This window comes from Salvelinus namaycush, chromosome 21 (genome assembly GCF_016432855.1).
Source record: "Salvelinus namaycush isolate Seneca chromosome 21, SaNama_1.0, whole genome shotgun sequence".
NCBI lineage: Eukaryota > Metazoa > Chordata > Actinopteri > Salmoniformes > Salmonidae > Salvelinus > Salvelinus namaycush.
Window position 1 is genome coordinate 25,063,212 of NC_052327.1, and position 112,678 is coordinate 25,175,889.

The 112,678-nt window shown below is 42.8% G+C and overlaps 2 protein-coding genes across 3 annotated transcripts; both read right to left on the reverse strand.

The window, feature by feature from the left end:
* Window positions 1-281: 281 nt before the first annotated feature.
* il34 (interleukin 34) lies at window positions 282-18,972 on the reverse strand. Of its 2 annotated transcripts, none has more exons than XM_039017446.1 (7): window positions 18,678-18,972; window positions 12,246-12,383; window positions 10,491-10,594; window positions 10,221-10,298; window positions 3,432-3,614; window positions 3,172-3,334; window positions 282-783 (listed from the first exon to the last, which is right to left on the reverse strand). In XM_039017446.1, exons 2-7 carry the CDS (start codon window positions 12,283-12,285, stop codon window positions 737-739), a joined length of 615 nt encoding a protein of 204 aa, XP_038873374.1. In that variant the 5' UTR covers window positions 12,286-12,383; window positions 18,678-18,972; the 3' UTR covers window positions 282-736. The 2 variants fall into 2 exon arrangements, with proteins under 2 accessions (XP_038873374.1, XP_038873372.1); XM_039017444.1 differs by having other exon boundaries at window positions 18,558-18,971.
* Window positions 18,973-24,721: 5,749 nt separating this feature from the next.
* Window positions 24,722-65,073, reverse strand: sf3b3 (splicing factor 3b, subunit 3). The gene is made up of 27 exons (XM_039017447.1): window positions 64,965-65,073; window positions 64,261-64,387; window positions 64,009-64,164; window positions 59,055-59,225; window positions 58,678-58,850; window positions 58,210-58,351; window positions 51,317-51,429; window positions 51,015-51,152; window positions 50,663-50,766; window positions 50,399-50,564; window positions 49,258-49,353; window positions 48,778-48,850; window positions 46,414-46,565; window positions 45,982-46,137; window positions 45,647-45,802; window positions 45,192-45,335; window positions 43,108-43,230; window positions 42,845-42,999; window positions 41,843-42,017; window positions 41,193-41,398; window positions 37,584-37,740; window positions 31,828-31,953; window positions 29,697-29,909; window positions 29,412-29,510; window positions 28,889-29,032; window positions 26,623-26,727; window positions 24,722-25,882 (listed from the first exon to the last, which is right to left on the reverse strand). The coding sequence occupies exons 2-27, from the start codon at window positions 64,328-64,330 to the stop codon at window positions 25,742-25,744; spliced, it is 3,654 nt and encodes a 1,217-aa protein (XP_038873375.1). The 5' UTR covers window positions 64,331-64,387; window positions 64,965-65,073; the 3' UTR covers window positions 24,722-25,741.
* Window positions 65,074-112,678: the final 47,605 nt, after the last annotated feature.

Sequence of the window (112,678 nt, forward strand, 5' to 3'; positions counted from 1 at the left end):
CACACACTGCTGGAACACCGATTAAGGTGTTTACATGTCCTAATAATTTGAAAGATTGCTCAGAAAACCAGCCGTTTTAAGTTTCCATTTTGACCTCAAACCGATTAAGATAAACAGAGTAAGGTGTGACATGATTATTGCGTAATCTGTCTACTGCCATAATCAGTTTAATATCCAATTATTAAAAGTGTGCATGTAAACAATCTCTTGTGTACATAAACAACTCTGATGTAATCTGACCACAATCAATCATACTGCAGAAATTCTTGTTGAACCTGGAATAGATTTTCACAAATTGCTTTATTTCAGCATTGATGTGCATAATGCCAAATACATGAGTGGCTGGAATTCACTGACTATGCCTGCAAGTCAGCAAAACACCTTAAAGCATTTTATAAAAAACATAGAAATAACAGTTTTAAACAAACACATTTACTATAATGTTCATAAAGACAAACAGTCAGAGATGAGAGTAGTTGGCTATGTTTGTGTTCTTAGTTTTATGGGCAACAGTTGCTAATACCTATGTCACCTATAAGTGTTCCCTGATTGCAAAAAAATATAAAATAATAAAAATAGAAATGCTATATCGTGCTCTGCTTGAGCATAGCCACCTGCCCTATACCATACAACTGTCTAAACACATCTAGAACCCACAATCAAAACACAGAACATAAACATCAGTAGACAATATATTATAAATATACATATGAAAACAATAGCGCCCTTCTCAGGTTTACTGTAGTCTCTTTCTGCCCTTCCGCCAGTGAGGTAAGCCACAATCTGAGGGAAGAAAATAGTGTAAGTGACAGATGAATCATTATAAAATCATATCTAAATATTTCTGATAAAATCATACCAACTGTTTCTAATAATCAATGACACTATATGAAACTTGTTTTGGTTTGAACATCCTAGCCATGAAGTAAGCCCTTAACCTATTCACTATATTTTTGTGTTGCTATGTTATATCTGTTTTTTCTTCTTGTGGTTTTTATATTCATTATTCATGTTCCTCACGAGTGCTTTGTACTCCTTCCTGCCTTATATTTTCATATGGAAACTCTTCAATTGAATTGTTAACAGATATTATATAGCCTCAAAACCTCCACTGATCTCTCTGTAAAATAGGGAAAATATCAACCTTAAGAGGTGCTGATGCAATTAACCTGTGAAGTTAATAGTGCATGATACAGACATGATAACAGGCCTTAACATAACATGTCTACGGCTCTATGTTGTGTCAGTATGATGCACATAAAGACAAAGAAAACAGTAAGAGGGCTGGCAAGATGTGTGGGAAGCAGCCAACATCTCATCTCTTCCCCTTTAAGATAGTGTCGAAATCAGCCAGTATGTTTTCTTTCCCACGGTCTGACATGACTTAGCTTTCTTTACATTAACTCAAAGTACCATCTGGGTTAAACTTTGTCTGACCAGTCTAACCAGGCAACACATAGCTATGTTTTACCTATATAGGATGTGTAAATTATTAATAAATAGGCTAACAGGAGATATTGACAGGCATTTCCAAGTCCTTTTATGGCACAGACGTCAATGAGTATGACCTGGGCATAGACAACCATCTCTCTTCAAACAGTGTTGAATAAGAACATAGTGTCTACAAACACTGAAGAGACGCAATGAACACAACAAGCCCATATACAGTATGCCAAACCAGTTGAGTAGGTTTGTGTTGATGGGGAAAATGCCAACTTTTGGTATTTAGCAGTCATACAGCTACGCCTTATTTACTTTGAAGAACTACTAAAATAGTGATTTTGTCAGACTGCATAGGCAGCAGCTCTATAGAGATGAGATGACTTGGAATGAAATAATAAAGTCATCAAATAAAACAAATGTAATATACACAACAACCAAAATATTTAATTAAAGTAATGTGAATAATGATGGTTATTAAGTTATATACTAATGGACAATCACTAGCATCATGGGACTTTCATTAATTGTTTTATTCTGTCCAAAAGTATGTGGTCACCTGCTCATCGAACATCTTATTCCAAAATAATGAGCATTAATATGGTGTTAGATGGAGTTGAGGTCAGGGCTCTGTGCAGGCCAGTCAAGTTCATCCACACCGAGCTCGACAAACCATTTTTGTATGGACCTCAGTTTGTGCACGGGGGTATTGTCATGCTGAAAAAGAAAGGGCCTTGCCCAAACTGTTGCCACAAAGTTGGAAGCACAGAATCGTCTAGAATATCATCTGCTGTAGCATGAAGATTTCCCTTCACTGGAACTAAGGGGCCTAGCTCGAACCATGAAAAATAGCCCCACACCCTTATTCCTCCACCAAACTTTATAGTTGGCACTATGCATTTGGGAAGGTAGCTTTCTCCTGGCATCCACCAAACCCAGATTTGTCCGTCAGACTGCCAGATGGTGAAGCATCACTCCAGAGAACGCGTTTCCACTGCTCCAGAGTCCAATGGCGGCGAGCTTTACACCAACCCAGCTGATACTTGGCATTGCGCATGGTGATCCTAGGCTTGTGTGCGGATGCACGGCCATGGAAACCCATTTCATGAAGCTCCCGACAAACAGTTATTGTGCTGACGTTGCATCAAGAGGCAGTTTGAAACTCAGTAGTGAGTGTTGCAACCGAGAACAGACGATGTTTTTGAACTACGCGCTTCAGCACTCGGCAGTCTCGTTCTGTGAGCTTGTGTGGCTTACCACTTCGCGGCTGAGCCGTTGTTGCTCCTAGACGTTTCCACTTCACAATAACAGCACTTACAGTTGACCGGGCAGCTCTAGCAGGGCAGAAATTTGACGAACTGACTGGAAAGGTGGCATCCTATGACGGTGCCACGTTGCTCTTCAGTAAGGCCATTCTACTGCCAATGTTTGTCTATGGAGATTTCATGGCTGTGTGCTCAATTTTATACACCTGTCAGCAACAGGTATACTCAAAAAGCCAAATCCACAAATTTGAAGGGGTGTCCACATGCTTTTGTATATATAGTGTATCATCTGACTTCTGTCACACTTTAACAAGTAGTTAAGACTCATGTTACAAGAGGAGGAATGAATGAAAACTGCATGTCTGGAAAAGTACTCTTGATGGACAGTGGGTAATTGAATTAGAGAGGACAGAGTTCAGAGGTAATGGAAGAGAGGAAGTACAGTAAGGGAATGAAGTGCACTCACAGTCTTGCTCTCTGTCTTCACTGGGAAAGCAGTCTTTGAAGAGACAGTGCATTGTCCGATAGCAGTTATCCAACAGAGATTTGGGGGTCACGAACCTCCAGCCTTTTGAGTCAATCTCCTTAACCCTTTTGTAGATCTCCTCTATTTGCTCTGGTGGCTCTCTCTGAGAGATAAATATACATGGCCATTATGAGATACGTTTGTTCAAACAGAGAGATGGGTAGAACAGTGATGGTGACACTATGGCCGGTCTTACACACCTCATCACTCTGTGGTGGGAACACCTGCTGGACCTTCCTGAAGAGATCCTCCAGGTCGGTGGTGTACTTGTAGGAGGGGTGTCTCACTGGCAAGACCCTCAGAATCCTCTTCAACACCTCCTGGTTGACCAACAGCCACACATCCTGCAGGTCCCCGTCTTCCAGATCCTCCACCCTCGCCCTCTGGAGGGACGAAGACAAGAGAAAGAAGTGCGGTAGATTGGAGTGAGATAGGAACAGATAGATGTTTTATTTAACCTTTATCAGGGAGTCATACTGATACCAAGGTCTCTTTTACAGATGAGCCCTGAATTACATAAATTCCAGAAAATACACACTTCAAAATATAAATACAAAATGCAAGCAGAAAGAAAAAGTCATAAACAAAAAAACACATTCATCATTAATAAGGTCCTCAATCAGCTTTCTGAATTTCCCTATAGGCACCAAAACATCCAGTTTAATAATTTGTAAAGATTGTTCCACAAATAAGGTTTAAGAAAACTAAAAGCTGATTTACCTAACTCAGTAAAGACCAAAGGAACTTCCAGAGTTAACTATACCTGAGATCGGATGCGGTAAGTCGTATGTCTAAAGTTTAGTAAAGATATTAGGAACAGTGGGACTTTTATAAAATGGCTTCATAAATGAAAACATAGCAATGTATCAACCTACGTGACATCAAAGAGGGCCAACCAACTTTCTGGTAGAGAATGCTGTGACGAGTACTGAAATTGTCACCTGTAATAAAGCGCAGTGTGCTATGAGAAACTGCATCTAACGACTTTAATGAAGTGGCAGGTGCGTTCATTTAGATGATGTCGCCATAGTCTAGGACCAATAAGATCATTGTCCGAATAGTCGGCTTTCTACTATTTAGCGAGAGGCAGGACCTATTCTATAGAAGAAGCACATTTTTATTGAGGATATATTCTAAATTGAGGAAAGCCTCTGAATTAGCAGTGAGGGATCAACAGTATCAAAAGCCTTTGACAGGTCAATGAAGAGGGCAGCACAATGGTGCCTTTTATCCATACAGTTAAGCACATCATTTATAACTACGGATGCAGCAGGGATAGTGCTACCTCAAAAATAAGATCTTAGCTGAGAATTAATCAAGGATTCTAATATTTTAGCTAGATCAAGAAAGTTTAGAAATAGGGCGATAATTATTTAGGTCACAAGGGTCACACCACCTTTGTGAAGGCGGAGTACATGGGCCGCCTTCCAAACCTTGGGGATAGTACCAGATATAATTGTTAGGTAAAACATATGGGTTAATGATTCAGCAATCAGGGGGGCAGAGAGCTGCAGAGAAAATGGATCAAGCATATCAGCCCCAGTGGATTTTTTTGTTGTTACATCAATCTTAAGCAAGGCATCTAGAACATCGCTGATAATAAATTGTTGTAATTAAAACAAAGATTCACTAGAAGTTGACGGGATAACTGTCGAGTCAGCTAGAGTCTGGCAGAGGGAAGAGCAGTCGATTGTCTGATCAGGGTCAATTAAACCACCGTTTGTCTCAAATAAAAAGCCTGCCGAGATGAAATTATGATTAAAAGCATCACATAAGAATTAAATCAATCAATGAGGAGTTAACAGGGTTTTTCACATTTAGCCGTGTGGTTTTGAGATCAATTGTGTCAGATTAAAATCAAAGCACATACTCTTAAATTGATCTGAGGCCGGGGATAGCCAATCCAAATTCAAATCCCCTAAAATGACCAACTCCGAGGACATAAAAGGTGTTAAACACTCAGATATAGCACCAATAGCATCCACCATGGCATCGGTGGGGGGGTTAAGGACACATCTACAACCAGGAGCAAAAATGTCTTGGGACCAGAAATATTTAAAGATTGGGACGCCATGAAATTTAATTTTACATATATGGCAACCCCCCCACCACTTTTCTGTAATTTGTCACATCTAAATACATTATAATCATTTACTTCAATGTCTTTATCAGAGACAGAACCCTTTAACCATGTTTCCGAGAGAACCAGAACGTCAGGACACGAGTACTGTACCCACATTTAAATTGTGTCCATTTTATCATTATTATTTTTTTATTTGTATTTTACCCCCCTTTTTCTCCACAAGTTCTATCTTCTCATCGCTGCAACTCCCCAACGGGCTCGGGAGGTGAAGATCCGCTTCATGTGTCCTCCGAAACATGACCCGCCAAACCACGCTTCTTAACACCCGCCTGCTTAACCCGGAAGCCAGCTTCACCAATGTGTCGGAGGAAACACCGTTCAACTGACAACCGAAGTCACCCGGCCCGCCACAAGGAGTCGCTAGAGCGTGATGAGCCAAGTAAAGCCCCCGCGGCCAAACCCTCCCCTAACCCGGATGACGTTGGGCCAATTGTGTGCCGCCGTGTGGCACTCCCGATCACGGCCAGATGTGATACAGCCTGGGATCGAACCCAAGTCTGTAGTGACGCTTTTAGCACTGCGATCCTGTGCCTTAAACCGCTGCGTCACTCGGCCCTGTGTCCATTTTCTTATCGTGCACTTGCCCAAACCCCCTGCGAGACTTAAAGTCAGAGGGGGTATTCAGCTCATTCCCATAAGAGCTAACAGACATAGGGTCATCTACAGCTATTTGTCAACTCCGCCAAAGGAGTTGAGCTGCTGTAGGGAACCGGAGTGGCTGCCAATGCTCCATTCTGGGTGTGCACAGGAGGCCTTGGTGTGGCTCCTGTTGCAAGGTTGGGGCTGCCATGGGGGGCAGTAGTGTCCAAGGCCAGTCCTGGGGATGGGAGTAGGGAGGGTAACCAAAACTAGCCTGAGAGGGAGGTTGTGGGGGTGCGAAGCTTCAAACTCTCTACATATGAGGGCTGATGATGTGAATGAAAACTCTTCTGGAGCAGGGTAGAAATTACGATCTTCGCAAGGGGGAAGATGGTGGAGGCCCTCTCTATCACTCCCCTTAGTGATGTGGCCACCCTCTCCTGTTGGGTACGCAGGTCATGATGATATGGCTGGGGAAGCCAAGCTGGGCCACAGTCAAGAGCTCCATAGCTCTCTCTGTTGTGGGACGCCATAACTTTGCTACCTTTTTATTTGGGAAAAGTGTATTCTCTAATATAAACTTTCCATTGGAGTCCATCATTAATATAATGTCTGTGGAGGATGGCAGGAGGGATGTGAGTAACTACAGGGATGAGACGGATGGATCAGCCTGGTGCATTGGTTGGTTATGTTGGTTGCTTGGGTTGCTTGGTTGGTGGGTTCTGATTCAGCTGTTGCCTTGGTCCTGAGTTTTTGTGTAACTCTTTGTAGAGTGGATGGTTGTGGCTGAGAAATTCCTGCCTTAGCTCATGTAGCTCCTTCTGCAGGTTCTGCATGTTTCTAGTGCTGACTGTGCTGGACAGTTCCTCTCTAAGTCTGCGCACTTCCATCCTAAGAGCCTGGTTGTCCTCAACAGTTTTCAATGCACACTGCAGCTCACGGATCTCATCCGTATGCCAACGCACCAGGCTGATCTCCTCCTCTATAAGATAGTGGTACTTTCTGACATTTTAAGTTAATTGTTGGTCTTGTGGAAAGCTGTGTGCCAAGCATTAGGATCCTCCATGTAGAACAGAAGGTCTACTTTAATTTCCTTGTTCGCTTTTAGGATGAAGTCTGCCCTCAGAGTCTCAAAGCAATTTATTTTTCCTGACTCACTTGTAACATTTTTAGTATAGCCCCAGTCGGTATTCACGTAATAAGGAATTCCCCTCTCGACCACGTCCACAAATTCTATTAACCCCCAACAACATTGTCGTTGGTTTTTTGTTATACAGAAATAACAAAACATGCCGAAAAGCTGCTGTGTTGTTCAATGTACATGTAACCAGGTCAAAAATATCCACCTACGTATCGCAATGCTCTCACGTAGGGAAATAGAGCCTGCGAGAAGAGCCCTGTGGCTTCAGGCTATGTCGTGGGAGAGTGGGAAATAGAGCCTGCGAGAAGAGCCCTGTGGCTTCAGGCTATGTCGTGGGAGAGTGGGAAATAGAGCCTGCGAGAAGAGCCCTGTGGCTTCAGGCTATGTCGTGGGAGAGTGGGAAATAGGCTACACGTAGCTAGGTTTGTGGAAAACATTTAATCCCAGGTAAGACATTTAACTTGTTTAGTACAGTCCGTTTGTAACTCCACTCACTACTTATAGCTGTATAGTCCGTTTGTTTGTGTTGTTGGTCGGTAGCCAGCTTGCACCCACTCACTCAAGTGGCTGCTAGCATAGTCATGAAAAGAAGCATGAGGGAATCCCTACAATATTACGTTTTTCTAAGTAGTGAGAACGCTAGGGAGCAGCCAATGTTGGATGATGTACTTTTCTTAAATGTAGAATTGTAATCGACAAAAACAAACAAGAAAATTGCATTTGAAAAAGGTCAAGTTTTTGCTGTGAGACAATGTGGTAACCACATGTTGTTTTCCCCACAGGCAGGATTGCGACATTCTATCTAATACCAACTGGGTCTGTACATGATGGCCATAGAAATAAGAATAAATAGAATGGGCGTCCCCATTCAAGTCATTGATGGCATAATGGGTGGACTGGCGGCCATTGCGAGTGTACCCAAAGCAGGAAGTACAGGCAGGAAGTAAAAGTAGGAAATGTACCCATCAATCTGTGCTGTGATTTGTTGAATCAACTTAAATTACATTACAAAAAATACATTCCATTGCATGAGCCACATCAGTTAGCATCATTTGAATGAACATTCTACATTACCGTGGAAATTATTACATCACAATACAAGGAAGCCATTGCGAGTGTACACCAGTCAAATTGCCAGGGTAAGAGGTTCCAAGCCCATTCTATTCATTCTTATTTCTATGGTGATGGCAAGGTCTCTGAAACAATGCTTAGAGAATGCAGCCATTTTCATCTCCATGGTGACCTCTTTATACAATGCACTCTGCTCTAGAATGATGTGCATGTGCCTCTTGATGAAAGCGCTTATTATTAAATGATGCACCTGTAGATCATTTCACTAATTGTGTGTAAAGTTGTCATCAAGGAAACGGGTGGCTACTTTGAAGAATCTAAAATCTAATATATATTTTGATTTGTTTAACACTTTTTGGTTACTACATGATTCCATGTGTTATTTCATAATTTTGATGTCTTCACTATTACTATACAATTTTGAAAATAGTAAAAATAAAGACAAACCCTTGAATGAGTAGGTGTGTCCAAACTTTTGACTGGTACTGTATAACAAACTAATAAGTGCTGCTTAAGTGCTGGTGCTCATAGTCCCAGTTGGTACTGTATTAGATAGAATCAATGATTTATATATACACTAGATGAATGATAGGGGGTGGTGTGTTTAAGACACCGTGCCTCCATCTTGACACTCCCTCACCGTTGTACAAAATATTTTAGAAGCTATAGAAATGCATTTATTAATGTATACATTCGTTTTTGCACACTTTTAAATTATATTATGTGAGCTAAACATAAAATATTTTCCTTCAAGTTAAATGTTTTTAGATTACTAATGTCACTTTCCCCACTACAACAAAAACATTGTTAAATACATTTAATTTTGTCCTTGACAACATTTAATTCAAATACTGTAGAATTCCTTTCATTCCTATGGAGGACTGCTCCTACTGGGGAGTGCCAATATTGCAGTCAGGTGACTTCAAAGCCTCTCAATGGCCAATACATAGCATCAGCAATCCAGGGTGTATACAAAGACAGTACAGCATGATTATATGCTGAAACTGCTTCTCCAATAGAAATCCCTGATCACACTTGTAGGCAATGTCATGGCTAGCTAAAAGGCGCTGCATGGTCAATCTGACATCTGCATTGGCCGTGTAGTATTTACAGTGATATGGCCTCTGCAGAAGTCAGGGCATTCATATTTCTTGTGCTTGGTGGAGCAGCGCAGAACTGTGGAGCAGAGCTGTTGTGAAGGAATTTGTCAAGGAAGTGAGTTTGTGTTTATACACAACCTCCCACCGCCACCTAATGTCAACCAATAATTTCAATGCGGAGCTATACAGAGGCATCCGCATTGTTACAAAATTTGGGGGGGTGCACGGGGATGCGGTACAGAGCTCAATTTGGCCTCTGCATGCCCCCGGAGGCTCCGAAATTGCGTCACACCCTCCATAAGGAGCCTCCCACCAAATTTACGGATCAAGCATAAATTGGCTTTTAGCTAGCTAAGCTCATGTGTAGAAACACGTCATCGGGTCTAACGGTGGTCTCACATGTTCAACTACTTAAGACATAGGCTCAAATCTAGGTTGTGTCTTTAAATTTGGAGAAAATCAACAACTAAGGGGACTTGTCAAACCCCGGCCTGGTGTGTTTGGTCTGTTTCACAAGCGTTCCCGGGAATTGTCACGGTTTTGCGCCTCTGGGTTTAGAAACTCTGTGGTTTTATGTACATCATTGGATGTACATCAAGAGCCTGCCTGTGGGGAAAACAAGGTGTGGTTACCTAGATTACCCCTTTTCTGTATGACAAAAAAATCAAGGACAAAGTTGGCTCTTTTACAATGGGTGTGAAAGGGAAAATGTTTTTGTTTTCCCCAATTTGTGTGCGTGGTCGAGGAGAATTTCTTATTATTACGTGAATATCGACTTGGACTATGGAATTGGTTGCTAGGTGACTGATGGAGTGATAAGAGTGAAGATAAAGGAGGGAGAATAAGGAAGCAATGTAGACAAAGGGTGAGTGAGTGGGTGGTGTGACAAGTAGATTTTTTCCATGATTTAAGTTAGACCAGTGATAATGATAAGGAAACAAAGGGAGGGACTCACCAGCCTGGTGATGTTGCTGAGTTTGAAGACCTCCTCATAGTGAACTCTGATGGTGTAATTAATGGGTAAATTGTGTTTCTGTTAAAAAGACAGGAAAAATGTTGGTGTCAGATTGTGTTTGTAGAAAAATACCACATTTAATGTAATCTCCACATATATCAACTGTCATTGTCTTTTTTCTATGCTGTGATCCACACACTAGTCTTGCCTAATTTCATTAATATTCCAAATGTGTTGTAACTGTCTCGATATATCCTGTCCCCTTCTTACCATGTTACGTCTTCTGCCTATGAGTTTGTTTTTCAACGTCTTCAAAGACGTGCACTGGGCAGTTCTGGGCGTCATCAAAACAGGTGGTAGTACACATATCAAACCTACAGGGGGCACAACATACATATGATATCATATAACATGTCACTCACTGACGCAGTTAAATATTCTAAAACAGTGTCGTAGCAGTATTGAAGTGGTATAATTGTGGTGAGAACTGAGTAAAGATGTTGAGACTGTCACAGTGCAAAGCCAGACCATAGCTCCTAGCTAGACCTCTGTGGTTGCTTTGCTAAAATGAATTATGCTGAACCATGACCTCTTCTTTCCATCAGACTCATCATCTCACTGAGAATCCACCAATCTAAGAGAAAGCCCCAGCTGAGCCAGATTACAATACTGATTAAACACAACAATAATCTCCTCTAAAACGCTTTCACCTTAATCTGCATGCGGTCAAGTGCAGGAGACATCCAATACAGTCATGGTCAGTGGTACATTTTCGCTATTATGTTTGAAAACAGGATTTTGGTCCTGTGGTCCAAACGCAGACTGAGACAGTAGTACCTATTTTGACAAAAGGGTATTTTTTCTCAGGAGTAACTAACTCTGACTAGCACAGTTTCATAGCAGTGGGGGCAGAGTGACTGGTGGCATGCAGTCCAAAGCCAGTCTGTTGTGGACCACTGTGTGGTTAGATACTGTGGCCGAGGGCTTAGATGTAGATGATTGTATAGTGACTCTGAGTCAGCAAAATCTCCAAGACCTCACAGCACACTTCCTAGGAATGTACCTCACTGCACTTCTACAGTCAGGGGCTCAAACATCAGATACCTCACTCACCCTACCCCCCTCTCTTGCCTTCAATACACGTTCTTCCTCTCATTTTTTACTCAAGTGTGTGTATTTCTTTCTCTCTGTTACAGGACGTGGTTAGATACATCGGTTTAACAGCTTTTTTGGAACAGAAACCAGACCTACGCAACACTTTTTTTTGTTATCTCTCTTTCAATCTGAGATAGGAACTGATCAGACCTATGACGTCTTCTACTGTCAATCCCCTAAACACTTTCTAGCTTGAGCTCTCTGAAATATACATTGTTTGTCTATGATGAGTCATGGTTACAGTTCTTCAGTTTAAGGGGGGGGGGGGGGGGGCTTTGATCTCTTTTACGAAAACCCTTTAGGGGTTTCTCCATAGCAGAACAAACTTTGTGTAAACCGTGATGAAGGTCTATTGTCCGAAACATTCGTGGTCCATTAAACCCTTTGTAGAATATACAAGAATGTCAGTGTGATTGATTTTCTTTTACTAACATATGGTATGCAACCATGGTGCCCAATGGGAAAAGGTATGCATCATTCAATTTATTACCACTCTCCAAAGACAACTGGGGCTCAGTTGCTGAACAGACGTATGGTACTATAAACTCCCAACGGTCTCTACTGACAGATGTATTTCCTCACACTATTAAGGGCCTCTTAGCGCTCAGTAGGTGTATAAGTGGCTGAAGTGATGGGGCCTCACCCAGCCCATTGCAACACAAACAAAAAATATTAAAGAAACCAGGAATAACATCCATAATCTACCGGTACACATAATCTCAGTTCTGATCCCACACCACTACATCCCCACAATATGTCAAGATTCTAGCCTTTGACCTGACACGTAGTTCCCAGGGCAGTTGCTGTAGGTTAGAGTGACATCCGCAAGCCCCCCAATTCTTCACACATGCACCACAGGACTTCTCTTACCCAATAGAGCTCCCAGGAGCCAGGCTGTTGACCGGACCATACTCCAATTTATGCCCCTGTTCAGACACGCTGGAGGCCTCCGACTCAGAGCCCACACTGTTCCAGAGCACCACAAGGTTCTTCTCGCTCCTTGTTAGCCTGTAACAGCAACACAGACAGGCATTTTTAACAGTTCAACATTGATTGTCTTCACTGGTTTCAATCAGATTTGTTCTGAATAGCTATAAACACCACAAAACCCTTGTCAGGTTGAAAGAACAGGAAATAATCAATGTACAGTATACGTTGACATTTGATGACAGACCTCCGTGTACATCTACGGCCACCAACCACTTAATGTCAAAAGGAGAAGTTTGAATTTTGAAACACTGTATTGCCAAAACCGGTGCATAGACAAAGCTGCGGGAAGATGTTTGGGGGTGGGGGGAAAACATTTTTTTTTGCCAGCACTACAGACGGCTATATCGTGGAAACCCCTTCAAATTAGTGGATTTGGCTATTTCAGCCACACCCGTTGCTGAAAGGTGTATAAAATCGAGTGCACAGCCACACAATCTCCATAGACAAACATTGGCAGTAGAATGGCCTTACTGAAGAATTCAGTGACTTTCAACGTGGCACCACACTGCCACCTTTCCATCAAGTCAGTTCATCAAATTTCTGCCCTGCTAGAGCTGCCCCGGTCAACTGTAAGGGCTGTTATTGTGAAGTAGAAATGTCTAGGAGCAACAACGGCTCAGTCATTGCCACACAATATATATATATACATACATACATACACACTGAACAAAAATATAAATGCAACATGTAAAGTGTTGGTCCCATGTTTCATGAGCTGAAATAAAAGATGCCATGCACACAAAAAGCGTATTTCTCTCAAATTTTGGCACAAACTTGTTTACATCCCCGTTAGTGAGCATTTCTCATTTGCCAACATAATCTATCCACCTGACAGGTGTGGCATTTCAAGAAGTTGATTAAACAACATGATCATTACACAAGTGCACCTTGTGCTGGGGACAATACAAGGCCACTCTAAAATGTGCAGTTTTGTCACACAACACAATGCCACAGATGTCTCAAGTTGAGGGAGTGTGCAATTGGCATACTGACTGCGGGAATGTCCACCAGAGCTGTTGGCAGAGAATTTAATGTTAATTTCTCTACCATAAGCTGCCTGAAACGTTGTTTTACAGAATTTGGCAGTAAGTCCAACCAGCCTCACAACCGCAGACCACGTGTAACCATGCCAGCCCAGGACCTCCACATCCGGCTTCGTCATCTGCGGGATCATCTGAGACCAGCCACCCAGACTGCTGATGAAATTGAGGAGTATTTCTGTCTGTAATAAATCCCTTTTGTGGGGAAAAACTAATTCTGATTGGCTGGGCCTGGCTCCCCAGTGGGTGGGCCTTTGCCCTACCAGGCCCACCCTGCCCCTGCCCAGTCATGTGAAATCCATAGATTAGGGCCTAATTAATGTATTTCAATTGACTGATTTCCTTATATTAACTGTAACTCAGTAAAATCATTGACATTTTAATTAAATGTTTTATATATAGTACCAGTCAAAAGTTTGGACACACCTACTCATTCAAGGGTTTTTCTTTATTTTGACTATTTCCTACATTGTAGAATAATAGTAAAGACATCAAAACTATGAAATTACACATATGGAATCATGTAGTAATCAAAAAACTGTCAAACAAATCAAAATATATTTAACATTTTCGATTCATCATAGCCACCCTTTGCCTTGATGACAGCTTTGCACACTCTTGGCATTCTCTCAACCAGCTTCATGAGGTAGTCATCTGGAAAGCATTTCAATTTTAAAAGGCGTGCCTTGTTAAAAGTTAATTTGTGGAATTTCTGTCCTTAATGCGTTGAGCCAATCAGTTGTGTTGTAGAGGTGGTATAGAGAAGAGCTCTATTTGGTAAAAGACCAAGTCCATATTATGGCAAGAACAGCTCAAATAAGCAAAGAGAAACAACAGTCCATTATGACTGACATGAAAGTCAGTCAATCTGGAAAATTTCAAGAACTTTGAACGTTTCTTCAAGTGCAGTCGCAAAAACCATCAAGCACTATGATGAAACTGGCTCTCATGAGGACTGCCACAGGAAAGGAAGACCCAGAGTTACCTCTGCTGCAGAGGATAAGTTCATTAGAGTTAGAAGCCTCAGAAATTGCAGCCCAAATAAATTCTTCAGAGTTCAAGTTGGACCGCAGAGTGAAGGAAAAGCAGCCAACAAGTGCTCAGCATACAGTGGGGCAAAAAAGTATTTAGTCAGCCACCAATTGGGCAAGTTCTCCCACTTAAAAAGATGAGAGAGAGGTCTGTAATTTTCATCATAGGTACACTTCAACTATGACAGACAAAATGAGAAAAAAAATACAGAAAATCACATTGTAGGATTTTTAATGAATTTATTTGCAAATTATGGTGGAAAATAAGTATTTGGTCAATAACAAAAGTTTATCTCAATACTTTGTTATATACCCTTTGTTGGCAATGACAGAGGTCAAACGTTTTCTGTAAGTCTTCGCAAGGTTTTCACACACTGTTGCTGGTATTTTGGCCCATTCCTCCATGCAGATCTCCTCTAGAGCAGTGATGTTTTGGGGCTGTTGCTGGGCAACACGGACTTTCAACTCCCTCCAAAGATTTTCTATGGGGTTGAGATCTGGAGACTGGCTAGGCCACTCCAGGACCTTGAAATGCTTCTTACGAAGCCACTCCTTCGTTGCCCGGGCGGTGTGTTTGGGATCATTGTCATGCTGAAAGACCCAGCCACGTTTCATCTTCAATGCCCTTGCTGATGGAAGGAGGTTTTCACTCAAAATCTCACGATACATGGCCCCATTCATTCTTTCCTTTACACGGATCAGTCGTCCTGGTCCCTTTGCAGAAAAACAGCCCCAAAGCATGATGTTTCCACCCCCATGCTTCACAGTAGGTATGGTGTTCTTTGGATGCAACTCAGCATTCTTTGTCCTCCAAACACAACGAGTTGAGTTTTTACCAAAAAGTTCTATTTTGGTTTCATCTGACCATATGACATTCTCCCAATCTTCTTCTGGATCATCCAAATGCTCTCTAGCAAACTTCAGACGGGCCTGGACATGTACTGGCTTAAGCAGGGGGACACGTCTGGCACTGCAGGATTTGAGTCCCTGGCGGCGTAGTGTGTTACTGATGGTAGGCTTTGTTACTTTGGTCCCAGCTCTCTGCAGGTAATTCACTAGGTCCCCCCGTGTGGTTCTGGGATTTTTGCTCACCGTTCTTGTGATCATTTTGACCCCACGGGGTGAGATCTTGCGTGGAGCCCCAGATCGAGGGAGATTATCAGTGGTCTTGTATGTCTTCCATTTCCTAATAATTGCTCCCACAGTTGATTTCTTCAAACCAAGCTGCTTACCTATTGCAGATTCAGTCTTCCCAGCCTGGTGCAGGTCTACAATTTTGTTTCTGGTGTCCTTTGACAGCTCTTTGGTCTTGGCCATAGTGGAGTTTGGAGTGTGACTGTTTGAGGTTGTGGACAGGTGTCTTTTATACTGATAACAAGTTCAAACAGGTGCCATTAATACAGGTAACGAGTGGAGGACAGAGGAGCCTCTTAAAGAAGAAGTTACAGGTCTGTGAGAGCCAGAAATCTTGCTTGTTTGTAGGTGACCAAATACTTATTTTCCACCATAATTTGCAAATAAATTCATTAAAAATCCTACAATGTGATCTTCTGGATTTTTTTTTCTCATTTTGTCTGTCATAGTTGAAGTGTACCTATGATGAAAATTACAGGCCTCTCTCATCTTTTTAAGTGGGAGAACCTGCACAATTGGTGGCTGACTAAATACTTTTTTGCCCCACTGTATGTGGGAACTCCTTCAAGACTGTTGGAAAAGCATTCCAGGTGAAGCTGGATGAGAGAATGCCAAGAGTGTACAAAGCTGTCATCAAAGTAAAGGGTGGCTATTTGAAGAATCTCAAATATAAAATATATTTTGATTTGTTTAACACTTTTTGGGTTACTACATGATTCCATATGTGTTATTCCATCGTTTTGATGTGTTCATTATTCTACAATGTAGAAAATAGTAAAGATAAAGAAAAATCTTTGAATGAGAAGGTGTCCAAACTTTTGACTGATACTGTATATATACAGTTGAAGTCGGAAATTTACATACACCTTTGCCAAATATATTTAAACTCCGTTTTTCACAATTCCTGACATTTAATCCTAGTAAAAATTCCCTGTGTTAGGTCAGTTAGGATCACCACTTTATTTTAAGAATGTGAAATGTCAGAATAATAGTAGAGAATGATTTATTTCAGATTGTATTTCTTTCATCACATTCCCAGTGGGTCAGAAGTTTACATACACTCAATTAGTATTTGGTAGCATTGCCTTTTAATTGTTTAACTTGGGTCAAACGTTTCAGGTAGCCTTTCACAAGCTTCCCACAATAAGTTGGGTGAATTTTGGCCCATTCCTCCTGACAGAGCTGGTGTAACTGAGTCAGGTTTGTAGGCCTCCTTGCTCGAACACGCTTTTTCAGTTCTGCCCACAAATTTTCTATAGGATTGAGGTGAGGGCTTTGTGATGGCCACTCCAATACCTTGACTTTGTTGTCCTTAAGCCATTTTGCCACAACTTTGGAAGTATGCTTGCGGTCAATGTTCATTTGGAAGACCCATTTGCGAACAAGCTTTAACTTCCTGACTGACGTCTTGAGATGTTGCTTCAATATATCCACATACTTTTCCTCCCTCATGATGCCATCTATTTTGTGAAGTGCACCAGTCCCTCCTGCAGCAAAGCACCCCTACAACATGATGCTGCCACCCCTGTGCTTCACGGTTGGGATGGTGTTCTTCGGCTTGCGAGCATCCCCTATTTTCCTCCAAACATAACGATGGTCATTATGGCCAAACAGTTCTATTTTTGTTTCATCAGACCAGAGGACATTTCTCCAAAAAGTACGATCTTTATCCCCATGTGCAGTTGCAAACCGTAGTCTGGCTTTTTATGGCGGTTTTGGAGCAGTGGCTTCTTCCTTGCTGAGAGGCCTTTCAGGTTATGTCGATATAGGACTCGTTTTACTGTGGATATAGAAACTTTTGTACCTGTGTCCTCCAGCATCCTCACAAGGTCCTTTGCTGTTGTTCTGGGATTGATTTGCACTTTTTCCTGAGCGGTATGACGGCTGCGTGGTCCCATGGTGTTTATACTTGCGTACAATTGTTTGTACAGATGAACGTGGTACCTTCAGGCATTTGGAAATTGCTCCAAGGATGAACCAGACTTGGAGGTCTACACATTTTTTCTGAGGTCTTGGCTGATTTCTTTTGATTTTCCCATGATGTCAAGCAAAGAGGCGCTGAGTTTGAAAGTAGGCCTTGAAATACATCCACAGGTACACCTCCAATTGACTCAAATGATGTCAATTAGCCTATCAGAAGCTTCTAAAGCCATGACATAATTTTCTGGAATTTTCCAAGCTGTTTAAAGGCACAAGTCAACTTAGTGTATGTAAACTTCTGACCCACTGGAATTGTGATACAGTGAATTATAAGTGAAATAATCTGTTTGTGAACAATTGTTGGTAAAATAGTTTGTGTCGTGCACAATCACAGAACAATTGTTGGAAAAATTACTTGTGTCATGCACAAAGTAGATGTCCGAATCAACTTGCCAAAACTATAGTTTGTTAACAAGACATTTGTGGGGTGGTTGAAAAACGAGTTTTAATGACTCAACTTCACATGTGAATCCAAAATACATTTGAATTCTGAAATTCTCACATCTGGAGGCATGACAAATGTGAATGGCGTGTGAATGATGTGATCATTCATTCACGTGAATTTCCATGATCAGTTCCAAAAAAAATACAGAAAATTATGACAAAATTGACAACAAGAACATTAAATCACACATCACAGCTGTAACTTGGAGAAAAGTAGAGGACAGTGCCCCAAAAATAACTTACATATATCACATGTATGGACATATGTTATATGACAATAAAATGCATAGCAAATAGAGTAGGCATAGCCAACACTGGCAAATAACATGTCTCTAAGTGTGATGGGAAATGTTATAATCTATCCTTTGGATCATGGATCCCAAGGGTCTTCATTATTTAGCCCTATAGCCTACAATATCAAAACAGCACCTTCGGGTTGCATCCTCAGCGTCCATATTAAATAATAGCATGTCTTATAAGGCCATATAACTAAAGTTGGCTAAGCGCAGCAATACACATCCAATATTTGCTCAAGACGTTACAAATATCACTTCCATATTCACCTGCACAATCACAGCAGTAACTCCACAGAAACTCGCAACTTCAACACTCCGTTATCTTCAGAATGACCATCAGCAGCAGCGACCAAAAGCACACATGGTTCACACAAACGACTTACTTACAAGGCTGGGAAACCACGCGTGCGTGTCTGGTCAGTGACATTGAAACAATGTCATCTTTAATAGATGACCTGCGCGTAGCAACTCCCAGAGCAAAACCCCCGTTTTAGGCGAACGCGAATTTGGGAAACTCCCTGAAGCCTCACTTTCTTTGGCCCAGAACTCCAAAACGAGAGAATATTGATTAATTGCGCAATGCCCATATGGTCGTCTCCAGCTCCACCTTGCAGGCGTAAATTGTCAGGTTTTACTTTCACTTTCCATGCACTGCGCCATAACTCTCCCAAATAATATTCTCACCCCCGACTAGACTGCCCTAAATATTACATTCTAATTCAATATCCTAATACAAATTAAAAATTATAGAATTCAAATACAATTTGTTGGCACAGATATCGCACCATACTCCACATTCAGCTCCATAGGCTTAAAACTTACTCCATGTGCTCAACAGCCACGCGGCCATGTAAGGCAATTTATTCACAATCACACAATTTCATGACATTAACATCACTTATCTTCTAGGGCAGAGTTCATTGTGAACAAATAGACTGACTGCTCGAGTGACCAACATATGCCTACTCAGGACAGCTAGGGTACCAAACTGTCCCACCACAAACGCCCACGTGGATCATTATGGATTTATTTGGGCTTTATCCCGCAGTACTGAGGTGCAGCATGAATGAGACTCTGGAAAAGAATACTACAATGGCTACAGGATTTGTTAATGGTTTTGGTAACATTTCTGAAGCTGAAATGGGGCTGCTCGTGTTTGAGAAAATTACAATATTATGGAGGACATTCATTTGCCTTCTGACCCAAGTGGTTAACTTATCATCATCCATTAGTCAGCTGTAAAATCAAAGTCTAGGTCTTATTAGAATAGCCTAAACCTAATTACACTAGAAGGGGTGGGTAGCCAACAGTCAAAGTGGAATCCTCTCCCGTTTCCTTCCCTTCAGATGCTGTGTGTGAAAAAAGTTTACTGGTGAAAGCAAACACCTCTGATACAATATTGTTTATTTCTATGTTTCAAAATCAAGATAATTGCAGAGGAAGCTCCTTTACACCTGGGGTTCTCAAACGTTTTTGGGTCCGGGACCCCTTTTGTGATAGTAAATTCATCAAGGACCCCCTCAATCAGGAAAAACTCCAGTGAGATAAAAAAAAAGAGCATACAAGGAGTTCTACTATGACTTTGACAGTGCATGGCCGAACTAAACAAATCTCAGGCCCTGGGAAGGCCCATCTCTTGGCATCTGAGAGAACATTTAGCAGTTTTCAAGCAATTTTCCTGCAATTCTACACATTTTGTCATGGGGCAGAGATGTTTTGTTGTTGTCGCTTTAAATACTGTCTTGCCTGCATCTAACTGATCTAGGGTGTAATCATAAGTCCAACAATTGCAAACGAGAGCTTCTATTGGACAAATTCAGGTATGTTTTGTTCCATTTGCTTCTGTTTAATAATATTGTATTACACCTTCTAAACTTATTCCATGGATCCCTCGGCCAAAATGTGTTTAATCAGTTAGTAATATTCTTTAAAAAAATTAATGTAAAAAAAATCTTTTTTTAAAATATATGTTTTAGATCTGGCTCCGGACTAGCTGCTGTACCTCATCCACAGACCCCACTTTAAGAACCCCTGCTGTAGGCCATCGAGACGAACTGTCATTTCAGATTTCAGGCTGGCCTAGAGCCAGATAGACACTGGAGACATTTTGAGAAGGGGCATTCCATGTACAGTGCAGACCCCAAAATCTTAAACCAAACCTCAATCATAACAACACCATCTGCTAGTCCAGACAAAGTGACATCAGGGGGGAAATCCCAGAAGATGGAGACCAATGACTCTCCAATGAAGGGAATGTACATCCTCAGCATTCTTACTCAAACAAGGGGCGGGGTGAATGACCCCGGTGCTCAATATTTTAGTCTGCTAACATATTCATTCCTGCTTGCAGTTACAACACCAAGATGTTTGCATAAAACAGATGCAGTAAAGAGGTCAATGGAGTTTACTGAAGTTATTTTAGAAAACTATTTAATTGAAGTAAATAAATGTCTGAGACAGATTACTAAGTATACATTTATATGTAAATATGCATGCAATTTGAAAATATGTCTTTAATTGGGACGTCTATCTCTGGCCAGCAGAAAGGATGTTTCACCATCATTTTGAGAAGCTACATTAACAAGGCAACTGGTTGAGTCTTGAGTCAAACTGTGGTGAATGACAAACACATTCCAAAGAATAAGCACCTCTTCAAGCCATAATAACAAACATACACTGGGGTGCAACACTGATCACACAAATATGCACAAACAAGCTCACTGAAAGATACCACACTTAGTTTACAAACATCTCTCTGCACTATGCCTAACTACCTATATTCCCAGCAATCTCACCAACCTCAGGAATGGCACAACACCAACCTCGAAAATGGCACAATGGTATTATGTTCTGCTGTTGAATGACACTTTGAAAATTAAAAGTAGAGGAAGAGGCAGTGACTCAAAATAACCCTCTGCTAAATCCATATCAATTGTAGGGCATCAGTGCCTTAACTTGAATGATCAAGATACAGGTTAAATGTCCTAATACCCGTCACAACATTGAGTAATTGCCTTACTACCGATTAGTAATGCACCAAAATTGCTTATCAATAAAAACTAAAATTGAAATATAGTGTAGACATTGTTAATGTTGTAAAAGACTATTGTAGCTGGAAACAGCTGATTTTTAATGGAATATCTAAATAGGCGTACAGAGGCCCATTATCAGCAACCATCACTCCTGTGTTCCAATGGCACGTTGTGTTAGCTAATCCAAGTTTATCATTTTAAAAGGCTAATTGATCATTAGAAAACCCTTTTGCAATTATGTTAGCACAGCTGAAAACTGTTATTCCAGTGTTTTACTTGCTATATTGTAATTGCCTCGCCACCATGGCCTTTTTTTGCCTTTACCTCCCTTATCTCACCTCATTTGCTCACATTGTATATAGACTTATTTTTCTACTGTATTATTGACTGTATGTTTTGTTTATTCCATGTGTAACTCTGTGTTGTTGTATGTGTCCAATTGCTATGCTTTATCTTGGCCAGGTCGCAGTTGCAAATGAGAACTTGTTCTCAACTAGCCTACCTGGTTAAATAAAGGTGAAATAAAAAAATTATACTGATTAAAGAAGCAATAAAACTGGCCTTCTTTAGATTAGCATCAGCATTTGTGGGTTCGTTTACAGGCTCAAAATGGCTAGAAACAAAGATCTTTCTTCTGAAACTCAATCTATTCTTGTTCTGAGAAATGAAGGCTATTCCATGTGAGAAATTACCAAGACAATGCTGTGTACAACGCTGTGTACAACTCCCTTCACAGAAAAGCGCAAACTGGCTCTAACCAGAATAGAAAGAGGAGTGGGAGGCCCCGGTGCACAACTGAGCAAGAGGACAAGTACATTAGAGTGTTTAGTTTGAGAAACAGACGCCTCACAAGTCCTCAACTGGCAGCTTCATTAAATTGTACCCGCAAAACATCAGTCTCAACGTCAACAGTGAAGAGGCGACTCAGGGATGCTGGCCTTCTAGGCAGAGTTGCAAAGAAAAAGCCATATCTCAGACTGGCTAATAAAAATAAAAGATTAAGATGGGCAAAAGAACAGACAATGGACAGAGGAAGATTGGAAAAAAGTGTTATGGACAGACGAATCGAAGTTTGAGGTGTTCGGATCACAAAGAACATTCGTGAGACGCAGAAAAAATAAAAAGATGCTGGAGGAGTGCTTCACGCCATCTGTCAAGCATGGTGGAGGCAATGTGATGGTCTGGGGGTGCTTTGGTGTTGGTAAAGTGGGAGATTTGTACAGGGTAAAAGGGATCTTGAAGAAGGAAGGCTATCACTTAATTTTGCAACTCATTGCCATACCATGTGGACGGCGCCTAATTGGAGCCAATTTCCTCCTACAACAGGACAATGACCCAAAACACAGCTCCAAACTATGCAAGAACTGTTTAGAGAAGAAGCAGTTAGCAGGTATTCTGTCTATAATGGAGAGGCCAACACAGTCACCGGATCTCAACCCTATTGAGCTGTTGTGGGAGCAGCTTGACATTATGGTACGTAAGTGCCCATCAAGCCAATCCAATTTGTGGGAGGTGCTTCAGTAAGCATGGGGTGAAATCTCTTCAGATTACCCCAACAAATTGACAACTATAATGCCAAAGGTTTGCAAGGCTGTAATTGCTGCAGATGGAGGATTATTTGACGAAAGCCATGGACATAATTATTTCAATTAAAACTCATTATTTATAACCTTGTCAACATCTTGACTATATTTTAAATTCATTTTGCAACTAATTTCATGTATGTTTTCATGGAAAACAAGGACATTTCTAAGTGACCCCAAACTTTTGAACGGTAGTGTACAGCTCATTGAGTGCGGTTTTAGTGCCAGCATCGGTCTATGGTGGTATGTAGACAGCTATGAAAAATACAGATGAACTCACTAGGTAGATAGAGTATCTAATGATAAGCTGTAGACCACACTACCTCAGGCGCGCAAAACCTATACTTCCTTAGATATCGTGCACCAGCTGTTTACAAATATACATAGGCCCCCGCCCCGTGTCCTACTACTGTTCCATCCTGCCGATAGTGTATAACCTGCCGGCTGTATATTATTAATGTCGTCGTTCAGCCACGACTCGGTGAAACATAAGATATTACAGTTATTAATGTCCCGTTGGTAGGATATACATGCTTTCAGTTTGTTCCATTTATTTTCCAGCAATTGAACGTTAGCTAACAGTACGGATGGCAAAGGCAGATTAGCCACTCTTCGCTTGATCCTCACAAGGTACCCCAATCTCTTTCCACGAAATTTGTTTCTTTCTCCAGCGAATGACGGGGATGAGGGCCTGTTTGGAGTATATCCTTCCCGTCCGACTCATTAAAGAATAATTATTTTTCCAATTTGAGGTGAATAATCGCTGTTCTGATGTCCAGAAGCTCTTTTCGGTCATAAGAGACGGTAGCAGCAACATTATGTACAAAATAAGTTCCAAACAATGCGAAAAAACAAACTAGCACAGTTGGTTAAGAGCCAATAAAACGGATTGGCATACAATCTCCCGGAGTGCAAATAATCTCAAAGGAAGGGACATAGACATGATTCATTCATACATAATAGATTTATCTTACAATCAACATATGCATATATGATTGGCTAAGCCTCATCCTCTACAGGATGGGTGTCCCTAAACGGGACGGTTGTTGCTGACGTATGCTAATGTGACTAGAATGTTGTTACATACAACAGCCAACTTTCCGGGACATAAACATGTCTTTTATGGGCAGAAAGCTTAAATTGTTGTTAATCTAACTGCAGTGTCCAATTAACAGTAGCTATTACAGTGAAAAAATACCATGCTATTGTTTGACGAGAGTGCACAACAAAAACTTATCACGGCAACTGGTTTGATACATTCACCTCTGAAGGTAAATAATGTACTTACATTCAGTAATCTTCCTCTGAATTGTCATCCTGAAGGTCCCAGAGATAAAATATTTATGTTCAATGTAGGAACTGGGTTCTACAGTTTGCTCTCTCTGGCTCCACACCCACCCGGCCCAGACAACTAGATGTGTGAAAGTTAGTGTATAAGCTAATGATCCATCATGTGACATTCCTGGGAGTGTGTAAACTTTGTTTTATTACCATCGCATTTTTGTATGTTCTCTATAGTTATGCACTTGCAAATGTATCAATTGACCAATTCCGTATATTTGGGCAAACTCCTGGCAGACTTGATACAAAATATTGTGTAGTAATGTAATTCTTCCCTGGATCAGTCAAACTTTGTACACACACAGCTGCCATCTGGTGCCCACAATCTAAATTACACCTAGACTCCTATCTGAAAGTATGTCCTTTCTCTATTGCATTTCAAAGATGAAGAAAATAACAAATGTTTTGTTTGTATTATCTTTTACCAGATCTAGTGTGTTATATTCTCCTACATTAATTTCACATTGCCACAAATGTCAAAGTGTTTCCTTTCAAATGTTATCAAGAACATACATATTCTTGCTTCAGGTCCTGAGCAACAGGCTGTTTGATTTGGGTTTGTCATTTTAGGCGGAAATTGAAAAAAAGGCTATGATCCTTGAGGATATTATTGCCGTTTCACCATTTCAGTGAAAAATTCTAAATTCCATCCATGAGAGCAGACTGAAAAACAAGACACAGAAGACCTATTGTAAAATGAAAGCCAAAATCAGAGCTGGCTTTGTAATCCAATTAAACAGTAAACTATGCAGATATTGTTAAAACTCACTGCTCCTTTGCCTCTCCCACATAATTATAACAGACAATGTGACAAGGCATTACAAGAGATAAAAAAAAACACTTTATTTACAAATTTGCCTGCCTGTTTTCTCATGACTAATACGGAATGGTATCACTTCCCGTCGCTATTTTTACACAATCCTGTCATCCTGTGTAATAGATATGGACAATTTGTCCATCAAAGGAATATACTTTTTAAGCACTAAATAAACAGCTGCTGGACACTGACGTTTTTAGGATTCAAATCGATACAGAAAACAAAATCCATTTGTAGCACACAGTTACAGAAAAATACTTAAAATGGATCGTTTAAACAAATCACACAATGCAAAAACAGTCGAGCTAATTCTATCAAAGGGTTTACTAGGTCATGCTTCTCACGGTTGAAAACCCAGCGACTGCTCCTGTATGAGACTCTAAAGCACTGATGCTACACACATGATACATTCTACAGAATCCGGCTAGGTTTAAATGACATCCCGTGAGTCAAAACCTTGGGGTAAATATTCACCATAGACTGTTACCACAATTCATGACATTTTATAGGCCTAATAAAGAAAACAGGGCCTAAAGATCAATTCAGAGTGTTCATAGATTGTGAAGAGGCAAGGAAACTATGTTTTGTCGACATCTCGGCAGGAAACCAAGAAAGCTCTCAACTCCTCCTCATGTTAACATAGTGAGTGTATTTGTGTATGTACAGTACAGGAGGGTTCTAGAAGGCATAGCGTGTGCGGATGTCCTCCAGTTTCTTTGAGACCTCAGGGGGGGTACGGTCCAGCTCCTCAGCAACACTCTTCTGCTTGTGGGGGTCCATGGAGTTGAACTGCTCACACAGATCTCCATCTATCACATTCTGCACACACAGACAGGAGAGAGGGTCAGAAACAGTAGGTAAGACTGTCTGGATGGCCAAAGAACAAGGCTTCCGATTTTCGCTATCATGTTCAGAGACCGCATGCAATCTGTTAATAATTCACAGCATGTCTACAGTCGTCAAGTCCAGAACAGACTACGGGAGGCGCACAGTAGTACATATAACTCATGCAAGTGGATTTTAAATACACCTTATGGAACAGCGGAGACTGTGAAGCAACACAAACAAAGACACATGCATACAAACACACAATAACACATGCACTATACACACACGTTATAGATATGTGGTAGTAAAGTAGGGGCCTGAGGGCACACACTTAATGTTGTGAAATCTGTTATGAATGTATTGTCATGTTTTTAAAAATGTATAACTGCCTTAATTTTGCTGGACCCCAGGAAGAGTATCTGCTGCCTTGGCAGGAACTAATGGGGATCTATAATAAACCCCAGGAAGAGTAGCTGCTGCCTTGGCAGGAACTAATGGGGATCCATAATAAATACAATACTAATACTGATCCAGCCAAATATATATGTCAGGAACCACATGCAGTTGGTTCCTGGCATAACTTTTCACCCAAAATATTTGGTATCAGATTCCATTTGTTAACGGTGTCCTCTGGACACATTCCCTCTACATCGCTGGGAGTATAGATTGTGGCTTTCTTTGCCCCACCATACTAGGGGAATAGTAATGCAACCTAATCAGGTAGTACCCACCTTTACAGGGAAGTAGTAGGAGCGGAAGCTGAGGTGGTCCCTGCCACACAGAGGGGGGAACTCTGAGCGCATATGCATCTCTAAGTGCTGGAAGAAGTCATGATCCTGAAGACAAACAGGCACACCATAGATTAATTCTCCACATCAATTAGGGCTGTCCCGACCCCAAAAAAATATTTTGACCAATCGATTGGATTACTTTTTCCATATATACAGTGCATTCAGAAAGTTTTCAGATGCCTTGAACTTTTCCACATTTTGTTATGTTACAGCCTCATTCTAAAATAGTTTTTTTTATTTTTTATTTTTCTCCATCAATCTACACATAATACACCATAATGACAAAGCATTAACAGGTTTTTAGAAATGTTAGCACATTTAAAAAAAAAAAAAAAAAAACTGAAATATCACATTTACATAAGTATTCAGACCCTTTACTCAGTACTTTGTTGAAGCACTTTTAGCAGCGATTACAGTCTCGTGTCTTCTTGGGCATGACGCTACAAGCTTGGCACACCTGTATTTGGAGAGTTTCTTTCATTATTTTCTGCAGATTCTCTCAAGCTCTGTCAGGTTGGATGGGGAGTGTCGCTGCACAGCTATTTTCAGGTCTCTCTAGAGATGTTAGATCGGGTTCAAGTCCAGGCTCTGGCTGGGCCACTCAAGGACATTCAGAGACTTGTCCCGAAGCCACTCCTGCATTGTCTTGGCTGTGCGCTTAGGGTTATTGTCCTGTTGGATGGTGAACCTTCGCCCCAGTCCGTGGCCCTGAGCACTCTGGAGAAGGTTTTCATCAAGGATCTCTCTGTACTTTGCGCCATTCATATTTCCCTTGATCCTGACTAGTCTCCCAGTCCCTGCGGCTGAAAAACATCCCCACAGCATGATGATGCCACCACCATGCTTTACTGTGGGGATGGTGCCAGGTTTCCTCCAGACGTGACGCTTGGCATTCAGGCCAGAGTTCAATCTTGGTTTCATCAGACCAGAGAATCTTGTTTCACATGGTCTGAGAGTCTTTAGGTGCCTTTTGGCAAACTCTAAGCGGGCTGTCATGTGCCTTTTACTGAGGAGTGGCTTCCGTCTGGCCACTCTACCATAAAGGCCTGATTGGTGGAGTGCTGCAGAGATGATGGTTGTCCTTCTGGAAGGTTCCCCCATCTCAACAGAGGAACTATGTCAGAGTGACCATCAGGTTCTTGGTCACCTCCCTGACCAAGGCCCTTCTCCCCCGATTGCTCAGTTTGGCTGGGCGACCAGCTATAGGAAGAGTCTTGCTGGTTCCAAACTTCTTCCATTTAAGAGTGATGGAGGCCACAATGTTCTTGGGGACCTTCAATGCTGCAGACATTTTTTGGTACCCTTTCCCAGATCTGTGCCTCGACACAAACCTGTCTCAGAGCTCCACGACAATTCCTTCAACATCATTGCTTGGTTTTTGCTCTGACATGCACGGTCAACTGTGAGACCTTGTATAGACAGGTGTGTGCCTTTCCAAACAATGTCCAATCAATTGAATTTACCACAGGTGGACCAGTCAAGTTTTAGAAACATCTCAAGGATGATCAATGAAAACAGGATACACCTGAGCCCAATTTCGAGTCTCATAGCAAAGGTTCTGAATACGTATGCAAGTAAAGCATTTGTTTTTTATTTGTAATACATTAGCAACATTTTCTAAAAACTTATTTTCGCTTTGTCATTATGGGGTAGTGTATGTAAATTGATGAGGGGAAAATTAATTTAATACATTTTAGAATAAAGCTAAAACGTAACAAAATGTGGGAAAAGTCAAGGGGTCTGAATACTTCCCGAATGCACTGTATGACTCATCACAATTCTATCTTGGAGATGTACGAACAGTTCCTTTAACCTAATAGTTTCTGCACTGTCAACTATGGAACCTTCTATAGACAGGTCTGTTTCTTTCTAAATCATGTCCAAACAATTGAATTGGCCACAGGTGGAAACCAAACAAGTTGTAATGATGGAAATTGGATGCACACGAGCTGAATTTGGAGTGTCATAGCAAAGGGGTGCAAATAACTTATGTAAATTAGATTTCGGTATTTCATTATGAATAAATTTGCAAAACTTTCTCAAAACATATTTTCACTTAAACATTATGGGGTGTTGTGTGTAGATTGATAACATATATATATTTTTTAATCTCACCAATTTTGAATTCAGGCTGTAACAACAAAATGTGGAATAAGTCAAGCGGTATGAATACTTTCTGAAGACATTGAGTGTGTGAGTGAGGTACCTCGTGGGAAGTGAAGGGCACCAGGATGCCGATGCCTCCAGACAGAGTTGTGTAGACCAGAGACTCTGAGCCGCCGGGGATCAGTGTGGTCTTCTGCAGTGACAGCACCGTCTCCCCAATGTGGTAGTTCATGATCACTTCAGCCTGACACAGGGGAACAGACATGGTACAGGGTCAGGCACAGACAGGGCATTACAGAACAATTCTCACCCATGACACACACCCAGAAAACATTGCTTATATGCACCCTTTTTACCAATTGCCCACAATAAGTCCAAGCGGAGGGAATTTCCCACTGACTACCTAAACATCTTCTAGCTCTTAAAAGCTTCCAATAAACAGCTTAAAAGGAAAACAGCATATTTAACAGCAAATTGGCCTGGAGAGCTGCCAAGATTTGGAGAGCAGGTCTGGCCTCGGATGAGGCAAACCACAACATCACCAAGACAAACAGTGATCCACAGAGCGAGGGACAGACAACAAGTCTCTATAGAGCTGTGACAGAAGAGCAGAAAGCCTGTACCTTCTGAGAAGCTCCGTTCAGCAGACCTCTATCCCACAATGCTTTATTCCCAGTTGGGTCCTCATCCACATCGTCACTGGTGTTAGGGGGAAGGCGCACCTGAGGGGGTACAAAATGTAAGTGTAAAAGCCATCAAGATGTTTGTGGCATCATTGAAATATCATAAATTGGATAAAACTGTTAGTATGACACGTCTGGCAAACACTTCCTTTTAGAGAAAAGGTAGTATCCAATATAATACCCAACACCTTTGTAAGAAAGGAACAATAAAGAGCGACCACATACAATGCTGATGTTGCCAAACTTGTCGGCTGAAGCCATGGTGTCGTAGTCCAGCAGGCAGGCGGTGGTGACCCAGCGAGGGTGGGTGTCGTCAGCGAAGATGATCAGCTGATTCTCGTTGCGCTTGTAGCGCACCCAGAACAGACTCTCCTGTACATCAGTCACTATGACCCGCTGACCGATGGTGTGGATACCAGTCACCAGGTTGGGCACATGCTGCAAACGAGACAGATGACATCAACTGAACACCTCTGTCCTCAATGGACTGCCATATAGATTTTATTTGGAAGGTCTGGAACCTAAACAAGAGGTGGACAGTGGTAAATTGTCCTTTGGTACAATGGATGGATGATGCTGTGGCCTTTTATCTTTGATTTTGGAAGGAGATTCTTACAAATCAATCTTCTCCCGAACGTGATTAATGCACTTAGATAGCTATCAATTCTACAGCGGTTAACTTGATTCCTTTGAGACCTTTAAACTAAAATACTTCAGGTTAGTCTTAAACTAGGCTGGGTGGTAAATTGCATTTTACTATATAGCGGTATATATCCACACAATGCTGTGGATAGATGATTTGTTCCATGAAATAACTCACTAATGACGCATAAAAAAAATATAGCAATCACAATTTAATCAGCAATAAGAAACTGCTCTTCAGCTGAGAACGACTAGCGAACTTGCAAGAACAAGTCAACAACTTCGGGAGTAGAGACACCTGGAAAACGTCATACTGTCGTCACGTTGCGAAAGTAAAAACTGAAATTTAATAGAGGTCAAATAGAATGATTATTCTCATAAAGAAATAAATAAGAGGCATACTAAGACAAAAGAAACGTGACAGTGTATACATGATAAACTACTGCAGGAAATTAATTGATTACATTTCTTGAAGTTAATGCTGGAATTAAATAACTATGCAAATGATACCCACTGGTCGAGTACCAGAGTTTGTGACTACAAAGGAGGATTTATATTCAATGTTCTACAAATAAGACTACGTCAACCTAAAATAATAGGATAAAAACTGACAGTGAATTTTGGTTGAAAAGTATAAAGCAGTCAGAATGAAGAAAGCCCATTAAAACAACTTACAATTCATTTGCACTACTCAAAGCATGTTTAGAACTATTAATATTCAGAAACATCAAATACCATCATAAATGGACATAAATAAATTCACTAATTGTCAATGTCATAAATCATTAAAAAAAACATTAATATGGCAGTTGTTACCGATGTCTAAAAACACTAATACCGTAAGTTATAAACTGTACACGACATGATTGCAAATGTAAAGCAAGCACTTTCAACTCTTTGCGACAGCCCTTTTTGTGAAAACCGCAAAAATCGATGTGTTCATATTTGCTCTTGGTGGAAGGTATTAGTCAACCTACCAGAGTAAGATCGATGTGATATTGTATTGCTAAAAAGTTTTGGAAAGTCCTGAGGTTGTTTCACAGTCATTGGACGTTCTTGGACTGAAATATTAGGTAAAAAGTTTATTTCGGTTACATCAATAAAAAAAATTAAATCAGAGAAAATAAAAAAAACAGCAGGTTACAAAGTAGAGCTTCATAGCTACGTTTTAATGTATGGGTTGACAGGGATTGGAACAAATTTACATTCCGCCATCCCCATGACGAGTGCTAGCTTGCTAGCTGTGTGGGAGTGATTGACGCCGTTTTCTGAAGCAGCTGTGGCGAGAGGCGGCGTGCGCGCCATTGGCTGTATTTTGCCAGCTGAAAAGGTTGTGATTGATGGTTGAAAACTACGAGAATCCTGTGGCTACAGCCCTACAATCGATAAAAAAACATAGCTAAATACCAATGAATTGAGAGCACTTTGACAGAGTATTTTGTGTAGATCATTGACAAAAAATGACAATTATATTCATTTGAATCCCACTTTGTAACAACATAAAAAGTAAAGTGGTGCGATTACAAAAGACAGTCGCAGGAGCATCAATCTGACCCCTTGACACTTCCTGGTCTGAGAGCTTGTTAGCCTTCCTAACCAGCCACTTGCCACACTGCCGTCTGGTCTTGTGTTTACACAGTAGAGTCAATAGTTTTTTATACATCCTTGTGTGTTTATTTTTGTGTGTGTGTGAAACGTCAGGCTTCGGTCTCACCTTGTTCTCACACTTCCGGAGCAGCTTCTTCTTGCCCAGGTCGTAGATGCGCAGCAGTTTGCCAACGCCCACCAGCACACGGCCCTGGAACGGAGCGATGGCCAGAGGAACGTCCTCCACTGGAGTCTGTCAAAACAACATTCCTTTACCATGTCAACAACTGATAGTAAAGGTCAGTAACATACATTGAAAGGACATTCTGTAGAGCCTGTCAAAGCTTACACATTTCTTTGAGTTTGGGTGGATGAGAAGTTGAGCTTCACCACCCATGTAGAGAACCTTGTCAGGGAACTCAAGCGGCGTATTGGGTTTTATTACCGGCACAAAGCTGTTTTTTCCTTCCAGACAGAAAATAGGTGATTCGTTGTACTTTTCTCTCTGTGTTGCTCTACACTGAAGGCTCTTAACTCTGTATCATGCAGCCTTTCGTTTTGTCAACAATCAGAGTTGTCCAACTCACCATTGTGATCTCGACAGTGTTGGCGGGTGGACATCACTAGCAAAACGCAGGCGCAAACATAAGGCCATTTTAAGTATCCTCTCTTTAGCACAACATTTTGCCTCTTGCCAGGCCATCATCGTAAATAAGATGTTAATAGACTCCAGAATACTGATAAGACCCAGTGAGACTGGAAAAAGGGCAGCCGGCTCCAACAAAGTCACCATTGTCCCTCAGGGAGTTGGGTAAAGGGGGGGGTAAGAATGATGGTACTGTACTCTGACTCTCAAAGGGCAATTATGACCATTCTGAAAATAATGTCTGTGGTAAACACAGGCTTAAGAGATCTAATACACATTTTGTTCCATGAGATAATCTTTATCCGCTAATTTGTGAATTTTGAAGCATTTATTTAATCAAAACAAGCACATAACTCAGGGGTGTCAAACTCAACCAGTGCAAGGGCCATACTGAAAAAACTACGAATTTGTGGGCCAGACATTGCCTGCTTGTTGTTACAAAAAACAACTTGCATACAACTGCGACCCAAACTAGCCAATGTTTTAATAGAAATAATATGGCCCTTGATGTACATAAGATGCTGTATATAGCATTAAGCATAAAAACTAAATAGATCAATAATATTGGTCCAGCCTTTGCTGCTATGCTTGCAAATGTGCATAATATGCTGCAAAAAAAGTATTTAACTCCAAATAACAAAAACATAGCTAGGTTAATATTTGTTTTGCACTGCATGACTCACCGCTGCGGTTGAAATCAGCATTGCTGTATGGTGCACTTAAAATGTGTTATAGTTGAGTAGCCAGCCTAGGCTACTGCTCAAATGTTGCTGTAATAGGCATGCTTGGTTCTCCTCCGCATGGTGTTTTGTTGCAGGTTTCGTTTTTTTGTAATTCGTTGTCAAGCATTAAAAATAGAAGCCAGGCTGCAAACTTTTAATAGCCTAGCGAGGACTGTGGTATGGGTCTGTACAATTTCCCTCCGCTGTGTACGGTAAACAGGACACACAATAGCAGCGCATCCAGCTGTAGTTTCATAAAATAGATGACTCAGCGGTCAATTTATACCTGCTTGTAAATCCTTTATCTAGTAACTTTTTGACAACCAAGATTACATTTAATGTAGGCTACAGTTGAGCAGATTATTATTTCGTATTTCCACACATGGGTAACATAATTTAGCAGGGCCCAAAAAATTTCAGCCTTTTAAAAACAGATTTTAAGTAATTCTGCGTCATTTCCATGACAGAAGACATTAGCTTTATCTTTTTTTAATACCACACAAATGACCAAACGACTGGCTACGCCGACTGACAAACTGCGATCAATCTGGTCTTGAATTCAAACAATAGCCCAGGCCAATAAAGCGACACACAGATTGTACAATATTACGAAGAAATATATATACAGTATATATCATAGGCTACAGTAGGCTACTAAATACAATTTCAAGTGGCACACACACCTAATGATGAAGCCATAGGCTACTCACGGTGATGGCCGAAGCGCTCGTCGTGGCAACAGCCTATCTCAAGATGAGGTACTTTGAAAAACGGTGCTGCGGTTAGCTAAAAATAGTTTTCATTGGTTCTACAGATGGATAAGTCTTCTCTTTTCTGCAGTAGGCATTTGTTTTCAACTGTACGTTTTTCCCAAGATTGTAAATCTGCACAAGGATAAACTGACAGCCGCAACCAACATTAGAAATATAATCCATAGATGGCAGTAGGGTTGCACATTTTGGGGAATACTCGGGTGGAAACTTTTCGTCGGAATTAATGAAAATTCACGGGAATATATGCAAATTAATATTAATACCATTTAAATGTTTTTTTGCATTGGATATATTTACCATATCATATGGGGACAGAAACATAAACATTTTACCTTATCATAAGTAGACATAATTGCAAATGATTAAATCCTTCCAATAGAAATAAAAAAACGATTTAGTTACGACTTGAACTTGAATTAAATGAGTTGACTCTTCACATGGGATGATTTCACTGAACAACAAAAGGGAATATTGAATGATCCCCAATGATCCATCGCATCTTCCAAAAACATTTTCAACATACATCTGTAAAATTATAGTCTAGAAATTAAAGCTTTGGTTGTCTTCCTCTCAGACTTCCATGTCTTCTCCCTGGACCTCCTCAATGTCCACCTCTTGAACATCTGACTGAGGCCTCATCTTCACTGTCATGTTCCAACCTTGTTGAGAATGGCTTGTTGTTGAGCCTCAAAAAGCCTCAAATTTGCACAGATGGCCACCAATTTGTCAACCCTTGTATTGGTCAGCCTGTTGCGTGCTTTGGTGTATGTGTTCCCAAACAAGGACCAGTTGCGCTCTGAGGAGGCTGATGTTGGTGGGATTTGGAGGATGGAGGCAACAGGGGAAATAGCCTCAGATCCACAAAGTGGCTAATGAGATATGTTGGCACGACTGCAATATTGCATCTCCATCCCAAAGCCCTTGCTTGGAAGTGTACTTTGCCAGACTGCCAAGAACCTTTCCCTCATCCAGGCCAAGGTGGCGAGACACGGTAATGATGACACCATAGGCCTGGTTGATCTCTGCACCAGACAGGATGCTCTTGCCAGCTTACTTGGGGCCCAACATGTACGCTGTGGTGTGTATGGGCTTTAGGCAGAAGTATTCACACTTTTGATGCATTTCAGAACTGCAGTTCTCTCTGCTTGGAACAACAGTGAACTGGGCAGGGCAGTACGGATTTCTTCTCTTACATCTGCAAGCAGAGCCTGAACATCAGACAGGATGGCACTGTCTACCTCAATACGTGCAATGGCTACTGCTATTGGTTTCAGGCTGTTTACCACTCTCTCCCAAAATACATCATCCAGGAGATCCTCTTGATGGCTGTCCATATCGGCAGACTGTGATATGGCCATTTCTTGGAGACTCCTTCCCCTTCATGAGACTGTCAAACATGATAACAACACCACCCCAACAGGTATTGCTGGGCAGCTTCAATGTGGTGTTCTTATTCTTCTCACTTTACTTGGTGAGGTAGATTGCTGCTTTAACTTCACATAGCAAACCATTTCCTTGGCTCTCTTGTAGTGCCATGACGTCCTTGAGTAGCAGATTCAATGCATGAGCAGCACAGCTAATGGGTGTAATATGAGGGTAGGACTCCTCCACTTTAGACCAAGCAGCCTTCATGTTCACAGCATTGTCTGTCACCAGTGCAAATAACTTCTGTGGACCAAGGTCATTGATGACTGCCTTCAGCTCATCTGCAATGTAGAGACTGGTGTGTCTGTTGTCCCTTGTGTCTGTGCTCCTGTAGAATACTGTTTGAGGGGTGGAGATGTAGTTAATTATTCCTTGCCCACGAACATTCGACCACCCATCAGAGATGATTGCAATACAGTCTGCTTTCTCTATGATTTGCTTGAACTCTGTTGAACTCTGCATCCAGCAAATGAGTAGATAGACCATAACTGGTTGGAGGGGTGTATGCTGGGCGAAGAACATTCAGAAATCTCTTCTTATACACATTGTCTGTGAGCATCAGAGGTGAACCAGTTGCATACACAGCTCGAGCAAGACATTCATCAGCATTTCTCTGACTACGTTCCTCCATTGAGTCAAAACTTCTGATTCCAGGCGGACCATGAGCTGTTGCTATCGATACGGTGTCTGATTTATTATTTTCACCTCGAATAAAAGTAGAGGGACTTTTGTCAGAGGTTGCTTGTTGTGAGCGCTGAGGGAAATGTATGTACTTGGCCATTTGATTCTGTATCTTTGTTGCATTCTTCACATATGATTTGGCACAGTATTTGCAAATGTACACAGCTTTTCCTTCTACATTAGCTGCAGTGAAATGCCTCCACACATCAGATAGTGCCGGTGGCATTTTCCTGTAAATATTAGGAAAAAAATTGTAGCCCCAAAAACAATTCCATGTACAGATAAATAGTTAACTAGCAGAAATTGTTAACAAGTTAGAAATTATTTAAACACTTTGCTGTAGGCTACTATTTACTAGTTAACAAAAAATTAATTATGTTATCAAATATATTCACCCCACCCAGTATTGCAAGAGATCAAAACTTACTAGAAAGCATGTAGACCTTGGCTCAGACAGTGTAGTAGTGTGGGCTCAATAGCATCTCATTAGTGTGCAAGATCTTGAGAATCAGGTGTACATGTGATGGAAGAGTGCACTGTGCATGCAGACGGTTGCAATTCCATTGAATTGGGGATAGTTTAACCAAAATATGCCACAATACCTATAATTGCCTTATGTGTATCCCACAAAAAAAGGTTCACTGTTATAAGCTAACTTTGATGAATTTAAGCAAAATTCCCCAAATTCCAGGGCTTAACATCCCATTGAAAATGTCAGACCCTTTGCAACCCTAGATGTCAGTTCCCATTCAAGTCAGGACTGGTATCCATTGCTATTGTTTCCATCAATTTAACAGTCAAATTGCCAGGGTTACAAAACCCTTCTATGCATTATGTGTCTACGGCCACAACGCAACAAGCTGTATATTTGACACGCATGCTGCCCAAACTGCGGCCTACCCGAATGTAGACATACCGGTAACTGCCAAAACAAAGGAAACACTTCAGTAAACGAGGATACAAAGTATATGTTATGGTGTGGGGTGCATTTTCCTGGCGTGGTTTAGGTCCACTTGAAGAATCTATGCCAAGGCGCATTGAAGCTGTTCTGGCAGGCCATGGAAGCTGGCCAAAATGAATTGACAACCCAAATCATTACGAAGGCCGGATAGAAATGTACCACGGGCCTTGTTCTTGACAGGTGACATAAAGGCTTCATAATTCAAAAAGGTAATGTTAAGTTACATATTAGAGGGCCTTTTAAAAATGTTTTATTTTTTGCCTGATTCCGTTTCCTCCCTCAAATTCAGTTCTCTCTGTTGTGTTTTTCCAGGTTTCCGCTTCCCTCCATTTTTTTCAGGGGTTTGCTCTCAAAATCACACCTTTTTGAATGAGCATTTGTTCTTAGTTGACTTGCCTGGTTAAATGGTTAAACAAAAAATGCAAAGCCTAAAATACTGATAAGACCCGCTGAGACTGGAAAAGGGACAGAAAGTCAGAATGCGTCAACAAAGTCACCATTGTCCCTCAGGGAGTTGGGTAAAGGGGAGGGGTGGAAACAAGAAAGAGTACTCTGACTCTCAAATGGCAATTATGACCATTCAGAAATAACAGCCGGGGAATTCCTGTGCACACAGCTGTGGTCAACAAGACCAGAAAACCACTGGATTAGTCATATCCTCTGTCACTCACTCACCTTGTGCATAAACTCCAGTTTGTCCCCTCCCCCTCCCAGCCGATAGGTGTAGATAAAACCGCCTCCCACAGAGCGGGGGTTAAGGATCATGTCCCGGGCCACCCCCACCAGCACATACCAGTCATCACCTCCGCTGGCAAACCGACAAACAGTCACACTGCAGGGACAGAACACAAAGGGAAAGTAGGAGAGCGGAAGGGATAAGTATTATTCCCTGTGTCAATATCTACCTTTTGCGTGTGAAATGTGTTAAATGCTAAGATTAGAGGTGTTTAAAGCGCTCTCCATTATTACTAAATCAAGAAGAAGACATGAAGATTCATCACTTCAATAGCACAACTTCACTCTCCTCAAACCTTGCCTGAAATGACAGTTAAGATTTTCTCTGTGTAATTGCATAAGAGCTGGTAATCTGAACAGGAAAACCAGCAGAGCCAATAATAACATCTCCCTAGTGGCCCTACAGAGAGCAATAACGTCTTTATGTTGGCACTAACGCAGGCTAACTCCGCTATGGCTTGATGGCCAAAGCCTATGGAGAACTCCATGTTTTTTTTGGACAAACACCGAAAATAAGGTGTGTGTTAAACAAAGGCTTAGGAGATGTTATACATTTTGTTCTATAAGATCTTCATCAGCAAACGTCACTTGTACATTTTGAAACATTTATGTAAATCAAAACAAGCACCTAAAGCACAAAGGCTTCATAATTCATAAAGGTAATGTAATCTGACTGATATTATAGGGCCTTATAAAATCTGTTATATATATATATTTTTTGCATGATCCTGTTTGTTTTCCCCCCCGATTTGGCTTTTCCAGGTTTTTGTTTCTCCCAGGTTTAGGCTCTCAAAATCACACCTGTTTAATAGAAAAACAACTCAATTAGATGTTCTAAGTCCAATGCTTTAACCACATCAGGAGTCCACTTGTGGTCTGGGAAAAATCTAAGAAATTTAGAAATGTGGGTGCAGTTATCCTTTAATGCAAATGTACACTAGCCAGAAACCTTGTCTGGTTAACAGCGTTTCTGTAGCGCTCATGTGATTGCAGTTTTCAAAATAAATTGCCACTTGATTGATGCAAATATGCATTCTGTCAGTTAGGCATACATAAATGTAAATCTGTAGTTAACATTTAATCGATTATTTCCATCTACCAGCAGCACACAGAGACAGGCATTCCTGTGCTGCTTCAGGAAGTTCCAGGAAAATATGAATCTGTAGCTAGGTTTCCATCCAATTGGTGATTTTCATGCAAATATTATAGAATCCGCATTTCCACCAAATAACTTATTGTGGATACAAATCAGTGTGTGATGACGTAGTGCCCACAAAACATACTTTCTCTTAAGTGTTCATGTACCGAATAAAAATCTAATGTTCAATGCTTATTCATCACATTTTTGTCAGTTAAATAGAAAATGTGCCACTCTGGCCTTGGCACCTGCGCTCAAGCCAACAGCTGGCAGATGCAATGCAGGTAGGTTGTGCGGGTAGTCTAGTCTACGTGACAAGGTTATTCATTCAAAAAAGCAAGCCCTGCAAGCTCTAGTTTTGTCTTATCTTGATTATTGTCCAGTCGTGTGGTCGAGTGCTGCAAGGAAAGATCTAGTTAAAACCTCTTAAAACCCTTTTCGCCTACAATGACATACTCAAATCTAACTGCCTGTAGCTCAGGCCCAGAAGCAAGGATATGCATATTCTTGGTACCATTTGAAAGGAAACACTTTGAAGTTTATAGAAATGTGAAAGGAATGTAGGAGAATAACACACAATAGATCTGGTAAAAGATAATACAAAGAAAGAAAACCGTTCTTCTGTATTTTTTTTGTACCATCATCTTTGAACTGCAAGAGAAAGGCCAAAATGTATTATTTCAGCCCAGGTGTAGCTTAGATTTTGACCACTAGATGGCAGCAGTGCATGGGCAAAATGTTAGACTGATCCAATGAACCATTGCATTTCTGTTCTAAATTTTGTATCAAGACTGCCCACATGTGCTTCATTTGTTTATTAATAACTTTTCATGTTCAAAATTGTGCACTCTCCCCAAACAATAGCATGGTATTATTTCACTGTAATAGCTCCTGTAAATTGGACAGTGCAGTTACATTAACAAGAATTTAAGCTTTCTGCCCATATCAGATGTGTCTATGTCCTGGGAAATTTTCTTGTTACTTACAACCACATGCTAATCGCATTAGCCTACATTAGCTCAACCGTTCCGTGGAAGGGAGACCGATCCCGAAGAAGTTTAAGCTACAACTGGCCCAGAACAGAGTGGCACGTCTTGCTCTTCATTGTAATCTGAAGGCGGATATAAATACTACGCATGCCAGTCTCTCGCATGCCAGTCTCTTTTTATAAGAAACATTAATGTGTTAAATCCCAAATTTTTTACATAGACAACTTACATACAGCTCTGACACACACACTTACACCACCAGACATGCCACCAGGGGTCTTTTCACCGTCCCCAAATCCAGAACAAATTCAAGAAAGCGTACAGTATTATAGAGCCATTATTGTATGGAACTCCGTTCCATCTCATATTGCTCAAATAAACAGCAAACCTGGTTCAATAAAACAGATAAAGCAACACCTCACGGCACAAGGCCTCTCCCCTATTTGACCTAGATAGTTTGTTAATGTATTGGTATTGATATGTAGGCTATGTGTGCCTTTTATTTTTTATTTATGTAGTTCTGTCCTTGAGCTGTTCTTGTCGATTAATGTTCTGTATTATGTCATGTTTCATGTTTTGTGTGAATCCCAGGAAGAGTAGCTGCTGCTTTTGCAACAGCTAATGGGGATCCTAATAAAATACCAAATGTAGATTATCGGGATAGGAGTAAGATTTTTTTTTTGTTGTCAAACGGCAGCCAAGCATCGATCATCATGTCACCAGAATAAGACCCTCAATATTTTTTGGAAAGAAGCATCAAGCTCGACACTGTGCACTTTCACCACCCTGTAAAGTTCATCATAACTTAATTCATTTGTAGCCTAATAAACTGCATGGTTTCCCGAGTGGTAGTGGGAGGACCACACAACATATCATCGCATGACTCCAAATGTGCTTTGATATGGTTATCACATCAATATTTGCACATAAAGGCGTGTCCACTGCCATTTCCCACATCATTATTTTTTTTTAACACAAAAGATCCCACCACATCAAACAAATTATTTGACTGCATCCATCACAGATGTTGCAAATAATTTTTTTTGTTGACAATTTGACTTTACTCGTATATGGTTCATGATGCATTTTGTTCACGTCTTATGTTTAACTTGGGCTAATTAATACATTTTCCCCTAAATTGATTTCCTATTAACTTCAATAAAAAATTTATGTTGTTGAATTCCATTTAAATGTCAGGATTCTGTGATTCCGTCTTTTTTTTGCAGCGCGGATTTTATAGGGCCATAACATTATCTCATGGAACAAAACATATAAGATCTGACCTTATTTTGGCGTTTATCCCAAAACCCCATTTTTTCTCCCATAGGAATGGCTGAACAAAACAGAATTCATCCATTTAGTTTTTTTTTTTTAGAACTACAAGCTGGGGAGCTCTTTTCCACTCATCCATCCTGTCCTCACCTGAAGGCAGCCTCATTCTGCTCCAGTTGGACAAGGTCCAGAGTGGTTCCCTGGATGGGGTTGACCAGACGCACCAGAGAGGCCCACTGGCCAGACCCGGCCTTGGGCGCCCCAAAGATGGCCTCTGGCAGGTTCTCATTGAGGAAGGCAGCAGCCATCTCTGCTGCCAGCTCCCTCTCATCCTCACCAGCTGCCTCAACCATCTCCTATAGAAGGGAACAACACAGAAGTGGTGTCAGCGTCAGTTACAAACAGAGAGAAAGAAAAGTAGGGAGGGGGTGAGAGATATCGACATAAATTGAAGCAAAGTATCAGCCTAATTCCCCATGTCAATCTCTGAACTGTGTGTGTAATCTCTGTATATATGCTGAGATCAGAGATGTTTAAAGCTCTCTCCATTATTCTGTCAGAGAAGAGACATGAGAAACTCATCATGTCAACAGCATAACACCCCTCGCCTCAAACCCTGCCTTCAATTAATCCTCTTCGGGTTTTAGAAAAGTGCTATAAAAAACAATTGTAAATTATTTATATTGAAGTTTTGCCTATCTTATATCTACACTTTCATAATATCAGCCCACACAATCTACATAGCCTGGGTGTACAACACATAGCCTCAGCACTCTCTCTCTGTCAGAACAGAACCATACCTCTGCCATCTGCTGCTTGCGCTGGGCCTTGGTGGCCTCTGTGTAGGCATTGTGATCAGTCTCTATGAGTATCAGGTTGTTTGTCTCTGGGTGAATGACAAACTTGCGAGGTGTGTACTGCAGGGGGAAGGCCACCTGGTTGAACACGGCACCCAGCTTCTCCAAGGCCAGAATCCTAAGAGGGAGACAAAAGCAGTGTCAGAAGATGTGTACCACGTAACAGGTGTGCCATGCCACAACTCAGCCATAATGGGAACAGAAATAACATTTCAAAAAGTAAATGGGACATAACATTCATAAGTTAAGTATCAGCGTTATAATTGAGAATGAGGATGGTTGAGGGTGAATGAGAGAAAATGAGATGTGATCTGTGTATATGCTGAGATCAGAGATGTTTACACTCTCTCCATTGGTTTGTCAGAGAAGAGACATGAAGACTCATCACTTCAACAGCATAACTGCTCTACTTTCAAGCCTTGTCAATGAAGACATTTCCTCAATAGATACTGAGTGCACACAAAACATTAAAGATACCTCCCTAATATTGAGTTGCCCTAATTTTGCCCTCAGAACAGCCTCAATTCGTCTGGACTCTACAAGGTGGCAAAAGCGTTCCACAGGGATGTTGATTCCAATGCTTCCCACAGTTGTGTTAAGTTGGCTGGATGTCCTTTGGGAGGTAAACCATTTGACACAAACCAGTGCACCTGGCACCTACTACCATAACCCATTCAAAGGCACTTAAATATTTTGTCTTGCCCATTCACCCTTTGAATGACACACATACACAATCCATGTCTCAATTGTCTCAAGGCTTAAACATCCTTCTTTAACCTGTCTCCTCCCCTTCATCTACACTGATTGAAGTGGATTTAACAAGTGACATCAATAGGATCATAGCTTTCACCTGGTCAGTTTGTCATGGAAAGAGCAGGTGTTCCTAATGTTTTGTACACTCAGTGTAGATGTGTTTACTTTAGTTCTCTCTCTGTGTGTGTGTACCTCAGGGTGTTGGTGGAGATTGCCACAATGCCCTCTGGACACTGTTCAGAGGCAAAGCCAGAGGCATATTCCAGCGTCTCATAGGACAGGGGCGTCAGATGGAATCGGGACTGGTAGGAATAACTCAGCCAGGAGCGACTAGACATGGCCAACACCTGAAGGAGATGGAGATGTCAGAGAGGATACAAATACACACAGCCTCAATGTTATGTTTCAGCTCCATAAAGCTGCAAAAACATAGCAACTAATAGGATTTCACTTACAGCTTCCTGTCCCTGCATCCTGACGCGGAAGAGCTTCACAGGTCGCGACCCCAAGTACCGAGTACGAGTATCAGACAGGTCTCCAGTCACTGGGTCCAGCACGGTCCTGAGCAACACACCATTCTGAGGAAAGACAGACATGTTAACGCCACAAATAAAAGCTCTAGTATGTATTCCAACAGAGCACAAAATATCAAGTAATACAGTGGCAGAAGTAAACAGGCAGTAACAGATAGTGTAGGTGTGTGTATATATATATATATATATATATATATATATATACTGTATGCTGAGATCAGAGATGTTTTAAACTCTCTCCATTATTTGTCAGAAAAGAGACATGAGGAAACTCATCACTTCAACAGCACCACAATATCCCTCTACTCAAACTCTTCCTCAACACAGAGGACATATACACTCTATATACAGACAAAAGTATGTGGACACCCCTTCAAATTAATGGATTCGGCAACACCTGTTGCTGACAGGTGTATAAAGTCGAGCACACAGCCATGCAATCTCCATAGATAAACATTGGCAGTAGAATGGCCTTACTGAAAAGCTCAGTGACTTTCACCGTGGCAACGTTATAGGATGCCACCTTTCCAGTCAGTTTGTGAAATTTCTGCCCTGCTAGAGATGCCCCGGAACAACTGTACTGTTATTGTGAAGTGGAAACGTCTAGGACAAACAACCGCTCAGCCGCTGACTTGTAGGCCACACAGGCTCACAAATCAGGACTGTTGCAACACTCACTACTAAGTTTCAAACTGCCTCTTGATGCAACGTCAGCACAAAAACTGTTAATCAGGAACTTCATGAAATGGGTTTCCATGGCCGAGCAGCCGCACACAATCCTAAGATTACCATGCGCAATGCCAAGCGTCGGCTGGAGTGGCGTAAAGCTCGCCATCATTGGACTCTGGAGCAGTGGAAACGCGTTGTCTGGAGTGATGTATCACGCTTCACCATCTGGCAGGCCAATGGACGAATCTTGCAAGGAGAACACTACCTGCCCGAATGCATAGTGCCAACTGTAAAGTTTGGTGGAGGAGGAATAATGGTCTGGGGCTGTTTCTCATGGTTTGGGCTAGGCCCCTTAGTCCCAGTGAAGGGAAATCTTAACGCTACAGCATTCTAGATGATTCTGTGCTTCCAACTTTGTGGTTAATTTCTTTACTATCAAATGAGAGACAAATTTATCACATAAGTCAGAGTTATACTTAAACTAAATCTTTACTCACTTGTTAATAAGGGAGCAGGTCAATACAATACACACATATAAAGTGAATCGATTGAGTGCTCCATGTTAATAATGGCTGGTCAACGAATCAATTCAGAGTCCCGAGTCAAAAACACAAAGGTCTTTTATAGCCAAGATTCACCCCCTTCAGGCTACATGACAAACAGATTAATGGAATGGGTCACAAGGTTAAGATTAGTATGAAAGATACTTATAATTCACAGCAGACAATATCTCATTGTGTAGAGACCAGGGTCTGGCCCCAGAGTCATCTCCCCCTGGTACCCCAGCACAGAAACATTAACTCATGCTCTGGAATGCAGTATCACCCAAAGGCATCGTAAATCTCCCAGAGGGCCATCCTCAGTAGAACACACAGATGAGCATTCTAACAACCCCTTATTCTGTTACATAAAACACCCATTTGATGCAATAACAGCATTATAACATACCCTTGTAATTTCTGTTCTGACAGACCCTTTACTGTTTCAGCATGACTATGCACCCATGCATTGTCCATACAGAAATGGTTTGTCAAGATTGGTGTGGAAGAACGGGACTGGCCTGCACAGAGCCCTGACCTCAACCCCATCGGACACCTTTGGGATGAATTGGAACGATGACTGCGAGCCAGGCCTAATCTCCCAACATCAGTGCCTGACCTTACTAACGCTGGTGGCTGAATGGAAGCAAGTCCACACAGCAATGTTCCAACATCTAGTGGAAAGCCTTTTCGGAAGAGTGGAGGCTGTCACAGCAGCAAAGGGGGACCAAGTCCATATTAATGCCCATGATTTTGGAATGAGATGTTCGTCAAGCTTTTGGTCATAGTGTATTTTACCTGCAGTCCGATGTTGAGGTAGAGAAAGCCGACAGTGCCCTTCACTCCTAGCTCATCTTCCTTCTCCACTCCTCCCATCTCCACTATACACAGAGACTCAGGCTGGGCTGGCAGGGCCTGCATACTGAGGGGCTGGAGACAGTCCTAGACCACAAACACACAGAGGGGTTAGTGGCTACAAACACAGCTTTGAGATAAACGCATGTTAAAAAGAGGGCAAATATCCACAATGGCACCGTGTTAACTTTGTTTTTTTCACCCTGGCTGGAATTGCAACAAAAAGAAAAAACGTGAGCAGAGAAAACGAGCTCTAGATGAGTTTCCTTGTAATTGTCCAAGAACATCTGGTGCTTGTTACCAACTCGCAGAGCAGTCAGTATGAATCAGACCCATTCTAAACAGACAAACAAACAAACAGATCGCACGGGCTGCACAGAGTACGGTGAGAGTCATACCGAGGGGTCCAGGGAGATGATGCGGACGGTGTTGTCCACCAGCCCCACCGCCAGGAAACGGGAGCGCTGCTCACCAGGGGGGACATTGGCCAAGCTCATACACACCACGTCAGCTGACATCTCCTTCCTCTCTGTGTACTCATTCAGCTGGCCAGACTGGGGGGGGGAGACAGAGGGGAAGGTTATCATAAACATTTACTGTCAGAAGAAATATAACCTTTACACTGAGCAGGAGAGACTTCTGGATATTTGCAAAAAGCAGATGAAACTGGGTCAAACTCAAAGACCGAACTTGGCTGAGAAAATAGACACCCAGGGGATGAAAGTATACTCACAGGGTCCATCTCAAAGTAGACCAGCTCTCCTCCGGTCAGAGCGATGACCACCTGCCTCTGGTTGACTGCACAGCGCACAATGGTCTTCTTCCCTGGAGTCTTCCACTCATTCACACGCTTATCAGCACGGATGTGACGGATCCCATCAGGATACACCTGTACAACAGGGTTATTCAGTTTACACAGGGCTGGGGAAGGGGCCTGGCCAGGGTGTCTAATGTTTGTGTATCTGAGATCAGAGTTGTTTACACTCTCTCCATTGTAATGTCAGAGAAGAGACATGAAGACTCATCACTTCAACAGCCATATTAAATCTGTCATGCACTTCAACTCCCTTCATCTTCACTTCTAGCATTAGCATTGTATTCCCTCCAGAACATAAGGTGCATGTTCAGGCCACTGTGAGAGGCGTGTGTAGTGTGGGTGACTGACCTGCACCAGAGCATCCTCCCCCAGCAGAGAGCAGGAGAGGGTGGGGGTGGTCCCCAGGAAGCCAGAGTCTGTCACTTCCTCTACGGTCTCACCGATAGACAGAACCAGGGTGGCGTTGACGAAGGAAACGATGATGTACGCGTCAAACTCATCTGGAGGAGGAGAGGTGTTTAAATGAGTTTCACACTGAGGGGACTTCTGGACCCTTCCTTTTATTCAATAAACCTATGGTTTAGTGTTAATCTGATACATGAAGCAATTCATCAATTACATTTAAACTCAACAAAAAAAGAAACAGCCTCTCACTGTCAACTGCGTTTATTTTCAGCAAACTTAACATGTGTAAATATTTGTATGAACATAACAAGATTCAACAACTGAGACAAACTGAACAAGTTCCACAGACATGTGACTAACGGAAATTAAATGTGTCCCTGAACAAAGGGGGGGGGATCAAAAGTAACAGTCAGCAGTATCTGGTGTGGCCACCAGCTGCATTAAGCACTGCAGTGCATCTCCTCCTCATGGACTGCACCAGATTTGCCAGTTCTTACACCAAGGCACCTGCAAGTTCCCGGACATTTCTGGGGGGAATGGCCCCAGCCCTCACCCTCCGATCCAACAGGTCCCAGACGTAGAGATCCGGGCTCTTCGCTGGCCATGGCAGAACACTGACATTCCTGTCTTGCAGGAAATCATGCACAGAACGAGCAGCATGGCTGATGGCATTGTCATGCTGGAGGGTCATGTCAGGATGAGCCTGCAGGAAGGGTACCACATGAGGGAGGAGGATGTCTCCCCTGTAACGCACAGCGTTGAGATTGCCTGCAATGACAACAAGCTCAGTCCGATGATGCTGTGACACACCGCCCCAGACCATGACGGACCCTCCACCTCCAAATCGATCCCGCTCCAGAGTACAGGCCTCGGTGTAACGCTCATTCCTTCGATGATAAACGTGAATCTGACCATCACCCCTGGTGAGACAAAACCGCGACTCGTCAGTGAAGAGCCCTTTTTGCCAGTCCTGTCTGGTCCAGCAACGGTGGGTTTGTGTCCGTAGGCGACGTTGTTGCCGGTGATGTCTAGTGAGGACCTGCCTTACAACAGGCGTACAAGCCCTCAGTCCAGCCTCTCTCAGCCTATTGCGTACAGTCTGACCACTGATGGTGGGATTGTGTGTTCCTGGTGTAACTCAGGAAATTGTTGTTGCCATCCTGTACCTGTCCCGCAGGTGTGGTGCTCGGGTGTACCGATCCCGTGCAGGTGTTGTTACACGTGGTCTGCCATTGTGAGGACGATCACCTGTCGGTCCTGTCTACCTGTAGCGCTGTCTTAGGCGTCTCACAGTACGGACATATTGCCCTGGCCACATCTGCAGTCCTCATGCCTCCTTGCAGCATGCCTAAGGCACGTTCACGCAGATGAACAGGGACCCTGTGCATCTTTCTTTGGTGTTTTTCCAGAGTCAGTAGAAAGGCCTGTTTAGTGTCCTAAGTTTTCATAACTGTGACCTTAATTGCCTACGCCTGTAAGCTGTTAGTGTCTTAACAACCGTTCCACAGGTGCATGTTCATTAATTGTTTATGGTTCATTGAACAAGCATGGGAAACAGTGTTTAAACCCTTTACAATGAAGATCTGTGAACTTATTTTGATTTTTACGAATTATCTTTGAAAGACAGGGACCTGAAAAAGGGACATTTCTTTTTTTGCTGAGTTTATTTATTCACAAAGTATGTATAATGCTGAGATCAGAGGTGTTTTAAACTCTCTCCATTGATATTTCTGTCAGAGAAGAGACATGACAAACTCATCACTTCAACAGCACAACAAACCCTGCCATGAGACTTCAGAGGAATGTGCCCTAATCTGGTACATGATTTACAATCAATCTCATACCCTTATTTTGGTTTTTCACTAACCTAGAGCATGGCATCACAATCTTGAAATCTACGTCTGTAACCCAGTGTGTAGAAGTTACAATGTCTGACTTGTGCAGGCTAAACAGCTGGATGAGCCAAGTCTTCTGTGTAATGGATGAATGCTAGAGTGAAAGTGAAGCCACGCCTGAACAGGTCTCTCTACCAGGCAGCTGCAGTGGAACTAGGCCACTGCACTATACCACGTCAGGAAAAATCTCTGAAATCACATGACTTCTGGGAATAGTCTGGCTGAGTGACTTTTTTCAAGAATGCACTCTGATGCCAGTCTACAACATGAGACCTGACAGTATTAAGATTAAAACAATGCCACTTTACAACCATGTCCTACACAATAACTGCAACCAAATACTGCAGAAGTGGACTGTAATGAGGTAGAAGGGAGAATAACTTGCAACTAGTTAAAAATAAAGAACAAGCACCTTCAATGTGTCGGCGCACAGTCCACACAGCATTGGGGTTACCGGGCAGCTCAGACACAGCCATCTCTGATACCTGGAGGGAACAATCACTGATCAGACTTTCATTGTAATCTAACCTAAGCATTTACCAGTCTGTTACCTCTGCATTAACAGGTTGAGATCTGCTGAGATCAGAGGTATACACACATTCTCTCTCTGGTGCTTTGTCAGAGAAGACATGTATATCATTTCATCCAGCTTCTTAAACACGTCAAACATTAACTGGTGTGTGAGAAAAGCAATAGCACCAGAAACTTAAAACCCAAACTCTGTCCCAACTCTGGTTTCCGGTGTGCATGTGAGTGAGTATCCGCATGATTTTGTTAAAATGTTGTCATTGTTCAAATAATACTGTGGCATGTGCCACACCGAGAGAATGTGTGCATGAGCACTTTCTGGGATGTGAATGTGCGATGGGAGGTGGAATAGCAGTACACATACCTCCAGCCCATGTCTGAGGACTCGGAGGGTGGATTTGGGTCCCCTGCCACAGGCCACATACAGCTGAGGAGTGTCCTCATTAGCCAGATCAGCAATCTACACAGGGAGAGAGAAACAGATGAGGTGAGTGGAACAATGAGCCAGTGGTGAGTAAGAGATCCGTATGTATTCTAAGAGGACAGAATTTAACAAGTAGTACAGCTCCAGAAGTAAACAAGGTAGTCTCACATGTGGTGTCTGTGTCACGTTCTAACACTGAGATCAGAGATGTTTAAACTCTCTCCATTGATAGGTTTGGATTTGTGAGCTTTAACTATTATGATTTATTTGTTCTAATAGAGACATGAGGGGTGCCGTAGCCCAGGATTTACACCAGGAGTTGTCTGTCGGAGGAAGGGTTATGGTGGGTGCAATTAAGCTTGGGAGGGGCTGAGAGCAGGGAAAATGGTCACGGGTGGCAGTACTGATAAGGGGAGAGGCGTGGATAAGGGGGTCGAGGACAGGTCACTAAGGGAAAAGGAACAGTTTATTACCCCAATCACTTAGTTTCCTGCCTAGCAAAAAAAGATGCAATGTTTAGCAAGGAGGAGACTCCACCCACAGTGGGGTACATATACCACCACTATTCTAATCATGTCTTTGTCGGGTCAACTGTTCGATCCTTTGAGAAGAATAAACTTGGTCTAAGCTTTCATAGCGTCTGTTGAGTTCTTACTCTGATAATTAGAACCTAACAATATTTAGTCAGAAGAGACATGAGAAACTCATCACTTCAACAGCACAACTTCTCCTCAAACCTTGCCGAAAGACTTCAGAAGAATCTGTGTGTGTGTGTGTGTGTGTGTGTGTGTGTGTGGGGGGACAGGGGGTTAATGTGAATCCTACTTATAAAAATGGGAAAAAAAGAATATAATCTTTTACTCCAACTAACTTGCATTCAAGTAAAGTCAAAATCAGGTTCATTGTGCTAAAAATAGTGGGAAAACACACCTACCCCAGCTAAAGATGTTACAATTTGGTTCAGTAGAACAAAGGGAAAGGTGTGGCACACTAAGTTCATCCACTACACAATCCATGGGAATCAAAAGCTAAAACCGTTGCACGCACACCAAACATACAACACAAAGAGATTCACACACACCTGGCAGGACATGATGGGGGAGAGGTTCTCCTGCTCATCCACCAGCACTAGGTTCTTGAGGGGGCGTGGCTGGAAGAAGAAGGTATCTCCCTCCTCCAGGGGCATGGCAGAGGAGAACTCTGGCTCTTCATCGTCATCTCCCAGATGGGCTATCTGGTACAGGTAACTAGCAGAGAGAGAGAGAGAAGACAATGAACACAAGAGAGCAAGAGGCATGGACATAGATGGGATGTGTGAGGTATTACAGTATAATGAATGACTTACTGGTTACCAAACTCTGAGGACACAAATAAGAAGCCGGTCTTCAGCACGCACATGGATGTGGCTACAGGTATGGTGTCAAAGTACTTCATCCTGATCTCTGTAACCTGGGGGATACAAACGTTTATTTGAAATAGAAGGAATCACAGAATATCCCATCATGTGAACACTGACCCGAGTTAGTGTGTGTGCATGCTGAGATCAGAGGTGTTTATGCTCTCTCCATGTTTTTGTCAGAGAAGAGACATGAAGACTCATCACCTCAACAGCACGGTTCTATTTCCCACACATCAGATGAACACCTCTGCCCCCCCTCCCCCAGTTCCTGTCTCAGACTGCACCCTGCTGGCCTCACCATCTCCTCATCTGTCTCCAGGGTGACCTTGAAAATGTCGCCCTGCTCCGTCTGGGCCAGGAAGAAGAACATGGACTTGGTCTTGTGGGTGGCTGAGCAGACGAAGATCATGCCTCGCTCAGGGTCATCCAGGTCATTCTGTGTTCAGGCAAAAGAAAAAAGAATTGAGGGTTCAGTGCAGATGGTATCAAATCAACTGTGATCCACACAAACATTCAAACTGTTAACATGTACGACCATGTCTTGTTAGCCAAGTTATTTGAAATCCGTTTTCGCATTTATAAAACATAACAGAAACTCACCCTCCTGCGTGGGATGGGACAGCGAATGTCAGGCTGGTCCCCAAAGTTTTTGTAGGTGATGTAATTCTCTGAACAGATGAGTACTCCACTGGGCCCATCAGAGCCTCCAGGAACTGGAAACGAGAGGGGGAAAGGGTAATAATCACACAATAGGTTTACACCTAAGTTAAAACATTTTAAAAATAATCCAGCCTGCAAACAACTCATAACCTGGCTCTGACTGCCCTCTACTGGAAATAATGTACACTGAACAAAAATATAAATGCAACATCTAAAGTGTTGGTCCCAGGTTTCATGAGCAGAAATAAAAGATCCCAGAAATTGTGCACAAATTATAATCCATCCACCTGACAGGTGTGGCATATCAAGAAGCTGATTAAACAGCACGATCATTACACAGGTGCACCTTATGCTGGGAACAATTAAAGGCCACTCTAAAATGTGCAGTTTTGTCACAACGCCACAGATGTTTCAAGTTGCGGGAGCGTGCAATTTGCATGCTGACTGCATGAACGTCCACCAGAGCGGTTGCCAGATCATTTCTCAACCATAAGTACATTTCTCTACCATAAGTTGCCTCTAAAGCTGTTGTACAGAATTTGTCAGTATACGTTCAACAGGCCGCATAACCGCAGACCACGTGTAACTACGCCAGCCCAGGACCACCACATCCAGCTTCTTCCTCTGCGGGATCGTCTGAGACCAGCCACCATGACAGCTGATAGAAACCGTCTCAGAGAAGCTCATCTGCGTGGTCGTCGTCCTCACCAGGGTCTTTCGGAGTCGTAATCCACTGCAGTGGGCCAATGCTCACCTTTAACGGCCACTGGCACGCTGAAGAAGTGTGCTCTTCACGGATGAATCCTGGTTTCAACTGTACCAGGCACAAGGCAGGACAGTGTGTATGGCGTCATGTAGGCGAGCGGTTTGCTGATGTCAAAGTTGTGAACAGAGTGCCCCATGGTGGCGGTGGGATTATGGTATGGGCAGGCACAAGCTATGGACAACAAACACAATTGCATTTTATCGATGGCAATTTGAATGCACAGATATACCGTGACAAGACCCTCAAGCCCAATGTCGTGCCATCACCGCATGATAATGCACGGCCCCATGTTGCAAGGATCTGTACACAATTCCTGGATGCTGAAAATGTCCCAGTTTTTCCATGGCCTGCATACTCAGACATGTCACCCATTGAGCATGTATGGGATGCTCTGGATTTACGTGTACGACAGCGTGTTCCAGTTCCCACCAATATCCAGCAACTTCGCACAGCCAATTAATATATTTCAATTGACTGATTTCCTTATACATGCGACTCGTTTCAGGAAACCAGGTGTATGTCGCGCAACACTACTTCACAGGAAAACAAACTTTTTATTTATCCAAATGCGTTTTTTTGGCAGAAATGCCTTCTGGAACATGTGAACTTTCATGTGCCTTAATAACAAACTTGTATGTCATTTGTAAATAGGAATACAAATGTTAAATTACGAGCCAAGTTGGTTTAGCCATGGAAGAGCAGCAACCTTCCCGCTAGCCATGATTGGCTGAGATAATGAATGGACTGGACATGCCGAGAGATGATTATGGATTGGTCTGCCATGTAGCATGCTTCTGTCTATAACATGAGCTGGTCAGTATGTGTATGTAATCCTTTCTAACAAGGATTTTTTGAAAGATATCACGTAGTAGAACTACACTTTCTATTGGACCGAGTATTGAAATCAGTGGAATTAGAGTATGATAGCCAAGGAGATGGAGAAAATTCTGGCATTTGATTGCAAAGTCGAAAAGAGAACACCCAGAATTCGGTTGTATAAAACACCTTTCTCCGGATTACATCTTCAAACTAAGGGCAACCATGGAATCCGTGACACAGAGGGAGAAGTGTCCATCCATGTATACAGGTAAGAGTCTAGCTAGCTACATTTTCAGATATTATACGTTTCTAATTTAGTCAGAAGGTTGTTTATGTCAAGTTAGTGTACTGTTAGCTAGCTAGCGTTAACTGGCCGCTAACTTTACATGTATGATCTGAGTAGTAATATCACTTGTATCTCAGAGCCGTTGTTAGTTATAGTTGCATTGTTAGTTATAGCCTAATGTTAGCTAGCTAACATTGAACCTGGTTGGTTAGCTCCCTGCATATTCTTGCAGGGTAGTAACGTTATGAGTTGGGATTATGGTTCATTGTTTAGCTAGCTAGCTACATGTCTAAACACTATGCAAGTATGCATTTTAATAGAATGTTCATGTCACTGCGACAACTGTCGATAGACGTAGCTGGTAAATTCGCTCTGGCTATCTAATACGATTTCAGAGCACTCACCTCCGAGTGTGCCAAAGCGCAGAATAACTGACCTATTGCTGAGGGCACGACAAAGCCTATTTCCCCTCAGGAGACTGAAAAGATTTGGCATGGGTCCTCAGATCCTCAATAAGTTCTACAGCTGCACCATCGAGAGCATCCTGACTGGTTGCATCACTGCCTGGTATAGCAACTGCTAGTAGGCACTACAGAGGGTAGTGCATAGGGCCCAGTACATCACTGGGGCCAAGCTTCCTGCCATCCAGGACCTCTATACCAGGAGGTGCAAAGGAAGGCCCTAAAAATTGTCAAAGACACCAGCCTCCCTAGTCATAGACTGTTCTCTCTGCTACCACACGGCAAGCTGTACCGGAGCGCCAAGTCTAGGTCCAAAGGTTTCTTAACAGCTTCTACCCCCAAGACATAAGACTCCTGAAAAGCTAATCAAATGGCTACCCAGACTATTTGCACCCCCCCCCCCCCCCCCCTCTTTCACGCTGCTGCTTCTCTGTTTATTATCTATGCATAGTCACTTTAACTCTACCTACATCATACTTAACTAGGCAAGTCAGTTAAGAACAAATTCTTATTTACAATGACGGCCAAACCCAGACGAGGCTGGGTCAATTGTGCGCCGCCCTAACGGACTCCCAATCTCAGTCAGTTGTGATACAGCCTGCAATCAAACCAGGGTGTCTGTAGTGATACCTCTAGCACTGAGATGCAGTGCCTTAGACCACTTAGACCATGTAGGAGCCCTACATGTACATATTACCTTAAAAACTTCTTGCCACTAGGGGAGTGCCATTTCGACATAGCACAAATGCGTCTCCAAATTAAACTGCCTCGTACTCAATTCTTGCTCGTACAATATGCATATTATTATTACTATTGGATAGAAAACACTCTAGTTTCTAAAACCGTTTGAATTATGTCTGTAAGTGAAACAGAACTCGACTTAGAGCACTTTTCCTATGTCTGTGTGAGAATGGCAAATTTGGTCATCTGCTCTGAGACCTGTCTTTAACTTTGCCTGTCTTCTATTGGTTGAGATGCACTGCATACGCCTTCCCCTGACTGTTAGCGAATAGGGAGAGTTGAAATGGAGTTGCTACGCAGTTCAGAAAGTCTATAAATTGGTTGGAACCGAGGTGTCCTGCCTTTTGGGACTTCGCGCTGACGCAGAGAGGGTCTTGCCATGTCTTTTTAGAAGCCCTGGTTTTAGTAACTAGGTATATCCGGCTCTATTTTTATTCGCTATAGGCTTTAAAGACATCATAATCTTGTTATTCTAAACCGATTTATACCAGTTTATGTCAGTATATAGCGATTTTCGGGCATTTCATTTTGTGACGTTGTATTTCGTTGGGTATCTCTCTCTCGAATGCCATGGTGCACAGCAAATAGCAATGTCGAAGGAAACATTCTCCAACCCAGCAACGATTCTTTTGGCCAACGGACACCTTTCCCAAGATTCTGATGGGAGTTCAGCTAATAGTAAGTACTATTTATGCTGATAATTCGTTGTTCTGTAGAAAAAGTAAAATGTATAAGACGCCATTATTTTCCGTGTAGCGTTGCGCTATCGCACCCTGTATTGTACCCAGTATTGCGCAGTAAGGTTAATTTTTAAAATGTAATTCAGCGATTGCATTAAGAACTAATTTGTCTTTCAATTGCTGTCCACCCTGTATTTTTTAGTGAAGTTTATGATTATTTATTGATTAGACTAGGTGACTGTCCAAGATGGCGACCAACATTTTTCTGGGCAGCTTGGCAACTATTCTCATTGTATAAGCCCGATATGTGCCGCTAAATATGCACATTTTCGAACAAACTCTATATGCATTGTGTAATATGATGTTACAGGACTGTCATCTGAAGAATTCTGAGAAGGTTAGTGAAAAAATTATTATTTTGGTGGTGAATACGTTATCGCTATGTTTGGCTGGAATCAATGCTGTTGTTTGGTTTGCTACTGTGCTAAGCTAATATAACGTTATATTGTGTTTTCGCTGTAAAACACTTATAACATCTGAAATATTGTCTGGATTCACAAGATCTGTGTCTTTCAATTGCTGTACGCTGTGTATTTTTAAGAAATGTTTTATGATGAGTAATTAGGTAATACACGTTGCTCTCTAGTTATTCTAGTCGATTTGTGATGGTGGCTGCAATGGTAAACTATGATTTATACCTGAAATATGCACATTTTTCTAACAAAACATATGCTATACAATAAATATGTTATCAGACTGTCATCTGATGAGGTTGTTTCTTGGTTAGTGGCTATTTATATCTTTATTTTGCCGAATTTGTGATAGCTACTGATGCAGTAAAAAAAAAGTTGTCTTTTGCTAACGTGGTTAGCTAATAGATTTACATATTGTCTTCCCTGTAAAACATTTTAAAAATCAGAAATTATGGCTTTATTCACAAGATCTGTATCTTTCATTTGGTGTCTTGGACTTGTGATTTCATGAACATTTTATTATATGATATCCCTGTGGCTTTAGGCTAGGCTATGCTAGTCAGCTTTTGTGATGGGGGGGATCCCGGATCCGGGTTTGGGAGGTGTTAGAGGTTAACTAACCTGTGCCCCTGCACATTGACTCTGTACCGGTACCCCCTGTATATAGTCTTGCTGTTGTTATTTTACTTTAATTATTATATACAGTCATGGCCAAAAATAATGAACCCTTGCACTTTTTTCAAATAATGCACAATTTCTTCCAGAAAACGATTGAAATGAAAACATATTTTGGTATCCACATATGTATGTCTTCGGTATGCAGTTGTACAAAACAAACCAATCTGAATAATTTACTAAATCTGAGCTAATTCCACAAAGAAATCCTAAAATGGCCCAGACAATATTATTGGCACCGTCTAGAAGTAGTTAGATTTCAAGCAGGTGATTATCATTTACTATGGAATTGAACTCATCTGTTGTGAGTTGAAGGTGCATGCAGTATAAAAATCACATATTCAACCAGTTTGAATAGAGAAAATGACTCATTCTCCTGTTTTGTGTTACTGTGTGTACCGCAATGAGCATGGACAAAAGAATGAAAACCAGAGAATTATCTGAGGTCAGACAAGACGAACCGCTGGAGGCGGACAGCTGGAGGCAGGGCTTTCTCCTATAGATCTCCATTTTTATGGAATGGTCTGCCTACCCATGTGAGAGACGCAGACTCGGTCTCAACTTTTAAGTCTTTACTGAAGACTGTGTAGTCTGGCCCAGGAGTGTGAAGGTGAACGGAAAGGCTCTGGAGCAACGAACCGCCCTTGCTGTCTCTGCCTGGCCGGTTCCCCTCTCTCCACTGGGATTCTCTGCCTCTAACCCTATTATGGGGGCTGAGTCACTGGCTTACGGGTGCTCTTTCATGCCGTCCCTAGGAGGGGTGCGTCACTTGAGTGGGTTGAGTTACTGACGTGATCTTCCTGTCTGGGTTGGCACCCCATTCGGGTTCATGCAGTGGGGGAGATCTTCGTGGGGTATACTCAGCCTTGTCTCAGGGTAGTAAGTTGGTGGTTGAAGATATCCCTCTAGTGGTGTGGGGGCTGTGCTTTGGCAAAGTAGGTAGGGTTATATCCTGCCTGGTTGGCCCTGTCCGGGGTTATAGTCGGACGGGGTCACAGTGTCTCCCGACGCCTCCTGTAATTATGCTGCAGTAGTTTGTGTTGGGGGGCTAGGGCCAATCTGTTATATCTGGAATTTTTCTCCTGTCCTGTGTGAATTGAAGCTCTCTCTCAGCCCTAAGGACCATGCCTCAGGACTATTATTTGACCCTGCTGGTCATCTATGAACATCTCGGCCATGTACTGTTATAATCTCCTCCCGGCACAGCCAGAAGAAGACTGGCCACCCCTCAGAGCCTGGTTCCTCTCTAGGTTTCTTCCTAGGTTCCTGCCTTTCTAGAGAGTTTTGTCTGGAAGTAGCTAGCAAACTTGCCAATATTAGCCAGTTAGCTTGGGTTCTTGACTGGTCAGAATGCTCGGATCAACCCTACTCCTCGGCCAGAGCGTCCAGTGTGCGCTCTGAACACTCGGAGAGCGAAACGCTCTGAATTTACAAACTGATAAACTGACAACGCTCTGAGTTTATGAACGCCTAGAGCCCACCCTGAGCACACTCTGGCACTCCAGATCAAATTTACAAACACACCTGTAGTATAAACCAGCCTTTAGTTTTGAAATCTTTGGTTGTTTAGTACACGGCCTCATATGTGAATCCTTAAAGAGATGGGTGGGGCTAAGGCTTTAGAGGGTGTGAACGATACTGAATAGGTGTAGACAAAGAGCCCCCCAGTAGGTGTACCAAAACATTCAAGGGTCATTTTATCAAAAGTGAGGTTACAAGTTAATCAACTTTCAAACCAGGATTACTTTCCCTTGTTCCTCAACTGTAGTGTGTGATATACTATTTTCGAGGACCGAGTCTCTTATATCCAATGTCATTCCCCCCCCCCCCGCTATATAGGACCAAATCGAGCTGGTCGGTCACATATGAACTGTAACTTGGTAAAAAAAAAATGCTGCATGTTGCGTTTACATTATTGTTCAGTGTAGCTACCTGTAATGAGGAAGTTGCCGTGCTCCTCCAGGGCCTCGCTGTACTTGCGCACAACGTGGTTCAGACCCAGGTCCAGCTCATAGAAGGTCAGGGTTTGCTGTGTGTTGGCTGCAGCCTCGCCAGTGGGGTCATTGTCAGCTTCCTGGAAGGAGGGAGAGGTCATAGGCCACACACCGTGGGTCAGTGGAAATGAAGAGGACAGGATGAGAATTTACAGAACATCTTTAGTAGCAAAGCAGCTACAACAGTGGGATTATGTTGGAATCAGAAGTGTTTAAGCTCTCTACAGTGGTTTGTCAGAGAAGAGACATGAAGACTCATCATTTCAACAGCACTTGGGTGTATAGAGAATAAAACAGAAGCACATCGGAGCCTGTGTGTAAACATAGATTAGGTAAGTTTCTTTAGTACATAACAAGAGCGCATGAACAAATTCACAAATCATAGCAGCCAGTGCTAGGCTCTCACCTCATAGTCCATCTCCAGACAGGCGAACATGGGGTTTTCAAAGCCCACATCAACTCCTACCACATGGTAGACCAGTGTGTTGGCCTTGTGAGCCTCCAGGGGAGAGGAGATGGTGAGACGCGCTGCTGCATCTCTGTTCAGGATGTACACCAGCTTCTGCTTCTCAATGGCACCTGGAAACAGAGGTAATTAGTAAACTACAACACCTGGAAACACAGAGGTAATTAGCAAACTACAACAGACAAAAAACATGTCCATTGCAACAGGGGATTCTCTCATCAAGCCAAGGATTTGTCAACTTGAAATTTTGTTCAATTTTCAAACCATTACCAACTCTCTCCACAACATCATATCTCTCAGTTCTCTGAGCTCTTTACCTATCATGACTGCTCTGCCCTTGGGGTCGACGGCGAGGAACTGTCCAGGGACGATGCGACGACATCCACTCTTGCCAAAGGTCTCCTGGTGGATCTTCTCGAACATGTTCTTGGAGGGGTGGTACTCAAGGATCACGATGCGGCCTGAGTCACTGCCCACCACAATATAGTCTGGGGATCAAAAGCACAAATGTCTCAAATCTAAAATAAGAGCTGTTCAACCACACACAGAAAACTTGCATCTACTTCACACTAGGATTGGGCGATGTCAACATTGGTCCTATCGTGATTATGTATCCATAAAACACTGCGTTATACGATGTTATCGCCTACTATTGGCCCCCCCAAAAATATATTATAATAATTTTAAACCGGCTAAAACGACCATTGGGCTATAGCAGGAAAATGTATTGCTACAACTGGATGAATCATGACGAAAGACAATGTTGTTGAAAGTCTGGGCAGAGGCTAAGTGCAGGCTCATCTTTTCAAATATCCTTTCTGGTGGAAGAGCTTCAGCATGGAGCAGGTTTGTATCTGTGTGAACTGGGACAATTTCAGCTTCCAGGAATTGTGTACAGATCATTGCGACATGGGGCTGTGCATTATCATGCTGAAACATGAGTTGTCATGTTTGTCCCCAGCGCCGGCATAATGATCTTTTAACCAGGTGAATGGATTATCTTGGCAAAGGAGAAATGCTCACTAACAGGGATGTAAACAAATTTGTGCACAACATTGAGAAATAAACGTTGTGCATATGGAGCATTTATTTTATTTCGACCCATTTTACATGTTGCGTTTATATTTTTGTTCAGCATAGTTAATAGACCAATAAGAAAGAGTTCCATACCTCTCTGCCAATAACAGTTTTCAGTTTTCCCCTCCCCACTCAGACCACTCCCAGACAGTCCTGGCAAAAGTCTTGCTTGAGGAATTGCTCAATAACACTTTACTTAACCTCACTAGGGTAATAATAAAAATAAAATAAAAATTTTAAATATATAAATAAATAAAATCGGCCGATTAATCGGTATCGGCTTTTTTGGTCCCCCAATAATCGGTATCGGCGTTGAAAAATCATAAGTCGGTCGAACTCTAGTAGGGGGCACTATTTTCACCTCCAGATGAAAAGCGTGCCCAAAGTAAACTACCTGCTACTCAGGCCCAGAAGCTAGGATATGCATATAATTAGTAGATTTGGATAGCAAACACGCCAAAGTTTCTAAAACTGTTAAAATAATGGCCGATTAATTAGGGCCGATTTCAAGTTTTCGGAAATGTTAGGGAGAATGACAACTTTGAATGAGTGGATAGTGGGATGTCCCCAGAGCGCTTTTTTCTTGTTTTTCTTTTATATTGACGGCGCTATTGTCCGGTTGAAATATTATCGATTATTTAGGCTAAAAACAACCTGAGGATTGATTATAAACATCGTTTGACATGTTTCTACAAACTTTAAGGACACTATTTGGAATTTTCGTCTGCCCGTTGTGACCGCATTTGAACTATTGGATTACTGAACAAAACGCGCCAACAAAATTGAGGTTTTTGGATATAAAGAGGGACTTTATCAAACAAAACGAACATTATTGTGCAACTGGGAGTCTTGTGAGTGCAACCATACGAAGATCAAAGGTAAGTGATTCATTTTATTGCTATTTCTGACTTTCGTGACTAATCTACTTGGCCGGTAACTGTATGTAATGTTTTGTGTGCTGAGCGGTCAGATAATCGCATGGTTTGCTTTTGCCGTACAGCCTTTTTGAAATATGACACGGCGGCTGGATTAACAACAAGCGAAGCTTTATTTTGATGTACTACACTTGTGATTTCATGAAAGTTAAATATTTATAGTAATTTTATTTGTATTTGGCGCTCTGCAATTTCACCGGATGTTGGCCAGGTGGGACGCTACTGTCCCACACCCCCTAGAGAAGTTAACACCAGCGTCATGTTATAATAACCTGTTATAATATGACCATACCACTGTCATGACACACAGTATATTTACACCTGATGTGACATATATTGCTTGATTTTATGGCTGGTTTTATGGCTGGACACCTACATAAGAGTGTCAAAACCTACCACACACTGTTTTATTTATTGAGCATGTTAAATGCTCATTGTAATTGCACACACATTGATGTCAGACATGCACCTACCCCAATGCCCTGTTGCTGATGACAGGGATGAATGCAGGAGCAGATTGCAGGACAAAACACCCTCTTTTTGACTGATATAAGGGATTGTACGTGATAGGCCTATCTTCCGTATATGATTATGGTGGTCATAGTGTGTCTTGAGTGTCAAAGTATATTTTCTTAATCCAAGTAAAGTGACACAGAATGATCATAATGGTTCATGACAGTGTTTTAAAGTGTATTTTCTACAAGTTATAAAAAAATATACTGAAAAAAAACATCACTGAAGAATTCATTACAACAAAAACAAAGGACTTGAAAAACTTTAACGAATGGAAACTTCTTGGCAGGTGAAAATATTGGTCATGACAGTGTTATGACCATATTATGAACTGCTTATGAACCGTGTAATTAACATGTTTTTTTTATCCCATTTTCTCCCCAATTTTCGTGGTATCCAATCGCTAGTAATTACTATCTTGTCTCATCGCTACAACTCCCGTACGGGCTCGGGAGAGACGAAGGTCGAAAGCCATGCGTCCTCCGAAGCACAACCCAACCAAGCCGCACTGCTTCTTAACACAGCGCGCCTCCAACCCGGAAGCCAGCCGCACCAATGTGTCGGAGGAAACACTGTGTACCTGGCCCCCTTGGTTAGCGCGCACTGCGCCCGGCCCGCCACAGGAGTCGCTGGAGCGCGATGAGACAAGGATATCCCTACCGGCCAAACCCTCCCTAACCCGGACGACGCTATGCCAATTGTGCATTGCCCCACGGACCTCCCGGTCGCGGCCGGCTGCGACAGAGCCTGGGCGCGAACCCAGAGACTCTGGTGGCGCAGCTAGCACTGCGAAGCAGTGCCCTAGACCACTGCGCCACCCGGGAGGCCCCTGTAATTAACATGTTGACGACACCGATTACCAATTGCTCTTTGCTAAGAAGCTTTATTTTTTAAAACCCTTTTCATTGAAAACTATCACAGTAAGGTACTTCCTTATTACCCAGAAATGATTTGATATTGCAATAACTGCGGCATTAGACCATAAACTTGTCTTAAAGCTTTTGATAGGCCTAGTAGGAGGATAGGTTATTGGCAATTTGGTATTCAACCTTGCATGGAGGGATTTTCCTTAGATTTATCTGTAGGCTATTGTTGTTTGTACTCTCTCATTATTAGCCCCCTGGCTAACTTCTGATTTTAGGCTATTCAAACTACTTTTGAGATGGAACTCAGTCACAATCATTATATACAGTGTATTCGGAAAGTATTCAGAGACTTTCTCCAAATTTTGTTACGTTACAGCCTTATTCTAAAATTGATTGTTTTTCCCCCTCAAACACACAATACCCCATAATGATGAAGCAAAAACAGGTTTAGACATTTTTGCTAATGTATTAAAAATAAAAAATCACATTTAAAAAAGTATTCAGACACTTTACTCAGTACTTTGTTTTAGCACCTTTGGCAGCGATTACAGCAGTCTTCTTGGGTATGACGCTGCAAGCTTGGCACACCTGTATTTGGGGAGTTTCTCACATTCTTCTCTGCAGATCCTCTCAAGCTCTGTCAGGTTGGATGAGGAGCGTCCTTGCACAGCTATTTTTAGGTCTCTCCAGAGATGTTTGATCGGGTTCAAGTCTGGGCCCCTCAAGGACATTCAGAGACTTGTCCCAAAGCCACGCCTGCATTGCCTTGGCTGTGTGCTTAGGGTTTTGTTTCCTGTTGGAAGGTGAACCTTCGCCCCAGTCTGTGGTCCTGAGCACTCTGGAGCAGGTTTTTAATCAAGGATCTCTCTGTACTTTTCTCCATTCATCTTTACCTCGATCCTGACTAGTCTCCCAGTCCCTGCGGCTGAAAAACATCCCCACAGCATGATGCTGCCACCCGTGGGGGTGTTGCCAGGTTTCCTTCAGACGTGACGCTTGGCATTCAGGCCAGAGTTCAATTTTGGTTTCATCAGACCAGAGAATCTTGTTTCACATGGTCTGAGAGTCTTTAGGTGCCTTTTGACAAACTCGAAGCGGGCTGTCATGTGCTTTTTACTGAGGAGTGGCTTCCGTCTGGCCACTCTACCATAAAGGCCTGATTGGTGGAGTGCTGCAGAGATGGTTGTTCTTCTGGAAGGGTCTCCCATCTCCACAGAAGAACTCTGCCAGAGTGACCATCAGGTTCTTGGTCAACTCCCTGACCAAGGCCCTTCTCCCCCGATTGCTCAGTTTGGCCAGGCGACCAGCTCTAGGATGAGTCTTGGTGGATCCAACTTGGAGGCCACGGTGTTCTTGGACCTTCAATGCTGCAGACATTTTTTGGTACCCTTTCCCAGATCTGTGCCTCGACACAAACCTGTCTCGGAGCTCTACGACAATTCCTTCGACCTCTGACATGCACGGTCAACTGTGGGACCTTATATAGACAGGTGTGTGCCTTTCCAAATAATGTCCAATCAATTGAATTTACCACAGGTGGACCAGTCAAGTTTTAGAAACATCTCAAGGGTGATCAATGAAAACAGGATGCACCTGAGCTCAATTTCAAGTCTCATAGCAAAGGGTCTGAATAAGTATGCAAGTAAGGCATTTGTATATTATTTGTAGTACATTAGCGAACATTTCTAAAAACCTGTTTTCACTTTGTCATTATGGGGTACTGTGTGTAGATTGAGGAGGAAAACAATTTAATCAATTTTAGAATAATGCTGTAACGTAACAAAATGTGGGAAGTCAAGGGGTCTGAATCTCAGGTGTACATGCAGACACACATATATGCTGACACACACACACACATACATCTCATAACACACACACACCTTTAGTTCCTCCTGTCAGCCTGAAGGCCATGAGGGAGCGAATGATGCCAAACACCTCCATGGTAAGCAGGGTGTGAACCTTCCCTGTGTTGGCATCTGGGCGCAGCAGCTCAATGATCTTCCCCCTGGAAACAACTATCTCCTGCATCTTGGTTCCTGCAAGGCAAGACAATAATGATAACCATACCAGATCACAGGTTACATTATCCATGTAACCTGGATGAGAGACCCCAAGAGAAGAATGTTATGTACCTGAGAAGTTTCCATGGATGGCGTGGGTGATGCCAGTGGCACGCTGCAGGGTCAGGTTATACAGAAACATAGTGTCTGTTTCTCTACCTTCAGGTGCAGGTCAAAGAGGCCACAGCAACACCAGGTTCTGAGGAAGAAAGGAGGAGTACATTTTTGCATTACCGCAAGCATTTCAGTGTTATAACATAGCTAACTTAGTGCGGTAACTAGTTAACTTTTGCACAGGATACTGCAGACACATTATACATCCGCAAGCAAAAACATTGTCAACTCAGTTGATGATAGCTAGCTAGACAACATAGACTACATACAAAGGCGCTTTCAAAGACACGGGTGCCGCTACTAGTTAGCTAGCTTTCTAGTTAGCTACTACGTAGAGCCCAGCCTAGCCAACTGCGGAAAGTTGATTCTACACAAACCCATTGGTCGTTGTTGCAACCAGCCAGGTCCAACATAACCGCAATAATAACAGTAACGTTAGCCCATCATTACAAAATATTTTAACGAAATAGACAATGTAACTTTGCAAAACAAGGCTTGCTTGCTCGAGTTAGCTACCCTAGCACTCGCAGTTGTTTCATTCAATCACTCCGTATACCCACAAGCGCCCATCTTCAAAATTGAGGAAGACGTAAAAAGAAAATATTGATATATATTTTGTTTTCTATATTGTATTGTGCGGATATTGTATGAAAATGATTTACCGATGTATCAGTTAGGATGAAACTGATATCAACTAGATTATGAATTTCAGTCACACCGTCAATTTGTTGATACTTCTGCGAACAAACGCTTTCCTGTCGATCGTGGGTCCTCTTCACGATCTGCGACGTCATCAAAAATCGGTCCACAATGTGCCTGAGACCTAGCTACACAATTATATGGGAATAACACGAAACTCAAAGCGGTTACGCCATAGAAGTTATATTTGATTTATCTCAAATGGAAAATCTACATTCTACTTGTCTTGAAATTATCATAAAAATATAATGAAAGGGCGCAATGAATTACAGTTGACGAGCTATTCCAATAGGTGGCGACAATGCCCATGCGTTGCTTAGGTTGGACAAAAGGTGCAGGTGCAGCCGTGCAGGTAGTCGTCAGTCAGTGTAGACTGCAGACTCAGAGAGAGATCATTTCTGATTGTTCATTTTTTATTGTTTATTTCCCTTTTGTTTATTGTATATTTCACTTGCTTTGACAATGTAAACATGTTTCCCATGCCAATAAAGCCCTTTGGATTTAATTTAATTGAGAGAGATGTCCCCCAAAAAGCATCCACAACGTGTTAGAATAAAGTCACTATAGCTCACAAAAACGACATGATGTAAAGATTCTGAACTGAAATATGTCTAGCAGCATATACATTTTTGGGATCAGTTCATGTGCATAATAAAGAGTCCCCTACAGCAGTGGTTCCCAAATGTTTTATAAGTCCCATACCCCTTCAAACATTCAACCTCCTGCTGCGTACCCCCTCTAGCACCAGGGTCAGCGCACTCTCAAATGTTGTTTATTACCATTATTGTAAGCCTGCCACACACACTATACAATACATTTATTAAACATAAGAATGAGTGTGAGTTTTTGTCACAACCCGGCTCGTGGGAACTGACAAAGAGCTCTAATAGGACCAGGGCACAAGTAATAATAATCAATCATTTTGCTCTTTATTTAACCATCTTACATATAAAACCTTATATGTTCAACGAAAATTGTGAATAACTCACCACAGGTTAATGAGAAGGGTGCGCTTGAAAGGATGCACATAACTCTGCAATGTTGGGTTTTATTGGAGAGAGTCTCAGTCTTAAATAATATTCCACACACAGTCTGTGCCTGTATTTCGTTTGCATGCTAGTGAGGGCCGAGAATCCACTCTCACATAGGTATGTGGTTGGAAAGGGCAACAGTGTCTTAAAAGCTAGATTTGCCAAGGCAGGATACTCTGAGCGCAGCCCAATCCAGAAATCTGGCAGTGGCTTTTGATTAAATTAAATTTTCACAGAACTGCTTGTTGCAATTTCGATGAGGCTCTCTTGTTCAGATATCAGTAAGTGGACTGGAGGCAGGGCATGAAAGGGATAACAAATCCAGTTGTTTGTGTCATCCGTTTCGGGAAAGTACCTGCGTAATTGCGCATGCAACTCACTCAGGTTCTTCGCTATATCACATTTGACATTGTCTGTAAGCTTGAGTTCATTTGCACACAAAAAATCATACAATAATGGAAAGACCTGTGTGTTGTCCTTGATAATGCAGACAGAGAAGAGCTCCAACTTCTTTTTTTTTTTTAACAGTATTTTTATTGGAATTTCACAATTTTCACCCATATTAAAGAGATACAACAACAGAGACCAGGCAACAAAAAAAAACAAAGAAAAACAGCACCCGCCTACACATACCTGCGCATACATATATATATACACATATACATATACATACACACACATACGCACACCATCCTCCTCCCCCCGCTTCTCCCACCCTATCCCCATCATTGCGTCTCTCAATACACACATTTTAAACAAACTTACAAACAGAAATTAAACAAAAAAAGCTCGGTTTAAACTAAGAAGTTAGGTTCCACACATGGAACATAGTGTAATTCTGAATACATAGATCACCACCATTCTAAGAGAATCCTTGCAGCATAATAGCTGATACCTCAGGTTCTAGGTAATTTAGATAGGGTTCCCACACTTTGTAGAACTGATCTGTTTTAGAATGCAATGTACATGTCAGATATTCCAGAGGCACCCATTCAAAAAGTATCTTATGCCAATCTTTAATAGAAGGAACCTTATCACTAATCCACCGTAAAAGGATGTTTTTCCTTGCAGCAAAGGTAAGGATGTTGTAAAGCCTCCTCTTACTCACAGAAGTAACATGCCTACTAGGGAGACCTAACAGTAACGAAACTGGGTCCAATTCTAGATCAACCCCTAGGATCTTTTCAATTTCTTGCAGAACACCAGACCAGTATCGTTGTATTTTGGTACATGACCATAAACAATGTGTTAGGGTGCCTGTATCAGTTTTGCATTTAAGACACTGAGGAGAAGAGGAAGAGGGGCTAAAGGCATGTCTGCGATTTGGGGATATATGCAATCTGTGTATTATTCTTAATTGGATTGCTTTAGTACGATTACATATAGATATTGTTTTTGCATATCTCCAAATGTCCTCCCACATCTCTTCGTCAATAGTCACAGACAATTCTTTCTCCCACACTTGTTTCACCCTCTGTGTGTCGACAGCAGGAAAGGACCTTAAAGCATCATAAAACAGACTTACAGACATTTTCCTTTGTGGAAAAAAAAGCATTCTCTCAATGACAGACATATCAGGGTTACCAATTAAGGTGGTGCTCTTCACAATATAATGTCTTACTTGTAGGAAGCGGAAAAAGTCCTGCTTTGGGAGTCGATATTTCTCCACCATCTGCTCAAATGACAATAGAATCTTATCAGCAAATAAGTCATTTAGTCTGCGTATGCCCTTATTAAGCCAAAAGTTAAAGCCAGCATCCAGCAATCCTGGACCAAAATCTGGGTTGTTAAGAATTGGGGTAAGAGCAGAGGTTAGTTTGGACCTTCCCAGGAAGCGCTGAACTGACCTCCAAACCTTGAGTGTGTTAAGTGTAATAGGATTATTGCAGTGATCTTCTACAGACTTGAAACTTCTGAAAAATAAAAGATCCTGTAAGGGGTATTTTGAAAGAGAAGTCTCAATGTCTAACCAAATAGAGGAGTCATCGTTTGTGATCCAATCAGAAATATAACATAGGTGGGCACACCACTGATAGAACCTGATATTGGGCAGATCCAAGCCCCCCATAGAACTTGGCAGCTGCAATATTGCCATCTTAAGCCTTGGCTTGCGTTTACTCCATATGAAGGAACTTAGCCATCCATTTACATCCTTTATTATCTTATTGGAGAGTAATACTGGGATCATTTGGATTGGGTAAAGTAGTCTAGGTAAAATGTTCATTTTCAAGAGGGATATTCTACCCAACCAAGAAATCGGGAGAGAGTTCCAGCGCTCCAGATCCTGTCTTATTGTATCAAACAAGGGAACAAAATTGGCTTTGTACATTTGCTGGAATTTAGGAGTTACAAATATACCCAGATACGTAAAGCCTGAGGGAGACCATTTAAAAGGGAAGGGGGGAGAAGTATTAGGTACAGAGTGAAGGCTACCAAGTGGCATAGCCTCTGATTTAGTTAAGTTAATCTTGTAGCCTGAGAATTCGCTGAATAATTGAATAATATTAATAAGAGATGTAGTTGAGGTCTCGGGATTAGAGATGAATATCAGGACATCATCAGCATACAAGCTTATTTTATGGTGAACATCACCAATGAGCAGCCCCTGTATAGCAGGCGTTACCCTGATGGCCTCGGCCAGTGGTTCCATAGCGAGTGCAAATAGGAGGGGGGACAAAGGGCAGCCCTGTCTGGTACCTCTGTATATAGAGAAGCTATTTGACCTTAGCCCATTAGTAAGGACAGCAGCCTGAGGATCATCATATAAAACTTTCACCCATTTTATAAAGTTGTCCCCTAGACCAAATTTATTTAGAGCAAAGAGTAGGTAAGACCACTCCACACGATCAAATGCTTTCTCAGCATCTAGGGAGAGCACAAGACCATCCCTAGCACTTTGTCGGTAGGCTTGAATTACATTAAGAAGCCGCCTGACATTGTTGCACGACTTACGGCCCTTAATAAAGCCAGTTTGGTCTCCTTTCACAATTAGTGGCAGTGAGTCCTCTAATCTTGTGGCTAGAATTTTAGAAAGTAATTTTCTATCCACATTCAGAAGGGAAATTGGTCTGTACGAGGAACAAGACTCTGGACATTTTCCCTTTTTAAGAATAAGTGATATGTTGGCTTCCCTCAGCGTTTGAGGGAGCTGGTCATTTGAAAATGAGTGGTTAAACATATCACGCAATGGCTCAAGGATCAGGCCATGAAACTCTTTATAGAATTCACTACCAAACCCGTCTGGTCCTGGAGCCTTACCGTTTTGCAGATTCTTAATTGCGAACATTATCTCTTCCTCGGTGATAGGGGCATTAAGGAGAGACCTCTGTTCTTCGGAGATAGTAGGGAGCTCAATCTTAGAAAATAAATTCTCAATTAATTTGGGTGCGTCATTTGGCAGTTCTGAGGCATAAAGATTTGCATAAAATTTCTTAAATGAGTCATTTATCAATTTATTTTCATATAAATGATTGCCATCCGAATCAGTAATAGTAGCAATTGACTGTGAGTCAGCTCTCTTTTTAGCTAGGTACGCCAAGTACTTTCCTGGCTTATCGCCATGTTCATATAGCTTTTGCCTGACAAATCCCATTTTCTTTTCAGCGTCCTGTGTTAGGAGAGAGTCCAACGTTGATCTAAGAACTGATATTTCCTTTAATAGGGCAGGCGTGGGAGTTTTAATGTAGTCCTTCTCTTTAGTTCCCAATTCACCCTCTAACCTTTTTTGCTTTTCACGCTTTTTCCGCCTCTTAGTGGCTGTGTATGACATAATCAGACCCCTGGCGTACGCTTTACAGGTTTCCCAAAGGAGCGAGGGATTATCTGTTGATTGAGAGTTAATAGAGAAAAATGCTTTAAACTCTGTAATAAAATATGATGTGAACGTATGGTCTTTAAGGATGGTTGTATTCAACCTCCAATGTCTTGACAGATTGAATGCCCCGTTGAGTTTTATGTCCAGGATCACCTCCGCATGATCAGATATGACTATACTTCCTATCCTAGCGGATAAAACAGACTGCAAAGACGTCCTGGGCATAAAAAAGTAATCTATTCTAGTCTGACATCCATGAGGTGCAGAGAAAAAAGTGAACTCTCTGTTGGAGGGGTGAAAAGTTCTCCAAACATCCGCATACCCCAGATCATCACAAATAGCTTTAAGTGACTTAGCTCGAGGAGAGAGTGAAGCTATACCGCTGGGAAACTTATCAATAAGGGGGTTCAACAAACAATTAAAATCTCCTCCAACCACTGCAGTGTCTGAGTTTAATTCTGAAAAGTCTAGAAATACCTTAGTGAGGAAATCAGGGGGGTGGGCAGGGGGAAAGCAAATATTCATTATGGAGATTTTCTGCCCTTGTAAAGTACCATTAATTATAACAAAGCGACCAAATTTATCTTTCACACAATTCAAGACCTTAAGTGGTAAGTTCTTTTTCACAAGAATTGCTACACCTCTACTTCTGGATGTAAATGATGAGAAAAACACTTGACCAAACCCCCCTTGTTGTAATTTCAGATGCTCCTTATCATCCAAATGAGTTTCTTGCAACAGGGCAATATCAATATTTTCTTTTTTCAAAAACGACAGTACCTTCTTCCTTTTAATGGGATTATGGCTCCCTCTAATGTTCCATGTACATACCCGCAGTGTGTTACCTGCCATTGCACTTTGACCGTTTCATATTCAGACTGAATCCCACCGTAAAAATGGGGTGGTACCTTTTTCCATGTGTTGAACTCTCTTCTATCTCACCGAGCATAAACAAACGATATGAACCCTGAACTCTAACTATACTAAACCCAAAAATTAAACATGTAAAGATCCAAAAGGGGGTTTTCCCACTAGCTAACATGCAGGGGATTTCAACTTTCCAATGTAGACTCTTAAGTCTGCATTGCCACTCAATAGCCTCGTCCTTTATACATATGAAAATGAAAATCAATATATGAAGATTGAGGCTCTTCCACCTAAAACCAAGCCTGGGCACCAATATAGATTCACCCATATCTCAGCCTGAGCTATAGCGGCAGTTACTTTAGCAAGAAAAATAATAAAAATACGAATATTACTGAACCGGAGCATGTGAGAACTCACACCACTGTTTCATGATCAGATTCAAAGAAGATAATAAAGTTATCCAATACTGCGGCGGCGCAGCTTAAAGTTATTTACCCGAGAGAGTCAATAAACGCAGCAGCCTCTGCAGGTGTGGAGAGTTTCTTAGGCGATCCGTTGACCATAATCTTCAATGTGGCCGGGTACAACAGTGCGTAGTCCATCTTCATTCTCCTGAGTCGAGCCTTCGCCTCATCAAACCCTTTGCATCTTCGTACAACCGCTGTGGAGTAATCATTGAAGAATGAGACCTTTGGACCTTTACGTTGACTACCGTCAGAGCCGATGTTTCTAGCCGCATCCATAACGCACTGCTTGTCGGTGAAGTTGTGGAACTTTATAACCACTGGCCTTGGGCGCTGGTTGGGACCGGGTATCGGTGCTTGAGAGCGATGGGCTCTGTCCAGCTTCACACGACCAGCCTTAGTGTCCATTTGTAAGTAGTCAGGGATCCATTCCTCAAAAAATTTTACTGAACGTGTTCCTTCAGAATTTTCCGGGAGTCCCACAACACGAATATTGCATCTGCGTCCTCGATTATCCAAGTCGTCAATGTGCTCCGCCATTTCGCGCACCTGTTTTTCAAGTGCTTTCATCTTAGTGTCCATAGATGTAGTTGAAGCTTCCACTGTAGCAATTCTTCCTTCCGCCTCATCGACACGTTTGACCACCCTCTGTAATTCAGCTGAATGGCCTGCTATTGCTTCCAAGACCGTTCTTATCTTAACATCGATCACTTTAGTAATGTTGTCCGTCATCTTTTGAATCACCAGGTCCATTGTGCCTGGATCCGCAACGGTGTTAGCTTCGCTAACGTAAGCTAGCTTCGCTAACGTAAGCTAGCTCCTCCTGCACCTCTACAGGGATGGTGGTTTTGGTCGAGTTCTTAGTAGCTCTGCTGGGCATGTTGTCGGAGATTTTTGAGAAATAACCGTCAAGACTCATTGCAGGATAACTTATTTAGCCAATTCTACCACTTTTTCAAGCTAGGAGATAAATGAAAGAATATAAATTTACGAATGCCACGGGAGCTCGCTGAAACACAGTGTTCTCTCTACGGCGCCATTTTGTCCCCCAGCTCCAACTTCTTAATCATAGCCTCAATTTTGTCCTTCACATTGAATATAGTTGCAGAGAGTGCCTGTAATCCTAGATTCAGATCATTCAGGCGAGAAAAAACATCACCCAGATAGGCCAGTCGTGTGAGAAACTCATCATCATGCAAGCGGTCAGACAAGTGAAAATTATGGTCAGTAAAGAAAACTTTACTGAAAAGCTTGTCTCTCAATTTAAAAAAACATGTTAATACTTTGCCTCTTGATAACCAGCGCACTCTGTATGTTGTAAAAGCGTTACATAGTCGCTGCCCATATCATTGCAAAGTGCAGAAAATACACGTGTGTTCAGGGGCCTTGCTTTAACAAAGTTAACCATTTTCGTTGAAGTGTCCAAAACGTCTTTCAAGCTGTCAGGCTTGGCAGCAAGAGCCTCTCGGTGGATGCTGCAGTGTACCCAAGTAGCGTCGGGAGCAACTGCTTGCATGCGCGTTACCACTCCACTATGTCTCCCTGTAATGGCCTTTGCGCCATCAGTACAGATACTAACACATCTTGACCACCAAAGTCCATTTGATGTCACAAAGCTGTCCAGTACTTAAAAAATATCCTCTCCTGATGTCCTGGTTTCCAGTGGTTTGCAGAAGTGGATGTCTTCCTTAATTGACCCCCCATAAACGTAACGGACATATACCAGGAGCTGTGCCAGGCCCGCCATGTCTGTTGACTCATCCAGCTGTTACGCATATAATTCACTGGCTTGTATCCAAAGCAGTAATTGTTTCAAAACATCTCCTGCCATGTCACTGATGCGTCATGAAACAGTGTTGTTTGATGGAGACTTTGTCTGTATATTTTATTGGGGCCTTTTCCCCCAGCATTGTCCCAGCCATATCTGCAGCAGCAGGAAGAATTAAGTCGTCCACAATAGTATGGGGATTGCCTGTCCTAGCCACTCAGTAGCTCACCATATAAGACGCTTCTAGACCCTTCTTATTAATGGTATCTGTTGCTTTTATACATGTCTTACTACTCGAAAATCGTCTTAATTCTCGATCAAAAAACTCCCGTGGCTTATTTTTCAAATTGGCATGTTTTGTTTCTAAATGTCTGCGCAAGAGTGAAAGTTTCATCGAGTTGTGAGATAGTACTTTTGCACACATAACACACTGTGGCTGAGTAAAGGTACTACTCCCAATATAAGTGAACCCCAAATCAATGTAGTTCTCATCATATCTGCGCCTCTTCGATGGTCTAACGTTCCTGTCTGTTGTTCGGGGCTTTCCCGGGTAAGGGAAAATACCCGCAGTATTAGACTTAAAACGAATCATCCAGCGATCATACACTGTTTACCAGGTGGCAGGGCTACCGACGTTAAGGCTAATCTGAAGATGGTGCTGGCTAAAGCTAAAACTGGCGAGTGTAGAGAGTATAGAGATATTGTTATCCACGTCGGCACCAACGATGTTAGGATGAAACAGTCAGAGGTCACCAAGCGCAACATAGCTTCAGCGTGTAAATCAGCTAGAAAGATGTGTCGGCATCGAGTAATTGTCTCTGGCCCCCTCCCAGTTAGGGGGAGTGATGAGCTCTACAGCAGAGTCTCACAACTCAATCGCTGGTTGAAAACTGTTTTCTGCCCCTCCCAAAAGATAGAATTTGTAGATAATTGGCCCTCTTTCTGGGACTCACCCACAAACAGGACCAAGCCTGGCCTGCTGAGGAGTGACGGACTCCATCCTAGCTGGAGGGGTGCTCTCATCTTATCTACCAACATAGACAGGGCTCTAACTCCTCTAGCTCCACAATGAAATAGGGTGCAGGCCAGGTAGCAGGCTGTTAGCCAGCCTGCCAGATTAGTGGAGTCTGCCACTAGCACAGTCAGTGTAGTCAGCTCAGCTATCCCCATTGAGACCGTGTCTGTGCCTCGACCTAGGTTGGGCAAAACTAAACATGGCGGTGTTCGCCTTAGCAATCTCACTAGGATAAAGACCTCCTCCATTCCTGCCATTATTGAAAGAGATCGTGATACCTCACATCTCAAAATAGGGCTACTTAATGTTAGATCCCTCACTTCAAAGGCAGTTATAGTCAATGAACTAATCACTGATCATAATCTTGATGTGATTGGCCTGACTGAAACATGGCTTAAGCCTGATGAATTTACTGTGTTAAATGAGGCCTCACCTCCTGGTTACACTAGTGACCATATCCCCCGTGCATCCCGCAAAGGCGGAGGTGTTGCTAACATTTACGATAGCAAATTTCAATTTACAAAAAAAAAAAAAGACATTTTCGTCTTTTGAGCTTCTAGTCATGAAATCTATGCAGCCTACTCAATCACTTTTTATAGCTACTGTTTACAGGCCTCCTGGGCCATATACAGCGTTCCTCACTGAGTTCCCTGAACTCCTATCGGACCTTGTAGTCATAGCAGATAATATTCAAATTTTTGGTGATTTTAATATTCACATGGAAAAGTCCACAGACCCACTCCAAATGGCTTTTGGAGACATCATCAACTCAGTGGGTTTTGTCCAACATGTCTCTGGACCTACTCACTGCCACAGTCATACTCTGGACCTAGTTTTGTCACATGGAATAAATGTTGTAGATCTTAATGTTTTTCCTCATAATCCTGGACTATCGGACCACCATTTTATTATGTTTGCAATCGCAACAAATAATCTGCTCAGACCCCAACCAAGGAGCATCAAAAGTTGTGCTATAAATTCTCAGACAACACAAAGATTCCTTGATACCCTTCCAGACTCCCTCTGCCTACCCAAGGACGTCAGAGGACAAAAATCAGTTAACCACCTAACTGAGGAACTCAATTTAACCTTGCGCAATACCCTAGATGCAGTTGTACCCCTAAAAACTAAAAACATTTGTCATAAGAAACTAGCTCCCTGGTATACAGAAAATACCCGAGCTCTGAAGCAAGCTTCCAGAAAATTGGAACGGAAATGGCGCCACACCAAACTGGAAGTCTTCCGACTAGCTTGGAAAGACAGTAACGTGCAGTATCGAAGAGCCCTCACTGCTGCTCGATCATCCTATTTTTCCAACTTAATTGAGGAAAATAAGAACAATCCGACATTTCTTTTTGATACTGTCGCAAAGCTAACTAAAAAGCAGCATTCCCCAAGTGAGGATGGCTTTCACCTCAGCAGTAATAAATTCATGAACTTCTTTGAGGAAAAGATCATGATCATTAGAAAGCAAATGACAGACTCCTCTTTAAATCTGCGTATTCCTCCAAAGCTCAGCTGTCCTGAGTCTGTACAACTCTGCCAGGACCTAGGATCAAGAGAGACACTTAAGTGTTTTAGTACTATATCTCTTGACACAATGATGAAAATAATCATGGCCTCTAAACCTCCAAGCTGCATACTGGACCCTATTCCAACTAAACTACTGAAAGAGCTGCTTCCTGTGCTTGGCGCTCCTATGTTGAACATAATCAACGGCTCTCTATCCACCGGATGTTAACCAAACTCACTAAAAGTGGCAGTAATAAAGCCTCTCTTGAAAAAGCCAAACCTTGACCCAGAAAATATAAAAAACTATCGGCCTATATCGAATCTTCCATTCCTCTCAAAAATTTTAGAAAAAGCTGTTGCGCAGGAACTCACTGCCTAACCTGAAGACAAACAATGTATACGAAATGCTTCAGTTTGGTTTTAGACCCCATCATAGCACTGAGACTGCACTTGTGAAGGTGGTAAATTACCTTTTAATGGCGTCAGACCGAGGCTCTGCATCTGTCCTCGTGCTCCTAGACCTTAGTGCTGCCTTTGATACCATCGATCACCACATTCTTTTGGAGAGATTGGAAACCCAAATTGGTCGACACGGACAAGTTCTGGCCTGGTTTAGATCTTATCTGTCGGAAAGATATCAGTTTGTCTCTGTGAATGGTTTGTCCTCTGACAAATCAACTGTACATTTCGGTGTTCCTCAAAGTTCCGTTTTAGGACCACTATTGTTTTCACTATATATTTTACCTCTTGGGGATGTCATTCGAAAACATAATGTTAACTTTCACTGCTATGCGGATGACACACAGCTGTACATTTCAATGAAACACGGTGAAGGCCCAACATTGCCCTCGCTAGAAGCCTGTGTTTCAGACATAAGGAAGTGGATGGCTGAAAACGTTCTACTTTTGAACTCGGACAAAACAGAGATGCTTGTTCTAGGTCCCAAGAAACAAAGAGATCTTCTGTTGAATCTGACAATTAATCTTGATGGTTGTAAAGTCGTCTCAAATAAAACTGTGAAGGACCTCGGCGTTACTCTGGACCTTGATCTCTCTTTTGACGAACACATCAAGACTGTTTCAAGGACAGCTTTTTTCCATCTACGTAACATTGCAAAAATCAGAAACTTTCTGTCCAAAAATGATGCAGAAAAATGTATCCATGCTTTTGTTACTTCTAGGTTAGACTACTGCAATGCTCTACTTTCCGGCTACCCGGATAAAGCACTAAATAAACTTCAGTTAGTGCTAAATACGGCTGATAGAATCCTGACTAGAACCAAAAAATGTGATCATATTACTCCAGTGCTAGTCTCCCTACACTGGCTTCCTGTTAAGGCAAGGGCTGATTTCAAGGTTTTACTGCTAACCTACAAAGCATTACATGCTCCTACCTATCTTTCCGATTTGGTCCTGCCGTACATACCTACACGTACGCTACGGTCACAAGACGCAGGCCTCCTAATTGTCCCTAGAATTTCAAAGCAAACAGCTGGAGGCAGGGCTTTCTCCTATAGATCTCCATTTTTATGGAATGGTCTGCCTACCCATGTGAGAGACGCAGACTCGGTCTCAACTTTTAAGTCTTTACTGAAGACTGTGTAGTCTGGCCCAGGAGTGTGAAGGTGAACGGAAAGGCTCTGGAGCAACGAAACGCCCTTGCTGTCTCTGCCTGGCCGGTTCCCCTCTCTCCACTGGGATTCTCTGCCTCTAACCCTATTACAGAGGCTGAGTCACTGGCTTACTGGTGCTCTTTCATGCCGTCCCTAGGAGGGGTGCGTCACTTGAGTGGGTTGAGTCACTGACGTGATCTTCCTGTCTGGGTTGGCGCCCCCCCTTGGGTTGTGCCGTGGCGGAGATCTTTGTGGGCTATACTCGGCCTTGTCTCAGGATGGTAAGTTGGTGGTTGAAGATATCCCTCTAGTGGTGTGGGGGCTGTGTTTTGGCAAAGTGGGTGGGGTTATATCCTTCCTGTTTGGCCCTGTCCGGGGGTATCATCGGATGGGGCCACAGTGTCTCCTGACCCCTCCTGTCTCAGCCTCCAGTATTTATGCTGCAGTAGTTTATGTGTCGGGGGGCTAGGGTCAGTTTGTTATATCTGGAGTACTTCTCCTGTCTTATTCGGTGTCCTGTGTGAATTTAAGTATGCTCTCTCTAATTCTCTCTTTCTCTCTCTCTCTCGGAGGACCTGAGCCCTAGGACCATGCCTTAGGACTACCTGGCATGATGACTCCTTGCTGTCCCCAGTCCACCTGGCCAGTTTCAACTGTTCTGCCTGCGGCTATGGAACCCTGACCTGTTCACCAGACGTGCTACCTGTCCCAGACCTGCTGTTTTCAACTCTCTGGAGACTGCAGGAGCCGTAGAGATACTCTTAATGATCGGGTCACGGCACTAATGTAACAGTTTAGCTTCCGTCCCTCTTCTCGCCCCTACCTGGGCTCGAACCAGGGACCCTCTGCACACATCGACAACAGTCACCCTCAAAGCATTGTTACCCATCGTGCCACAAAAGCCACAGCCCTTGCAGAGCAAGGGGAACAACTACTTCAAGGTCTCAGAGCGAGTGACGTCACCGATTGAAACGCTATTAGTGTGCACCCCGCTGACTAGCTAGCCATTTCACATTGGTTACATACAGCATAGAGTCTTCTCTTTTCAGCAGGAGCCATTTTCTTTCCAACCGGTGTTTTCCCTCGATTGTATTTGAAATATTGCGAAAGGCCTGTTTTGTCTGGGTGCTGTTTTTTCACTGACAGATTTGCATCGCGTTCCTGACTGTAGGCTATTCCTTGTTATAAACTGAGGGGTTCGAGGCCTGAATGCTGATTGGCTGAGAGCAGTATACCACGGATATGACAAACCATTTATTTTTACTGCTCTAATTACGTTGGCAACCAGTTTATAATAGCAATAAGGCACCACTGGGTTTGTAGTATATGGCCAATATACCACTGCTAAGGGCTGTATCCAGGCACTCCGCTTTGCGTTGTGCATAAGAACAGCCCTTAGCCGTGGTATATTGGCCACATACCACATCCCCTCGAGCCTTATTGCTATTATAAACTGGTTGCCAACGTAATTAGAGCAGTAAAAATAGATGTTTTGTCATACCCGTGGTATACGGTTGTCAGCAGTGGCGACAAGACAATGAAAACTCGAGTTCCCAGTTGTCTTGAACTCACAGTTAGTCTCTGATACCTTCCCAAACCACTCATTGTTGAATTTGGTCGATGAGCACCAAGACGTCTTATCTCTAATTTCTCTTCATATGACAAGGATTGAAAAGAAGTTGATTGTCGACCTGATTAATGGTGACGACTGCTCGCTTGCTAGCTAAGATTTTGAAAGTATGAAAGTATGATGTTGACATGATCAGTCCAATCAAAGCTACTGTAGATATAATGTGATTTGATGTCATTCTATCTGTGGCCAATGACCTTGAGCCTTCTTGGATGGGCACTTCTAATATAACTCTATGGCAGAACCACAAGGGGCAAACATTTTCAAGCTCTAACCTTAGAATTGGGGATGACGTACTGTCCCATGAGTGACAGAAAACTGAGTCAATCATGACAGAAAACCGAGCCAATCAGGCGCAACGCTCTGTTTCTGCTGGCTAGCCCCACCACCACAGAAAGCACTGAGCTAGGCTGAAACACCTGCATTTTGGAGCTGCCTTAGTCAAGAAAACAAAAAGAGACCATGTTTGTATGCGGCTTTATTAATAACTCAATTACATTTTCTTAACATTGTTTGCAAACTGATATGTGACACGTATTAATGCCAAAATAACAAGCAAAACATGCAAGCCCCCCCCCCCCCCCCCCCCAAAAAAAAGTATATATATTTTTTTTACTTAAAAGTGTGGGGCTTAGCCACTTGCCTTGAATGACTGGTCGCCACTGTATGAGAGACATAATGATGCGCTTCTCACACAGCCAGCGCCAAGCGATGGTCTCATACATAGGTTAGTTTCAATATTTTGCCAACCAATAACCCGGGCAGACCCAACCCAAATCAACTCTTATAATATTAGGACCCGGCTTAAAATCTACTTTTTCACATACGTTTTTTTTGTGGGGCAAGGAGAATTAACTAATAGGCAACTCGAATGAACATTGATCGCTTCTATTCGAATTTTTACATTGCAAAAAGTGACAATTATTTTTCATGCCACAAGAGGTACAGGATCCGGCCAAACAGGTTCCGGAATCAAAACAGTCCAAAACGGAGAGCTGCCACAGGATCCGGCTCTAATTAAGCACTGATATGCTACAGATAAGCATGCGCAGGGTAGTATAGATCTTGCACAAGCGTTAAATCATAATCAGTCATCTGGCATATGTGCGCGTGCCTGTATTTTCGACACGGTGGTTGCGTCTTATTATGACGAAACGACAGTTCCCTTGAAGCACACCACCATGGTTTTATTGAATTCACCCAGCTGAGGCTATGGTGTTGGAATGGATTTATGACCAGAAGAACTACAAATCCCAAAGCCATTTTAGAGGTTTTGAGAAATGCGGATTACCGTTCTCCTAGCAGCAGGGTATTATATTTTATATTTCAAAATAATAGTCCCCCTGCAAAGACCCGCTAAACTGGGAATATAATTGTACATTTTTTTAATTTATTTTTTTACAATCGTTTTTCCACCTTTGTAAAAAAATATAATGATAATTTCACCTACTTGTATTAGTTTTTTCTGTTAACCCTTTTCTCCAATTTCGTGGTATCCAATTGATTGTTACAGTCTTGTCTCATCGCTGCAACTCGAGTACGGACTCGGAGAGGTGAAGGTCGAGAGCCGTGCGTCCTCCAAAACACAACCCAACCCAACCAAGCTGCACTGCTTCTTGACACAATACCTGCTTAACCCAGAAGCCAGCCACACTAATGTGTCAGAGGAAACATCATACACCTGGCAACCATGTCAGTGTGCATGCGCCCGGCCCGCCACAAGAGTCGCTAGAGCGCGATGGAACAAGGACATTCCTGCCGGGCCAAACCCTCCCCTAACCTGGACGACGCTCCGCCCCATGGTTCTCCCGGTCACGGCCAGCTACGACAGAGACTGGACTCGAACCAGGATTTCTAGTGGCATAGCTAGCACTGTAATGCAGTTCCTTAGACCACTGCACCACTCGGGAGGCCCCATACTTGTATTATTGTATTATTTATACCAGCATTTCTTTAGAAAGTTTTAGTTTACACCAATACTGGTATGTTGACTTGGGACTACTGTCACACCCTGAGTTTCACCTGTCCTTGTGCTTGTCTCCACCCCCTCCAGGTGTCACCCATTTTCCCCATGTTTTCTGTCTGTCTGTGCCAGTTCGTCTTGTTTTGTCCAGTCAACCAGCGTGTTACTCCGTGCTCCTGCTTTTTCCTTTTCTGTTTTTGCTAGTCCTCCTGGTTTTGACCCTTGCCTGCCTGCCCTGACCTCGAGCCTGCCTCTGTACCTCCTGGACTCTGACCTTGTTATGATCTTTTGCCTGTCCACGACCATTCTCTTGCCTGCCCCTTGGGTTATAATAAATATCAGAGACTCAAACCATCTGCCTCCCGTGTCTGCATCTGGGTCTCGCCCTGTGTCCTATAACTACATGTCGACTGCATGACTTTACTACAATCGTGATAACTTTTGATTGCAGTCGACTGGAAATTTCTGCAGTTCCTCCTCACTAACTGCAACTTAAAGTTGGAACCAAAGCATTGTGGGAGACAACCTTCTGTTTTATTGGAAGAAAAAAGCACTGCATGCTGATAAATGGTTGATCATGAATAGGCAGGTCATCTATGAATAGGCAGGTTTCCATTGACCCAGGTTTATTCAACAAAATCAATGTCAGCAACAACAAAAAATGGAAACGGCAGATATGAGACATTTTCTAAAGATCGACATTGTTATCCATTTGACAGGCGATGATTTTTCTTTAGTCTAACTTTCTTTATTGCGACAAACAATGATGGATCTGGGTTTTCCGAATAAATGAGGATTGACGAATAATTTTGAAGGTACACGGGGCACATGATGTCAACACTTATCCCTAGCTATGAAGTGCCACTCATTTCATTCTAAATGCCTACTGCCTGATAAATCAATTTTTCCATCAATAAAAATGTTTCTTTGCAGGATCCTTATGACTATCAAAAATGGCTGAATTGTTTCGACTTGCTTTTCTGGTTGGCTGGAAGCAAGTTCCACCATCCAATTATGTCAAATCTACAGGAGTGCAAGTTTCACCATGTCACGGACTGTGGAAATACGTTGGCACATGAGAATTATTAGAATATGGCAAAATATTTGTAAATTATTGCATTCTATCGATGCTGGCTTTTGCGGGCAACCTGAGACATGAAACAGATATGTGGGAGGGCATACAGGCTGTGTGGGAGTAAATGGTACATATAGGGACAGATATAATGCTATAGAGCAAAGGCAGGTGTACATTAGACCACAAGAGGAGAAGGTGACACTTAAGTACATATACTATTCTGGAAAGGGCAGCATACCAAAGATTAGATAGAGAGGAACAAACATAAGTATAATGGCCAAGGCCATAAGTGCCTAGGATAAGCTGGCCATACTAATGTTGGAGGAACACACAGTCTACTAGTCCTAATAAGGGCAACATACCAAAGAGCACACCAAGCTAAAAACGTAAATACAAAGGCCAAAGAGATAGGCCCATAGGATAGCTGGACATATATTATTTTTAGGACACGAAAGGGACCTGCCACCATTATAATCTAATCAAGAGCAGATATGGGCGTTATTGGGCGTGAACAAGCAGGAAGCTTAAACTAAAAGATAATGGTGGCAGATGGACTGAGGGAAGGAACCTCATTTGCATGTGGGATGGACTCATATGCTGTATGTGTATAAAAACAGAGCCAGTGCTTATGGAAGTTGGTCTTTTCCGCGGACTGATACGGCTTCTGATATTTTGTTTTAAAAGCCTATATTGAATTCACAAGTTCTTGTAAGTGTTATATTTGTTATACGATTTTCCACGACAGCTGTCTCCAATTTATTAATGTGCAATTTGCATAAATGGGTAATGGATAGACATAACCCACTTACTTTTTACTCGACACTGTAGGTTAATGTGAAAAAGTGTTTATTTTAGGTGTGACATCCTTACGCCCAGCTATTTTGATCAACATAAGAAAGTTTAATGGAAACGCACGTAGCAAGCATTGTCAAATCTATTTTCTATGCAATCCTTTTAATTGTCGACAAAAAAACAACCTTAGCTATTGCTTACCATCCATGTCAAAAATAGGGGTAGGGTTGCAGAGAATCGAATGACCATGAATGTTATATGAAACCTTAGGTGCTGGCTTAAGGCCGGTAGCAACCACTACAAAATGTCCAGTCAGAACAAGGATGAGGCGGATGTCCAGGTTAAGGGGAGTTTAATTGAAGAAGATCTCCACAGTCATACATCTGACCACTCATGTTTCAGATAACTGAGAATCATGTCCAGTGAGAACTGACATTAACTATGTGGTCCTGAAAGGAAAGAGGAGAAAGAAAACTTAGGCTATAGCACTGCTATAATATGAATGACATGGCTTTATAAGCTAGCACAGGAAAGTGTATAACAGCAAGGGCTATACACTACAGCAAAACTAAACAGCCTACTGGACTTGTACACATGAAACTCAGGCAAATATAATCAAATAAACATTACAGTACTGTTGAAATATACATAATATAATTGCAACGGGCATGAGTGATATATACAGGATAGAAAATAGCCTAGCACCATAAATGAGCAATGCTAAAACGGCTAATCGCTAACAGTCATGCTAAAATGCTCATGCATTCCAATGCAAAATGCTATGTGTAGTGCTAACACTGGCTAACAAGCTCAACACACGGTAATTGTACACAATAAGCCACAAAACGTAGCTCCACATAATGAAACAGATCTCACGGCACTTACATTTAGATGTACGCACAATTAAAACATCCGACATACATCAATTCAGTCCACAGGTGGAAAAGTTCAGCAGGAGGGAAAACTGTAGAAGTGCTCATCAGGATGGGGAAAGCACGTTACTGACCACACAGCGTGCTGGGGTCATAGACTAACTGAAACTGAAGTCCCGGGAATCAAGGCCACTGATAGGCTGAACGTGATGTGGTGATAACTATTTGGCGTGACCTAGACCAATAAGACACTAACAAAAGTGGGGGTCCTCTGAATTGGAGACTAAGCTGCCCGACTAGAACTAACCATAAAAGATGGCTAGAATCAGCTGACTGAAGCTGGACGTTTTAACAGCGGCCCCCAAATGTGTTGTACAGATTTGAAATCAACAACAAAAGGGCAGAGCTCGACAAGGATCTCAGGACTGGATACTTAGGCTGCTGGAGCCACGAAGCAGCAACGGGCGTGGCGGCAGCAGCAGAGCTTGATGTCATACTTTCCAGGTCTATACCCAAACAGTTCGAACTTCTATTTTTTTTAATTAATCTCTCCAGAATTAAGTCTCTCACTGTTGCCGCCTGTTATCGATCCCCCTCCGCTCCCTGCCTTGGACACCATATGTGAATTGATCGCTCCCCCCATCTAGCTTCAGAGTTCATTTTGTTAGGTGACCTAAACTGGGATATGCTTAACACCCCGGTAGTCCTACAATCTAAGCTAGATGCCCTCAATCTCACACAAATCATCAAGGAACCCACCAGGTACAACCCTAAATCTGTAAACATGGGCACCCTCATAGACATTATCCTGACCAACATGCCCTCCAAATACACCTCTGCTGTTTTCAATCAGGATCTCAGCGATCATTGCCTGTGTCCGCTATGGGTCCGCGGTCAAACGACCCCTAAAACACTTCTGCGAGCAGGCCTTTCTAATCGACCTGGCCGGGTATCCTGGAAGGATATTGACCTGATCACGTCAGTCGAGGATGGCTGGTCGTTCTTTAAAAGTAATTTCCTCACCATCTTAGATAAGCATGCCCCTTTCAACAAATGCAGACCTAAGAACAGATATAGTCCTTGGTTCACTCCAGACCTGACTGCCCTTGATCAGCACAAAAACATCCTGTGGCGGACTGCAATAGCATCAAATAGACCCCGCGATATGCAACTGCTCAGGGAAGTCAGGAACCAATACACGCAGTCAGTCAGGAAAGCAAAGGCTAGCTTTTTCAAGCAGAAAGTTGCATCCTGTAGCTCTAACTCCAAAACGTTTTGGGACACTGTAAAGTCCATGGAGAACAAGAGCACCTCCTCCCAGCTGCCCACTGCACTGAGGCTAGGTAACACGGTCACCACCGATAAATCCATGATAATTGAACATTTCAATAAGCATTTCTCTACGGCTGGCCATGCTTTCCTCCTGGCTACTCCAACCCCAGCCAACAGCTCCGCTCCCCCCGCAGCTACTCGCCCGAGCCTCCCCAGCTTTTCCTTTACCCAAATCCAGATAGCAGATATTCTGAAAGAGCTGCAAAACCTGAACCCGTACAAATCAACTGGGCTTCACAATCTGGACCCTCTCTTTCTAAAACTATCCGCCGCCATTGTTGCAACCCCTATTACCAGCCTGTTCAACCTTTCCTTCGTATCGTCCGAGATCCCTATAGATTGGAAAGCTGCCGCAGTTATCCCCCTCTTCAAAGGAGGTGACACTCTAGACCCAAACTGCTATAGACCTATATCTATCCTGCCCTGCCTCTCTAAAGTCTTCGAAAGCCAAGTTAATAAACAGATCACTGACCATTTCGGATCCCACCGTACCTTCTCCTCTGTGCAATCCGGTTTCCGAGCCGGTCACGGGTGCACCTCAGCCACGCTCAAGGTACTAAACGATATCATAACCGCCATCGATAAAAGACAGTACTGTGCAGCCATCTTCATCGACCTGGCCAAGGCTTTCGACTCTGTCAATCACCGTATTCTTATCGGCAGACTCAGTAGCCTTGGTTTCTCTAATGACTGCCTCGCCTGGTTCACCAACTACTTTGCAGACAGAGTTCAGTGTGTCAAATCGGAGGGCCTGTTGTCCGGACCTGTGGCAGTTTCTATGGGGGTACCACAGGGTTCAATTCTCGGGCCCACTCTTTTCTTTGTATATATCAATGATGTCGCTCTTGCTGCGGGTGATTCCCTGATCCACCTCTACGCAGATGACACCATTCTGTATACCTCTGGCCCTTCCTTCGACACTGTGCTAACTAACCTCCAAACGAGCTTCAATGCCGTACAACACTCCTTCCGTGGTCTTCAACTGCTCCTAAATGCTAGTAAAACCAAATGCATGCTTTTCAACTGTTCGCTGCCCGCACCCGCCCGCCCGACTAGCATCACCGCCCTGTCCACACCGCCCTGGTTCTGACCTAGAATATGTGGACAACTATAAATACCTAGGTGTCTGGCTAGACTGTAAACTCTCCTTCCAGACTCATATTAAACATCTCCAATCCAAAATCAAATCTAGAATCGGCTTTCTATTTCGCAACAAAGCCTCCTTCACTCACGCCGCCAAACTTACCCTAGTAAAACCTACTATCCTACCGATCCTTGACTTCGGTGATGTCATCTACAAAATAGCTTCCAATACTCTACTCAGCAAACTGGATGCAGTCTATCACAGTGCCATCCGTTTTGTTACCAAATCACCTTATACCACCCACCACTGCGACCTGTATGCTCTAGTCGGCTGGCCCTCGCTACATATTCGTCGCCAGACCCACTGGCTCCAGGTCATCTATAAGTCTATGCTAGGTAAAGCTCCGCCTTATCTCAGTTCACTGGTCACGATAACAACACCCACCCGTAGCACACGTTCCAGCAGGTATATCTCACGGATCATCCCAAAGCCAACACCTCATTTGGCCGCCTTTCCTTCCAGTTCTCTGCTGCCAGTGACTGGAACAAATTGCAAAAATTGCTGAAGCTGGAGACTTATATTTCCCTCACCAACTTTAAACATCAGCTATCTGAGCAGCTAACCGATTGCTGCAGCTGTACATAGTCCATCTGTAAATAGCCCACCCAATCTACCTACCTCCTCCCCATGTTTTTATTTACTTTTCTGCTCTTTTGCACACCAGTATCTCTACTTGCACATCATCATCTGCTCATTTATCACTCCAGTGTTAATCTGCTAAATTGTAATTCTTCGCTACTATGGCCTATTTATTGCCTACCTTCTCATGCCTTTTGCACACACTGTATATAGACTTTCTTTTTTTCTACTGTGTCATTGACTTGTTTATTGTGTTATTGGCTTGTTTATTTTTTATTTAATGTTATTCCATGTGTAACTCTGTGTTGTTGTCTGTGTCACACTGCTTTGCTTTATCTTGGCCAGGTCGCAGTTGTAAATGAGAACTGTAAATGAGAACAACTAGCCTACCTGGTTAAATAAAGGTGAAATATATATATATTTTTTAAATGATGGTCTCAGTACGGCAGATGGCGGACGTTTGGCCGCAGGTCTCAATGAAGTTCTCAGGACTAGAGATGGCGAGGCCGCCCCTTCAGCGACAGGAGAGGTCCCAGGGACAGAAGTTGGGATCTGCTGGATCTCCACAGCAGCGACGGGTGGAGATCTCAGGACAGTAGATGGGCGGACCACCACGTCAGCAAAAGGAGAGGGCTCTGGGACCGGAACTGAGATCAGCTGGATTCCCAAAGAAGCAACAGGCGAAGATCTCAGGATAGGAGACAGCTGCACACCTGAAAGGGAGAAAAAGAGTGCCCAGAGCTGTTGACTTGGGGCCTGACAGAGCTAGTGACTTGGGGCCTGACTGGGCTACAGAATGTGAGCTAGGGCATGTTAGATCTATCAGGACAGACAGTTATGGACCTACTGAGATAGGAAACTGGGGACCCAGCTCAGCAGGAAACTCTGAAGCCACTAGGTGATCTGGGAACTGAGGGATAAGATACTCTGGACCTACTGGGGCTATAGACTGAGCACCTAGTAGGGCAGAAGGTGAGGTGTCTCCTACAACAGGACACTGAATATCTCGGTCAGGAGGGTCCCCCACAGGGATGTCAGGAGGGTTCCCCATGGGAACGTCAGGTGTGTCTCCCAAGGCTGGAGCTAGCAGGAAACAGTTCAGAGGGGCTAGCAAGAACCCCAGGGCTGAGACCGGCAGGTTCCAACAGGCAGGGACTGACAGAGCCAAGACAGCAAACATGGACCGAGCCACTGCAGCAGGGCCTGGAGGGGGCTCCCAGGGAGGAGCTTGGAGACGTCTTTGGACAGCAGTAGGCTGGACGTCCAAGGTAGGACTAGGCAGATCCCACCAGACAGGGACCGGAGAGGTCTGAGTGGCAGGGCCAGATTTGGTACCTTCAGCAGCTACAGACAGGGCTCCCGCATTATGGACCAACTGACATTCGTGTCAGCTGGAGTAGGGTTCTCCCTCAGGGTGAACTCTGGTATTTCCTCCGTCCCTGGAGAAGACTGTAGGTCTTCCTGCTCGCGAACAGGCAGGGAGGAAGGATTAATCTTGGGTTCAGAACAGGGGACAGCAGAACCTCTGTCACTGGAGATGGCGATGGCACAACTGTGGGAACCAGCCGAGACTCTGCGACAGGAGCTGGTTGAAGCATAGCTGTGGGAGTGGCGAGCTGAAGCACCATGGCAGGAGCCGGTGTAGTAGGCCTCACTACTAACTTGAACTGCATTGTCAGAACAGGCTGGATCTACGCTGCTGGGGTCGGCTGGAGCACAGTGGTAGGGTGCTCTGCCAGGGTGAGCTCTGGTAGCTCCTCTGGCCCTGGAGAAAGCTGTAGCATCGCTGTGAGAGACCCCACAATAGGGGTCAGATCCGAGACTGGGGCTAATGATGAAGCGGTTGTGGAACGGCGCTGCGTCTTGAGCAGCTTCTGACGTGAGCTGGTTGCGCAGCCTATTGGACTTCTACATATGAAACTCATGCAAATGTGCTCAAGTAAACATTACAGTAATGTTGAAATATACATAATATAATTACAATGAGCATGAGTGATATACAGTACCAGTCAAAATTGTCATAGACTAACTGAAACTGAAGTTCCGGGAATCAAGGCCACTGATAGGCGCAAGGAGATGTGGCGATAATAATGTTGCGTGACCTTGACCAATAAGACTAACAAATGTGGAGGTCCTCGGAGACCTAAACTGCCGACTAGAAGTAACAATAAAGGATAGAATCAGTTGACTGAAGCCGGTCGTTTTAACACAATACATGTTTACTGTTTTGGGTGGATATTTAGAGCTTAAATACGTCTTTATCCTTACTTCCTTACAATCTAATTATAGTTAATCATCTACTTGTTCCACATTTTGTTATGTTATGTTTAAATGGATTAAATTGATATTGTTTTGTCACTGGCCTACACAAAATACCCAACAATGTCCAAGTGGAATTATTATTTGTTATTATTTTTTAACAAATTAATTAAAAATGAAAAGCTGAAATGTCGTGAGTCAATAAGTACTCAACCCCTTTGTTATGGAAAGCCTAAATAAGTTCAGGAGTAAAAATTTGCTTAACAAGTCACATAATAAATTGCATGGACGCACTGTGTTCAATAATTGTATTTAACATGATTTTTGAATGACTATACCTCATCTCTGTACCCCACACATACAATTATCTGTAAGGTCCCTCAATCAAGCAGTGAATTTCAAACACAGATTCAACCAAAAAGACCAGGGAGGTTTTCCAATGGCTCGCAAAGAAGGACACCATTTGGTAGATGGGTAAAAAATATTCCTTTGAGCATGGTGTTGGCATGGTATGAATTACACCTTGGATGGGTGTATCAATACACCCAGTCACTACAAAGAGACAGGCGTCCTTCCTAACTCAGCTGCCGGAGAGGAATTTCACCATGAGGCCAATGGTGACTATAAAACAGTTACAGAGTTTAATGGCTGTGATGGATGAAAACTGAGGATGGATCAACAACATTGTAGTTACTAATTGACAGAGTGAAAAGAAGGAATCCTGTACAGAATAAAAAAACATTCCAAAACATGCATCCTGTTTGTAACAAAGCACTTAAGTAATACTGCAAAAAATGTGGCAAAGCAACTAACCAAGAAGACAGTGAATGTTGCTTTTTATTTTATTAACCCTTATTTCACCAGGTAGGTTGACTGAGAACACATCATTAACAGCAACAACCTGGGGATTAGTTACAGGGGAGAGGAGGGGGCCAATTGGAAGCAGGGGATGATTAGGTGTCCCATGATGGTATGAGGGCCAGATTGGGAATTTAGCCAGGACGCCGGGGTTAACACCCCTACTCTTACGATAGGTGCCATGGGATCTTTAGTGACCACAAGGAGTCAGGACACCCGTTTAACATCCTATCCAAAAGACTGACCCTTCAACCCCATTTCCAGCAGCATCTGGTCTCCCATCCAGGGACCGACCAGGAACAACCCTGCTTAGCTTCATAGTGAGTGGCCGAGTTACAGTATTGAAAATCTATGACAAGACCTGAAAATGGTTGTCGAGCAATCCAGTTGTGGAAAGCTCTTAGAGACTTATCCAAAAAGACTCACAGCTGTAATCACTGCCTAAGGTAGTTCTACAAAGTAGTGACTCAGGGGTGTGAATACTTAAAGTACGTAAATTAGATATTTCTATATTTCATTTTCAATGAATTTGCTAACATTTCTAAAAACATTTCTTAATTTTGTCATTATGGGGTATTGTGTGAAGATGGGTGAGAAAAAAATATACATGTAATCAATTTTGAATTCAGGCTGTAACACAACAAAATGTTGAATAAGTCAAGAGGTATGAATACTTTCTGAAGGTACATAGGCCTACATGTGATCCAAATTTCTAACGTACAGTAAGTAAATCAAATATCCTACTTGCGACAAATACAGAAGCTAATGTATTTATCTCGATGTTACTATAATGTTGTGTCCAATGTTATAGCATACAATTTATCTTGTCTGTAATATTGTTGTCACCCAACAAATTCATATTTGTTGATTGTCTATTAAGTGTGAATAAAATGGAATACAGTCGTGGCCAAAAGTTTTGAGAATGACACAAATATTCATTTTCACAAAGTTTGCTGCTTCAGTGTCTTTAGATATTTTTGTCAGATGTTACTATGGAATACTGAAGTATAATTACAATTATGTCATAAGTGTCAAAGGCTTTTATTGACAATTACATGAAGTTGATGCAAAGACTCAATATTTGCAGTGTTGACCCTTCTTTTTGAAGACCTCTGCAATCTGCCCTGGCATGCTGTCATTAACTTCTGGGCCACATCCTGACTGATGGCAGCCCATTCTTGCATAATCAATGCTTGGAGTTTGTCAGAATTTGTGGGTTTTTGTTTGTCTACCCGCCTGGAGTATTGACCACAAGTTCTCAATGGGATTAAGGTCTGGGGAGTTTCCTGGCCATGGACCCAAAATATCGATGTTTTGTTCCCCGAGCCACTTAGTTATCACTTTTGCCTTATGGCAAGGTGCTCCATCATGCTGGAAAAGGCATTGTTCGTCACCAAACTGTTCCTGGATGGTTGGGAGAAGTTGCTCTCGGAGGATATGTTGGTAGCATTCTTTATTCATGGCTGTTTTCTTAGGCAAAATTGTGAGTGAGCCCACTCCCTTGGCTGAGAAGCAACCCCACACATGAATGGTCTCAGAATGCTTTACTGTTGGCATGACACAGGACTGATGGTAGCGCTCACCTTGTCTTCTCCAGACAAGCTTTTTCCGGATGCCCCAAACAATCAGAAAGGGGATTCATCAGAGAAAATGACCTCAGCAGTTCAATCCCTGTACCTTTTGCAGAATATCAGTCTGTCCCTGATGTTTTTCCTGGAGAGAAGTGGCTTCTTTGCTGCCCTTCTTGACACCAGGACATCCTCCAAAAGTCTTCGCCTCACTGTGCATGCAGATGCACTCACACCTGCCTGCTGCCATTCCTGAGCAAGCTCTGTACTGGTGGTGCCCCAATCCCGCAGCTGAATCAACTTTAGGAGACGGTCCTGGCGCTTGCTGGACTTTCTTGGGCACCCTGAAGCCTTCTTCACAACAACTGAACCGCTCTCCTTGAAGTTCTTGATGATCTGATAAATGGTTGATTTAGGTGCAATCTTCCTGGCAGCAATATCCTTGCCTGTGAAGCCCTTTTTGTGCAAAGCAATGATGACGGCACGTGTTTCCTTGCAGGCAAGCATGGTTGACAGAGGAAGAACAACGATTCCAAGCACCAACATCCTTTTGAAGCTTCCAGTCTGTTATTCGAACTCAATCAGCATGACAGAGTGATCTCCAGCCCTGTCCTCGTCAACACTCACACCTGTGTTAACGAGAGAATCACTGACATTGTCACGTTCCTGACCTGTTTTCTGTTGTTTGGTATGTGTTTAATTGGTCAGGGCGTGAGTTTGGGTGGGTAGTCTATGTTATGTGTTTTCTATGTTGGGTTAATGGGTTGCCTGGTATGGCTCTCAATTAGAGGCAGGTGTTTGGCGTTTCCTCTGATTGAGAGTCATATTAAGGTAGGTTGTTTCACATTGTTTGTTGTGGGTGGTTGTCTTCCGTGTCAGTACATGTTACCACACGGGACTGTTTCGGTTTGTCTGTTCCTGTTCGTGTGTTCTTCGTTTCATGTAAGTTCGTGAGTTTAGGTCTGTTTAGTTCGTTTTGTTATTTTGTATTTCTAAAGTGTTATTTCGTGTTTCGTCGTTGTGTCTAATAAATCATTATGTCATCATACCTCGCTGCACATTGGTCTTCCGATCCCTCTCTCCTCTCCTCATCCGAGGAGGAGGAAGAGCTAGAAAGCCGTTACAGAACCACCCACCTAACCCAGATCAAGCAGCGGGTTAACGGACAGCAACGACAGCAGCAGTGGGTCAAGGAGGATTGGACATGGGAAGAGATTCTGGACGGAGAAGGACCCTGGGCAGAGCCAGAGGAGTGTCGCCGTCCCAAGGCGGAGCTGGAGGAATCTAAAGCGGAGAGGCGACGATATGAGGAGGCAGCACGGAAGCAAGGCTGGAAGCCCGCAAGTACAACCCAAAAATTTCTTGGGGGGGGGGGCTAAAGGGTAGTGTGGCGAAGTCAGGTAGGAGACCTGCGCCAACTTCCCGGGCTTACCGTGGAGAGCGAGAGTACGGGCAGACACCGTGTTACGCAGTAGAGCGCATGGTGTCTCCTGTACGTGTTCATAGCCCGGTGCGGGTTATTCCACCTCCCCGCACTAGCCGGGCTAGAGTGAGCATTGAGCCAAGTGCCATGAAGCCGGCTCAACATATCTGGCCTCCAGTACGTCTCCTCGGGCCGGTGTACATGGCACCAGCCTTACGCATGGTGTCCCCGGTTCGCCAACACAGCCCAGTGCGGGTTATTCCACCTCCCCGCACTGGACGGGCTACGGGGAGCATGCAACCAGGTAAGGTTGGGCAGGCTCAGTGCTCAAAGGAGCCAGTACGCCTGCACGGTCCGGTATATCCGGCGCCACCTTCCCGCCCCAGCTCAGTACCACCAGTGCCTACACCACGCACCAGGCTTCCAGTGCGTCTCCAGAGCCCTGTTCCTCCTCCACGCACTCTCCCTGTGGTGCGTGTCTCAAGCTCAGTGCCTCCAGTTTCGGCACCACGCATCAAGCCTCCTGTGCGTCTCCAGAGCCCTGTTCCTTCTCCCCGCACTCGCCCTGAGGTGCGTGCCGTCAGCCCGGTACCTCCAGTTCCGGTACCACGCACCAGGCCTATAGTGCGCATCGAGAGTCCAGTGTGCCCTGTTCCTGCTCCCCGCACTAGCCTTGAGGTGCGTGTCTCCAGTCCGGTACCACCAGTTCCGGCACCACGCACCAGGCCTACTGTGCGCCTCAGCAGGTCAGAGTCGGCTGTCTGCCCAACGCCGCCTGCACTGTTCGTCTGCCCAGCACCGTCTGAGCCATCTGTCTGCCCAGCACCGTCTGAGCCATCTGTCTGCCCAGCGCCGTCTGAGCCATCCGTCTGTCCAGCGCCGTCTGAGCCATCTGTCTGCCCAGCGCCGTCTGAGCCATCCGTCTGCCCAACGCCGTCTGAGCCATCCGTCTGCCCAACGCCGTCTGAGCCATCCGTCTGCCCAGCGCCTTCTGAGCCATCCGTCTGCCACGAGCCATTAGAGCCGCCCGTCTGTCCCGAGCCATTAGAGCCGTCCGTCAGTCAGGAGCCGCTAGAGCCGTCCGTCAGTCAGGAGCTGCCAGAGCCGCCAGCCAGTCAGGAGCTGCCAGAGCCGCCAGAACCGCCCTACAGTCATGAGCTGCCCTACAGTCATGAGCTGCCCTTCAGTCATGAGCTGCCCTTCAGTCATGAGCTGCCCTTCAGTCATGAGCTGCCCTCCAGTCATGAGCTGCCCTACAGTCATGAGCTGCCCTACAGTCATGAGCTGCCCTCCAGTCATGAGCTGCCCTCCAGTCATGAGCTGCCCTCCAGTCATGAGCTGCCCTACAGTCATGAGCTGCCCTACAGTCATGAGCTGCCCTCCAGTCATGAGCTGCCACTCAGTCATGAGCTGCCACTCAGTCCGGAGCTGCCACTCAGTCCGGAGCTGCCACTCAGTCCGGAGCTGCCACTCAGTCCGGAGCTGCCACCCAGTCCGGAGCTGCCACCCAGTCCGGAGCTGCCACCCAGTCCGGAGCTGCCACTCAGTCCGGAGCTGCCATTAGTACAGAGTTGTCCCTCTGTCCTAAGCTACCTCTCTGTCCGGAGCTACCTCTCTGTCCGGAGCTACCTCTCTGTCCTGAGCTACCTCTCTGTCCTGAGCTACCTCTCTGTCCTGAGCTACCTCTCTGTCCTGAGCTACCTCTCTGTCCTGAGCTGTCTCCTCTATGTAGGAGGGGCCTTAGTGAAGGTTCCTGGACCATGGTCGGGGGCGAGGGTCGCCACTCAAAGGACGCGAAGGAGAGGGACAAAGACAGTGGTGGAGTGGTGTCCTCGTCCACCGCCGGAGCCGCCACCGCGGACAGATGCCCACCCAGACCCTCCCCTTGAGTTGTAGGGGTGCGCCCGGAGTTCGCACCTTGAGGGGGGGGTTCTGTCACGTTCCTGACCTGTTTTCTGTTGTTTGGTATGTGTTTAATTGGTCAGGGCGTGAGTTTGGGTGGGTAGTCTATGTTATGTGTTTTCTATGTTGGGTTAATGGGTTGCCTGGTATGGCTCTCAATTAGAGGCAGGTGTTTGGCGTTTCCTCTGATTGAGAGTCATATTAAGGTAGGTTGTTTCACATTGTTTGTTGTGGGTGGTTGTCTTCCGTGTCAGTACATGTTACCACACGGGACTGTTTCGGTTTGTCTGTTCCTGTTCGTGTGTTCTTCGTTTCATGTAAGTTCGTGAGTTTAGGTCTGTTTAGTTCGTTTTGTTATTTTGTATTTCTAAAGTGTTATTTCGTGTTTCGTCGTTGTGTCTAATAAATCATTATGTCATCATACCTCGCTGCACATTGGTCTTCCGATCCCTCTCTCCTCTCCTCATCCGAGGAGGAGGAAGAGCTAGAAAGCCGTTACAGACATGATGTCAGCTGGTCCTTTTGTAGCAGGGCTGAAATGCAGTGGAAATATTTTGGGGGGATTCAGTTCATTTGCATGGCAAAGAGTGACTTTGCAATTAATTGCAATTCATCTGGTCACTCTTCATAACATTCTGGAGTATATGCAAATTGCCATCATACAAACTGAGGCAGCAGACTTTGTGAAAATTTATATTTGTGTCATTCTCACAACTTTTGGCCACGACTGTACACATTGTAGGCTACACATGGGTTATTGTAGGGGATTTCTACACTGGCAATTTTAGAGTCTTAATCTGTGTCCGGGAATCCGGCCCTTAATGAGCATGTACCCCAGACACCAGTTGTGGGTTCAATACCAAGTGCATTTGACTGCTTGGCATATTGCTTGTCATATTGTGTACCCAGTAATTTATGTGAACTGATGTACATGTATAATCTAATCCTTTTCATATTGTTTACCCAGTAATTTATGTGAACTAATGTACATGTATGATCTAATCATTTTCTGTACAGTGAGTATTTTGTCCTTCATGTGATTGAATCAAATTCTGTTCTTTACATCCTTACTGGCAAAAGCAAAATAAAGGTTTAGAATTAAATAAATACACTCCAGGCTGTAGTGATGTTGACATACAATCAATTACCATACAGTAAGAATCTTTGTGGACTCCATTTAATCACATCTGTTACAATTCCATGTTATACAATCACAAATGATAGTGAGGAAGGTACACAAGGGCATGAAGTAATGGCAAACAACAGAGCATATCCCATATGCTGCCAAAACACCTCCTATGTTCTCATTCTAGTAGCCTATGCACTCACTCACTTCCTGGTTATATTATGAGAAAACCATCACTAAAATACTAAACAGGTCTTGTGACTAACTAGGTTTCTTCCATGTTGATCATGTTCAGCATCATGTAGGAGAAGTGGAATTTCGACAGCATCCATTTCATTGGCAATGACAAAGGCCATTGTTTTGTTTCCTAGAAACAGCAGAAGTTGTCTGACTTGCTGTCAGTGCATATGTACCTTCCCCGACTTTACTTGTCGATTTCAGTCTACAGTCGGCTACTTTCGGCATTCCACTCCAAAACGCCCATTGTGTAGGCTATATTTAAGCAATAAGGCACAAGGAGGTGTGGTATATGTCCAATATACCACGACTAAGGGCAGTTGGTAGCACGACACAACGCGGAGTGCCTGTATACAGCCCTTAGCCGTGGTATATTGGCCATATACCACAAACCTCCGAGGTGCCTTATTGTTATTATAAACTGGTTACCAACATAATTAGAGCAGTAAAAATAAAAAATTTGTCTTACCCGTGTTATACAGTCTGATATAACATGGCTGTCAGCCAATCAGCATTCAGTGCTCGAAGCACCCAGTTTATAATTAAAGAAATCCTCTTCCCACTGGGCAAAAACAGGTAAAATCTATGTCGTTTCCACATCATTTAAACAAAACAATTCAACGTCATCAACGTAAGAGAATTTTGTAATTTTCCCACGCAACGTTTAGCCTAAATCCAATGACATGGTGAAATTTGTTGTTTATTTCAAATTGAATGCATGTTAGTTGACAACTCAGCCAAATTTAAATCAAAACTAGACGTTGAACTGACGTCTGTGCACAGTGGGTTTTAATAAAATGCAAATATACGTAATTGGAATTACTCAATGGAGTCTGCAAAACTTAAAATGGTATCATGTGCTGACCAATGGGTTTAATACAGAGTGCTGTTGACTCCTTGATCCACCCACTCCATTTATTGCAATGCACTATTTCATTTTATTTATTTAACTAGGCAAGTCAGATAAGAACAAATTCTTATTTACAATGACGGCCTACCCCGGCCAAACCCTAACCACACTGGGCCAATTGTGCATCAACCTATGGAACTCCCAATCACGGCCGGTTGTGATACAGCCTGGAATCGAACCATGGTCTGTGGTGACGCCTCTTAGACAGCTGAAGCCACTCGGGAGCCCACTGCGCTGTATGAACTACATATTGGCTTATAGAGAATCTTTTTTAATATTAGCTGAGGTAAAAGTGGGGTTGGGATTACTCAGTAGGATCTGTAGAATCTATATATGATGCTATTTCTAGTATTCCCAACTCCACTTTTACCTCGGCACATAGAATATTTTTTTCTCTACAGCCCAATATTGGGAACATACCAGTCTGACCATTGTATTTTTCGATAGTGGTCCTAACATCATTTTTTTTTTAGCATATTTGTAATTGCTTCCATAAATTCCTTGTTGCATTTGCTTATAAGCACAACACAAATGGACATCGAATGTAATATATTTTTTTGTGAGTTATTCACATTGCAATGTTTTAAAATGTGGGCTTTTATTTTTTATGATTCGTCATTATCATGCAAAGTGACGTTTTCGTTTGTGCTGTTGGCAGAATACTAGTGGAATGCGGATCTCTATTTTTCCGGAGCTGCCACAGCCATCGGGATTTGAGCTGAGAAACTGGATCCTTCCTCGCTGAAACACTGCCCTGCCTGTCGAATTAAAGGCAGGGATGTGTTTTTACCAGAAACTGCCTCAAAATAATTTGTATTTTACCTAGACTACATTTCACAATATAGGCTCACATCTGGATTCGTCACTGCACAGGCTGAATACGACATATGATGAAATTTGCCTAATGCTCGTCCTCTCTCACTTTGATACATTCATTGTAGTTTAGAGTGGAAACTAATTTACATTCCGACAACGTGAGTACATAGAGGCAAACACATAGCCTACTGTTAGATGCATACGACAAATTAAATGAGAATATATTTTTTTTTGGGGGGGGAGACTCAGCACAGATAGGTGATGGCTTTCGAGGTTTAGAAGCTGGCGAAATCAGATTTACAAGGTAAGGCTTTCAAGAATACTGCTTGAATTACATTTTCATTAGACTATTCATTAGGATGTGTTGGGGTTGAATGAAAAGCCTAGATTTGTGAAAGAATGACGAGATGTTGGGGATATAGTCTATTTCTGTTTAATGCATCGGTTTGGTGGTCCCCAATGTAGGATATGTCGTTTCTTTGTATCTTGATCTCAGCTCTCCGTTTTAAACAGGGTGTTGTTCAATTTCTGAACTGCCCCTATCGATCTGCCAGTGTTGCTAAGCTACAGCAGTGCCATGAAAGATGGAGGGCAAGTGCTCGGGTGAGGGGTTGTGGGGATACTGCAATTAACAGTAATAACCTATGATGCATGCATCTCAACTGGTTCCTGACTGGTAGGCAACAATGTTTTAGGTCAAGCGTGGAGGCTCCGGCTTGGTTACTTTGTTGCAACAGGAATTGGAAAAGTTTATGGGCACATGACATATTAGGCCTACACGTTTGTATTGTCCATTTCAAATTCACTTCTTCATTTAGAATCATGCATGTGAGCTTCAAGTTTCAATTTTTTATGTCATGTGCACAAGTACAGTGGAATGCATTTTTGCAAGCTCTAAACCCAACAATGCAGTAATCAATATAAAGTTTGCACTAAAAAATAACATAAAGCAGAACAAAAACACACAAGAAATACAAATAATAGCATATTTACAATGTGCAGGGATACTGGAGTGATTTACATATGTATAGGGGTAAGATGACTAGGCATCAGGATGTATGATTAACAGAGTAGCAGAAGCATAAATGAAGATTGTATGTGAGTGTGTGTGCATGTGTGTTGAGTCAGTATACATGTGTGTGCATGTTATGTGTGTGTTGGAGTGTGGTGAGGCCTGTCAGTGTGCATAGAGACGGAAATACAGTTAGTCTACTCATTTTGTTAGCTATTTAGCAGTCTTGTAGCTTGGGGATATAGATGTCCTGGATGGCAGGGAGCTCGGCCCCAGTGATGTCCTGGATGGCAGGGAGCTCGGCCTCAGTGATGTCCTGGATGGCAGGGAGCTCGGTCCCAGTGATGTACTGGATGTCACGGAGCTCGGCCCAGTGATGTCCTGGATGGCAGGGAGCTCGGCCTCAGTGATGTCCTGGATGGCAGGGAGCTCGGCCTCAGTGATGTCCTGGATGGCAGGGAGCTCGGCCTTAGTGATGTCCTGGGCTGTCCAAACCACGATCTGTAGCGCCATGCGATCGAGGGCGGTGCTGTTGCCATACCAAGCAATGATGCAACCAATCAAGAAGCTCTCAATGGTGAAGCTGTAGAACTTTTTGAGGATTTGAGGTCCCATGCCAAACCTTTTCAACCTCCTGAGGGGTAAGAGGCACTGTCACGCCTTTTTCATGACTGTGCGCATGTGTGGACCATTTTAAGTCCTTAGTGATTTGGACCCAGAACTTGAAGCTCTCGACCCGCTCCACTGTAGCCCCGTCGAAGTGGATGGGGGCGTTCTCTATTTAATGTTCTGCTATTTAATGTTTCAATGTGGTTGTTCTATCCATACCAGTTTTTATTATAGGTCAATAAGATGTTTTGTTATTAAGTTATTGACAGTTATGTGTAAGTTCCTATTTGTGGCCAATTTCAAAGTTGCAAAAGAACGTTGGTGTGGAGGCGACTCTCAAATTGTACCTTCTTAGATAAGTGATCAAACTTAATGTAGAACTAATAGATTAATGTGTTGATATATGCACATGATAGCATACTATATGGGTATTTATTACTATTTCTTGCCAATTGAAAACATGCTAGCAGTCATGCTAGCAGTCGTGCCACATGTCACAGTCAATACAGTGGCAGCATAACTTGTTTTTAGAAATGTTAGCACATTTATTGAAAATTAAATACAGAAATATCTCCTTTACACACCCCTGAGTCAATACTTTGTAGAAGCACCTTTGGCAGCAATTACAGCTTTGAGTCTTTCTGGGTAAGTCTCTAAGAGCTTCCACACCTGGATTGTGCAACATTTGCCCAATTATTATTTTCAAAATTCTTCAAGCTCAGTCAAATTGTTTGTTGGTCATTGCTAGACAACCATTTTCAGTTTTTGCCATAGATTTCAGTCAAAATTGTAACTTGGCCACTCAGGAACATTCACTGTCTCTTCTTGGTATGCAACTCGAGTATATTTGCTTACCATATTTTCTTACAGTCTTTCTTCCTCTCCGACAACTGAGTTAGGAAGGACACCTGTATCTTTGTAGTGACTGGGTGTATTGATACACCATCCAAAGTTTAATTTATAACTTCACCATTCTCAAAGGGATATTCAATGTCTGCTTTACCAATATGTGCCCTTTGTGAGGCATTGGAAAACCTCCCTGGTCTTTGTGGTTGAGTCTGTGTTTGAAATTCACTGCTTGACTGAGGGACTTTACAGATAATTCTATGTGTGGGGTACAGATGTGGTAGTCATTTAAAAATCATGTTAAACACTATTATTGCACACAGTAAGTCCATGCAACTTATTATTTCACTTGTTAAGCACATTTTTACTCCTGAACTGATTTAGGCTTGCCATAACAAAAGGGTTGTATACTTATTGACTGAAGACATTTTAGCTTTTAATTTTTAATTAGTTAGTAAAAATAACATCTCGAAAAACATTATTCCACTTTGACATTATGGGGTATTGTGTGTAGACCAGTAACAAAAACTCTCAATTTAAAAATTCAGGCTGTAACATAACAAAATGTGGAAAAAGTCGAGGGGTGTGACATTTATCTCAGGTGGGCTTAAAGGGTACAGTAGCACAAAAAGCACCCTCTCTATACAGAATGTAAATGGAAATAAATAAATATTGTTCAATATTGTCAATACTAACTTTGCATAATATTGTAGTCTATAGTGTATATTTATACCCCAAACCATTAGTTTCCAAATAAGCTCAGCAAAAAAAGAAACGTCCTCTCACTGTCAACTGCGTTTATCTTCAGCAAACTTAACATATGTAAATATTTAAATATCTTCCACCAAGGCACCTGCAAGTTCCCAGACATTTCTGGGGGGTACGGCCCTAGCCCTCACCCTCCGATCCAACAGGTCCCAGACGTGCTCAATGGGATTGAGATCCGGGCTCTTCGCTGGTCATGGCAGAACACTGACATTCCTGTCTTGCAGGAAATCACGCACAGAATGAGCAGTATGGCTGATGGCATTGTCATGCTGGAGGGTCATGTCAGGATGAGCCTGCAGGAAGGGTACCACATGAGGGAGGAGGATGTCTTCCCTGTAACGCACAGCGTTGAGATTGCCTGCAATGACAACAAGTTCAGTCCGTTGATGCTGTGACACACCGCTCCAGACCATGACAGAACCTCCACCTCCAAATCGATCCCGCTTCAGAGTACAGGCCTCGGTGTAACGCTCATTCCTTCGACGATAACGATAATCCGACCATCATCCATGGTGAGACAAAACCGCGACTCGTCAGTGAAGAGCACTTTTTGCCAGTCCTGTCTGGTCCAGCGACGGTGGGTTTGTGCCCATAAGCGACGTTGTTGCCGGTGATGTCTGGTGAGGACCTGCCTTACTACAACAGGCCTACAAGCCCTCAGTCCAGCCTCTCTCAGCCAATTGCGGACAGTCTGAGCACTGATGGAGGGATTGTGCATTTCTGGTGTAACTCGGGTAGTTGTTGTTGCCATCCTGTACCTGTCCCGCAGGTGTGATGTTCGGATGTACCGATCCTGTGCAGGTGTTGTTACACGTGGCCTGCCACTGCGAGGACGATCAGCTGTCCGTCCTGTCTCCCTGTAGCGCTGTCTTAGGCGTCTCACAGTACGGGCATTGCAATTTATTGCCCTGGCCACATCTGCAGTCCTCATGCCTCCTTGCAGCATGCCTAAGGCACATTCACGCAGATGAGCAGGGACCCTGGGAATCTTTCTTTTGGTGTTTTTCATAGTCAGTAGAAAGGCCTCTTTAGTGTCCTAAGTTTTCATAACTGTGACCTTAATTGCCTACCATCTGTAAGATGTTAGTGTGTTAACGACCGTTCCACAGGTGCATGTACATTAATTGTTTATGGTTCATTGAACAAGCATGGGAAACAGTGTTTAAACCCTTTACAATGAAGATCTGTGAAGTTATATGGATTTTTACGAATTATCTTTGAAAGACAGGTTCCTGAAAAAGCGATGTTTCTTTTTTTGCTGAGTTTATTTTATGAGTAGACTTTGCTATTCTGTATTTTTCACCATAAATCACTGTTGTTACAATTAGGCCCAGTATGCTCGTATTAAGCCTGGTTTGTATTGAAACACATGGGGATAGTGTGTTGATATCCCTAATATTCAATAAACCTGAGCATAAATGTTTTTTCTTCAGATTTAAATTGATTAAAATACCATGATGAATTCATTGTTGTCTCTGTATGTAGTGTTGTGGTGTCTCTCTTGTCGTGATGTGTGTTTTGTCCTATATTTGTATTTCATTTGTATTTTTAATCCCATCCCCCGTCCTTCAGGAGGCCTTTTGCCTTTTGGTAGGCTGTCATTGTAAATAAGAATTTGTTCTTAACTGATCTGCCTAGTTAAATAAAGGTTAAATAAAAATAAAAAATATATAAAAATGAAGAACAATTAAAAGCCTCTGTACTCTCTCTAAGACGTTTGACGCAGAGAGAGAAGAATAAGATCAGCATGAAGGATATCAGGGATAAAAGACCTACAAGTAGTGGAGAAAAATGGAAACAAACGAGGGACAAGAAGATGACTATTGGATGCAGTTAAGGCCGTGGCATTGTCATATTGTTGTCCCTAATTCATCCAGGTGTTTCTATTTTTTGGTTCACCACATGTACCTTTGTCATACAACAGTAGGGTGGGAGATTAGAAACTGTCTTCAGACAGGCTTTAGGAAGACCAGTTGAACTATTTCATAAGAATAGCAGTACAGCAAATGTGAATCAGGTTTCAGATAATTTATTGAAAGTTGGGTGTGTTATGGTCTTTGTTGCATGGCTTCTTATCCACAGAGGGCCATTGTGAGTTCAGGTTTGTGTTCTAACCAAGCAATTGCACACCTGATTCAACTAATTGAAGTCTATGATTAGTTGATTAGTTGAATCAGGTGTGTACTGGTTGGCAAGAACAAAACCCTGAGCCCAAATTGATCTTGGCGGATACGATTAACTGTTATGAATGCTTCTTCCATGATGAATAGTAATGATCAATTGATTTTAATATGTTTAGGGGAGATGATTATAATTTAAGCTTACATAAGACATGTCTGTTTGTACGTTTTTAACATTTGGAAATTAATTAAAATTGATTATTTAAGAGGTGGGCTTATTTGGAACCCCCGTGGGCTTAAAGGGAACATTCACTACCCATTTAGCCCAGTCTGGACTTTTCACGTTTGATCAAATATTTTGTATCTCACAGAAAAAAATGGTGTAAGCAAAGTCATAAAACTTCACATGAGAGATTAATATGTTTTATGAAAATGAGGTCTGTATACGTTAGAAATGTCTAAATAGGTACACTTACGCTACCGGTAGCCCTAATTGCACATAGCCTTAATAGCCATAGGTGTTGTGGCAGATGAAGTATAGCTTAGTGAATTGGATTTCCACTTAACACTCTAGGAATGTATGTATAGCCCAAACATTCCGTGAGGAGCTTTGAAATACAAATCCCTGTCGCAAAATTCTTCGAATGTCAGAGCCTAGGCTCACGGGCATCCGGCTCAATGGTCCAGATTGTGTCAATCATTGGCTATGTGCCATACCCTGTTTACTATATTTGGTACTGTCACTGTTTCATTTCAGTTGTTTTTTTACTCACTCAAATAATGTTTACATCAAATAACAGTTACGTTGTAATTAGCACACACACACATAATTAAAAAACATAGTAGCAGTAAACTGTGTGTAGGAATGTGTTATTGAGATGTGAATAAATGTTGATTTTATCGAACATGCATTTTCTTCAGCCTAATTAATTATGTGACCGACAGAATTTAGGAGTCATTCAGCCCATGGTTTGATGGAATAGATAAGAGACAAAATGAGTCTGTTCGAGCCTGTGCTCATTGACCCATATGGTGCTGAGGTCTCGGCTCAAATTCAATATCCGGTTCTGGGACTACACTGTCAGTGATACTGCCCAGGACCTATAGAGCATTCAGCTATCTTACCGTAAAGGACTACTAACTGTGCAGCCATGTATAAACCTGATTTGACAAGCACCAAAATGACAAGCACACACTTTAAACCAATTAATCATACTGTAACTATTTACTGATGATTTATAAATTACACTGAACAATAATATAAACGCACCATGTAAAGTGTTGGTCTCATGTTTCATGAGCTGAAATAAAAGATCCCAGAAATGTTCCATACGCACAAAAAGCTTATTTCTCTCACCTTTTATGCACAAATTTGTTTTCATCCCTGTTAGTGGGCATTTCTCGTTTGCCAAAATAATCCATCCACCTGACAGGTGTGGCATATCAAGAAGCTGATTAAACAGCATGATCATTACACAGGTGCACCTTGTGCTGGGGACAATAAAGGGCCACTCTAAAATGTGCACTCTTGTAACACAACACAATGCCACAGATGCCTCAAGTTTTGAGGGAGTGTGCAATTGGCATGCAGACTGCAGGAATGTCCACCAGAGCTGTTGCCAGAGAATTTAATGTTAATTCTCTACCATAAGCCGCATCCAACATCGCTTTAGAGAATTTGGCAGTATGTCCAACCGGCCTCACAACCGCAGACCACGTGTATGGCGTCGTGTGGGCAAGCGGTTTGCTGATGTCAACATTGTGAACAGAGTGCCCCATGGTGGCGGTGGGGTTATGGTATGGGCAGGCATAATCTATGGACAACAAATACAATTGCATTTTATCGATGGTAATTTGAATGCACAGAGATGCTGTGACGAGATCCTGAGGCCCATTGTTGTGCCATTCATCCGCCTCCATCACCTCATGTTTCAGCATGATAATGCACAGCCCCGTGTCGCAAGGATCTGTACATAATTCCTAGAAGCTGAAATTGTCCCAGTTCTTCCATAGCCTGCATACTCACTAGACATGTCACCCATTGAGCATGTTTGGGATGCTCTGGATCAAAATGTACAACAGCGTGTTCCAGTTCCGGCCAATATCCGGCAACTTCGACCAGCCATTGAAGAGAAGTGGGACAACATTCCACAGGCCGCAGTCAACAGCCTGAGCAACTCTATGAGAAAAAGATGTGTCACACTGCATGAGGCAAATGGTAGTCACACCAGATACTGACTGGTTTTCTAATCCACACCCCTACCTTTTTTTAAGGTATCTGTGAACAGATGCATATCTGTATTCCCAGTCATGTGAAATCCATAGATTAGGGCCTAATGAATTTATTACAATTGAATGATTTCCTGAAATTAACCGTAACTCAGTAAAATCTTTGAAATTGTTGCATGTTATGTTTTTATAGTTTTGTTCAGTATACATATTAACTCATATTTAGCTCACTATAATAAACCCCTTTACAATCCCCTCAAAGTGTACCCTAATTAAAGTGTTACCCCACTGGGCAAAAACTGGTTGAATCAACGTTTCCACGTCTTGTGGAAACGTTGATTTATGTGATGACGTTGAATGAACATGGAAAACTGAATTGCATTTTTAAAAAGTCATGAAAGTAAGGGAATTTCATATTATTTTCACCCAAATTTGAACCTAAATCAAATGACACGGTGATTTTTGGGGGGGATTTCACGTTAGTTGACAACTCAACCAAATGTAAATCAAAACTAGACGTTGAACTGACGCCGGTGCCCAGTGGGACAGGATTTTCTGTTGCACCATTGAGGATTTTTTTAAACATTTTGTACAGGGCTAGACATGTAGACTTATATAGTCCACTTTGAAGTATTTTCCAATTGAGCTCAACAACATTCACCAATTTGACCTTTTACTAGGTTAATAATATGCTACCCAGGGAATTGAAAGTGCCAGCAGAAGTCCTATAAACACAGCTGTAACTAGGTTACTCACTTCTAAGGCCATACAGAGTGCTGTTAATGTGTCCAGTGAGAGTTCTAAGTAGGTTACTGTACGGAGCATCCTCCATTACAACCTAAAATAGGTTATTCACACAATGATTCAATTGCGAAGTAACCTACTGTAACATCTTTGTGCACAAGGACCTCTGTAAGTGTGCTGTAAATAGGCAGGTTGTCATGCAGACTGATGTCCGATAGAGAGGTAGATATGTTGATGTCGGGCTCATTGAGACAACATGCGGTGCAAGGCAATCCGGGATGCATAGCTATCTTTAACAACACATAGTTGGACTAGGACATCCCTACTTATTCCACTTTAGGAAACCCCTTTTTGAAGCAGAAAGTGGCATACAGTATTTATTGTATACCCATGCCCATCTTTAAAAAACAAAATGCTTCCAGTGTGTGTGTGTGTGTGTGTGTGTGTGTGTGTGTGTGTGTGTGTGTGTGTGTGTGTGTGTGTGTGTGTGTGTGTGTGTGTGTGTGTGTGTGTGTGTGTGTGTGTTTTCACGCTCAGCTACTGCCGTAACTGGCTCTGGATTCCTAACAGATGGGATAGTCTCCTTGCAGAGACAGCCATCACATCAGCTTACAGAAAATGTGATGGCTTTGTGCAGTCAGGCTTTTGATCCTGTCAGTAACAAGTTTGTCCTCACCTGGAAAATTTGATGTGTGCTCAAGCCTGGCAGGAGTAGAGACGCTTCATGAATCTAATATGCCATTTCTCCCACACACACACCTTTTATTTACAGGGGGACTTCAGACCTTGATATCCTATCCACCCTATCTTGTAGCCTACCACTGTTTTCCTTTTCATTGGGTAATTGTACATTTTTAGTCTCTTGGGTTTTACAATATTCAGTGCATTTGCATATACCTCCCGTTTTAGGGTAATCCAGTATAACTGAGCTGTTTTTCAGGTAGGCCATGCTCATAACATGCCTACTGTATCCTAAGTGGTAGTGAGTGAGCCAGCTAGGGGTTAACTGTGTCAGACCAGCCCAGACTAGCTGAGGCTGCGTTCCAGTACTCTGTCACCCCTGCTTTCCACTGGATGGATGGGCTCTGCGGCGGGCCCTGGCAACAGGCCCCAGACCTGGGAGCCTGTGAGAACCTTCAATGGTCACAAACTGGCAGGAAGAGAGGCAGAGGGAGAGAGCGATGAAGGAGCAATATTAGATTGCTGTATTGAGTAATGAAGATAGAAAGGAATTGAATATAGCAAAGGGACAGAATGTGACACAGTGAAATGATTGAGAAATGTGATATGGAGTGAGGATCGACAATGAGGAGGTTAAAGGGGCCACTCGGTTGAGAGAGAGAGAAAGAGAGAGTTAGGAGGGACGATGTGGGAGGAGGAACAGGACAGCAAGGGAGGGAGGGGTACTTGACCTTTAAGAGCCCTCTGTGTGAAACCTCAATTCATTCTCTATTCAGCTGTGCTTTATTGCCACGCATTTGTTTCTGCAATTTTGTCAAGGACAGCTCAAAATAACACAACCCTAATTCAACAACAATGAAATGCCAATGATCCTTAACAATGGAACGTCTGCCTTGAATTATTGCTCATTGAGCACCCGCAGTCACCATTGGTTGAATTTGATAAAATTATGATAATATGTGGAGACTGGAAATTAAGTAGGTCATTTTACATTGTTGGTATTTAATAAAGTGAGTCAGTACACTCTGGCTATCTGGGGGTATCCATTGTCGTGCTAAGTGGCCTCTCCTCTGACAGTAGCCAGGCTGCATTACAGTGTTATGGCCTTGAACAGAGCAGGGAGCTGAGCTGACTCACACACTCAGCAGTAGCTGGTCAGTCCTCAGAGAACAGACCTCCAAGCTAGGACTTATTGAACAGTAAGCACTGTGGAGGGAAGAGGAGAGGGCATCAGGGCTACAGAGAACAGACCTCCAAGCTGGGACTTATTGAACAGTAATTACTGTGGAGGGAAGAGGAGAGGGCATCAGGGCTACAGAGAACAGACCTCCAAGCTGGGACTTATTGAACAGTAATTACTGTGGAGGGAAGAGGAGAGAACATCAGGGCTACAGAGAACATTTATGGAGTTTAAAAAATCTTAAGTCTAAAGTCAGTTTTAAGTAGTATGAAATATAGCATATCCATGATAAAACAGCTAATTATGAAATATGCCTACTGTGCCATATTCCACAAATAAGAACTCATGTATACACAGACAAATTATATTACTTCTCACTAACTCACATACTGTCTCATCTACTTTGTATTATCTGAGCACTGTTACTGCTTCGTACAGTTGAGCTGGTGGTTTGTGGTAGAGGACAGCAGTATTCTGACAGCAGAGGGTCTCTGAATTAGCACTGAGGCTCCGTAACAATGCCATAGCGAGGGTCATACAAAGACCTAAGAGACAGCACAATACTCCTCTGGAGCTCTCACTGTGACTATGTCTGTCACTGTGACTAGGTCTGTCACTGTGACTATGTCTGTCTCTGTGACTAGGTCTGTCACTGTGACTATGTCTGTCTCTGTGACTATGTCTGTCTCTGTGACTATGTCTGTCTCTGTGACTATGTCTGTCACTGTGACTAGGTCTGTCACTGTGACTATGTCTGTCACTGTGACTATGTCTGTCACTGTGACTATGTCTGTCACTGTGACTAGGTCTGTCACTGTGACTATGTCTGTCTCTGTGACTAGGTCTGTCACTGTGACTATGTCTGTCACTGTGACTATGTATGTCACTGTGACTATGTCTGTCTCTGTGACTATGTCTGTCACTGTGACTATGTATGTCACTGTGACTATGTCTGTCTCTGTGACTATGTCTGTCTCTGTGACTATGTCTGTCACTGTGACTATATCTATTTCTGTGACTATGTCTGTCACTGTGACTATGTCTGTCTCTGTGACTATGTCTGTCTCTGTGACTATGTCTGTCACTGTGACTATGCATGTCACTGTGACTATGTCTGTCTCTGTGACTATGTCTGTCACTGTGACTATGTATGTCACTGTGACTATGTCTGTCTCTGTGACTATGTCTGTCACTGTGACTATGTCTGTCACTGTGACTATGTCTGTCACTGTGACTATGTCTGTCACTGTGACTGCACTGTGACTGCACTGTAAACTCTCATTCCACAGAATAAGGCATCATAAAGCTCTGTCTCCAGAAGTTCTGCCTGCATTTTCTTAAGGCTGCTACACAACGAGTCACGCCCTGATCTGTTTCACCTGTCCTTGTGATTGTCTCCACCCCCTCCAGGTGTCGCTGATTTTCCCCAGTGTATTTATCCCTGTGTTTCCTGTCTCTCTGTGCCAGTTGGTCTTGTATGTTTTTCTAAGTCAACCAGTGGTTTTCCCCATTCTCCTGCTTTTTGATTTTCTCCTATTTCTAGTTCTCCCGGTTTTGACCCTTGTCTGTTTCTGGACTCTGTATCCGCCTCCCTGACCATTCTGCATGCCTTGACCACGAGCCTGTCTGCCACTCTGAACCTCCTGGACTCTGATCTGGTATTGACCTTTTGCGTGTCCACGACCATTCTCTTGCCTATAATAAACATTGTAAGACTCCAACCATTTACCTCCTTTGTCTGCATCTGGGTCTCGCCTTGTGTCATGATACGTCTACTGTTTAAGTATTTTTTTCATCACTTCTTTTTGCTACAATGCCATGGCAGCCAGCTGTGAGGCAATGTTTCCAGGGAAACAGAGGCACCTCACGCCTCCAGACCCCCACAACCCCATGTACAAAATCAGGACAGAGATGGAACAAAGAGTCCTACTTTGTGTGTGTGTGCGCATGCACTTTCTAGAAGTGTGTGGGTTAACGGAAGAGACGTGTCACGCCCTGACCTTAGTTATCTATGTTTTCTTTATTATTTTGTTTAGGTCAGGGTGTGACGAGGGTGGATATGCTTGTTTTGTATTGTCTAGGGTTTTTGTATGTCTAGGGGTGTTTGTAAGTCTAGGCATATGTAGGTTTATGGTGACCTGAATTGGTTCCCAATCAGAGGCAGCTGTTTATCGTTGTCTCTGATTGGGGATCATATTTAGGTTGCCATTTACCTTTTGGTTTCATGGGTTCTTGTCTATGTGTAGTTGCCTGTTAGCACTCTTTGTATAGCTTCACGGTTCGTTTTTGTTCGTTTTGTTCAGTGTTCATTCTTATAATAAAGAGAATGTACGCATACCACGCTGCGCCTTGGTCTCCTCCCTACGACGGCCGTGACAATACGGCTGAGGGTGAGGTCACTCGCGGACATGACATGCACCATGACCGCTGCATCATACAGGAGCAGTGAGTGAGACCAGAGCCAAGCCTGTGGTTGTTGCTTGTGCTGTATGTTCCTGTCACAGGAAGATAGATATAGCGTATCTCTCTACAGGTAGCAATCACTCAAGTCTAAATCCTCTCTCCTGAATCTCCCTCCAACTTCCACGCTCCTTTCAATCTCTCTCCCTCTCCTTCTCTCTTTCTTGCTCTTTTTTGATGTCCCTGTTCTCAAGGATCCTTAAGTAGGCTCCACAGCTTTAAGGAACAAATGCAATGCTTGCTGATGAATATGTCATCTAAAATATATATTTTTTCTAATTGGGAACAATGCAAGGCATTATTGGAGCTTTAGCACTACGCCCACACATGGAATCACAGTGCCTATAATTGAATCTGAAGCTGAGGCAGCAGTACCCAGCAGCAGCAGCCTGCCATAGCCACCTGTTTAGTTCAGTGGAGCTAGGCTGTTCCACTGCCAGTGTGTACTTTACTGATCTCTTCTTCCTGAGTATTAGTGTGTGCTGTATGCTATTGTTTTTGGAAGCATTTTGGTAAGCCCAGGCTGGCCCACTTGTAAACATTGAAATGTTTGTGGCTCAACAGTCTTTTCTGTATGTTAGTCTTTCCTTGTCTTTCTGTAAATTTGATTCAGTGAGCGTTACACACATCTCTGCTGACCGCACAAAGAAGCAGTCCAGTCTATTATTTTGGTAGTCATGGAAACCTGAAGTCTCCTCTTTGGTGAAAGCCATAGTGCCATGTTAACAGAGTACAGACACTGATACACCCTTTACCAATAGCTCAAACATTGTAATTACAACAGGTGTTACTGCACAACCATATGTCTATGTAAGGGGGTAAATCCATTTGAAATCAATCACTATTTGACAGCATCCCTTTTTGATTTAAACAAAACCTGCCATACATGTTTGCCCATGGAAGAAGTAGTCAGAAAGTTGACCCATTTGTCATACCCCACCATACCATGAGACATGCATCTCTTCATCACTGGAAAAGATAAAAGGTTGAGTTTGATATCATTTAAACGCTTACAAACAGGGTTGTCAAGCTATTGTATCATTATTTATTTTAACCTTAAACGTCAATTATCTAAAAACGCGTAGACTCTACTTTACTGAGGTTTTGTGTTGTGCCGCCATCAGTTCAGACACAACGTACTCTGGAGTACAGGGTGGGTGTCAATTCAATCATAGAAATAGAATGGACCCTTCAGACCACTGCAATTTAGTTGGTACACCATTAAAATTAAATTGACATTTTACTTATAATTACTACCAAAAAGATGGCTGCCGGTCCACCCACCTTTGAATGTCAACTTAAATGGTCATGTCTATTCTATTATCTATATTTCTATGATTTCAGTAGGTCTCCTATGGTCCTGTGTAGCTCAGTTGGTAGAGCATGGTGCTTGTAACTCCAGGGTTGAGGGGTTTGATTCCCACGGGGACCAGTATGAAAATGTATACAGTCACTCTGGATAAGAGTGTCTGCTAAATGACTAAAATGTAAGGATGTTGGGGGGGGGAAGATTTTCACCAAGTCAAATTAATTTATTGTGCTAGAGGTTTCATGATGCTTGTATCTAAATCAAAGGAGATCATTTTAAGATTCTATCCTTCAGTTGGGGTCTCTATAAGCTTGAATATGAGGTTCTAAACCTAGCATGAAAGTGCATCCTTGTAGCTGTGTGGGCTAATATAGTCAAAATGTTTGCCTTGGGGTAAGTTGAGCCAATGGCAAGTTGAGCAAATAGACGTGTTTTTCTCCCAGACGTAATGCATGGCATTATCACTGGGATATGAGGTAACAACAAGGCCTGGCCTAGGTCAACAATAAATTATAATAATAATAAAGTACTAAGTGTTTGTTTGGTGTTAAGCTTGTGTTAAAGGGTGCTTCAATTATTCAAAGACAAAAACGTGATTGTGATTGTGTTGAATTGTGTTTGGGAAATAAAGATACACATGTAAAAACTGTAATGTTTACATGAATTCTGATTATTTCCAAGGACAAAATCTTGAAATATATGTAGATATCTTTGATAGAAATAATACTACATTTCCGTTGACGGAGTGATGCTGAATGTAAACAATGTCTCAATTGACCCACTATGGAACATTTCGTTCAAATCAAAAAGGGTACTGTCAAAAAGTGATTGAATTCAAATGGTTTTGCACAAGAGCTTACCTACACTGTTGCTCTCTGTGAGCGCTGTATTGTATTGTAGTTGCATAATTGCCAGCATATTATGGTCGAGTCACTGTGGAACATTATTTGGTGATTCTCTTTCTTTCCACATGTCATCTCTGGTCTTTGACAGCAGAGTGCCTCAGCCATACTGTAGAGACTGTCTCTTTTCATCTATAAGCTCCGGTCCCCGGAGAGGCCCAAAGATAGAAGCACATCCTCTGTTCTGTCCTCAGAGACAGGCCTGAGAATGAGAGGGAAATGAGGTGTTTGGGAGGGAAGAGGAAGTC

Excerpts from the sequence above, each read along its gene's own strand:
- il34 (XM_039017446.1), bottom strand. The coding sequence starts at position 12,285 with ATGGTCCGGTCAACAGCCTGGCTCCTGGGAGCTCTATTGG. Across the intron at positions 3,615-10,220 it reads TCAGCAACATCACCAGGCTG|AGGGCGAGGGTGGAGGATCT; the intron begins GTGAGTCCCTCC and ends TCGTCCCTCCAG. Across the intron at positions 784-3,171 it reads TGAAGACAGAGAGCAAGACT|ATTGTGGCTTACCTCACTGG; the intron begins GTGAGTGCACTT and ends TTCTTCCCTCAG.
- sf3b3 (XM_039017447.1), bottom strand. The coding sequence starts at position 64,330 with ATGTTTCTGTATAACCTGACCCTGCAGCGTGCCACTGGCATCACCCAC. Across the intron at positions 59,226-64,008 it reads GCTGACAGGAGGAACTAAAG|ACTATATTGTGGTGGGCAGT; the intron begins GTGTGTGTGTGT and ends TTTGATCCCCAG. Across the intron at positions 37,741-41,192 it reads CAGAATGAGGCTGCCTTCAG|TGTGACTGTTTGTCGGTTTG; the intron begins GTGAGGACAGGA and ends CTGTCCCTGCAG.